Here is a 115,551-nt window from a genome sequence, read left to right as displayed (position 1 = left end):
TGTTTCTTTAATTACTGATTAGATGGCACATTGTCGCACATGTTTATTCACGGCTTGAATTTCGAGTGTGACTGTTCTTGTCATTTAGGTATATGTCAGCCTGTCCCTTAAGACAGCACTGCCCAGTCTGCAGCAAAGCCCGTTACGGTACATACCTTCCATGGTTAAAAGGATTCCAGTGAATATCAAGGAATTGGTAGCAGCAGATTCACATATCCTTTTAACCTTTTTCCATATATACTAATATGGAGTCAAATAATTGTTCAAGGCTCTTCATAACCTGGCTACTTTTCCTCTGCTACCTCACCATCCCGCACCTGTGATACCTACAATGACCCCTATAACTCCATAAATTAGCATAAGTCTCTGGCGCATAATAGGTACTCAATCCATAGCAGCAGAGTGAGTAAAATCACTGGCTGAGCCACCTGTGGTTCCCACAGTGCTTTTGTTTTGCTGGAGGTATTTCTTTCTCCTGTGTTGCCCTACCTTACTTCCCCACCTACTCAGTCGTCAAGATAAGTGAGCACCTCCTTGAAGCCTTTCATGACACACGTATCCCTCCTTTGGCAGAAATAATCTTTCCCACCTTTGTACACAATGCACATATCCTATTATAGTTACTATCTACTATAATTAGTTGTGTGTTGGTTTCACTCAAGCCAATGTTAAAATCTTAAGGTTCTTATTTTGCTTCTTTGTTTCATGGCCCCTGGTAGGCACTCAAAACAAATTTGTTAAATGAGTAAATGAATGAACAAATAATGAAGGGTTTTTGTGCCAGATAAAGCAAACAAAGGCATTCAGGTATATGGCAGTTGTTGAAACCTGAGCCAAGGTGTCTGTTATTGAGAACTAAGCTTAGGGATTTTTCGTATCTCACTGAAGTCCATCAACAAGCTGTTTGCAGTGTCCTGTGCTAAGGGTTAAGATGGAATGCTACAGCGAGAATGCTAAGTGATACCTGCCCTCAAACAACTGCTTTTTAAAGGGATGAAAACGTAAAAGATGTAAGTTGCGAGGAGCACATGAGGAGGCAGTGTTTATAATCCCTTACTCAGTGCTTTAGGATTTGGTACGTTTTTTCACAGACACTAGCTCATTTGGTCCTCACAACAGCCAAGTGGACTGTTATTATATAATACCTAGGACAGGTGTTAGTATCTCATTTTACAGTGGAAGAAACTGACAAAAAAAAATTAAGTGACTTGTCCATGTCTACATTGCTAGTGTGAGACAAAGAGGGAATTTGAACCCAGTTCCTATACCTCCAAATCTAGAGCTTGTCACTGCATATAAAACATTACGCTTAAGCACCTAAGTCACAAAAGATGCTAAATAAAGAATTGGAGCCCCTTGCTTCTAAAAATGGACTTGAGTGGAGTTATGAATATACTGTAATCAATAAACTTTTCTTGACTGCCTATCCTATTTAATTCCTGGCCTAGGTGCTTGAATACAAAGTGTGGGGCAGGACCCTTACCCCTACCGAGGCAGCTACCCACACTCTATTTGAGGTGCAAGATGCTTACATAAAAAGACAAACAAGACACAAAAATAGTTTGCTACCTGTGCTGTGAGTAGAATAGGCAATAATTTGGGGAGCAAGTGAATATCTAATGAAGGATCTAACAGGGAAGGTTGCTAGAGGAAGAGGAAGAGAGAGTCAATAGGAAGTTTGATTCACCTGAGTGATTGCAATGTGAAGGGGAAAACAACAAAAGTGAAGGATTCTGATATTTAGAGGTAAGATTGGAGAAGTAGGCAGGAAGAAGGTAGCCAGTAGAAGAGCTTGAAGCCTAGAGTGGGAAAGGCATTCTACAGAGGTAAGGTATGATGCATACAAGGAATGAACATGTCCAGAGAAACATAAGCAGAGGTATTCTGGGGTAATAAGGACAAATGTGGGGGAGAGAGAAACTCCCAAACACCTGGTATGCTGGACAAGCGATTACTTGTGGAATGACTTGCATTTTTTAAACCGACACACCTAGGAGCTAGGAAGGACGCTACCTGTACCAGACTTGTTTACATTTCAAATGGAAATGTCATCTTGTTGATGAGATGTGGTCCCTCCTATTAAGAAGTATTTGACACTTTCTCTTTGGTGTAAAACTATCAGGTCAAAGCAATGCCATCATGAAATGAGAAATGCTACCCTCAAAAGAGCACTGAACTTAAAGATGATCCAAGTTCAAGTTCCAGCTCTCCTACCTGCTAGCTTTTGTCCACACAATTGCTTTAACCTCTCTGAGCCTCAAAGTCCCGATCTGAAAATAGAAATGACTCTCCAAATATCATCCACATCCCACTGGTGGGACTTGTCGTGCGGGGCGGCCTGTGGGGTCTCTGCTCCCGCTCCCCACATAAGAATGCAGGATATGGTGAGGCCAAAAAGGAACACCCACGGAGCCATAGATAGGGGAGTCATACTACTATATTCTCGCTGGCGGCACTATACTCTCACTGGAGGCTGAATCCACACTGCCCGCAACCCGCCATCCTAACTGCAATCGGCGTTTGCCAGCTCAGCCACCATCTTCTTGCTAGCCCCCATTTCCTGCTAGCCTAGCCATGGCAGTTATATTAGTGGCCAATGGCTCACTGGTCACAGCTGACAGCCAACTAGCCACAGCTGATGGCCATTTGATCACAGTCGACGGCCATTTACTACCTGAGCCAGCACCTTTCTATGTGAGGCCGAGAGCCTGGAAACTGCTCTCTGAGGCTCTGTCCCCACAGACTGAAGGCTCTTCCTGATGGACCATTAAATGATACAAACATGCAAGTCATCTCTTCAGTTATCATGGAAAAATAACTTGCAATTTTATAGGCTTTTTATCTTTACATACAGCTAAAGTTTATGTTTAGGAATCTACCAAGTAAGGTATTAGGGGTTACTAATGTTTAGAATTCATAAATTAAAACGAGCACATTATTCAAGTTCACCAAGAAAGGTTATTCGTCATTTCTGTGCACAACATTGCAAAGCTCCTGCTCATACACACTTGAAGATAATTGAAATTCCCTTTAGGGAGAAGGATGTGAATAGAGATAAACTTAAGTTTTTTGAATAATTTACGAGGCAGTATTTGGAGATATAAAAATCGTATGATTGAGATCATATTCTTCCCTTAAAAATAAATAATTCCTATTTTTCCTCTCCAGCTCTTTATTGTTGCTGAGTTACGTTTTCCCTACCCAAAAAAAAGGGGGGGGGAGGTTGGGGGATGAAATGTATGTGGAATGGTAGGTCTTTTGCATCTTCAATATTCTTTGGCCAGAAGCGTATGAGAACCAATTGCCTGGTTTTAATATTTAGGATTTTCATGACGAGTTTTTAAATCAGAAAACCAGTAAAAGCTCAGAAGAGGTGATGATGACCATTTAATAAAGATCCAGTTCTACAGGAATTATATTTGAACATGGAATGCACACCCTCCCAAAGGCCACTCTGCTTATGTTTCTTGAAACACTCTGATTAGAAAGGAAAGAAATACACAAACAAGATTTAAATTAGTATGTATTTTAAATGCTTATATAACACGTTCAATACATATTGACAAAATACAACATAATATAATCATACCATTCATAGAAATATTACAGGATTTTAATTTTAATGGATTTGAACACACAGGCAGCATAGTGCAGTAATGGGACCCATGTTTAAAGTTGTCTGAACTTCTTCTGTTTTAGGTCAGGTTCTTCATAGAAGTGAACCGTGGGATGAAAATTTGGGTGCAAATGATTTATTAAGGAAGGGCTACCCGGAGAAAGCTATCAGAGGGTGAGGAAGCACATCAGGGAAGGGGCAGTGCCTATGGGGGAGGGGGCGTCTTTGGGAGAGAGGTGCCCACCCAGCCTGACTCACAGGACGGGGCAAGGGAGCTGGGCTTTCCCACTCCTGCAACAGTGATGGTGGCAGGGGATAGAGAAAGGAAACCTACAGGTGCCTCTGACTCAAAGCAGCTCCCCTAGCCTGAGGCTGTCCTCAGAATGAACAGAGTCACCGTGCAGGCAGTTAGGGGCAAAACATACAGAGGCCAGAGGAGGGGCATACAGATACGGTTCCAGGGATCCAGTGGGGCCTGGGGGAGCTGACAGTGTCTCCGACGACATATGCTTTTGCCATCCTTTGATCTTATCAGCATTTCTCTGGAGATGATATTATGCATTTCCATTTGAGGCCTTCATGAGCGAGGTCTCATGCAGCTCATCCCCTCCTAGTCCCAGCATAATGGAATCAGGAGCACCAAGATGACCCTACCATCATGTTCTGTGGATTTAGTATATTCAGGGAAACTGCCAAGAGTTAAAAAGTAGCCAGCTTCCTAAAATCTTTTGACATATCTGTTTCACCTCCAACATTTTTTTTTAAGTAAACTTTTTATTCTGAGAAAACTGCAGATTCACATGATGTTGCAAGAAATAATATAGGGCGATCTCCTGTAAGCTTTACCCAGTTTCTACCAATAATAACATCTTGCAAAACTATGGTACAACATCACAACAAGGATATCCACATCAATACCGTCAAGATTCAGAACAATTCCATCACAAAAGGATCCCTCATGTTGCCCTTTTATAACTATGTCCTTCCCTCCTTCCTACTTAACCCCTAATCTGTTCTCCTTAACCCTACTCTGTTCTCCGTTTCCATAATTTTATCATTTCAAGAATGTTATATAAATGTAGTTCGATAGTGTATAAACTTTTGAGATTAGCTTTTTTGCTATGCATAATCCTCTGGAGATTCATCCAAGTTTTTGTATCAGTATCTCATTCCTTTTTATTGCTGAGTACTATTCCATGGTATAGATGTACCACAGTTTGTTTCCAGTTGTAGGTACTTATAAACAAAGCTACTATGAACATTCCTTTACAAGTTTTTGTGTGAACATAAGTTTTCATTTCACTGTGATCGATGCCTGGGAGTACAACTACTGGGTTGAATGTTAGCTGCATGTCTAGTTTTTTAGTAAACTACCAAATCGCTTTTCAGAGTAGCTATACTATTTTTCATCCACACCAGGAATGTGTGATCCACGTTCTCCTCATCCTAGCCAGCATTTAGTATTGTTGCTATTTTTTATTTTACCCATTCTGATAGGTACACAGTAATATCTCCTTGTGAATTTAATTTGCATTACCCTACTGGCCAATGATGGTGAACATATTTTTATGTACTTATCTGCCACCTCTACATCTTCAGTAAAATGTCTGTTCATGTTTTTTTGCCCATTTTCTAATTAGACTTTTTCACTGTTGAGTTTTAAGAGTGTTGTATGTATTCCAGATATTAGCCCTTTTTCAGACATGTGGTTTGCAAATATTTCCTCCCAGTCTATCACTTGTCCTTCATCCTCTTGAGCAAACATTTGTCATTTCGATGAAATACAATGTACCAGTTTTTCCTTTAATGGATCATGTCAAGTCTAAGAACTCTTTGCCTAGCCCCATGTCCTGAAGAATGGCCCCTATGTTTCTCTTTCATAAAAGTTTCATAGTTTAACATTTTACATTTAAGTCCACCATCAAGTTCAGTTAATGTTTATGTACAGTGTGAGGTTCATTCTTTTGCCTACAGGTGTCCAATAGCTCCAGCACCATCTGTTGAAAAGACTATCCTGTGTCGACTGAGTAAAATGCCCCAGCCTCCAACTCTTTGACTCACAGGACTGGTTGAGTCCCCCCACTATAGGCCACAGCTCCTAAAAGGCAGCCCTTCCACACAGCTCCCACTCCTTCTGTTACTACCCCTCCACCCCTTCACTGGCCCTAGGGCACTGCACCCTCCCCTGTGGCTTCCCAGATTCTCCCACACCTTTGTAAAACAAGAGTCCCTGTATTAACTTCTCCTCAAATTACCCAATGTAAGCCAGCCATCTGTTTCCTGTCAGTACTGCATGACACAGCCTACAAATAACAAATTTTCTAAATCCCAAACATCAGATATGTACTGTCAATTGTCACAAAGCAATAATCATTTTTTTTTGAAAAGTCATTTACAGGTATTTATAGGCAGATGGATTTCCACTTTAACACATGCAATCAAACATTTCCTTTGTTGTTTTATTTTCTTTTAACTGTGTCTGCAGTACTCGTTAAGTGCAGTATTTGCTCATCCAGCTACTATCCATTACAGCTGAAATACTGATTATCCATGCGTCCTGCTCCCATCAGTTACTCTCTGCATCTATTTGTATCAGAAATTCTTTCCTTCTGAGCAGCGAACACTGCTCAGCCAGACTGAGACCACAGCCTTTCTCTGAGGAAGGTGATTAGAACACCCATCAGTTTCTATGATCTATATCCCTCTTGTTCTTTATGAAGAGATAATCAAGAACTACGGTGTATGCAAAACTGATGAAAAATACATTATATCCTAGTTGTATAAAAGGAAACAAACCTGTGTGAGAAATTAATAGCAGTAGCAGTAAAATAAAAATCATAAACCTTTACATAAAAATATTAAGAGTTCAGTGTGCTTGGTTTCTGATGATTTCTATCCAAAAGAAGTTTCCCGTATTTTATTTAAAACTTAGCAAATATATCACAATTACAAATATTGCATCTATACAGCCAAAATGAAGTGGAGTTAAGGCAGGATAAAAAACACTCTAAAATAAGGGCCGTATCTCTATATGCAAGGGCAAGTAAAGGACTGATGCAGTTTTTTGCTACTTAAAACAACCAAATCCTTCTACCATATTCACTCATTTTATTCCAAAGTTTCAATGTTTTTGCCTGAAAGGCTTGGGGTCTCTGCCTTTTGCATGTTGACCTCAGTTGTGCAATTCATGCTGAGTACAAACACAGACTAAAACAAAACACTGGAGTTTCACCTTCACTATATGGACTGGTTATCAACACTGATCCATAATAAATAGAAAACTTGCTTTTATAGACCTATATTATGTGAGGGCTGAAACGGACCTTTGAATTCATCTCGCCCAGCTCTCTCCTTTTATAGACATGGACATTGGAGTCCAGACAGGTTCAGTAATTTGCTCATGGTCACAGTGATCACAGCCGGTCCAGCACTCTTCCCTACAAAACGCTTAATTACACCACCTGTGTACCAGTGCGCCTGCATGTGGCAAAACTTTCCAACTGATTTTTTTACTATGTTTACTCCCTTCTGCATTTTGTCCGGTCACATCTAGAAAAGGTGCTATGGATACACGTAGGTGAGGGACTCTCATTCAGTCACAGCCAATTAAGAGGATATCTGCCCTTTCAAATAAATCCAGTATTTTAAATAGTAACAGGACCAACTTGGATATTGAATATGAAGAACACTGGTTCGGTTGCCGTCTTTTAAATCCATGTGCTCATGAGCTTTTTTTGGTGGGGGATGGGAGGAGGGAGACATATGATATCAGAAATGACTGATAGAGTTGGTCTCTTCGGCTTGTCACATGCTGCATACAAACAGTTCAAACAGCAAAAATTGAGAAATACTAGGCCAAATAATTTGGCCCCAACCTTTTAACCAGCAAATGGGACAAGCCAATGGAGCAGATCAACGCTTTTAGTGGCTTTTGATTTGATTCCACTGGCATAGACACAGTCCGAATTCAATGTCAGATTTATTTTAATATTGCAGTGAAAGTGCTACTAAACAGAAAATATAATAAAGTCAATATCCATCAAGCAAATTGATTCTTATTTTTGTAACAACTTTTTTTTTTGGCAAATGGTTCTGTAGTTATAGAATATGAAGACACTTAGAACTAATCTCCCCAATATGAAAATGTCCCCAAATTATCAAGTTGAAAGGCACATACCACTGCCCCAGCAGTTCATTCAAGTTATCTTTAGCATGTGAAATTTTAATTGTGCTTTTAGCTTGTTATCAATGCAATATGGCCTTAAAAAGTGACATCCGTGCATATGTATAATTCCTTTTCAAAGGGACCAATCCTCTTCTCCTTTTTCTGATTTTTCACTTTCTGATGATCAATTTTTGTTAGTTCTTTGTTTTATAAAGGATCCAATTCATGATGGTCTCAGAAAGATGCACTTCACAGTTTGTGTTCTATTTTATCTAGAAACCAAGTTTCAATTATCTTTGTGTCCTAACACAAAATGGAGTTCCTTGAAGTATCAGTGTGATGGTATTTCCCTACTATCATTTGTTTGAATGCAAAAGTCCTGGATTATTATCTTTTCTTACTGGTTGTTTAAGGCTTACTTCGCTTCCAGAAGAGATGATTGGCAAACTATTATCCATGTGGTATCTGATAAGGTGGCCGACATTATCAAATATATGATCCTTGGTCCTCACCTTGAAAAGGAAATACAGAGGTATTTAGGTTAAATGACAATAGTTCTCCTGAAAGACGAAACAATCAGGGGGAAAAAAAAAAAACAAAAGAACACATATCCCTGAAGGAGCTATTTTGCTGAATAAAATAAAAGGTAGTTTTCAGCTCTGTATCCCTCAGTAAACAATTCTTTCATTCCCCATTACCTTTGTAAAGCAACTGTCCTTCCCAGTTAGGAAAATGGTAAGCATTTGTCACCCAATCCAAATTTGCAATCAACCTTTTTGCCATGTGACAATTTGCTATATTCTATCATGTCACCATTCCTATAAATATTTCAGAGGGTTGTATCAAAGCATGAATTTCAGGATTATGATTAAATCTCATCAAGCAGAGTTCTTCCATAATATCCTGTTTGTGCAGGAAGCAGGCTTTTCTGCAGAGGTCCTACCTCTCCTTGGAGGCTCAACACAAATCCTGTACCTTCCAAGAGCCTTCTCAGACCTTTCTAACAGGTATGTGTCTCCTTCCTGCAGACTTCATGCCGGTGATTCATAAATACTTGTTACACAGAACTTCGTGTCCTGCATGCCAAACTCAGGGAACTCAGTTGCCCTAGGCCTGCCTTCTCCTGTGGACTTTCCTCCCTAGTGTAATTATATCCTCACCCTAGGCACGGGCAGAAGACATTACTCTTGATCCTGGTTCCACTGGCTCAGCAGGCTGGCCATAACATACTCCTGCTGGGAGGCTGGCTGGGAACTGTCTAGGAGAGGGAAGGGGCGCAGCCAGGGCACACCCTATTACATAATTCTGCTTCCTCTCATCTCCTCAAGACATTCTTTAAGTTCTGTCTAGATACTGGTTTTCAGCATAAAACACACACACTTATTGGAATAAGTTTGAATACGAACTATGAATTAAATAATGGTATTGCATCAGTGTTTTAATTTCTTGATTGTGGTCATGGTACTATGGCTATGTAAGAGAATATCCCTATTCTTAGAAAATACACACTCACGGATGAAAAGGAAAAGGGCACGATGTCTCCAACTTACTCTCAAATGGCCCCAAACCTGGAAGATGTTTTTACCTCTTCCGTCTCATCCCCAACCCAAGTCAAATCAGCTGGTCACTTCTGTCAGTCTGTGCTCTTAATTTCAGCTCACTCTTCCCTCCTCTGTACTTCTCCTGCCTCCATTCTGGTTCAAGCTTTCACTAGATTTTAACCTAGAATCCCCTAATTACTTTCTCTGTCCTTGTTTTTCCCCCCTTCTCTCTAATCGATCTTGCAAGCAAATACCAAATTAATCTTCCTAGTGCCAGGATTATAAACTAACCACTTGGGTGAATACACCAGGAGGTGTTTCAGTTTGCTGGGAATAAGGTGGCAGAGAGTTTTTAAGTTTTTTGAATAAAAAAATGGGGAGATTTCATATAAAATCTAGTTTTGTGGCTTCTTTGGAAAAACCAAAGCTGGCTACAGCAGCCCCTACTCCAAATGGCAGCAATTGACTGGCACTGAGTGGTGACCGCCGCCCTTACACAAGACATGCGCGTGCAGTTCATCACAGGCCACCACTCCGCTTGCTCCTTCCATCTCTTGCCCAGCTTTACACACTTACAGCACTGGCCAGGCCCTGCAAACATTTGTCACTGTGACCCTCATCACACAGGCTGTGTGTGTGTGTGTGTGTGTGTGTGTGTGTGTGTGTGGTAACAAAACATCACAGATCTACCTGCTGAACAAATTTTCAAGTGTTCACTATACAGGACTATTTGGTTTTACTGCCTTTCACTTTATTGTGCTTTGTAGATATTGCGTTTTTACAAATTGAAGGTTTGTGGCAACCCTGTGCCAAGCAAGTCTACCGACACCCTTTTCCCAACAGCATTTGCTCACTTCGTGTCTCTGTGTCACATTTTCGTAATGCTCACAATATTTCAAGCTTTTTCATTATTATATTTGCTATGGTGATCTTTGATGTTACTATTGTAATTGCTTGGGGGCAACATGAACCATACCCATATAAAACGGAAAACTTAATTGATAAATGTTGTATGTGTTCTGACTGCTCCACTGACTGGCCTTTCCCCTGGGGATGTATGTTGGATAAATACCCAGAAGTGGAATATTTGGATCATATGGGACTTCTATTTTTAATTTTTTGAGGAAACTACATACAGATTTTCATAGCAGCTGCACCACTTTACATTCTCACAACAGAGCACAAGGGTTCCAATTTCTGCACACCCACACTTGTTCTTTCCTGGGTTTTCTTTTTTTTTTTTTTATAATGGCGATCCCAACAAGTGAAAGATGATGTCTTACTGTGAATTTGATTTGCGTTTCCCTGATGATACTGTTGTTGAGCATCTATTCATATACCCGTTGGCCATTTTTACATCTTCTTTGGAGAAATGTCTGTTCAAGTTGTCTATCATTTTTAAATCAGGTTATTTGTGTTTTTGTTTGTTTTGTTTTTGCTACTGAGTTGTAGGAGTTCCTTATATATTTTGAAAATTAATCCCTGCTCAAATACATGGTTTGCAAATATTTTCTCTCATTCAGTAGGTTGCTTTTTCACGATGCTGATTGTTTCCTTTGCTGCACAGAAACTTTTTAGTTTGATGTCATCCCACTTATCTATTTTTGCATTTGTTGTCTGTGTTTTGGTTTCGGTATCATATCCAAGAAATCATTGCCAAACCAATGTTATAAAACTTTCCCCTTATGTTTCCTCCTAGGAGTTTTATAGTTTTAAGTCTTATATTTAAGTCTTTAATCTATTTTGAGTTGATTTTTGTGTAGGGTATAAAGACAAGGGATCAATTTCATTCTTTTGCATGTGGATATCCACTTTTTCCAACCCCTTTTTGTTGCAGAGACTACCCTTTCCCCATTGTATCCTTTCCCCATTCTTGGCAACCTTGTCAAAGACCATTTGACCATATATGCATAGGTTTGTTTCTGAGCTGTCTATACTGTTCCATTAGTCTATATGTCCGTCTTCATGCCAGTACCATACTGTTTTGATTACCGTATCTTTATGTTTTAAAATCATTAAGTATGATGCCTCCAGCTTTATCCTTCTTTCTTAAGATTGTTGTTTGGGGTCCTCTGCGGTTCCAAATGAATTTTAGGATTATTTTTCTACTTCCATAAAAAAATGCTATTAGGATTTTAATATAGACTGCATTGAATCTATAGATTGTTTTGGGTAGTATAGGCTTTTTAACAATATTATACCTTCCAATCCATGAACATGGAATGTCTTTCCATTTATTTGTGTTTTCTTTCATTTCTTTCAGCATTGTTTTGTAGTTTTCAGGGCACAAGTGTTATGCCTCCTTGGTCAAGTTCATTCTTAAGTATGTTACTCTTTTTTGACGTTATTGTAAATGGATTGTTTCCTTAATTTCTTTTTTGGATTGTTCATTATTAGTGTATAAAAATGCAACCGGTTTTTGTATGTTGATTTTGTATTCTGCAAGTTTGCTTAAATTGTTTATTCTAACAGTTTTTTTGTGTGGAATATTTAGGTTTTTCTTCATAAAGATCATGTCATCTGAGATCATTTTATTTCTTCCTTACCAATTTGGATATCTTTTATTTCTTTTGCTTGTGTAATTGCTCTGGGTAGCACTTCTAATATTATGTTAAATAAAAGTGGCAAGAGTGGGCATCCTTGTCTTGTTCCTGATATTAGAGGAAAAGCTTTCATATTTTCACTGTTGAGTATGATATTAGCTGTGGGCATTACATATGTGGCCTTTACTATTCTTAGTTTGTTGAGTGTCTATTTTATCATGAAAAGGTATTAAATTTTGTCAAATGACTTTTTTTATCTATTGAGATGATCATGTGATTTTTATCCTTCATTCTGCTAATGTGGTGTGTCACATTGATTTTCATATGTTGAACCATCCTTGCATTCTAGGGATAATTCCCACTTGGTCATGGCGTACAATCCTTTCAATGCACTGTTGAATTTGGTTTGCTAGTATTTTGTTGAGGATTTTTGCACCTATGTTTATCAGGGATGTTGGTGTGTAATTTTCTTTTCTTGTAGTGTCTTTTTTTGGTTTTGGTATCAGGGTAATGCTGGCCTCATAAAAGGGGTTTGGAAGTATTTCCTCCTCTTCAGTTTTTTGGAAAAGTTTAAGAAGGATTGGCATTAGTTATTCTTTACGTGTTTGGTAGAATTCACAAACAAGCCATTTGGTCCTGAGCTCTTCTTTATTGGAAAGTTTTTGATTATTGATTCAGTCTCCTTACTAGTAATTTATCTATTCAGATTTTCTATTTCTTTATGATTTAATGTTGGTAGACTGTATGTTTTTAGGAATTTATCCATTTCGTCTAGGTTATCTAATTTCTTGGAATATAATTGTTCTTGGTAATCTCTTATAATCATTTAATTTCTGTTGAATCAGTTCTTTGTTCATTTGTTGCTTTTTGTTTTATATCCCACATATGAATTAAATCATACAGTTCTTATACTTTTCCATCTGACTTACTTAACTTAGTATAATACTCTCAATATCCCTCCATTTTATTGTAAATTGGCATCAGTTGTAATGATGCTCTTTCAGTTCTGATTTTATTTGAGTCTTGCTTCTGGTTTTATTAGCTAACCTAGCTAAAGGTTTGTCGATTTTGTTTAACCTTTCAAAACCTAACTCGTAGTTTGGTGTATTTTTCCTACTGTTTTTCTATTCTCTTTCATTTATTTCTGCTCTAATCTGAATTATTTCCTTTTTTCTGCTAATTTGGGATTTAGTTTGTTCTTCCTTTTCTAGTTCTTTGATGTGTAAAATTAGGTTGTTTATTTGAGAGCTTTCCTTTTTTTTCAACATAGGCATTTATCACTCTCATCTTCCTTCATGTCGCTTTTGCTGCATCCCATAGTTTTGGTATGCTGTATTTTCATTTTCATTTGTCTCCAGATATTTTCAAATTTCCCTTTTCATTTCTTCTTTGACCTATTGGTTGTTCAAGAGTATGTTGTTTAATTTCCACATATTTAGAATAAATATTAGAGTTTCCTTTCTGCCATTAGTTTCATTCCATTGTGATTTGATAAGATATTTGGTAGGATTTCAATCTTCCCAAATTTGTTAACACTTTTTTTTGTGATCTAACATATAACCTACCCTAGGATTTGTAACCTAACATGTTAATATTTCGAGTGTGTTTGAGAAGAATGTGTATTCTGCTGCTGTTGGGTAGAATGTTCTGTACATATCTATTAGGTCCATTTGATCTATATAATGTTATTCAAGTCCTCTGTTTCCTTGTTCATCTTCTATTTGGATGGTATTGAAATCTTCTACTATTACTGTTTTGCTGTCTATTTCTCCCTTCAGTTATGTCAATGTTTGTGTCATATACTTGGGTGCTCTGAGGTTAGGTGCATACATATTCATAATTGTTATACATTTCTAGTGAATTAATTCTTTTATCATTATATAATGTCATTCTTTGTCTCTTTTAACAGTTTTTGCTTAAAGTTTACTTTGTCTGATATAAGTATGACCACCCCTGCTCTCTTTTGGTTATCATTTGCATGGAATATCTTTATCTATCCTTTCACTTTCAACCTATGTGTGTCTTTAAATGTAAAGTAAGCCTCTTATATAATTGGATTATCTTTTTTTATATCCATTTAGTTGTTCCACATCTTCTGACTAGAGAGTTTAAACCATTTACAATTAAAGTAATTATTGACAAGAAAGGACTTATTATTACCATTTTGTTGTTTTTAGTCCAGGATCATTTCAGTCTACAGGTATCCTCTGTTCCAGCCATACATTTTTTTTATTGGCATAATACCATTCTACTGCTCTGTCTGTTCCTATGGTTCCTTCCCTACACTTCAAATGTACCCCCTCTTTAAAATTTGCCTTCTTTTAAGTTTCATCATACATGTCAGGCCCTGCAAGGAACCTTTCAGTTTGCCTCATCCAGAGCGCTCCTCTATCCTGAGAAACATCATAGTGCTTTGGTCGAACCATTCTTATGTCATTCATCCTTATAATTACTTAAGCATCTATTTTGTGAAATTGTAAGTAACCTGAGAGCAAGGACTATCTATTTTTTTGATGTGTAAAATTAGGTTGTATATTTGAGAGCTTTCCTTTTTTTTCCTGATACTGAGCAATAGTCAATTGTAAATCCCTGTACTTCCATGTAAATATTCGTTTAATTCACTGAACTGAATTGAGAAAGGCAGAACTGATCCTGCAGGGTGGATCCCACTCAAACCCCTCCACTAACCTTGATTTAGCACTTCCTGCTCCAGCTGGAAGGTTCAAGAAAAAGTAAACCCTTAACCTTGAACACTTTTCAATATAATAAGGTTGTGGATCTTATTCCGAGTAACCTTACTCACAAGACCCTACAAGGACCACAAGGAGAAGTCAGTGGTACCTTGCCTTCCGGATCTACCAGGAGAAGGTGTTTTGCCTGGCCTCCCTGTAGTCCGCTCAGTACATACTGGCCAGGAGATGTTGCGCTCTCTCGAACCAAAAAGTCCCCGTCTTTGACTAAGAGGCTCTCTGCTGCCTTCCTGCTCAGCTTGCCGTGGTAGCAGTCTTCACTCCGCAACTGCTGCCTAATGTGTGGCAAAGAATGTGAGCTGGCAGGCTGGGCCATGGCACCTGGCTGAACAGTTTCTGGTGCTTCTGAAGTCAAAATACAAAAGAGAGACATCATCAAGTTATCTCCTCATTCATTCATTCATTCATTCATTCACTTAGCAAATACAACTTGAAGCCCTACTGTGTGCCGGGCACTATTTAAATAATGCTGTTTCTAAAACAAATGAGGTTTATGTTTTCAGAACTTTCAACAGCTCTAATTTAATAGGAGATCCAAACATTGTTACCAGGAAAGTCTTTTCCAGGTGCAGGAGTTTTCCTTTCAGATGAGAAAAGGAACTGGCCCATGAGAACTGCTTTTATAACTGCAGAGACAGGCTCTTTATGTCCTGACGGCTATATGTTGAAGAGAAAGAGGCTTATGCTGTATCTGAATTACAGAGCGCCTTCTAAGACTTTCCGAACTCTTTGAAAATGCCTACAGTAACTTTGGGCTATGCTTACTTTTTAGCATTCAGCTTTTTTAAAAACCAAATTATTAAGGTGCTTCAGAGATGCTTCTGACCAAGCACTTCAAAGCTATGCTGATCCTAAGAGTATTCCTATTAAATGAACACTCTGTTGTTTGTGTCATTCACTTGCCTGGAAAAAACAGAGTCAATCAGGTTAAAAAAAAAAAAAAAAGGCAAAACATCGAGGCAGCTCCCCAAGGGTCTGCAGAATGAGTATTATCCAGAACGAGGGCACTGGGGATGACAGGTACTTCCAAGTAGCGTTTAACAGTACTATTGATTCTGACAGTGATAATCATTATTGTGTAGTTCCCATTTATCGAACATGACAGGCACTGTTCAATGCTATATTATCTTGTTTGACTCTCAAAATTAGACAGGCAAGAAAACAGATCTTTAAAAAGTCCAAATTACTTATCCAAAGTCACACAGCTAATATGTTATAGACCTGGGATTTGAAACAAGATCCGACTCCCAAGCCCAAGTAATTAATCACCACACTCTAAAGCTCTTGCTTTAGATTGAAAAATCTTTCTATTTCCACAACTGGTCTTGCCACTCTACTCCTGTACTCACCAAGGTCCTTAGTAGATAACAAGGCTATCAGGATGATTTACAGCATCTCCAGAAGTAATAACATAAAATTCTTATGTCTGAATCTAGCTAAAAGTCATGTTTAATATGGCAAATTAACCAGGAAAATAACCATAGAAATCAGATTTTGTCTTTTTAAATGCAAAAGACCTTTTGCAGTAGAAACCAGCCTTTATCTTCATAAATGCAAAGGGGTGCTTATGTGTCCTTATGCAAGGGTCTCATAAATGAAAAATCCTCTTGATTTTGAGTTTTACATCTTATACGTGACAATCCTATAAAGTCGCTGATACAGGGAACGAGTGCCCTGTGGACATAAGGCAGTTCTCCTGTTAATATGCTATAGTTTCGTCCCTGCTTAAGAACTCTCTGCGTAACACAGTTATGATGCCACATTCACAAGTTTATCTTTTAAAAATATCTTTTGTCTATGTCTAGTGGCTATAAATATTCTCCTTTACAAACAATCAGGTCTTTCAATTGTCACTAGAAAAAGCCTGAAGAAATGTGTCTAGATTTGATGAATAATACTTGAGGTTGGACTTAGTGCTGTCTGCTTTCAAGCATAATGGGGAACTTCTGATGACTAGCTATGTGTGTTTATGTGTGTAAGAGAGAAAGTGTTTTTGCAAGCGTGGAGGACAAGCACGCATGCATGTGTGTGGGCACACACATCTTAGTGCACGGTGGCTTCTGGTTTATTCTGAGATTATGGTGGAGAGCTTTTAGACAAGGACAAAACAAAAGAAAAACAGACACTATATCATCTTGAAAAGAGGCAACAGATCATGGGCCAGCCAGAGGATCTGGACATTACTTTGCTAACATGGTTTCCCAAATTAGCACAAGGGCAAGATACACTGTGCTAGGAGATGTCAATCATTCAAACATTTGCTAAGAATCTATTTCTACTAAAAGAGAATATCTCACAGACTTTTGTAAATTTTTGTTTTAATTTTGAAAGTTATACATGTTAATTTTTTCAAATGTTGGAAAAAATAAAGAAAATTAATCACCAATGGTCCTATCAATAAATACAACCACTCTTAACATGGTGGTACATCATCTATTATCGTGGTCCTTTCCTTACATAAAGTTGACTTTGAGGACGATAATCATAATTTAAATAGAGTTATTTATATGTAATTTCCATACAATATTCAATTGTTGACTTGATATATTTTCTCAGAAGTAGTGAAGTTTAAGGAAGTAGCAAGAAAGGCCATTCTAATTGAAACAAAAAAAGGAAAAAGTGATAGGATCATGGAAGAAAATAATCAGGTCATCTTGGAGTTCCATTAGTAACTAAAGACAAATTGTTCACAATTAAAACTTCAGGAAAGCACAAGATACACATGAATATCCAAACCCATATGTATCTGATGCACAAAACCTTTGAAAGGGGGAATACAGCTTAGGAAAGAGAAAAAAATCTAACATGTAAAATCTGAAATAAACAATTGCAAGTAATGCCAATGAGAAGGGAGGGGGGTAAGACATTTAAAGAAACCAATGTGAACTGTGAAGACAGCATATTGATGCATTCAGTTTTTTAAAAGCACATGTAAAAAGGTATTTTTGATAGTATTGATTATTATATTATCAATGGACTGGGAAATAACTGTGTATAGAATTAAAAATATATGCAAAAGTAAGGATAACCACATAACTAAAAAAAAAATCAGAAGAGGAATATAAACTTGTGAGAAGAGCATCAGGGTTAGGGAACAATCCTCAGTTTTCTGTTGTGGGAAGAAAAGCGTACCCTTTTCTCCCCACGTCATGTTACAACAACTTCATCTCTGATTCAGGAGGACCACAAGTAGCCAATTCTCTTTAGTAGTTATATTTTTAAAAGTTGCCATGAACACTGAATTATTGCAAAGTGAACCATTGTCCCTCAGGGCATTGCAGGGTGAAGTTCCTCCAAAGCCTCGAGGCACAACATTTTTATCAATCATACATAGCCTTGTTTTACGCGTTTTTCTGTCTCAAGACACCACATTTACAATATATTACTGATTCATTAACACTGAACTCACAGTCCTCATCACTATAACCCATGCCCAAATGAAGCTTATCTAACACATATTTTCTCTGTAAGGCATATCACAGCCTTCTTGAGCTTGGGAACACTAGACAGAACTTCAGCACTATACGTAGAGGCCATTTTAAACAGCAAAATCATCAAGAAATATCACAAAATGTGGAAAACGTGGCACTAAATAGATAGCAATAGGATACTTATTTACAATATGAAAGTTAAAACAAAAAGGCAAAGCACTGCCTTGTTTGACCTCAGCTGGGAGTGTGTGCACTGGGCAACTCAAATTTTCTGTTGCTCTGCATATGTCCACAAATCACCACAGAAGTGCCATGAGTTTGGATTTGGAGGTTACAAATAAATTTTAGTGAGTGAGCAAATTCTCAAATATGGAATTCATGAATAATGAGAATCAACTGTATATTGTTTACCAGTATGGGTCACTTGTGTGTGAAAATTATCAAATAGGATATTATTTGGATTATTGAGGGGAAAAACTATGACCACTCTGTAAGGTGTCTAAGAAGTTACTACTAAAAGATGTTAACATAAAATGTTAAGCATAAATGAAAGGCTAAGATACTACCCAGAGAAAAATTATCCGTAACATAAAGGAAGAATCACATGTCTACTAAAATATATTACAAACCCATAGTAACTAGTATATTGCAATTAATATACTGGTATAGAACAGGCAAATGGGTCAATAGAAAAACTATTCTCATATATAGGAGGCTCAGAAACAGATTAACATATATAGGAGGAATCTAGTATAATAGAGATTGACATTAAAGAAAGAAGAGATTACTTAGTCAATGATGTTTGGAAAATTGGATCTTTACATAGATAATATCACTAGACCTACCTCATATCAAATATAAAGTTCAAGTGGAATACATGTTTTATTATAGAAATAAATATATAAAGCTGATAGAAGAAAATATATAAAGCTGATAGAAGAAAATATCCAGAAACTGGATAAAGAAGAGAAAAGGTTAATCCAAAGCAATTAGAAGGAAGATATAATAAAGATAAAAATGGAAATCAATGAAACAGAAAACAAAAATAGAGAAAATTAAACCAAAACCTGGATACTTTGGAAAGATCAATTAAATTAACAAATCTCAATGGACACTGATCAAAAAAAGAAGAGAGACTACAGAAAGCACCAATAACAAGAAAGAGAGAAGGCATCCTTCAAGGCAGCAAGAGAATGATAAAGGAATATTATGGCAAATTTCATGCGGAACTGATTCTAAGTGAATAAAGCAAAATCCTACTAAGTTTTTTAGGAAATTACATTGCCAAAGAAATCACAACCCCTTCTGGTGGTCTATGGCTGTGAGGCTTCTAAAGTGAACTCCAATCTCTCAAGCTCACACCTGTAGGAAATGGGCTGTAAAGGTGGTGAAGCCCCAAGAAATGGCCCATTCTCCAGCATCCTCTTGAAATATACACATTGAGGATAATGGCACAGAAGGCACAGACCCAGCCCATAGATGACAATAGACAAGGAGGCTCCTCTCATAAAGCGGAAACAGAGTCCAAGCAAATCACTTTGTGTAATTCCAGCTCAGGGAGCCTTCACAATCACTGCCTGGCAGGATTTGGTAATCGCTGTGAACCAGTGACTGCTGTGTGCTGTGCTTCCCTTTGGGGAATGTGAGTTTGTATTGTGGTTATCTTATTCCAATTCCACCCATGTCGCTTGCGGAGAGGGCAGACAAGTGACAAATGATAAGGATTCCCTACCCGGTCTTGATGGAGAGGACTCACATCACCACCATGGAGTTTCAGGCTGGATGTTGTAATCATATGGGGTATTGCACTGATTACATTATATTGCACTGATCCTTTGGGAGAGGGCAAGTATGTTCTATGCGAAAAGAAGAGTTCACGGGTATTTGGTAGCAGAAAGGTGTGCCGTAGCAGACTGTTGTCTGCCAATATATTCTCCCTTTCATTACATTATAGAACTCTTAAGTTTTAGCTGGGCTCATGGCCACCCAGCTAGACTCACTTTTCTAGCCCCTTTGAAGCTAGGGATGGCCACAAGCCCTAGTTCCACCAATAGCACATGAAAAGAAATGATGTCTGCCACTTCTGGGTTGTGTCCTTTAAAGGAATGTATGTGCATTCCTCTTGCCCTTCTCTCTTCCCATTGGCTGAATACAGATGTGACGGTGAGATCCCAAGCAGCCATCTTAGATCACAGACTGAAGCCAGGTGTCAAGAATGACAAAGGTCCTACCAGACCTGTACCACCAATCTTTGGGTTATTGGAAAAATAAATTAACTTCAGTCCTTTTTACACTATGGTATTTTGGGGATTTCTTTGTTATGGAAGCTGAGACTGAAGTTAATAATAAATCAATACCAAAATTAGACAGCATACTGTCCAATTCATTCTACCATGTTTGACAAGAATTAAGACTGTATCTGAGCTCTTGCTATGTTGGTAGTGTGCTATGATGAATTGAGAAGCTTTGAAGGCATGCTTGAGAGATATTAGGTTCATGCTTCTAGATTTACTCTTGCTTTATTTTACCAAACTATTCAGTAAGCTTTTGCCTGAATAAGAGGGGTTAAGTATGACCAAAGAAGCAAAAGAGGATTTTTGAGGGAGGAAGGAAAGAAAGAGAAGGAAACAGTAGGGGAGAAAGGTTAAAAGTTGTATGGGTATTTGAGGGAGGAGGAAAGAAATAGAAGGAAACAGTACGGGAGAAAGGTTCAAAGGTGTATGGATATTTAAGATACTTTGCAAAAAAGTACGCACAAAGTTATCCCTACTCCAACTCTACTCAATTTTCTTAAGTCAACATTATTTACACTTTTGGTGTTGGATTTAAATTTTTGGAGGGAGTGATGCTAGGCTGAAATTAATCTCAGGGGGATAGCAAGAAGCCCAGGAGAGCTATAGTACATTAAATCCAAATAGGAAATAAAAAACGAGTGAGTATTGGAGGCTTAAATTATCAAACATGTTGCTACTAGGTCAGGGAGAGGAAAAAAAAATGAAAAAAGAAGTCTGGAGTCAGTGAAAACACATTTGACATAACAATTTTGGATACAGCAGGCCTCACTGACTTTCAACCAATGGCAGGTTGGATTAATTTTGCCTTTTCATATTATTATATTGTCTATGACAAAAGGCAAAGTTTCTTTGCTTGAGTTATGAAGATTTTTAACATTAAAGACTTGATTAAAAAGGAACTGCAATTGTGAATCAAGGAATAGATCAGATCACCTAACTTATGCCATATTTCTAATAATATGTTGCTGCTCTGAAAAGTCCATAAAATGGAACCTATCAAGTGTATACTCTTATAAAATTCCTTTTAAAGCCTGAGATCCAGAAACCCTTCTTCAAAAAGCTGTCCCTCTAACAAATGTGACCTTACCCACATAGGATACTCCATAATGAAGTTCTCTGCAGAAATCATGGCATATCCCATTACCCATGGGACAAGATGCCCTCTGTGGTGGACATAGAGATGCACTATCCGGAGCCCTTCAAGTAAGGACCAAGTGCTCCAGGTGTCAGCAGCCAGCCTTCAGGATCTGCCTCAGCGGCAGAGAGCTGCCCTGCCCTCCGGCAAGCCCTCACGTGGCCCATATCCTAAGACTGAGATAAGTGGGGCTAAAAGGCCCCGTCCTTTGGGCCCAATGGGCCCAAGGGCAACTCTGACAGGCCCATATGCTGTCTGTAGGGTTGGCTGAGGCTTTGTCAGGCCTGCACGGCAGTAGTTCCATTTCTCCCTCTACCCAAGCCTGCTTCTTCCCCCTCCCTTCTTTATACTGATCCCAATAAAGACCCTGCATGACAAGCCCATCTCAGTGTCTGTTTCCAGAGAACCCAACAAGATTGTTTGGGAGCCAAGAGTGATCTTGGAGAGCTTGCAAGAAGATGGCCCATTGGCCACCTGGCTGGCAATGAAGACCTTTGTTCCTTACTCTAGAGAGTTAAGGTATACTCTGGTTTCTCTTCAGATCGTATAAATCTTTCGCCTTTTACTCTAGAGAGTTAAGGTGATCTGGTTAAGCCCAGGCTCAGCAAAATCTCCTTTTAAATTTCACCTTGCCATTTGGCCGTGCTAGCTGTCAAGTTGCCCTTGGCAGGTCTAGAAAGACTTCCTGGGCTAGTGAAAGGACTTGTTCAGCAACTGGTTCTCCATCTTTGGAATGAATCAAATTTGACACCAACCCAATCTCTGAACCCAATAAGCTTCAATATGTTATGAAAAGCATTTTTCGTTTATTTATCTTTCAGTTTATTGTAGGCTTTTGGCTTATTTTGCTTTTATTTATTTATGTTCCTGTTTATGCATTTACCCCAAGGAGTAATTTGGCAGGAGAGTGATGCGTTTTAATATTAAAATCTTACTGCATTTTATTCACAGTGTACGGTTGAAGAAAGGAGCCATCTTGTTTTAATGCTGCACAGATAGATGACTTACCAAGGGGTTTTGAAATGAATAAAATTAACACCATCACTAAACAGAACCAAAATCATGGCCATTGTTCCTCATGCAAACAAACAAATTCAAAATTATCTCCTGGCTTTGACAGCCCTTCCTTCAGCAAGAGCATACAGCAGAAACCAAAGTTGGGAGTGAAAGTATTTGACAAGATTATTCAAAATCAAAGTCCCCAAATCTTGAAATCCATAACATCTCCACAAAGTGTTGTTATTAACTGTGGTGAGGGATTGAGATAAGAAAATCCGTTTTAGCTCCCTGAAAATGAGGCCAAGAAAATAACCTTCTTCAAAATGAGAGCGTGAGTTGAATAGTAACCTTAAAAGGATAGATTCAAGGCCCACCGCCCAGTATCTATGAATGTGACCTAATTAGGGGAAAAAGGTCTTTGCAGATGTCATTAAGGATCTCAAGGTGAGATCTTTCTGGATTTAGATGGGCCCTAAATTCAGAGACTGTTTTCCTGTAAGAGAAAGAAGAGGGAGATTTGAGACACAGGTGTGAAGACTGAGGCAGGGAATGGACGGATGTGTTTACCAACCAAGGAACTAGGCAAGAGGCATGAAAGAGATTCTCTTCCAGAACTTCCAGAAGGAACCAACCCAGCTGACATCCTGATTTAGGGCGTCTGGCCTACAGAACTGTGAAACAATACACGTCTGTTGTTTTAAGACATCTGGTTTGTGGTGATATGTTATGGCAGCCACAGGAAACTAATACAGTCGGTGAGTATGTACTTACTTTCACAGTGCCATGGGCTCCCCAGTGAGTGAGCTGAGCTTTGATTTCGGGCAGAGCCAAGTGTACTCTGAAGAACCTGTGTATTAATATAGCAGGGGTCGTCGAAGAGATCCACTCGACACGTATGCTTCATTAATGAGGTGTCTCTTTGGGCCTGCACCCCTCTCTCATGGGCATTACCTGTAGTGATTAGTCATGATCAGTGTATCATGTTTTTTGCTTTATAAACAATAAATAAAATCATGTTTGAGTCTAGAATTGATAGGAGGCGAAAAGCCACCCCCATCCCATATGAGGACTGAATACTGACTTTTAGATATGACTTGTAAAAAACAAGATATGCTCTGGTCTTTGAAGCAAAGCTCCCTGTTATTGGCCTTCCTGCCCCTCCCTGGCCCTCTCCTCAGCTGATTCATTGCTTCTACAGAAGACAGGAAAGGAGCAGGAAGACCCTGAAAGAGGAAAAGCCCGGGGAGGAAGAGGGCTGAGTGTCCAGCAAATAGCACAAACCCGCACACAATACGCTCAGGACTGCAGTCCAGGAACATAGAAAACACACATGCCCTGTGGAACTTGAATATCATTATTTAAACTCCTTTTCAAAAAACTCATTACTTGATTTAAAATTATTATGAACAGGAAGTCTGTCTTCTCTCTATGCCCAGAGTTTTGTTTTGCCAAGCTCAGCCTTGTACCAACTGCAGATGTTTATTGTTATTTAACAGAAAGGACTCACCCCTCAGGTTATCTCCTCCTTCCCCCTTACTCTGTCCTCTCTCCCTGCATGCAATTCTATACATGTGGCCAAAATGATCCTTTCAAAACTGAAAATCTGATCATATTTCTCAGAGTTTAAAAACCCTTGAATTGCTTCCCATTGCTCTTCAGATAAAGTTCTTCAACCCAGCTTTCCTTAGGGTACACCCCTGTCCTCCTCCGTCTCTGCCCAGGCTCACATCGGCCTTCGTGCCGTATAATCTCCACCACAAGACCATCTTCTCTGATTGACATGCTCTTCCCGCCCCCTTCTCCATCATCCTCATCCTTTGGGTGTCAGTTTCAACATCACTTTCTCAAGAGAATCTTCCCTGACCTTCCTTCTCAGACTAGACTATCTGTCTGCTTTCCTAGCAGTTTATACTTCACCTCTAAAGCCTGCATCACAAGAGTAATAAGTTCTACTGCTTATGTTAATTTTCTAATGGTTGTACTACATCTAGACAAGGATCCTGTCTGTCTTGTTCAGGACTGAAACTCCTGCTCCTAGCACATGCCTGGCACAGAAAATCACCTCAACAGGTATTGAATGGATATTAACACCACATTTCATTACCACATAGACGAAGTACTTTGTACCAACCAGATGGTTTTGTCTTGCAAGCCCTTAGGGTTTGTGGGAATTTAACATCTTTTTGATTAAAAATATCAACATTTCCATTTTAAGTTGAAGGTTGGGGAAACATTATTCTATTTTGCTAATTATTTTTTCCATAAGGGAATTTATTATGAAGGATAGGAATCTTTTATACATCTGGCAATAAATACAATTAACTCCTTCCACAACCAGAAGCCTATTGCAGTATTTATAACACACCAGAATTCAAGTTTTAAGTCAATATTTGAATAAATAAATGTCTTGGAAGGAAAAGCCAAATCTTATTGAAAATATTTGTATAGGTGTCTCTCAAATGCTTATGTATGAATCTCTGGTAAAACCCATAAAAACGTCTCTTTGCTATTAACAGCAACTGCTATTAATTTGCTCACTGGTCAAGGATTTCAGATCACTTTTTAAACATATGCCCAAGTAATCACAGGCAGGCCCCAAGATAGGAACACCTAATTTCTGGGTGTCTGTGGATGAAAGGACACTGAGTTCGGAAAATCCTTCCAATCACAATAGGAAGGCCTCTTCTGTCCCTCCATGGTCTTAGTGGCTGAGGTCTGGGGGATATGGCTTCCTAGCGATCTGCTTCCCACCGGAAGGCAGAAACTACTTTTTTCAGGAAACAATGTTGTAGCTCAGTGCTTGACCCACAGGAGGGCCTCATAAACAATCACGGAGTAAATTTTTGGATAAATGAAGAACATCAAATGAGATAAAACAGAGCATGGAGATATTTCCAAGTGAGCTTTAGCACAGGTAGAAAATAGTTACAATACGACAGGGCATACGTAGTATGTTCCTGACTATTAAATCTTTAGGTTAGGGATTTACAGAGTAAAGGAAAGGAGGGAGAGAAGAAGGAATTTTATCTCGTAGGGAGCACAGTTGTAAAAGGACATTTATACTTACCACTAATTTAATTTGTTTTAGTCATATTATTAACAATTAGTTTGAAATTTTAAATAACTTTAAAGAATGGCAGGAAATTTTAATTTCTATGAAAAGGAGCCATGTTTTTGAAGAATTTTAAAGACTGCCTTTAGCACACTACTCCTATTATTTTTGCAGACTGGAGGAAGGTGGTAATCACACCTACTGTGCCTAAAACAGTAAATCCTCATAGTTCCTCACTGTATAAAAATAATACAATTAATAGAGTACTTTGGCATAATTCCCTAAGAAACAGAAAAGTATCCTTGGGAATGACTACCTCCTAGAGGGCAAGTTCCTGCTAATTTAGTTTATGTCCCTAAGTGTGGTTATCCAACTCTACCCTCCACTGCATTATTTATACTGTCCAGTTATCTCTCCATCTACAGCTGCAAAACTTTAATTCTTAAAGAAATGAAGACTTTCAACGACTTATCAGAATAAAATGAACTACCTAGCAGTATAACTTGTTTTTGTGAAAATACATTTCCAATCTGATAGTTGATGCCCTATTTTGCGTTGTGGTAAACCTATGCCCAACGTCAATTATCATGAGCAGTAATAAGACATTTAATGCCCTGGCAAGTATGGGGTGGAAGGGACCCTAAGTGGGACTCTCACATTTCAGATTTCTTTTTGTTCCCTTTGGCAAGCAGAAATAAAGTTTTATCTTAATCCTCATGGATTTGACAAGCATTAATTTTCACATTAGCCTACTGTCTGAGCTTCTTTGATGTGGAATTCCCTTGAGTTTTGAGCAGAGAAAGTACCTTTCCAGTGAGAGTTTTCACGATGTCAAAGCAGTGAAATACGCCATAAGGTAGAACAATAGTGTGGTAGCGGGAGAACCATGAGCCTTCCAAGTGACACGCAACTGGCATTGTGGGCCTCTCAGAATGTGGGAAGCCTGCAGCTGCAGTATTATGTGTTTAGTTATATACACCTGCCTTTTCCATGAAGTGTTTAAGGGCAAGGGCCACACATGACTACATGGTTTAAAAGGAATAAGGAGAGTAGCAGATGCAGAAGGCAATTGTACCTACCTATCACCCTGCTTTGTTCCAAACAGTTCTCGTACACACTGCTGCACTTGGAGTTTCCAGGCTGCATGAACAACAAATTGTGAAACATTTACAAACATAGTATGCATTCATAAATATTCAAACAACCAAACAAAACATTAATGATACCCCCAGCAGAAGACAGCAGACATCACTTTCTGACATAGGAAGTGTCTGACAAGTAAAAACAAAAGACTGAGATTTTGGGTGGGCTGTGTAAACTCCTTTCATAGTACACTGGTTTGAAAGCTGCAGAGATGGGTCTGATTGGGGTGGGGGTCATCAAGGCTGCCACCGTAAAGTCTGTATCCTGAAAGTTACTGTTTCTGCTTGGGAGGTCACTTTCCAGGGCTCAATGCAAGTCTCAGCTAGAAAGTGTGATTTCCAGGATACTTGTATAAACACTGGCCATTTAGCAAACCTCTATCTAACCATGGAGTGGCAGACTGGACCCCTCCTCTGCTGAGATTTGTGCCAGGCTCACTTTTCAATCCTTAAAAATCTCATGCCATCAAAAGGCTTCAATTATCCCTTCTACACACAGCTCTCTTCAATAATGGAATGGGATCCACTGATGCCTTTGAAAGGGCAGTGTCTATGTTTTAGAAAGAGTAATCCGGCAGGACCATGCAGGAGGGTTCAAGGGAACGAAATGAGAAAAGGAAGGGGCTTTCAGAATCATCTGGGCAAGTGAGGACCAGAACTTAGAAAGGTGCAATAGGAATGAAAAAGATTGTGTAGATTCAAAATCTATTTTCATGATAGAATCCTAGGTCTCAAAGACTGAATTGATATGGGGCCCAAAGTGTGACAAAAACAAATGACTGTAGATTCGTGGAAGACTAGCAGTACCATTAATAAACATGAGTGAATCAGCAGAGGAATCTGTTTCAGAGTCAAGGAGAAAATGCTGACTTCAATCTTGATATAAACAAGCAACAATGCCTGTAGCATTACAGCTGGAGAGCGAGGTACTGACAGAGAAGCTGGAGGAGTGAACATGTAGGTGGCATGCCACACGAGAAACCAGGCCAAAGGGCAGAGCATCGAAAAGTACCTTTATGGTGGTGAGGAAGGGGTTGAGTTCCCCAGGGAGGGGATGCAAAGGTTCAGGATATAAAAAGAAAAGATGCAACTTACTTTGAAACACATCAAAAACAAGATGGATTGATGGATGATAGATGACTACACAGGATGACAGAGCAAATACAGTTAAATGTTATTTGTAGAATCTAGAGAGTAAGTATATGAGTATTCAGTGTATAATTCCTTCAACTTCCTTGTATGTTTGAAAACATTCATAATAAAACTTGGAAAACATGAAACAAGAAAGAAAAACAGCAAGTACATATGCAGTATGAGAAATGTTTTAGAAGCTAACAGAAGTGGTCAAAAAGAAAAGAAGAGGCAGCCAACAGGTATCAAATGTAGACAGTCAAAATATTGACGAAGGAAATAGATTTACCATTTAAACCATTGGTGACCAAAAAAAAAAAAAAAAAAAAAACCCACTGGTGACCAATGTAAAAGTAATTTCTCTCAAGTTGTCAAGCAAAGTTCAGATCTTAGACGTGTAGTGTGGATGTGAACGCCAAGGTAACGACAGTTTTTTCTAGAAATTTGTGGGTGAAAGGAAGATGAGAAGGAGGTGGGACATTATTTGTTGAGTTGGAGGAGTCTAAATTTACTTGCAGACACAAGGGAAAGAACCGGTAGACAGAAAATAAGGACTGAGACAGAGGTTGATGGCCAGAACAAGGGCACAGAGTTGGTAGGAGGGAAGGGGACCAGGAGCTCAGGGGAAAGGTTAGCTGTGGAGACAGTAACTAAGGAACAGAACAAAGAGAACACAGGAAGACTTGGAGAGGGGAAGGGCAAAGTTGACGTAACATGTTGGACGGCGCTAGTCTTCCCAGGGAAGCAAGATGTGAGGTCATGGACTGAGGCTGAGGTGGGGGATTCAGAGGAAAAATGATCTACTACAGGCTCTGACAACGATTCACTCCCTGGCTGTGTACTGAGGAAGATGATACTTTCTCCAAACGAGCATTTGGAAACCCTCAACTTAAGCTCTCTGGTGATAAGGACAGAATCTCATTGCAAGTTCCAATAACAATAAAACATGACTTACCAAATAGCACAACTTTTCACACCGTATGGGGCAGTAAGCCATTTGTTCTGTGGCTTGAACTTTGATCCGCACGTCTGAAACACCACCTAAGGGTGGGTGCTTTCCTGGTATTTCGTTGTAATACTCATGATCCCCTCTCTCTTCAGCAGGGCCATCAGTGTGCACCTCACTGTAAGGGAAAAAAGAATCCCCAAGAGGTTGGGCGGGAATTCAAACGCTGTAGGGGATGCAGAGGGATCAGAACCATGCAAATCATCCTGAAAAACTTTGCATGCATGTTGTAAGTTTACAGATGTGCTTAAGTGATATCAAACATCTGGATGGAAGCAACCAGATGGTTGAGCTGTTTAGATTTCTGTAGACAATTAAAGTGGGGTAAGCCAACAAAAAGTGCTAAGGGTGATGCTTTTGTGTCTCCCCTCCAGTAATTAAAAGTATGTATACATGTGAACTATATACATGGATGTATATATATATACACACACACACACACACACACACACACACACACACACACAGACAGAGAGAGAGATACAGATATATCTATACATATATATATATGAACTCCCTGAATATAAAGCATTTTTGTCAGTAAGATAAAAATACAGTTTTCCTGGGTATCTCCAGCTTTGTAACATTTCATAAATGTTTTGCTCAAAGAAAATTTAGACATTGGGAGAGGGCCGGGCCCAGTTTATTAAACCAAGATGGAAAAAAAAAAAAACAGCTATGGCCAGCTATCTTGTCTGCACAAATCTGGAGGAGTATATGGGATTCATAAAGAAATATCAGAACCATATGTGGCAAGTGGGTAGATTTATATAAACATGCATTGTTTTTAAAATTGAAACAGGGCAAAAAAAAAGAAAAAACACAAATGTACTTTTTTTCCAAATTGAAATTAGTAAAAGTTTCTTATGAAAAAAGAATAAATCAGGTCCTTTTGGAATGAACCAATTCCACTGACAACACACACAGTTTTGCTGGGTTCATAACATGTCAACAAAATGACAGCACTAAGATGTAAGTACTATCCCAGGAAAAATTCATCATCAAGGCCTTCTGGTAACCCCTATCCTAAACCACCTCAGACAGGGCTATCTCGAAACCCAGTGTGTGTTGATATACAAAATGATCAATTAGGGGGAGAAATGCATTTAAAAGTGCCCAAGAGTTTCGTTTCTCAGGCGTGAATTCTGTGAGCCAAGGGTCCCACTGAATTCCACACGTGGTGGGTCTGACAGGCCTGTAAGGGTTCAGCTTTCATTGCGAACCTTCTGTCCTTTCTGCCTCAGAACCACCAGATCCTTGGGTCAGGGTGTATTCCACCCCTGCCAATTTAACTGGAGCTGGTCTATTTACATTGCAAACCAGCAAACTAACAGAAATTCCTGCAGTAATCATTTGATTCTTATTATTCTGCTCTTCATTCTTGATTTTTTTTATTGATATGCAAGGGATTTGGGGTTGAAACAAATCTGAGAAATTTGTCGATGTTTGTTATTTTATGATACTACTTAATTCATAGTTCTGTATAACATCAGAGAAACGTGGCTGATCCCTTCTCACTTCAAGTGTCTCCTTTAATTTTATTACAAAGCAAGAAGAAATATATGGACAAATATGAATGGAAGAAAAATAGAAAATGTCACTATTAGTTTGTACCGAAACAGTGCCTATTTGTAAGAAAAAAAAATTACTAATTTCATTAGTCAATTTGAAAATGCCATATTAATTTTAAAATTAAACAAAATATAATAAGTCAAATAATTACAGAACTCTTAGCTGACCTTTCACAAGAAGTATTCAAAGAAGGATTTTTCAAATACTGTTTAAAACGGAGCTCAAAAGCCTGCCCTATGGTACTTATGACGTCTTGGGCCATTCCGTTGCGGCATTCCAATATGTGGCAGGCTGCAAAAGGACATACAAAAAAATTATAATAAATTTTCAGTAAGAGAAGATTATATAAAGTCAAAATACTTCCAGAACATGACTGGTAATTGAATAAAAGGGTGTAGGTTTACAAACTCTCATCGTCTCTAAAATGGTGTAACAATACCTCATATTTCTTATGTTTCAAAGAGAAGAAACATTTATATTTTACATCTAAATATCTCAAAACGCTTAGGAATTTTGGTCTCAAGGCAGATATCTTGGGCCCACATTTTTATAAAAGGAGACTGATCTTGACTAATAATCATTTCAGTGTTAGCTCTAGAATTCAATACAGGGACTGCTAGGGCAGCAATCTGAAGGGGAGATGAGGTTCTCAGTCTTCACCTTGTGTGGTATACTACAGAAGATTGGAAAAAGGCAACTTTCCACACCTCTCCACCACCCGCCAAATGGGGGATGCGCTACTAGTGAAGATAGGAGCTTTATAATAGAATATTCATCCTCTAGCCATCCCTTTGCCCTGTCTTTGCCAGCTAGCAGGGATGGCATGGTAAACCATCTGTGAAACCCTACTGAAGAAGTATCTTCAATAAGCATCAAAATCAAGATTTCATGAAGATGACATTACCAGAAGATAATAAGTATTTTTTTCTTAGACACTGTTTCTGAGAGGTAGTTACTGGGAAGGTCTCGTTTTCACCAGCAAATTGAAGAAATGAATTGTGAAGGGGGCAGCTGACAGAATATCACAAATGAATTAACAAATTTGCTGCTGTACAGAAAAACAGGGGACTACATGTGTTCAGGGACTATACGTTCATCTCCCTACTATGTGGAGTATCTTTCTTGCCTCAGTTAAAGTATGACGTCGTGCTTAGGGCCTTGGAATATGCACATTTATTTGAATGTGAAGTTTCATAAAGATGGCTTAGAAAGAGTCCTAAGGATGACAAAGATAGAGGCAATGTCTCCTGAGAAATTTTAAAAATATATATTGTATACAGAATTGTACACCTGAAATCTATGTAATTTTACTAACAATTGTCACCCCAATAAATTAAAATATATATATATATATATATATATATATAATAGCCTGAACAACTGAGGGATGAGGAAAAGCTTGATAACAGTTAAATACATACAAGAATATTGTAAAAACAAACCAACCAACAAACAACAACAAAAAACCTGTCAGCTATCCTCTGAGAATAAGAAAGGCTTAAGTGAGTGCATGGGGAATTAAATTAGGTAGCAAGGAATCATCCTGGGTCTTGGGAACCATGAAACCAATACTGGAACACATTACTAAAAGGGATACCTGTGTTTAGGGAATGATTTAACTGTGTTGACTTAGAATCATGATTTTATGCTTTGCATTTTCTTGGGATACTTTTGTATTTATTTAAAGTAAGAGGCAATTCATTCACATCTGATCGAATTTGAAGAGCTTATAACACCAGGTTATATAGTAGAACCTACAACAGTGCTTCTTAGCCTTATGCTGATAATTATCTCAAGGAATATCAGATTATTGTCATTTCAGATTAACTTGACGTTTACGTAAAGGATTTATGTCTTTGAATACTTTTGGAAGGGATAGGGAGTGGTATTACTAAATCAAACAATGCTACGGTGTCAAATCTCCAAGAGTTATTCATCATTTCTTATAAAGTTGTCCCTTTAAAGAAGCAACTTGGATCCTGAAACAGACAAGGAGCTAATTACAGTTTTGAAAACCCAATTAAGAATATCTACAAATTTACATTCTTTCTACCAAAAGAAAATGTTTGATCTATCTTTAGACTGATATTTTATATTGACATTTCTTTTTCTCTACAGTAGCTTCACATAGTGACAATGCACAGATGTTTTAAAATGTGTTTTGAATGAATAAATATTGATTTTCCTGAAGCACATCAATAATTCTACTGTCTTCAATTGTCTTCAGTTTTACTGAAATGAGACCTGCAATGAGCTCTCATACTGGGGCAGGTTCTTACGGCCATTGAGTGGGATGAACGATTACTTGGGTCATTTGTGGAAATGGTCTCCTTCCTGGTCAGGCCTCATATCTTTAAACCTGCAAAGTGCCCTTGGAGATGTACCCTCCAGTTGAGCCAAAAGAGTTTTGTTACATTATGATAAAAAAATGGTAATTCATTTGAATTCTTTTGTTTTTCATCTCATAAATTCCTGGTCCATTTAAAAACAAAGACCAGAAATCATATCAAAACAGAGATGACAGTTTTTGTAATTTTATTTTTTCTTAAGATCAAAGAGATGTCTGGAGATAAAGATGGGGAAGAAGAGGCAGAAAATTCCTAAATAAATAAACGAGAAAGAGAGAGAGAGAGAAAAGAAGAAGAAGAAGGAGGAGGAGGAGGAGGAAGAAGAAAAGAAGGAAGGAAAGAAGGAAGGAAGGAAGGAAGGAAGGAAGGAAGGAAGGAAGGAAGGAAGGAAGGAAGGAAAGAAGGAAGGCCTAAAATGTGCCTCTCATGAGAGGGATGAAAGAACAAGGATGTTTAAAAGAACTCTGTGAAAAGATTCAGATCCAAGTTGAAGTTTCCGTTATGCCACCATCTCTGCGGCCCCAAATAAATCACTCTACAGCAAGGACCTCAGCTGCCAAGACAGGACACTGGATGATCTTTGAAGTCCCTTCTTGCTTTATAGAAATCTTATCCTTCCTCTGTGGCAGCAGCTTAAACCCTGTTAGGAACAGGGCAAGGCACATGGGAGGGCAGGAATGAATGAATCAAACAAACCCACAACTGTCCTCTTCCACTTCACACGTACTTCTAAAACGTTTTATATTCTGATAAATATTTTATAGTCTGATACTTAGAAGTTTTGGTCCTGTTCCTGGGCCGATGCTACCAACATAATTTTTTGCTTTACTTTGGAAACCTTGTTACTGCCATTTTATATGTTTGAGAACCATGGTGCCTGCCTCCATGAAAGAAAGAACACTGGACAAAAAGGCTGACCCTGCACAGATGCTCTGTGCAGCCTCACCACCTTCAGGAACACTCACATTTTGACAGTGCTATTGTTGCCACTCCACGCTGCTCCATGGAAATAGTCTGTTATTTTTTAAGTTGGTTATGGACCAGAAAAGGGACAGGCTTTAAATCACATACAAATATGTCCATTTCCCAGTGTTAAACACATCTCCAAAAGCTCAGATATGCAGCTAGTTTGGCTAAGAATTGCCCATCTTCAGTTAATGGGAGGAAGAAAGACAACAATATAAAAAGTTCCAATTCTCAAAAAAGAATGTGATTTTCCAGTGATGTAACTGCATGGAGGCCTGAGCGTTGATATCTGTGTGTGGAATCAGATGGAGATCTGGGTTCTTTTCATTCCACCTTGTAGCAAAATAGACCCACAGTTCTATCCTTGGGTATCAGGTACTATATGAAGTAGGATTTAAAAGAATCTTAGATTCATAGTTTTCTGTCTTTTACATTTGGTTTCCTAATGCGATAGTCATGAACAAGGAGCTGAGACTTTTCTTAGAGGATAACAGGCCCTTCTTTACTGTTTTATATTTGTTTTTAATGGACCAGTTTTTTGTCGTTGTTTTGTTTGCTTTTTGTTTTTGTTACTAGAAAACAATTCAAAAATGCATCTTCTCAGATTAACCACCAGATGGTGCAGTGGGATCGAAGCATGGAGTCCACCATCCCTTAGGAAGACGCAAGCCAGCAGTCAGTCCAGTTAACTGTCACCACGACAGTAGTGAGTGTATTTTATAACCATAAACATAAATCTAAATAAATGGGTTAATTTAAATTGGTTGTACAGTTTTAAAACTTTCTTCAGAGACTCAGAACCATGGCCTTCCTATATCCAGGTAGTCCAGGTAAACCGGGGCCTCTTAGACTAGATTCAGAGAAAGTATTTAAACCTTCTTGAACTGTTGCACATTTGGAGTAAGAGGTGAAGAGATTTCCTTATTTATGGCAATTAGAGGGGCAGGCTGTATTAGTCACTAAGTAAACTCAAAACATTCTTAGTGGAATTTACCTTTTCTACAAAAAAAAAAAAAAAGGCCTTTTATAAAATGAGGAGTTCACTAAAGAGTCCTCGCCAAGCTGGAAAAAAGTGGTAACTGCCATTACTTGAATGCACTATGCTAAAAGTGAATCAAGGAGACAGTGGGAACATTCAGGACTGTCAGCATGAAGCCTGGTCTCCTCTGCCTTCACTTCCTGTCAGCCATGCCCTCCTCATCCCTGAGGTCTTCTTAGGTGCTACTCATCTCCTGAGTTTCTTCCCTTTCACTGACTACTCCTGTGGCTCCTCACTGTCTCCTCTGACTTCTCCCACTCCCTGAGACCCCCAGCCTTCTTTCTAGGTTACTCCTTCGTGACCTCATTAGGGCTAAGAAGTTGCTGTTTTTCCAAACCTGCACTGAAGGCCTGATCTCATATTCTCTGTCTCTCTCTCTCTCTTTGTCTCTCTCTCTCTCTCTCTCTCACTCTCTCTCTCTCGCTTTCTCTCTCTTTCTCTCTCTCTCACACACACACACACACACACACACTCCCTCCCATTATCATTTTACAATTCCAATAGAATGACAAAAGCCAGAATAATTTTTATAAAGCTCAGAATCTTCAATGGCTCCCAGTGACCTTCTGACCAGCATTCAAAGCCCTCAACAATTTGTTTCTGAACTATCCTTTCAGCCACATGTGAAGGCTCCCAACCCCACCTTTATACGACAAGGTGTGATCAAAACATACAGTGAATATTTAAATTAAAAAAAATTTTACAGTAAGGTACATTGCCACTATTCCCCTTAAAATACTCCCCTTCACTTCAAATACACTTATCCCATCATTCTTGCCACTTTCTGAAGCAGTTCAGGAAGTCCTCTTTCGTGAGTGTCTTTAGTTGCGCTGTCGTGGCTGCCTCAATGTCCTGAATACATTCAAAACATTTACCTTTCATGGTCATTTTGATTTTGGGGAAGAGCAAGAAGTCACATTGTGCCAGACCCGGTGAATAAGATGGATGAGGACACACCATAATGTTTTTATTTGACAGAAATTGTCATACCAGAAGCGATGTGTGACAGGGAGCATTGTCATGAGGGAAACCATTGCCCATTTCTCAGGCCATTTTCTACGCACATTTCTTAAACGCTTATAAAGACATTCGCGAAAGAGGACTTACAGAACTGCTTCAGAAAGTGGCAAGAACAATGGGATAAGTGTGCTCGAAGTGAGGGAGAGTATTTTGAGGGGAATTAATGGTAATGTGTCTTTTACTGTAATAATTTTTTTAAATTTAAACAGTCACCGTATTTTTGACCACACCTCATACACACCTTCTCTGCAAGCCCACCTTTATAGACACACACACACACAAACACACCACAAAACCACCCAAAAACATCGCCCAAAGCTCGTTACATGGCTTTTTCCTGCGCCTTTATTAATTTCTCCCACAAATCCTGACAAGCACCTGCTATGTTCCAGGCACTGTTCTCTAGGCCCTCCTTCTTCTCAGTGAGTATCCTACAGGCTATGCTTCTCTCTCCCATTAAATGATGAGCCCATGATGGCCAGGAATTGTTTTTCTTCCATAGTGATTAGCTCAGCTCCTTGTATATTAGTATGTAATTAATAATTGTTTGTGGGCTTGAAAGTTGTATCAGTACCATTGTGTAGAAACTAAAGTACAGAGGCTCAGGTGAGGGGAAAGGATTTACGCAAGCAGGAATGTGTTGAGAGCAGAGTGGCTTCTCACAGAGGCCTCTATAACCAAGATAAGTAAGAGACGGGACAAGGGGACGAGAAAAGGAGTGATAAGTGATGGGAGGTACTAACTTTTTAATACAAGAAAATTACCCTATGTTTTTAAGTCATCTATCTACCAGACAGACCCGTTTCCCTAAAAAGAAAGAATATGAGATGAAGGAGGAAAGGAAATGATGCTATCTGTGTATCATCTCAGTTACTCCTCCCAATACCACCAGCAGGTAGACGGTACTATTCCCACTTAAAGAAACTGGGGTTCAAGGATGTGAAACAACTGGACTAAGGTCATATGGTGAGATGATGAAAGAATGATTCCTACCCAGTCCATCTGATTACAGCATCTTTCTTATTTTTATACAGTCTGGGGACTAAAGAAAGAAAAAACTGAAACCTATCTGGACTGTTTCTGAGTCCATTCCCTTCTTTAAAATTCCATCCATGACCTCCGTCAACTTAAGTTCTCATAAATGCCTTCTCAGGATCTCTATGTCAGGATATCCGTGGATCCCCTTTAAGCAGCTCAGCTCTGGTGAACTATTAAAACACCAAAACAGGATCTTTCAAAGTGAGTGAGCTACACCATAATTTTCTCTGCCTCTCCTGTTTCACTTAAGCATGGGGGGATATGCACAACCGTGTAAATCCTGTTTGGCATTACCCTCAGCTACCGGCAATCATCTTTGAATTCCTCACCAGCATTTGCTGAATGAAGAACAATGACAATGAGATATTCAGTGACTGATGGCAAAGTTACTAAACATCTAGATTTCCTGATTTGTGCTTCCTCTCACACTGTCTTTTTCAGGTTAAGATAAAAGACTTTGTTGTTCAGAGGCCTTCCCAAAAATAGCATGCAGTGATTCTTTAGGGAAGCTCAGGCTTAATTAAAAGAGGTTGCTCTTTTCTGGTATCCTTTGTTGTGTTCCGTACATACACCCCCGTTCTCCCTTCACTAGTTCCTGTCGCTCCTACTCACTCTTTGACTGTTATCCATTCTTCATTGTATCATCCAGAGTGAATCAATTTCAATGGAGTATTGCGTAGTATTTGCCACCTGTTCCTTCCTCTCCATCTTACCAAGGCCCTGTTCTTTTGGCAAGCATTTACTGAGCATCTACTATGTGCCAGGTTCTGTGTCAGCAGCTGGTCCTCATAATTTCATTTCTGATAATCACAATAGCTTCCAAGTGGATCTCCCTGCCTTAAGTTTCTCTCTGAATTCATCTACTGCATCCCGCTACTAAACCAATCTTTCTAAAGCTCTGCTTTGTAAACATCATTCTCCACTCATTTGGCCACAGGATTAAGTCCCTACTTATTAGCTCTCTCCTATATGCCCTCAAGATGCCCTTTAGACTCTCTTTTTTTCTCCATACACAATCTACATCTACTATGTTCTATTCATTTGCTCCCCAGCATGCCATATGCATTTCCACCTCTGTGTCTTATAGCTCGTTGAATTTCCAAATTCCATTCCAGGTGTACTTAATAAATGTCTTGGGGAAAACTCGCTATCCCTGGGATGGCAGAGGATGCTGCCCAACCAACAGGTTCTAGCCGAAAAGTGACCTAACACTCATCCCAAAGAGGAGTCTGAATGACCTGGACTTAGGGATGAGAAGCAATTCGAACCACATCTGTCTAGAGAGGTCCAATGACCCAAAGTGTTGCCAGCAGATGGGTTTCTTAGGCAACCTTGCTAAATCTTGAGATGAGAAATCCAGTCAACTCACTCTTTCATTCCCTCAGCTATTCAACAAAATAGTTATAGAGTATCCTGTGTTAAACATTGTAATCAGTGCTTGGGAAACAACAGTGAAAAAGATAAACAGATTCCTGCCCTCATGGAGCTTTTAGTAGAAAATACAGACATTGGACACATCAACAAGTGAGTAAATAAAATAATGCAAGTGTGGGAGAAGTGTTAATAAAAAGAGAATTAAAGTGTTAAGACACAGCAGAGTGGGATATGCTAACTGGAGATGGGTGGTGCTCTCACCCAAAGAAGCTCTCTCTGAGGAAGAGACATTTAAATTAAGATCCAAATGATGAGAAGCCAAACACGCAAAATGATACGCCAGGCTCTTGAGTTGAGCATACACTCAACACACATAAATGCGTGCATGTGCAAGCGAGCACACATGTACACACACACACACACACACACACACACATTTTTTGAAGCCAATGCAGGCCGATAAACTCACAAGCTTGGGTCTTATGTGTAGTTCATTTGTCCACTGCAGATGTTGCAGCCAGTCCTTTCTTTCATAACCAAAACAGCTTCTCTTTCGATTAAACAAATAGATAATAAGCCTTTTGGTTTATGGGTCTCTCTCAAATGATTGGGATTTAGTTCCCACCTATATATTTTTTTTCTACTTTGTCCTGCTATTTATTTCCAACTCAAATTTACATAACATTTCTAGAACCCAACATAGCACTCTAGTGATCCTCATCATTCTGTATATTGAAAATAACTGCTTGTTACTTTTTAAAGTTGGTATATGCCAGCTCTTAAGGAAATCTGGAAGTTGCTTTCCATACCTCGTTGATTAACTGGATCTTTAGCTACGTAGGCAACATAGTCTGTAGTATCCTATAAAAAAGGGAAAATGATTGCATTTAAAATGAATGGATTGTACTGTTGAAAAATAAGAGTACATTTAGGACACGATACTGAGGAAAGCACTTAAATATTAATGTTTCTTTTTAAAGAGAAAAGGAAAGCATCTTAGGAAGGAACATAAACAAATATACACTATATAATTTAGCACTTGTGCGGTCCATGTTCTCTGCCTTTTGGAGACAGAATCTGAAGATTAAAAATGTAAAGGCAGACCATACCACTCAGAATAAAAGAAAATGCAGGTAGGGAATATGTTAGGACATAGATTCTTAAAAAATGGCTAGGGACTATGACTCTCCCGTGTTGAAAGTTGAAATACCAGGGGTTACATTAGTTATCACAAAGGTGTCACAAACTAGGATGTGGCATCATGATTTCCAGGTGTCCAAATAGATGCCACGTATATCAAAAAATAAATGGATTAAAGAAACACTTTGGACACACACACACTGAAAGTAAAGGATGAAAAAAGACATTTCATGAAAATGGAAACTAAAACAAAATTTGGAGTAGAAACACTTATACCAGACAAAATAGACTTTAAAACAAATTATAACAAAAGACAAAGAAGGACCCAGTAATCCCACTTCTGGGTATTTATCTAAAGAAACACAAAACAGTACTTCAAAAAGAACTGTGCATCCATATTTTCATCACAGCATCATTTATAATAGCCAGGATATAGAGGCAACCTGGGCATCCATCCATGAATAAAGAAGAGGTGGTACATATATACAATAGAATATTACTCAACCATAAAAAAGGATAAAATCTTGCCATCTGTAACAACATGGATGTACCCAGAGGGTATTGCGCTGAGTGGAGTAAGTCAGACAGAGGAAGACAAATGTCATATGATTTCACTTGTATGTGGAATCTAGAGGACAGATAAATGAACAAATAAAACAGAAACAAGCTCATAGATACAGAGAACATTTTGATGGTTGCCAGATGGGGGGTTAGGGAGATAGGTGAAGGTGGGAGGGAATTAAGAGGCACAATTTTGGTAGTTACAAAACAGTCATGGGGATGTAGAGTATAGCATGGGGAATGTAGTCAGTAGTATTGTAATAACTATGTATGGTGACAGATGGGCACTGGATTTATTGGGATGATCACTCTGTAAGTTATATAACTATCTAATCACTATTGTGACATAATGGTGTATGTCAACTATAATTGAAAAACACAAAATATTTTTAAAAATTAAAAAAACACTGGGTTTTGTCTTTGGCTTGCTTGTGCGTAGTGCGAGTTAACTTAAGGAATAATAAAGCAGACATACAAGAATTTATTTGATCAATATAAGAAAGGAAAAACCATTTTTGAAAAAGAGAATCCATTAAAACCTAATTTGTTAAAAAAGAGATGTGCTGCTGACTTTGTAAAAACAAAAAGCCACTTGGTAATTCTGATTTTTATGGAAAACAACTAAGCTAATTAATAATAAGATTTTAATAATTAAAGATGCTTTTTGTTATCTCAGTTCTCAGGGAAAAAAAATACACAGTGCCATTTGCAGATTAGAAGTATGACTCTCTAGAGGGAAGATACAATCAACTGGCAGGAAATAAAAGCCCATGTTTGTAATACCCTCAAGGACAATCACTTAATAACCTACAATGAATCATACAGGAAGCAGATCTCAGGGTCAGCATAACTCGTCTTCAATTGTTTTAAAAAATAACACATACCTAAGCAAATCTCTCTTATGCAAAAAGAAAAGTTTTGAAATATCTTGTAAATTAATAAGGTTATATCTATCCGCTTTGTTTTATACTAACTTAGAAGCAAAGCCACAACTGCTGGGGGCTTGGCTGCTATTTTTAAAATTAAAGAGGTGGTATGCCACGAGAAATATTGTCTGGCAATTAGATGATGGGAAAGAGGTCACAGGACCTCGCCAGACCTCAGTTTCCTCATCTTCAAAAGTGTCCAACATTCTTATAGTTCTAAAATTCTTTAACTGTAAATACGTGGGAGGATTTAAAGAATGTTAAAAGTAAAACACAAATAGTGGGGGGTAAATGTAAGAAAATGTATTTAACTTGGCGAGACTCATCAGTGCATTTGTAAAATGGGGAAAGTATATGTAGATACAGAAGCATCACCAAGAATTGTCTTCAGGGCTGATGGAAGGAAGACAAGTAAACTATTTTCGAGAAGAAAGTAAAGGTAAGGTGAGCAAAGGTCAAGAAGTGAGGAAGAATACCCAGTATTTTTTCAACTTTGGAGAAAATAGGGTAGAAAGAAGGGTACTATATTGGGCCATGGAGACTTCGCTTCCTACCCCTTGTACCGAGTTAGCTGTGAAGTTGTAAATTATCTCAGTGAAATAAAATAAAAATGGACATGTGTTAGCAACAGTGGTGATTGTCATCTCTTATCACTCTGTGCCCGGCAATGTGCTACCATTTCACTTAATTTTCACGACACTGTGAGGCAAGGGTGATCATTCACCATTTTATAGATGAGGATCCTGAAGCTTACGATAAATAAGTCAAGTCTACATGGCTCCAAAAGCTGGCACTCCTCCCTACTGCCACCTTGACCTGAAGGTAAAACTTCACTCGGAACCTCTCATGCCAACGTATACGGTGGCTCCAGTTTTAATTTCGAATCAGCAGGCTTTCTCCACAGCTGTACAGAGCACAGAGGTCCCACTCATTTCAGGAGGTACAAACTGCCACAGCAGTTGCAAACTCTTTACTATTTATTTTTGGTAGGGGCAATACTTTTGTCGGTTGAAAGAACTACAGAAGTAAAGACACATGAAGACAGTCTAAAATGAATTAGAATTCTGAACCATGATTCTAGAGACATCACGCAGGACATGCTCATGGTAAATGAAACGATTTGCGAACCAATCCTAAAAATGACAGCAACTCTTGAAACTCAAAAGGGGAAATTTAAGGCAAATTAAATAGCTAAAACGATTCCTCACATTACACTTAGAGAACTCGGTACTTTAAGTATCTTAAAGAAAGTATTTCAATTCCTTCATGAATGACCGAATGAGAATGAGAAGAGGCAGTGCTGGCATTTCAGGCTGGATTCAGTTAACTCACTCTGCTACCAACCATATCCCTTGGTGTTGCTGTGAGGCCAGATTACAAGGCGGATGGATCAGAGTTCAGAATTAGTACAGGGCTCACATTGCAGCTGCTAAGCGCCAGGCACCTTGCATGTCCCCATTCGCTACTGAATCCACAGTTAGCCATCGGTGGAATCTACTGGGGAAAAGGTGGAACTCTTCAAATTTGGTTTAATTTTAAATGCTGGCACCATGGAACTAAGATAGTCATTTGAAAATAACCATACCCAAAACTGAAAGGTGAGGAAGTAGTGAATCCTAAAGGGAAAATTAAGTATGCATTAACGAAAGAAAAAAACAATGATTTGAAATTCTGTAAAGGCTGCCTTTCTTCCATATGCTTTAAGGATGTTTGGAAGGCAGTTTGTCTAGGTTTGACATGTTTAAATACTTTGAGCCACTATTAGCCAATGGAATGACAAGTAACTACTGAAATGTTTTTTAAAAATTGACTAATGTAAAAAGCACTTTACTATGTATTTCACACACACAAAAATTACACCACCACACAAGTGGAAGAACTTGCTTAAATACTTTAGATGCCAGTAAAAGAAGGAATGATTAAACAAAGTAACTTCAGAATTTTATTTCCTTTTAAATATTTAGCTTCAAGATAATATAAATCAAAACTCTGCAGTGACATCAGCTGCAGTGACATCAGCTGACAGATTTCATTTTTACTACCACTGCATACCTCTCTTGAATTATGGGTCCTATCATTTATGATCCTAAATTTTATTCCTCAGTTGAAAGAAAGAAACTAAATGTAATGGAGGGAAAAAAACTGTTAAAGTGGATTTTATTGCCTCATTTCTGAAGGATATAATGTTTAATAATAATAAATGCTTTGCAGAAAAGAAGGTAATACATTGTCAGTAAGGGTAAGGCCAGTATATGTTCCCCATGTTTTCTTGACATTATTGATGATCAATCATGAAAGTCAGACTGTCCCCTCCTCTAATCTTCTGTATGTTTGCAGATACAAGAAAAATGTCACGATGTCATGGAAGAGCAGAAACCTCCTTCTACTACCTTAGTTTAAATAGATTTGCATCTTGTTCAGCCACAGGATTCCTACTTTCATTACCCCTCTCCTTTTGCTCTGGTCCAGAAATGATGCAGTACAGAGTCAGAGAATGACCCTTCATTCTGCAAAGTAGGTTGCAGAGAGAACACTGGCTCCGTCCTGCACCATTCATGGAAAATGAGCCCTACGCGGCCTCGTGGTAGGGAGGAACTGCAGTTCTTTCTCCCCAGCTGAGCATTACCTCCATAAGTTTCTGCAAACCTCATTGCTCATTCTAGATTAGACTTAGTTGCCATGTATGGCAGATAGGCTTCTCCTCATCTGCCAAATCCAAATGATTAGTAGGATCTACTTGGAACTCTGTGTTGAGAAGAATTCTGAGAAAGGACTTGCAACAGATGTATAACACATTTGTTTTTCATGACTTTGATATTATCTACAAGAAGCTTCTCAAAAGATAACTCCATGGCTAATAACACAATGAAGTATTATTAGATAATCTACTAATCCAACTATTTTTAAAATCAGTAACAGGAAATATTTTGTCAAACCACATTTTTGATTACCTGTTATATGTAGCTATTCACAAATTATAATAAGATATTTAGAAAAGACATGTAGTGTCTAACATGCTTTATGTAGAAATTCTTTTAACTTATATAGAAGAATTTTTATGAATCCATACTTACAGGATCCCCTCCAGAGGCAAATGAAATAGACTGCATATGATGATTTGCAATAATCTGGAAAACATAAACAAATTAAACATGTATGATGCTCTAAATTAATTATTCCTAGTTACATACAATCTAACAGTAATGTACATTTCTTTTTGTTTTTGCCTGGACGACATCCTTTGGAAACCACTTCACCCACATTCTATAATAATCTCACTTAGATGTATTTGACATGCCCATTTCATTGCCCCTCTCCTTGCAAGTGGACATAAGACGTAGGCCAATCAGAAGACACCTGGATACAGCAGAACCAATCAATGTCATTGGGGAGGAACTGATATGGACAACAGGAGAGAATACATTTCTCTCTGCCATTAAGGACCGTGTAAGCCCAAAGCTTCTGGGAGTCAGCCATCTTTTGCTGACATGTGGGAAAAGCCTGCTGCAAAATGAAGCTTTCTCTCTGGAGAAAATCAGCTGAGATTTAAAAATAGAAAAAAGTCTGGTGGTAACATTTGATTCATCCTTTCAACCAATACATTTCCCGTCACCCTTTATCTCTTTTTCTATATTACTTATTAATTTATTTTTATATAAATTAGTTTGAATTGGGCTGCAGTCATTCTCCACCAAAAGTATTCTAAGGCACTAACATTAAGATTTCCAGTAAGAAGTAAGACTATCAGAGTGAACTGCATTAGTTAGCCAAGAAGACTCTCTCTTTTAGTTGATATTCTAGGGTTGCTTGTTTGTAATCCCCACAGTTTGTAATCCCCACAATCCCAATTTCCAGAGATGCATTTATCATACTGTTTTGAAGGTTCATTAAAATACCAACTGTGTACCTATTAGCTAATACTGCCTTCAGAAGTAGATTCGGAGCTATTAAAGTTGCTTCTATACTACGATGACAAAGCAGTTCTAGATGTATATCCAACAGAACTGTGTAAATATGAACACCAAAAGATAGTCTAAAGAAAATGACTCTCCTTTTCATAATAGCCCACAACTGGAAACAATCCACTAGTGACAATTGTGATATTTAAACAATGAACTACTACATAGCAACACCATGTTTCTTGGGCAGAAGCCAAACACAAAGAATATATGCCACATAGTTTAATTTATATAAAGTTCAAAAACAGGCAAAATTATTTTACTCTGTCTGCAGTCTGATACTGGTTACGTCTGGGGCAAAGGAAAGGAGAGCAAGTGGTTTTCTGGGACCCTGCAAATGGTGTTTCTTTATCTGGGTATTGTGAAGATGTCAATTCTCCCCCCAGATTAGTCTGTAATTTACATGCAATTCCAATAAAAATTCCACTAATGTCATTCAGGGAACTTTTCATGCTGCATCTAAAATTCACATGGAATAAATATGCAAAAAAAGCTAAAACAATTTTTTAAAGAACAGAGATCAAATTTTTTCCTATTAGCAAGGCATATTATAAAACTATAGAAATTCATTAAAATACAAAGTCTAAAAACAGTCTCACATATTCATGGATTTTTAGTCTATAATAAATGTGGCACCAAACAGCAGAGAAAAGGACAAGTGATTAAATTAGTGGAGTTGGCTGAATTAGCTATATATATGGTAAAAATATATAAATATTATAAATTCTGTACTCATCTGTATAAATAAACAAATGTTTGATTCATATAAGATCTACCAGTATATCAGAAGACAGATAAAGATTATGTTTGTGGTCTCTGAGGTAAGAAAAATCCATCTTAATAGACAGAAAGAAACGTACAAAAACCTTCACATTTGATTACTTAAAAACTCATTTTAGGGCCGTCCCGGTGGCTCAGGCGGTTGGAGCTCCGTGCTCCTAACTCCGAAGGCTGCCGGTTCGATTCCCACATGGGCCAGTGGGCTCTCAACCACAAGCATGCCAGTTCAATTCCTCCAGTACCGCAAGGAATGGTGGGCAGCACCCCCTGCAACTAAGATTGAACATGGCACCTTGAGCTGAGATGCCACTGAGCTCCCGGATGGCTCAGTTGGTTGGAGCGCTGGCTCTCAACCACAAGATTGTCGGTTCGACTCCTGCAAGGGATGGTGGGCTGTGCCCCTGCAACTAGCAATGGCAACTGGACCTGGAGCTGAGCTGCGCCATCCACACCTAAGACTGAAAGGACAACTTGAAGCTGAACGGTACCCTCCACAACTAAGATTGAAAGGACAGCAACCTGACTTAGAAAAAAGTCCTGGAAGTACACACTGTTCCCCAATAAAGTCCTGTTCCCCTTCCCCAATAAAATCTTTAAAAAAAAACAAACCTCATTTTAAAACTTTTATATAAGAAAAGACTCCTGGAACAATACAAACAACAGGAAGAGAGAATATATTGGAACATGTAAAACAGAAGTATTTATATACAGAGCTCATATGGAATCCCTATGAATCAATAAGAAAAAGAAAGAAACCCAAAACAAAGCCAGTTGATTTTCAGAACACAAATGTTCCATAAGCCTATTAAAAAATAATCAATCTCCAAGAAATCAAGAGAATTCAAAATAAAACAAGATACCATTAAATTGATAAAATTGTTCATGTTCAACAAAATTGTGTGTGGCGAGGGTGTGGATATTCTCAAACACTGCTGGCTAGAGCTTAAATTTGTACAGGAACTTTGGAGAGCAATTTGACTGTATTTATTAAAACCAAAGTATGCATATTCTGCACTTACACCTTCCATCTTCTAGGTATTTATTCTAGAGAAGCACTGGCACATGTGGATGTTCATTTATCCAGTTTATAGTATCAAAAAACGGGCAACTATGTTTGCATAGTTAGGTCATCTATAGTACAGCTTTACAAATAGAATGCTATGAAAAAATATGTGTACTAACAAAGCTAAATCTTCAAGACACTGCTGAGGGGTTTGTTTTGTAAGTTGAAGGCAGTTATGTGAGACATGTTTTTTAAAAAAGGAAGATTTTTTCCACGAGGACCTAAGATCCATGTAAATGCAAAGAAAAAGGATTTAAAGGATACACACCAATAATAGTGTAAGGTTACCTCGTGTAAAAAGAAATGGGACCCAGTATTTTCTCAGTATTAACTTTTGTAAAAGGACACGGATAATATACTTATTTGTAAATTTAACTTTTTCTAATGAGAAAAATTGAAAAAGTGTTTAATGCATCAGTTCTTAACATGCTGATTTGTGGCTGAGAACAGTGTGTGTGGTTGGAGGAGCGGAGTTAGAAGCCAGTAGAGCAGACAGTAAAATGGTAGTTAACAGGAGCAGATGCGATTGCCCGGGGTGGTGGGAGGAGGAGCAGGAGGAAGGACGAGGGGGAGGAAAGGACAAGGGGGAGGATAAAGCGTTGTTAAGGCGGGCACATATTTTCCGGTTTATAGCATCATAAGCAGCAGAACGGTTAAGTAAGGCGAAGACGAATTAATATTCTCGTATGCAGTTTTTAGGTGTGAATTTCCAATGGAACCACACATAAACCACCAGGCCACGGGGCACTACCGCGAGCGGCTCCCGCCCGACCGGCGCGCCCAGCGGGAGGCGGTGTCTGGGGGTCACGCAGACGCACAGGTCGCGCACGCCGTTCGCGCACGCGCACAACCACGGGGCCGCGTAACTCCGATCTGGTCGAAAACGCCTTGCAGGAGGTTGAGCCGCTTGCACAATGTCGGAAATGAACGAGCTGTCCGAGCTGTATGAGGAGAGCAACGACCTGCAGATGGATGTGATGCCAGGCGAGAGTGACCTTCCGCAGATGGAGGTAGGCAGCGGGAGCCGGGAGCCATCCCCGAACCCCTCCCGCAACGGGGCCGCGCCACAGCTCGAGGAAGAAGGCCCGATGGAGGAGGAGGCGGCCCAGCCAATGGCGGAGCCAAAGGGGGAACGAAGCCTTGCTAATCGCCCCAACCCCGGGGAACAGCCAGGCCAGATCGCAGGCCCTGACTTCGAGAGCGAGGACGAGGGCGAGGAATTTGATGACTGGGAGGATGAGTACGACTATCCGGAAGAGGAGCAACTGAGTGGTGCAGGCTACAGAGTCTCCGCAGCCCTGGAAGAAGCCAACAAGATGTTTCTGAGAACCTCCAGAGCAAGAGAAGCAGCCCTGGATGGCGGTTTTCAGATGCATTACGAGAAGACCCCGTTTGATCAGTTGGCTTTTATTGAAGAGCTTTTTTCACTCATGGTTGTCAATCGTCTGACCGAAGAACTCGGCTGTGATGAGATTATTGACAGAGAGTAGTTACATGCAGGTAGCAGAGGAGGAAACTACTTGAGGAGAGACCCAACATTCCACTGTCTCTCGGGTTTATTCCAAATAGTTCCGTGCCAATGAAGAACTGGATGTTCACCAGAAAATGGTTTTTTGTCTGTTTGTTTTGCAGAATAGAATAGGGCTGTGACTGCACCGTTGTGAAAAAGAAAACAAAGAAGAAGGATCTGAGGACTGACGAAACCTGTTTTCAAGAATGTCCTGCAACACGTATGGCTTTGACTTTGTTATTAATCCAGATTATTTTCTTTGCATTGGGGGAAGTGACTTTTCCTGTTTCACTTTACGGGATGGTTTTGCAAGAATAAATCATGACCAAGACAAACTGCCAGTACAAGAGCCCACTGATACTAATTAGGAAAGAATAAGTAACTTCCAACTTAGGAAATGAGATGTCTTTGAGTTATTTGGACTGAAAACCTGATAAGAAAACTTTGAAGATTCCACTTTGTGATCTAGCAAGGCTAAATTTTTATAGGGTCTGATAAGTTGAATATTCTTAGTATTCCCAGAAGGATAAGCAAACCCAAAAAGAAATATGTATCATGTGTGCTGTATCTTAAAATGTTTCCAAGAACATCTGAAATTTTGTACATGTATCTTGATCATTTATAAAGCTACTGTGAGCCGTAATTCAAGAAAATTCATTGTCTTGACCATTTTTAAAAGTCAAAAATGAGAAAGTCCTTAGTAAATTTTCAAATTTAGACATTAAAATGTATGTGAAAGAACAAAGAAAAACTACTTCTAACATTGTTATATACTAGAGAAATTTTCTGTTTTACTTGCTCTCTGGTTTCATTTAACTTTACAGGCAAAAGACTGGTTGAACTTTTTAACAAGAACTGTTAAGTGAAAATTGTCAAGTAAAAGGAAAGCCCTACATTTAAAAAAGACTGAACAATTATGCCATCAACTTTTAAAGGTTTTTAAACCTGTCCAGAAATCCACCTGAAGTTTCTGAAGTTTCCCTCTGTCTCCTCCTCTAATGAAGCTTGTTATTGGTTATGCACCAGCATTCGAGATAATAAAATTTCTTGTTCTGTGTATTTTGTTTGGCTAATAGCATTGCATACATACTTTACATATTATTTCTTATTGTATTATACTATTTTATTGTATTGCAACCACTTTATGCTCTCAATTTAACCACAATTTATAAGGGAACGTGCTCCAGCTTCAAAACCTGATTTACAAATTAACTTGGGAAACTAAACAGTAAATTCCTGTAAGAATTTGCCAACCTGGGGAAACCTGCGCTATTAATGAGTATGTTGCTGTGGTTATTAACGTTCTAAAGTTCTATGATGATTATGTCAGAAGCCTGTGACCAGTAAATCAAACTACTAGATGTTCTTGCTCCATTATGGCTGTAGAGGACACATCCAATACAACAGGACAGTTCAGAACCTTAATTTATCGTACAGTCATCCTTCCTTTCAGAGGAATTTTTTTCTGTAAAATAGGGGACTAACAAGGATGACAATCACTCAAACACTAGCTTGGAGGGGCAGAAGATAGATAGGGGAAAGACTACACAGGAGGTGACAAACGTCTTAATCCCACTGCCTCCCCCATGCCTCACTTCCTTCATTGCATTTTCAGACAATTTGTAGTTGCAGTCAGAAGACTGGATAAATAATTGCTTATGTGATATGAATTAACAGTACTCTGAATAAAAACTGGAGGCCAATACACAATGAACTCACTACTTGCATTTACCTCTAGGTAAAGATGCCAGGAAACAGGCTTAGAAAAAACAGGTTTACAAACCCGGAGGTGTGATTCCTTCTCTGGGACTAAGTAGGGAGCAGGAAAAGAAAACTCCCTGTTGGGTTTGAAGGCTTATTTTGTGGGGAAAGACCTGCTGAACTCCGCAGCTGATTCCTCTGATGGTGGTTGGTTTTAAAAATAAACAATAACTTGAGAGATCACTGAAATTAACACTTGTTAATTTACTAAAGATAGAAAATGGTAATATTTTTAATACCCCTTGTAAGGGTGTAAAATCAAATGTATTTCTGTTATAAAAGTTATCACAGATTGGAACTAACCTACCTGGTTCAAATCTAGTCTCCACTACTTACTAGCTTAAATTACTTGATCTTTCTGCTTCAGGGTCCTTAACGAAAAATTGGGATTAGATACATGTATATCTTCATTTGATGGGAACTAAACAAAGCAGTTCTGGGGAAATTCTGATCCTGATTTTGTGATGTGAGTAGAGGGAACTTAAAAAAGTTGATGAGCATGTAGTGTGATTTGGGGAGCATTTACTGAATCTATTCATACGTACAATAAATGTTTGCTTAAATCATATCCCACATTGGCTGCCCTAAGGACACATCTGTTTCATTTGGTTCATGCTTATAATTTTAATTTCTTAATTAAAAACCAACACTTATGTGAGAAAGAATAGCAAAACTCCTAGATTTCCATCTTTGACCTTTAGTGACATGGTCATAAGTATCTGATTCACCTTTATATAGGGGAGGTATTGTTTTCCATGTTCCCCAATGTTGTCTCCCCAACATGGTATCCAAGTGGCACTCACCATTTATCATTGTGCTTGCACCATTGTTTTTTCTTGTACCTGAACAGTTTGCATTACCTGCCTGGCCTCTCTAGATACTTGAGACTAAAGGATGTCTTAAGTTTTCTGCCTGTTTTACCTTCTTAATCTCTTTATTACCCTTCTCAATTTCAGTAGTTGTTAAACTTGGTGGGAGAAGTGTAGAAATTAATAAAGATAGGAGTAGAAGCTAGTGAGACTGACATTTTTGTTTAGAACACTACATATATTAAAGTATGTCAAGGAAGTCTGTTTTTTAAATTTTTAAAACAAGGAATATACAAAAAACCCTATAACTTGCTTTTCGAAAATGTGTTTTCCCATCCCAAAATGTAAGTTTTAAAAATTGCAGCATTACATGTTTAATATAGTTTTATCTTTGCCTCTGAGGTTCTGTGAGACATTTTCTGGGAGGAAATCAGTTCTATTTTTGAAGTTCTCAGTGGCTGAAAATAAATATGAACCATCTGATCCATAAAAGCTCTGTTATCTATGAATGTTTCTACAAACTTGAACCTGTTTATGTTTTCAGTCCAAAGTATATCTTAGATGTTAAGGGGCGGGGGGCATTAGTATTTCTTTGTATTTATCTTAGAACTTCAAAGGGTAGCTTTCTTTAAGGAGAATTTAATAAATCCTTTTCTCATGCTGCATCCATAAGGTCGCGTCTCTGCTGCCTTCACCCCTTGAACGTCTTAGTTGCCCTCTTGATGGGATATATAAAGTTTTTCAAGTTGAAGCATCCAGAGTACGACACGTCTTTTTTTTATAAGCCCCACACCCCAAGCCATTTCCCTCAGGCCTGCAGAATAGTTCAAAATTACTTGAGCTGTTACTTTTTTTTTTTTCAATTATTGCTCTTCACTTTATGGCTTATGGGTTTGTTTTGTTTCTTGTTTTATTGGGGAATGTTGGGGAACAGTGTGTTTTTCCAGGGCCCATCAGCTCCCAAGTCGTCGTCCTTCAATCTAGTTGTGAAGGGCACAGTTCGGCTCCAAGTCCAGTCGCTGTTTTCAATCTTAGTTACAGGGGGCACAGCCCACCATCCCAAGCGGGAATTTAACCGGCAACCTTGTTGAGATGTCGCGCTCTAACCAACTGAGCCATACAGCCACCCCGATGGCAGCTTGTTGTTTTCAATCTCGTTGGGGAGGGCACAGCTCACTGGCTCATAGGGGAATCGAACCGGCAACCCTGTTGGTCAGAGCTCATGCTCTAACCAACTGAGCCATCCGGCCGTCCCTGAGCTATTACATTTTATCAGTGAGATCCTGACTTTCGTTCCCATTCTAGCAGTGGGCTGAATACAACTCCATTCCGTGCTACCAGTGCAGAAAAGGTGATTCACTCCCAAAGGTACCTCATTGCTATAACTACAGGTCGTGGAATCCAGCCATGCCCACAGTCCCTACTATTCTGCCACAAAGATTATGGGTGTGTGGCAATACCACCTCTCATTGGCCTGGAAAAACGTCGTGGAGGAGAAGGAAATGCTAAGAATAAACTAAGCCCCCTACCACACACCACAGCCCTATTCTTCCTAAATCACCATATTTTTAGTCACCCAATGGGAAGCCATTTTTTAAAATGCTCATTAGATTCTGCACATGACTGTCAACATATTGGCTCTAGTTCTTCCTACTCTTCCTCTCCTACAAAACTCATAATTCAAGGGCTCCTATACTCAATGAGATCTCATAACTAAAAGCATTGGGTAACCCTGGTACCAAACACGTGGGTGAAAGCTAAAAATAAATTTTACATCTGCAAATGTCTTAAGGGCACAGCATCCGAAAGACTGAATGAATGTTTTACCTTCTACTCAAAAATTGCATCTTCCAAGTACAGTCCCAAATGTTCTGCTGTCATTATACTAACAGTATAACCTCTCTTGGATAACCAATGAAGAGCCAACTGGACAGGAATCTATTTTGAACTGTTTCACATTAAGCATTTTCCTCTATGATGACTTATACTACTGTGTAATCAATGTATTTTATTCTGCTTTTGAATTTAGAAAATAAAGCAGCCCTCAAAACCACAAGTGAAATTATTGACAAAAAAAATGGAAGCCAAAATGTATATAACTGTACTTATATGTTATTGATAAATATATAATTATATGTTATAATATGCTTCCCTTGTTAAGTACTGAGTACATAAAAAGTTCTCAGGGAAGAATGTTTGAGTAAGTAATAAGTACCATGTAACGGGCACTGTGCTAAGTGATTTACATCCATTATCTTACTTAATCCTTTAAATAACCCTATGAGATATAGACTACAATATTGCTAAATCCATCTTCTCAGAAACTCCATGAATACTATAATCTTCATTTTACTGATGAGGAAAATTGCGTGGCAGGGTAACGTGCTCATTGGCGGCAAAGCCAGGATTTCATGTGACCTCAAAATCTCTCAGTGTTTTCTCACTGCTAAGTATACGTTAAACCTTCCTTGAGTCCCTGATCAACAGCACACTCCATAGAGTAAAACCTTAAATATTAAATATTAAAAGTCTTGAATCACTACATATTAGACAAGGAAAAATTAGATTTTGCTACATATAAATAACCTGACACAAAGAATTTAGTTTTTTTAAAAAAAAAAAAAAATCAAGTCCAAACGTGTCCTTTTTTTAATATACACATTCAGCCCAATACCTGTATGTCTTTTACGTTTGCTTCAGCAATGCTGGTTTTTGAGAATAAGGTTCACAATGAAAACAGGCACAGACCATATTATCAGAAATCATCCAAGATGAAAACAACTATGTTTAAATTGTGGAAAGCTTTTCACTCTCACAGGTTGAAAGAAAGAATTTTCTGCTTCAAGTTCAGTTAGCTAGAACATTAACCCTAACATCACCTTCCCTCTCTGTCCTGCATCTGCACCCCCCAACATACAGTCTGTTAGCTCTGATAATGAAATTGCTCTTCTTCGGAGAGGGTTGGTGGAGAGTAATAAATGACTGATTCAAGGATCTGAGTTGTCAAATGGCATTTACTATAGTCTTGGTGCCTTAGTTCTTATTACAAAGTCAATTAGGTAGGGGTAAGTATGCAGGCAGTTAAATGCCCCCGTGACGGGTGACAAATGCTGTTCTAATTATTGTTATTCATAAATCCTTGGCGATTTTTTACCCCGGTGCTTTAGTAAATTTTAGGCACACTCTGTCTGAAGCTTGATTCTCTCTATTATGCCCAGGCTCCTCTAGAAAAATAGGTAATATGTTAAGCTCTACATGACATTCATGATCTTACCTGTTGGTTGTCAAGATTCATCAGTGTGAGGCTGCTTGTTGAGATGGTCAATTTTATATTCATTCCCGAAAACTGAAGATTACTTTTGCCAAGAACTGTTGATAGGAACTTAACTGGAGGCTTTAAAAATAACAAAACAACACTCAGTTATGAATTTTGTTACAGAATGAATGTTTGTTTTATAAATGTTAAAAATGATCAAAGCCCATACTCTTCGTCTTTATTTTACTTTACATAAATCAAAGGAAATGAAATGATTTTTCTAAATAAAAACTTTTTAAAAAATTGGAACGCAGCAAATTCTTCAGTAAGTAGTGAAATTTGAGCCCTCAGAACTTTTCTCAGACATTCCTTTCTCTCCAAGTGTTGGGAGTAGGGGCCTGCTTTATATAAAAGGAATTCCTATGACAGCTTGAACTAGCTGAATTCTCAAGTCCTTTTGAACACAAGTATTTAAAAAAAAAATTTGCTGTCTACTGTGTTTCCCCGAAAATAAGACCTAGCCGGACCATCAGCTCTAATACATCTTTTGGAGCAAAAATTAATACAAGATACAGTCTTATATTATATTATATAAGACCGGGTCTTATATGAATTTTTGCTCCAAAAGACGCATTAGAGCTGATGGTCCAGCTAGATCTTATTTTCGGGGAAACACAGTATATGATCCAGCAATTCCACTTCTTATTATGTACCCCAAAAAACTGAAAGCAGGTACTCAAACAGATATTTGGACATCTATCTTCATAGCAGCATTATTCACAATAGATAAAATGTGGAAGCAACCCAAGTGTCCACTGACGGATGAATGGATAAGCAAAAACTGGTATATACATACAATGGAATATTATTCAGCCCTAAAGAGGAAGAAATTCTGATACATGTTATAACGTGGATGAACCTTGAGGAACGTATGCTAAATGAATAAGACAACTACTATATGATTCCACTTATATGAAGTACTTAGAGTGGTGGAAATCACAGAGACAGAAAGTAGAACAGTGGACTAAGTGTGATTCCTGTTGCCTAGCGTCTTTATTCCAATAAAGCAGATTTTCACACACACACACGCGCACACACATGCACACACACACACACAAAGTAAAGGGAGAGGGTGGAATGGGGAGTAATTATTTAATGGGTATAGAGTTTCAGTTTTACAAGACGAAAAGAGTTCTGGAGATGGATGGTGATGATAATTGCACAACATAAATGTACTTAATATCACTAAACTTTACACTTAAAAATGGTTAATAGATAAACTTTATATTATGTGTGCTTTACCACATTTTTTTAAACTGAGGGAAAAAAGAGTTAAAAAAACATAAAGCGCTTGGAAGAATCCCTGGCATGTATTAAGTACTCAATAAATGCTAGCTGTCAAAGGAAATTAACTCAAATTTTTCTTTTTCTTTTTTTTTTCTCTTTACAGGTGTACTTTGTGGAACAATGATAGCCTGGTTTGTTTTGTTTTGTTTTGGGGTGTGGGCTCCCTACTCCTGAAATGAAAAAGTCTGCAATGAATGAGTCTTTTGTTGGGATCATTCAGTTGAAGCATCCTATTCACAGAGGTTATGAGAAAGCAGAGGAGGCTCGAGGCTACTTTGAGGCCATGGGTTCTGTCAGAGACACTAGTAATAGGGAGTTCTCATAGAATTCAAAGGCCATGTGTCAGAGTTTTCCATACCATGCGGCTCATCTGAGTCATTCTGGGTTACACTGGGTTCAGCACTATGCAAAGTGATAAAGAACGAGAAAAAAGGAGGCAGGGTGGCAAGGAAATAGAGGGCTAAGTTGAGAATCTGAAGACCTGCCTTCTACGGCGGGCTCTGATCTTCGTTGCCCTCATCACTCAAGGAAAATCTCTTCTCTGAGCCACAGTTTAGTAGCTGGAGAAAGGAGAGGGTTCCACTGGAAGATATCTAAAAATTCCTTCCTTCTTCCACAGTTTACAATTCTATGATAATTATCTTAAGAACCTTTACACATCCCCTTTGGACTTTTCAAAGCAACTAAACATTCTAGGGTTAATAGCTACTTACTGATAATAATACTAACTACCATTATTGTTGAAAGTCTACTATATGTCAGACACTGTTAGTCACTCTGTAGACATCACGTCATTTAATTCTTACACAGCCCTATAAAGTAAGTGCTATTTTCTCCCATTTTACAGATTAGGAAATCAAGGATCCACGAGGTGAAGTGACCAGCCCAAGATCACACAGTTACTAGTGTTAAAGAAAAAGCAAATGGAGTCACTTATGCTAAAGCCCATGACACTAAACCCGAACTTAACACCTGACCTATTTGCAGTTTCAACCTTTTCCAGGATTGCATTCGGAATTGGTCAATCTGGAGTTTTCTGGTCAGTACCAAAGCGGTAATCTCTCACCTTCCGCCTTCTCCCCATCCCACAAAGGAAGCTGATCTGCCTGACAAGACACCTGCCTTTCCCTAAGGGAAGGTAACCTTGCCTGAAACAATCCTTGCTTTTCTTTTGCTAATAACTTTCTTGTCCGACAGTTCTGCCTATAAAAGCCTTCCATGGTGTATAGCTTCTCAGATCACCTCTCTATTTACTAGATGGGACACTGCTCAATTCATGAATCACTCATAAAGCCAATTAGATCTATAAATTTATTCGATTGAATTTTTGTTCTTTAACAGTAGGTGGCAGGAGCAGGATTTAAACCCAAGTATGAAAAATCTTCCTCTGCCCATGTGCTATTACCTCACATCTACAAACACCCATGTTTCTGCTTGAAAATAGGTCAAGGAGTTTAAAAAGTCTAAAATGCTAAAATGTAGAATACATGCATTATATAATATTCAACTTGGAAGGTACCAAACTGGTCATCTGGTTCAACAACTTTACAGGAACAAAAATGGAGTCGCAGAGAGATGAGGTAGCATGTTCAATGAAAAGTAAAGACCCAGACCTGGAACCCAGATTTTCTGACTTGAAACCCAGGTGTTTTCTCTGCTCTGTCACTCTAGGCATCACCATTTAAGAGAGTGTCAGGCAAGTCAGAAAAATTTGAGAGACCAGAACAATTTTGAGTGCATCTCTGGTTATCACGCCAAATAATAAAGGCCATTCTGAACCTTAGGTCATATGTTGGAATGAACTAACAACTATTTTGATATTATCTCTCCCATAGTTGAAATATAAAACAAGAAAATCACACCAATATTTACCTTACGCTTTTTAATGGCTCCGTTTACCCCAGGAACAGCTTCACACAGGCGACTTATTGCTTCCCTACAGAACAGAAACCATATAGAGACTTAGCATACTATCTAGCACGCAGTAAGTGTTCAATAAATGTTAGCAAGTATTATGACTACAATGTACACACATATAATGGTGAGTCTGGACATAAACGACCTTCCTCCACTCCCATAGGAGAAAACACCGTTCTTAGTCTTTCTGTAGTTCGAACCCAAGAAAACCCAGCAACAGCCTAGTACTGAAAAATTACTTTACAATTAGGAGTCCTACCATTCACCTTCTTCATCTCTTTTTTTTAACTTGGATTTTCAGTTTTGGTTTTTAGTGTTGTTGATTTTTAACCAGAAGGGAGGGGCGGAACTTTATTGTCTGGGAATATTGCACAGTTTACCTTTAGCAAAATCCTCTCTGTGGTGTTATGAATAAAAAGCTTCATAGTAGCTTCAACTCAGCACCACAGACAATTAAATAAAAAAGAAACCAACACTAGAGGAAGTTTAAAAGGATCAGGAGAGAACTGAACTTAAAGGTGGTCTCAAATGGAGCCTTATTGACTAAGTTACTGCGGCAAGCCATTGAGCTTTCATGTAATTTCACAGAAGAAATGAAAATCAATAACAAATTTCCTCCTTTGCTTATTTTTCTGCCCTTACTATATATTGCATTTCCTGAGAGAAAGGCACCACTAAAATAAGTAGCTGTTCCTTAATGGAAGTGGTGAACGAACTGGCGCCCTCCACTCCAGAAATGCAGTTAGATCTAAGAGCTTTTGTCTCTGGGACTCAACATTCATAACTGCCCAAGCTTTCACTCACGTAATATGAGCCTTTGCCTTGTGGCTTTCAATGCATATATTAAACTTTTCACAAAGCAAATGGAAATCTCTAAGCTTTTTCCCAAGTGCCCTGGAGATCACTGTTTAAATTGGTAAACTATATTAACACACACACACACACACACACACACACACACACACTGCAGTTTTTATATTTCGTCTGGTAGACACTTTGGAAAGATAAGCAGAATTCCCAAAGATTCCAGGCATCATTTTGGATTTATAATGTATGCTTTAGTTCAGATTCCATTTTTTCTGGATAAATGAAACTCTTCTCTAAGGTATTATCTGGTCTGATTTGTGCATAATTACCTGCAACCAAAAGATAGAATGACTTTTTGATTTAGCATATTTTCTCAGGATTTTATATTTATTATTTTTCTAGGATTCTAAACTTTGTCTGTGGAGTGAAATAGAAGGATAACATAGAGGGTTGGGCTCTTTTGCGTGGTTGATGTTTTGAGTCATCTTAATGGTTATTCAATAATTGATAAGGCACATAAAATTGATCAAAATTGGCCTCTGGTGTTGCCAAAATAACTAGTGCCAAAATACCAACCCCACTATGTTGTTGGTATTTCATAAAGAGGTATTATAAGGTATTATCAGATCCTTTACTCCATAAGAGCCTACTGGTCTACTAGAGGACTTTGGCCAAAAAACTCCTTGTAAATGGTTTGAAATAAAAGTAGAAACAAAGGTGGGCATTGATGCTGTTAAGTATAATAACAGTTATTATTAGAAGTTGTTACTTTTTATTAGCACCCTCTCGTTTTACAAAGTGCTTTCCCAGACATTGGGTTTTTTTTTATTCTTATACCAACTGTCGATATCTTCTAACAAAAAGTAAAGCCATGAATTTGAATTAAAGAGAATGCTTTATACCATGAGCACTTCTCAAAGAGGGTTTGGAAGCATGAACCTTTCTGGCAGTGGAGTCTGGAAATTCCAGACAGAGGGAAGAACATGTGCAAAGATAACAAAACAGAAATTATCATAATATGAGGGGAAGTACACTGATCCTCTTTGATATTGCTGGAGCATAAAGTGTGGTAGGACAAGAGTGTCGACAAGTGAATTTGAGTCTGAAAACTTTTTCAGTAAAAGGCCAGAGAGTAAGTACTTTAGATTTTGCTCTTTTGCAACTACTCAACCCTGCCCTTGCAGCTCAAAAGCATTGTAGACAAATGAACATGGCTGTGTTCCAATAAAACTTTATTTCTAAAAAGAGGCAGCTGGCCACATTTGGCCCAAGGGCCACAGTTCACATTCATTATAATTTTAAAACTAAAAATCAGAACAACTACAAGATACTTCACTCTCATTAAATTAGCAAAAATGAAAATTACAAAATTCAGTGTTGGGAAAGATGGGAATAATTCCACTTTAGGTATAGTTACTGCTGGGGACCAGGGTTAATATTAATACCATCTTTCTAGAGAGTAAGTTGATAAAAGATAACATATGTCATAAAGTTTGTCAGAGCTTTTGACAAGCGAGGGAGAATTTGTATTGAAATAGCATTGAGTATGTATATAAAAAAAACATTTATCATAGAGTAAAAAAAAACCCCAAAGCTTGTGATATAGATATAAAACATTTCAATATAAATATTACCACTTGGAATGTTAAGTATGATAGGAAGACTATTGAAATGAGGGGATCTATATAAATTAGTGGGAAAAAGTAGAACTTGAATGGTATATACACACTGGTTAGCAGCTATGTAAAATTAATTCTGTATAAATAGTGATATAGAAAGAACTTATAAACTGAGTTGGTTAAGGTGGTGTGTGAGTGAGTGTGGTTTATTTCTTGTTATTGAGTCTATGAATGTTTAGATGTAAACAACCTGTTTTACCTTTATTGTGCAGTTGATTGGATAAATCCTCTTTTAAAATATTCCAAAAAATGCAAAGTTCCCTCAGCAGGACTTTTGCTCCTGAGCTGGGGTGATATGAAGGCACATCAAGGATGCCCTCATGGGGAGGTGACAGATTTTCTCTCTTTCTTGCCAACCCCCACAGAGAAGTGGGACAACGTTCGTGTTACAGATAATAACACATCTTATTTCTCTCTCTGCTCCTGTCCCAGCTTCGCCTTTAACTCTTCCATCTTTATAGCCCCTAAATCCAGATTTATCTTCTCAGTTTATTTGGTAGACTTGCCTGTTTCCATTCCCCCAAAGTTTCATAAAGAAAAACGTCTTGACCAGATCTAAAACACTTTTACATTAGAAATCCCTACTTCAGAATGATGCGTGATGCTGTAGCAGAGAGTCTGGTTTTAATGAACGAGCGGCTCCTATCTATATGGCCAGGCCCAGTACTAAGCATCTCACTGAGTCTTAGCAATGCCATTTCGAGGTAAGTATTTTATCCACGTTTTACAAATGTGAAAACTAAAATTCAAAGAATTTAAATACTTGCCTCCACATAATGTGGCTGATAGTGGGAGAGACTAAAACGCAAATCCAGGTCTAACTTCAAAACTCACGCTCACCCAGGGAGGGACCATATTGCTAGGTACATGAAAAGGAGGGTCTAGGGAAAGAGGTATATTGGGTGTCCTTCCCTTGCTCACTCCCCAACATAGTGAGGGCTCCTTTTTGGCCAATCCTTAATGCCAATGTGGCTGAGGTAAACTGCCAAGGGAACAGGGCAAAGTAGCGGGATCAGCTCTGGAAATGGCTCCCATGGATGGCCCTAGCCTCGCTCAGGCCTTTGCTTTCTATACTTGGCTATCATCTCCCTGTGGAAGAGAATAGCATCCAGACCCCAGCCATATGCCCAAGTAGGCAAGTGCTCACGTGTGTGCACAGGCTTACTCACTCAGAACTTGAATGTTAGTTGAGGCACCGGAAGCTTCACAGATTCTGAAAATCTCTTGATATACAACTTTTTGCTCAGAAGAAAAAAGGGGAAACTTGTGCTTATGAACTTGCGTTTAAAAAGTAGTTGTTATATTGTACACTATGCCCATAGCAGTGTTATTCACAATAGCTACAACACAGAAGCAACTCAAGTGTCCATCAACAGGTGACTGGATAAGCAAAATGCGGTACTGTATATACATACAATGGAATACTATTCAGCCCAGAAAAGGAAATTATGGAACATGCCACAACATGGATGAACCTTGAGGATACTATGCCAAGTAAAGTAAGGCAGTCACAAAAAGACAAATACTACGTGATCCCACTTATATAAAGTATTTGGAGTAGTCAAAATCATAAAGACAGAAATTAGTGGTTGCCAGGGGTCTGAGGGTAGAGGAGAATGGGGAGTTATTGTTTAATGCGTATAGACTTTCAGTTTCACAAGATGAAAAGAATTATGGGATTGGGTGGTAGTGATGGCTGCACAACAATAATTTATTTAATACCACTGAATATACACCTAAAAATGGTTAAGATGGTAAATTTCATGTTCTGTGTATTTTTACTACCACCACCACCACCACCACCACAAAATTCATTACTAATTTTTTTTTCTTTTTGAGACTCTAAAGAGAGTCACAGACTCTCTTTTCAATAAAAGGCCTGTTTGTACAAACTTTTGTATTCAATTTTAGAGCGCCCACAACCTACCTCATCATAACTAACCCCCAGAAAATCATGTGTGGGCCTCTTGGGAATCCACAGATCCCAGGTTAAGAACCACTGCTTTAAAATAACCTCTCAAATTCTGTTTTCTTTGCTGATAGCAGTGTTAACAAATCTCCTGAAACTCCATCCAGGGAAGACAGATACATGCCTGCATTTTGTTGCCTTTCTTTACAAAGATCTTTTCTTCCCCTCAGACTGGGACCAAGAGATTAACTGTAACATTTTCAAGAACAGACAGTACTTTCAATGCTTTTCTGAAGTTTTAGCTACACCCTCCCACCTACAGCGTTGACTTTATAAATGCTGAGGAAAAAGAAAACAGAGAACCCCGAGTAGGGATTCCTCAGAGGACCTAGGGTGCCCCCACCACCCCAGCTGCCCAAGCAGCCTGGATTTCTGCATAATCCTTTGGTACTGACTTGCCTTGAGACGTTCTCCAGCTAACAAACATTCAGCAAATGTCCTCTCAGAAGAGCAGAATTTGGGGAGTTTAAATGGCTAAAGATTTCCACCCTGGGAGCCTGTACTGGAAGGAAAGAGGGAGAAACGCCCCATAGCACCAACAGTGGCCACTTTGTTTATTGTTTTGCCACATGAGAGGGAAGGGGAGAAGTGGGCTGATGTAAGAGAATGAGAATGCAGATGAAGATTTGCTTTTAAGCATATAAAACCCTGCCTACGCCATAAGACCTAAAAAAGATATTTTGTCTGTCTTAACAGAGTCCAAACCAATCATGCAAACAAAGCCACCTTTCTTCAGCAACCCCTAGCTGCTACAGTACTTGTTATAATTTTTCTGGGTCTTTAACCCTTAAACAGTTAAACTCCTCTGGAAGCAATGTTGCCTACATGCCCTCCCCTTTATTTTTTAAGTTTAGAAGGCAATATCACAATCCAAGACAAAGTGGAGCATTTAATGGGGGTGGGCGGAGGGGCTGTGGGACAGATTGTTTGTAGTGAAAGTCAGAAAGCAATTCTTCAGTAGATAGGAAAGACAGAAATTGTGTAACATGAAACCAGGCAAATGGCCGGCTGGAGTAGTTAAAAGCAGCTCTCCCCACCTACCACCACCACCACCACCACCACCACCACCACCACCACCACCACCACCACCACCACCACCACCACCACCACCACCACCACCACCACCACGGTGCACACACACAGTCCCTCTCCCTCTCCCTCTCCCTCTCCCTCTCCCTCTCCCTCTCCCTCTCCCTCTCCCTCTCCCTCTCCCTCTCCCTCTCCCTCTCCCTCTCCCTCTCCCTCTCCCTCTCCCTCTCCCTCTCCCTCTCCCTCTCCCTCTCCCTCTCCCTCTCCCTCTCCCTCTCCCTCTCCCTCTCCCTCCCCCTCTCCCTCTCTCTCCCCCTCTCCCTCTCTCCCTCTCTCCCTCTCTCCCTCTCCCTCTCCCTCTCCCTCTCCCTCTCCCTCTCCCTCTCCCTGAGTGGTTTCAGTTTTGTCCAAACAGAAATGAGAATAAATTTTAATCACAGCAAGAGCCTTTCCAAAATAAAACTCAAAAATACTTAGGTGAACAAAGCCACCTGTATTTCCCAAGGGACTATCCCTTACTTTTCATCACCAACATGAATCCTTAAAGAAATCAGTGATCAATGTGGAAGAGACAAGTTGTCACCTGAATGACTCAAATGGCCTTCATACTGATGAATGAAGGGACTTGTGTGTCACGCAGACTCCACACCAGTGTGGTATTATGTGGTTCCAATTGTCCCAGGGAAACGAGTACCTTCTTTTTTGAAATCTTTGCCTTTAGAACATCAAGGCTCAGTGATCTATGTGTTCAATTTCGTCCAGTTTGGTGAAATTAAAGCCATCCAAGAATGTGGCAAGCCCTCAGACAGGGCACTTTAGAACATGAGCCTGCTTCCACGGTGATAAGCACACAATGAATGCAGTCAATGCCCAGAGACCAGTAGAGAATGGAGAGCTTCAAACTCCCTTTGTGCTATTATCAAGGGGCATCGCCCATGCACTCTAGGAGGGCAGACTCAGCCCATAAAATATATCCTTTCATTTTTAGAAACAGGCACTTGGGTCCCAGGGTGGTCAAATAAAACCTTTCAGTACTGCCCACAGCATTTACTCTCACCTTGACTTATCTCACGACTGCATTCAACCTGAATTATATTTAAAATCTGATTCTAAAGTACATTCACCATTCTACTCAGTGTAAGCAACCACAATACACAGGTTGTTCTGTCTACTCCGTGATTCTGCTCTTTGGCTCTGATGCAAATGTTGACCCATCAATTGCACTTTAATGAAGTAAAAAACCATCTTGTCCCCAGGATGGCACCTCTCCTACAAGTCTCCCCTATTGAATGAAGGAAATGAAGTGCTGGTTTTCCCCTATCCCACAATGATTTCCTGTAATAAAAATCACATATTTCAAACTGCAAACACCTACACCCACCAACTGATGGCTTATACACCTTATGTGTTTAAGCCTTATGAAAATGACAAGAGAAATGCTGATGATTTTCTACAAAACACACTGGGATTTGTGAATCCAAAAGACTGTTCTCCTTTACTTGGGGATAAACTAGAATTTCCTAAAACAACTCTGCTTTAGACAGAATATTCAAAATATTATGAAAGCATGTCTGTTGGAATTATAGAATGTACTGATCATTCAGGTTGTGACTTAAGAGTCACAGCTCATGTTTTTTTAAAAACCAAAGTAGATCCAACTTAATCACCCATTTTATTTACCACATTTCACTCCAGATGATGTTTATCTACTACAAAAATCAGGCCTATCTTCCAAAAAAGGGAAGATTTGGCACTAGTTAGACATTTATAACAGTGTGCCATAGAGGTATCAATAATACTGAGGAAGACAGCAATTGGTGGAATGAGTGTATAACTTCCACCACTGTTTTTTTAAAATGTGACTGGTTTGTTTTTTTCAAGGGCCATTTGACATATATGTTATAGATTTTACCTGGTAAAAAAATATATTATAGAAATTATCTGGTATCTCTCTCTCTCTTTTTATTTTTTAAGTGTGTGTGTGTACCTCTGGAAGGAATCGATATTGGCCTAGCCTGTTCAGTCCACTGTGGCAAATAAAGGGAGGACCACTGCCGCCTGCACATCTGCTAAGAATTCACCAGTCTTTACGTAAGTGGTGATCAAACTTTGAAGTTCTTAAGGATCAACTGGGATGCCGGTTAAAATGCAGATTCCTGAGGCTGTTCCTAGAGATTTTGATTCTCTATAGGTCTGGGGTGGAGCCTAAGAATCTCCAATTCTTTTTCTGAAGCAGATCAGTTCATGGGCCACGCAGCTGATTAAAACTTCTGCTTGGACTCACTGCACAACTTCAACCAGATGGTTGTGTTAGCGGCTGCCAAGGAAGTAGGTCACCTGTTTCTAGCGGCTAGGGTAGGGAAGGACGGCTACACCACCTGTACATTTGATCATGTTCCATTTGAGAGAAAATCTGTTTTCAACTTGGTCACTCAATACACTGGAATCGATATTTGGTATAATCCATGCTTTCCTCTCCCCTTGGTTGGTTCCCTTTCATCCCTGCCATCTCCCCGTGGGAAAGGCTTCACCAGAGGGCATGTGGGGGTCCTAAACCTCTTTGCTCACATTACCCCCTGTACACACGCGTGGTAATGAGTGACCTACATTCTCTCTCCCATCTGGCAGCCTGGATGTCGAGAGGTCTAGTCCATCTGTCCCTCAAAGTGCATTCATACTCTAGGAAGTGGTTCTCAACCTTGGCTGCACATTGGAGAAACACGGGGCTCTAACAAATCCTGAAGACTGCGTCTCATCTCCAGACGCGCTGAGGTAATTGGTGCAGGGCGGGGCTCGGATACTGGGAGTTTTAAATGTTCCCTCAGGTGTTTCCAACAGAGCTGAGGTTGAGAACCACTCAATAACAGCGGTGTGCAGGCCTTTTTTTGCAAAGGGCCACACAGTAGGAATGTTAGGCTTTGCAGGCCATACAATCTCTGCTGCAACTACTCAACTCTGTAGCTGTAGCTCAAAACCCAGCCACAGACAATCCATAAACGAATGGGCATGCTTGTATGCCAATAACACTTATGGACACTGAAATTTGAATTCTATATAATTTCCACATGTCACAAAATATTCTTCTTTTCATTTTTTCCTCCCAACCGTTAAACAATGTCAAAAATCATTCTTGGATCAAAAAGTGGCAAAATCAAAAATCAGGTAGCAGGCTAGGTGGCCTGCAGGCTGTGACTTGCTGAGCCTTCTGGAGCAGACCATCAATGAGTTTAAGATGCTCTGGGGTCGGGTCCGCTACTAGTTTGTGCATGGCAGGAAACGTACCACAACACACCTTTTAATCTTGACAGACAAAGATCAGTTATATGTATTTTGGACTTGGTCTTGTTCAGTTTCTTGGTACAGGAAGCTGGGTTTTATAAAAGATGAGTCTTCCTTCTACTATGTAAATATAGTTTTACAAACTGTAAATTATCATCTTACATTCTTTGTTCCTCCTACCAGCACTCAGTGGAGGGAGAGGGGAACTGAAATTCTTCATAGGTAGAGAGAGAGAGAGACAGAGAGAATTGATATAAACTATATATTATTGTCGTGCGGGACGGCCTGCAGGGTCTCTGGTCCCGCTCCCCACATAAGAACGCAGGACATGGTGAGGCCAAACAGGAACACCCACGGAGCCATAGGTAGGGGAGTCATACCACTATACTCTCACTGGCAGCTGGGTTGGAGACACAGGAACCAGGAGCAACACAATTCTCAACCCTCACTGTGCCGCTTGCAGACTCAGCCACCATCTTCTTGCTAGCTCCCCCTTTTTTTGCTAGCGTAGCCACAGCAGTTATATTAGTGGCCAATTGCTCACTGGTTACAGCTGACGGCCAACTAGCCACAGCTGATGGCCATTTGATCACAGTCGACGGCCATTTACTACCTGAGCCAGCACCTATCTATGTGAGGCCGAGAGCCTGGAAACTGCTTTTTGGGGCTCTGTCCCCACAATGATATATTATATATATCAACTAAGTTTCATTATGTGATACTATGTGCGTAATCCAGTAAAATGTGCTTGGGGGACACAGAAATAAAAGTGCAAAATTATAGTAAATGTTAAAAGGGGAAAAAGTTGAAGGCTTTAATTCTATATCTATATCTATCTAGATATATATAGTTATATATCTATAACTCCTCTATGATAATAGAGAGCGAAGAAAGGCTGGTTAAAGTGGGCTCTGCAATCAGACAGCCAGAGTTCAAAATCTAGCTGCCTCCTACAAGCTCTGTGACTTTGGGCATGTTTTTAAAGCTACCTATGTCTCAATTTCTTAAACACATAAAGTGGGTATAATAATAGTGTTTTGCAAAATGCCTCAGTAAATGCTAGCCATTATTATTGCATTATCCTTACAATGTCTGCCTGCTTTAAGAACTGGGTCTAACCTGCTTTTTACAATGCCTGGTACCCAGCAGAGTACTTTGTGTGTTATAACTGGAATGCTATAGATAATATGTTGTACTAGCAGTCCAATTATGTCTATTACGCAAATAGTAATGGAGAAAGAGTACAAGCTTCAAGAAAGGCAGAATGCCTACCTGGTTTTCTTTGGATACCCCATGGCACCTCGTAGGCTACCTTGGACATAATACAGAGGGTACCAAAAAAATGTGTACATATGTTAAGAAAGGAAAAAACTATTAAAATCGTAATATTCAATATATACCAATAACAAAAGATGAATACAAGTCATGTGCATACATTTTTTGGGCACCCCCGGCATATATTCATATATAAATGTTTAGACAGCTCTATAGCATGAAACAAAGCGTGATCCTCATCTCCTTATATAACCCACACCCCCCTTTAAGAACAGAGGGACTCACTGCCCCCGGTTGCTGGAGTGTTCACTGTTCATGGCTCACAGCTGAATTCCTTCCCCAGAAACTGTCCTCTTTAAGGCAGTGACCTTGCCCACAGACATGTCTCCTCCCCAGAGGCAACAGGCAACCAGTGGCAGGTCAGTATGGGGTTTGAAGGCCTGCTCTTGAGATCTGCCGAGGACTTTGTTGAGGTGGCATCACTACTGAACCTCTCCCCTGCCCAGTCAGGCACCCCTCACTCCCTCGCGTGTTGATCTTGAGCGCCCTCCCAGTAACCCTTGTGCTTTAACTCTCCGTCTCAGAGTCTGTTTTCAGATCCAGCCTAAGGCTGCGAATGAGCTGCTGCCAGAATTATGCTACTTTACATTGGCAAATACACGTAACCAGAGGATGTCTTTCCATTTCAAGAAGCTGTGTTGTCACAGATGCTAGTGAAGAAAAAAAAATGTTTTCAGGGAAATTTTCGTAAGTGGCTCAGATGATCTGGATCAAAAAGATCCACCTTCTCATTGTTCAAACATACTTGAAAATACACATTTTTCTACAGTAGGTGCAACTCTCACATGCTACAACCCATGTTTAATTAAGGAGCCAGAGCTGTGCACTTATTCCATTAGGCATTTCTCAGTTTTCCTAAGGAGAATACCAATAGGAAATGAAACGAATCTGCCTGGCAGGTGTAGAGATACACTAACTGTCTTGCATTTCCTTGGGCCACAAAGCTCTCTTTTTATCCAAGAAAGGACTCTCTCAAGCTGAGATTAATTTCTAATGAATTTTGAGTGCCCCCCATCGAGCTCACTCCTCCCAAAAGGAACTGTATCATTGATTTTTCTGGCTATATATACATATACATATAGCAGAATTAAAACTTGCTGCTCTGGCATTCTCTCAGCTTTGCCCTTGTCCTTTCTTAAAAATAAAACAATAAAAACCTCCAGGTGCTTTTTGGGATTTCCTGGGGAACCGCCTTTTCAAAAATAAGGAGTTTCCATAAGATCTACCGTCTAGCTGGTGACCTCATTTTGAAATCAGTGGATATGCTTCCTTTACACCTGTGGTTCTCAAAGTGTGGAACCCGACCAGAAGCATCATATGGAAACTTGTTAGACATGAAAATTCTTGAATCAAAAACTCTGGGAGTGGGGCCCAACATTCCGTGTTTTAACAAGCTCTCCGGGTGACTGCCTCTCTTGCACGCTAAAGTTTAAGAACCACTGTTTGACAAAATCTGAGGTGGTTTTCTTTTCCTCATTAGAAATCATAAAAGGAAACTAAAAGCATCCTCACGTATAGATCTCTGAGCATCTTTATGAAAGCCCTTCCAGAGAGAACTCACAAACCAGGAATCTGTCTACCCAAGCTAAATTCCAACCTGAGGACTGAACGTTTCCTTATCATCCCTGTAGGTTTTCAGCATTCCCTGAGTTGTGTTTCTTCAAATTCTCTCATTTTGATTGAGGCCTAGTACACAGGAGTCAGTCAGATCTGATTTCTGGTTCCCCCACTTACTAACTTGCTAAGTGACATTGGTGAGTGCTGTCATTTCCATAAGTCTCAGTATCCTCATGGGTACGATAGGATTAATATCATATCTATTTTATAAATATTAATTTTTGTGATGATGACAATGATGATGATAGTAGCTGTTAACTAACAATCAACTGCTCTGTAGATTGCTTGCTAATGGTAGAAAACCATGTCTGAGACCCTAAACTAGAAAGAGGTTGAAGTTCAGCCAGTTCCATGTGGATTGACAACTCCTACTCTTCATCTGAATCGACTCCTTGGACCCCAAGAGCCTCTGAACCAAAATGAGTATCTTCAGTGAATTTATTTTTATTCCTTTGTTCAATAATATATACAAATGGTGCCCAACACGCTACCATGGAATCAGGGACCTGACACAGTTTTCTAAGAGCTCCTCATTCTGGAATTTGGCCTAGTTCAGGAAACCAGAGTCCATGTTTGTGGGTTGTTTAGGTCTTTTCTTCTTTTTTCTGATTACTAGCAGTGACCATGGAAGCTTCAAGACCTCCACAGTCATGTCAAGATCTGTGAGAAGCCCTGAAACCTCTCCGTTGATCGATAAATATTTATTGATCCAACTACGTCCCAGGCACGGTAGCTCTGAAACATGCCAGGCCCATGGACTAGGCCCATCGACCAGGGAGAACCTTAAAGCCCAAAGATGATAGATGATGGAGCCCTTATGATTGTTCCACTGAAATACAATGATAGAGGACCCAATCCCTTCCAGGCCAGCCACACTCTGGGGCACCCTCTGTGCTTTCTCAGGAGGCTCCCATGTAACTACAGGGCTGGCGTTTCAGGAACAGTGGTTCCAAAGGCCTATTCTACTTGCATTGTAAAATGATTCAGACCGGGAGGTGTCTATCAAAATCAAAATTAGAAATCCACTCTCTTGCGCCTGGAGAACATCTGCACAGAGTATAATTGAGAATGCTTGAGATGCTACCAACATTCAGTATTGATTCCCAAAGGAAACCCCCAAAATGGCCACAAAAGGGAGCTAGATACTGGAAGCCATTCTCATCTGGCTCTACATGGTAAAGAAGGCCTGGGGGTGGCGGGGTCGAGGGGGAGCGGGGGAATGGCTATAGAATGCTATTTCATTCAGCAATCAGAAATAAAAAATATTGAGGTCTCCCCATAGTGCAAAGGCTTTAACATTCATGCATTTTAACCTCTGAATTAATTTGTGTCTCGTCCAACACTTAAGGCCCTTCACTACCATCCATACTTAGACGTGAACAAAAAACTAACTTCTCAATTGTGTCAGTGAATGTACGTATATCACCTGTTTGAGAGTATGTGTTTGTGTGTGTATGTGTTTGTATGATAATATCTACACATCTGTAAGTTTCTATAGATTCATATGGATAAATTAGCCGGCCCTGGATTTTAGCTGCAATATATTTTTAGAAACCACTCCATAAAGTAGATCATATTTTCCATGGAAAAGATGCTATAATTGGGAGTTTCATTCCTGACCAAGGGCTCCTTGACAAATAAAATATAGGTACTGTAAACAGCCTGTCATGGAACAAAAGTAATGACCATTTTATAAACATCTACAAATATCTAAAGTATTAAAACAGTGCCCTAGGTCCTAGAAAAGTGGCATAAACATATAAAATACCTATCCATGCAGTCTTCAAATGTCCTTCACTATATAAAAATACAGCTCCATTGAATTATGTCCTAAAATTAATGTGGTAGCTATAATAACACAAAACATTTGATCGACAATTTTGCAAACCTTAGATTATAATGAAGCATTTTGGGGATGATTTAAATAGTCCTAATCTCTCTCTCTCTTTTTTAAGGTGCCCAAAGAAATTGATCTAATGTCTTTGTTTCCCTTTGAGGTAGAAATCTATTTTGTATTGATTACACCTACTACCTCCATTTTACAAGCTTCTTTCTCCTACTGCTTTTTCCTCTTTTCCTCTTCCTGCCCCCACTTCCCTTTCCAATATATGACTATTTTATGGAACTACCATATTGCCACAATGCAACTCTGTCCTGGCCAAAGATGATTGGTCCAGGATTAGGTGCCAATCACCAGCTCACCTGATAATTTGATTTTTTGGAACTGAGAGAACCAGAGATGGGGAGTCTCCCCACTCCTGCTGCTGAGGCCTTGGGAAGTCCAGACCCCGGTCCTTCTATTGGTTTGTTCACTGTTCCTCAGTTTCCATGAGCTGCCCAAATATCCTTTTAAGAAATCCCTCTTTTGGTTTAAGCTAGGCAAAGTCATTTTCTGTTACTTAAAGCCAAAAAGACTCAATAAATACACCTATGGCAAGTAGATATACTTAAAATTATTTTCTCCATCTTAAAGATCAGGTCAAAAGCAAGTATTACTCACACTTAATGACCTAGAAAATGGGCACAATAAATGACAAAAATATGCTACAAATTAATATGTACCATATAATGCCACTTTAGTGTTTAAAAATAAAATTGGAAAACTTTTATACCAAACTGTTACTCTTGGTTATCTCCAGTGATTTGTCTGTTTTTCTTCATTTTACCCTACTTCCCAACTCCCACAATAAGCCACATTTATGTTTGGTAATCAGGAAAAAAAATCATGAAAAAATGTTAAGAGTCAGATATCCCATAAAGGACTCACATCAGTGATGATGATGATCACAGCCATGTCATTCTTTCACTTAGAATTGATTTTTAAAGATGACTCAGGCCTGCCTTTTCTCCCTTGCCTCCCACTGTCTTAGCCTACTCACAGCTACAAGAGCCGCTTCTTAGCTTCAGACCAAAGCAATGTCATTAGGAACTACTAAGTGCTGTCATTAGGAAACACTAAGTCATTAGGACAGGATTTGACTTAAGTGGGAGTATCTGGGTTTGAGCCCCACCAAAAGAGCTGTGTGGTCTTGGGATGGTCACTTAACTTCTCTGAGCTTCAGCTTCCCCTGCTCTAAAATGGAAACCTGTAGTACCCTCTTCCTGGGGTCATTGTGTGGCTCATAAAAGAACATAGATGCAAAAGCTTTGTGCAGTGCTAAACAAACATTAGCTACGCTCTCCTTTTGTCCTACAGCAGCCCTCTTGGCCAGTGTGACTTTTGGTTGGGCTTCCTTGTCAAGAAATTAGAAGAAGTCACTATGCACTCTTTACCAAATTCTCTTGACTGCAGGACCTGCTAGAAACTCATGCCCTGAAGCCTCAGTTATCCTTCCCTTACTGGCTTTGCACCCTTTCAACAAAATAAAACAATTTGTACAATATTGAATACTCCAATATCATCTAGTAATTATACTTTTTAAAAATTGTAGTAAAATATTCATAACATAAAATATACCACTGTAACTATTTTTAAGTATACAGTTCAGTGGCATTAAGTACATTCACATTGTTATGGAACTATTACTGCCATCCATCAGCACAACTTTTTCATCTTCCCAACTGAAACTCTGTATCCGTTAAAGCATTAACTCTCCCCGGAACAGCCCCTGGCAACCACTATTCTACTTTCTGTTTCTGGATCTGACCACTCTAGGTACCTCATGTAAGTGAAATCATACAGTATTTGTCATTTTGTGACTGGCTTATTTCACTTAGCATAATTTCATACGGTCTGAATATTGTGTCTCCCCTCGATTTGTATGTTGAAATACTAACTCCCAAAGGTGATGGTATTAGTAAGTGAGGACGTTAGGGGGTCACGAAGGTGGAGCCCGCATGAATGAGACTAGTGTTCTTATAAGAGACATCTCAGAACTCCCTAGCCCCTTCTGCCACAAGAGGATACAACGAGAAGCCTGTGACCCGGTAAAGGGCCCTCACCTGACCATGCTGGCACCTTGATCTCAGACAATCCATCCTCCAGAACTGTGAGAAATAGATTTCTGTTTTTTATAAGCTACCCAGTCTGTGGCATTTTGTTGAGTAGTGCAAAGAGATGAAGACAGGGCTCGTCCATTTTGTAGCATGTGCCAGAATTTCCTTCCCCTTTTTTTCAGCTTTATTGAGGTATAACTGACAAATAAAATTGTAATATATTTAAAGTGCACAACGTGATCGTTTGATATATACATATGTATACACTGTGAAAGGATTCCCACAATCAAGTTAATTAACACCTCAAGCACCTATTTACTTTTTTTGTTGCTGTTGAAAACACTTAAGATCTAGTCTCTTAGCAAATTTCAATTATACAATACAGTGTTATCAACTATAGTCACCATGTTCTACATTAGATCCTCAGACCTTAATCATCTTATGACTGAAAGTTTGTACCCTTTTACCGTCATCTCCCCATTTCCCCCACCCCACAGCCCCTGATAACCACCATTCTACTCTCTGTTTCTATGAGTGCAACTTTTGTTGTTAAACTTTTTCTTTCTTCCTTCCTTCCTTTCTTTCGTTCTCTTTCTCGCTCTTTCTTTCTTTTCTTTTCTTTTCTTTTTTTTTTTGGAGATTCCACATATAAATGATACCATCCGGTATTTGTCTGTCTCTGTCTGGCTTATTTAATTTAACATAATGCCCTCCAGTTTCATTCACGTTGTCACAACTGGCAGGATTTCCTTTTTTTAAGGCCGACTAATATTCTGTGTTTTGTTTATCCATTCATCTGTCAATGAATACTTGGGTTAGTTCCACCTTTTGGTTAGTGTGAATGATGTTGCTATAAACACAGGTGTACAAATATCTGTTCAAGTCCCGCTTTCAATTCTTTTAGATACGTATATAACCAGAAGTGGAATTGCTGGATCATATGGTAATTCTACTTTTAATTTTTTGAGAAACTCCCATACTGTTTTCCACAATGGCTGCCACCATTTTACATGGCCACCAGTAATGCACAAGAGTTCCAAATTTCTCCACATCCTCAGCAACATTTGTGATTTTCTATTTTTTTTCTTTTTAATAATAGCCATTCTAATGAGTGGGAAGTGCTATCTCATTGCGGTTTTGATTTGCATTTCCCTAATGATTAGTGATATTGAGACTCCTTTCATGTGCTCATTGCTCATTTATATATCTTCTTTGGAGAAATATCCATTCAAGTACTTTGCCCAGTTTTTAATAGGGTTGTTTGTTTTTGTATTGTTGTTGAGTTGTAAGAGTTCTTTATATATTCTGGATATTAACCCTTTCTCATATATATGATTTGCAAATATTTTTCGCATTCTGTGGATTGCTTTAGTAACTATACTTCTTGGCCTTATACCTGTTCACTGAGTGACTGGGCGCATAACTGGGACACTGCTGATGACTCTGAGCAAAAGGTGCTGTTGACTCTCCTGTCCTTTCCTGTCCTCTCTCTTCCTCTGGCTCTGTCATGCTCTCAGAACCTTGCCCAACTGCTTGGAAGCATTTGTTTTCTTTTACTAGATCTTTGAAGTCTTCTAAAAGGAATTTAATTGGCTATTTCATCTCAGATATCTGGGAAGTGAGATCTCAGTCCTAAATAAGCTGTGAGGAACCGGAGAACAGTGGAAATTGAAACTAGAAGAGGTGGTGGTTGTACATGTACACGTACACACACACACACACACACACACACACACACCCTAAAACCTCCAGCAAGGGCTTCCTGACATCTACACATGCGTGATAGGAAGTATCCATTACAGCAGTGCTTGCCTAGGAGTGTTTGACTGTTAGGTTTTATTGTAACTGTCTCACTAGCTGATAAAAGTCAGAAACCTTGACCCTAGAACACCAAACCCTTACTGCGGTCTTCACATTCTTTCTTGACCAATGCACAATGCAACTGGTTTTATCCAACCGTGTACATGCTGCCTCAGCCACGGCGCTCATTTGAATACTTCGCATGACCGCTAAGAACTAGAACTGTGAAACTCCTGAGTTTTTTTTCTCCTTACCACTCTTCTTAGTAAATGTCTTCACTGGGGAGCATTCCCTTGCCTAACAAATGAACAGACTTGGCCTTTTATTGCCTCCCCCGCCGCCCCCCTGCCGATGGTCTATTTGTCTGCCATCTGGGCTGCAATCCTACTCCTAACTCCATGGCCTCCTCACAAGTCAACACAGAACCCACACACTAGATGCTGTACGGTTACTTCAAGTTTCACACAAAAATACAGACACTTATCCATGCTAGCTGCACCAATCCCATTCCTAACAATCCCCAAGAAATTTAGGTAAATTCCAGCCTGTGTTCAAACAGATACATTAATTTAGCCACCTAACATGCCGATATTGGACCTCTAAGGATATTTTCCTTCCTACCATTCACATTTCTTAGAAACCACATGCATCGGCCTTTATGTAAATGTTCAGCTGCATCCTGGACCTGCTTTGCATCTCATGGTTGCTTGTATACACACACACACACACACACACACACACACACACACACACACACGAAGTATGCATTTGCCTCTGAAGAACTGCCTTTAATGTCCTGTTGAAGCCAAAGAATCAAAGTTTCCAGCTAGTGAATTAAATTTGCAGAATCACTGCTCAGGAGCAATACCGTTTCAAACAGGAAATTTGTCCAATTACAATATCCTCTGATTTATGATCTCTGCGTCCTTGTTTTTACCTAGTGCCAAAATACCCTAACGGCTTGCTTATTGTCTATAACAGCAGTTCAAAAAAACAATGCTAGTCAGAGTTTTTCTTCCCTCATGGAATGGAATGGACAGATAAATAATCCACGATATGTAGCCCCTTATGATAACCTAGAGACAATAAATCTTCTTAGGCCAGGACCCCAAAAGGGAGTCTTCACCACCCATTCTCTAACAGCTCCCCATTTTCCTTCACAACCCCCCAGGGATGGTAGTCACCAAATGAGGCAAACTCAGTGTCAGCTGCTGTTTCCCAGCTGTCCTGGAGCCCAGCATGGATAGATCCCACGCTGGGTGCCTTGCACTTAGTCTGACTGATGGGTTGGGTTTTTTTAAAACGAAATATGAGTTATAAATGTAAAGCAATAAATGCAGGAAGATGACAGTAGTAAGCCAATGATCTGGAGGCCCTTTCCACCAGCAGTGTGCCTTGCCCCTTGGAATAAATTGCATCCTACGGTGGTGAACTAAGTGTCCCCTCAAGAGTCTCCTATGAAGTTCTGTTCTTCAGGGCTGGGTGCCAACCCCTGTCCCACCAGCTCCACTTACGGGATTTCCCTTTGATGGAAATCCTTTGGTATCTGAGGCAGGTCCCCACTCAGATGCAAAGAGGGAGGCATCCTTAGGGGAGAAGGAAGATTTTTCCTTCTTCGAATGATACGGATGCTTACTCAAGGGAGGAAAGTCGGGCTTTAGGTTTAGGTTTTAGTGACGTGATTTTGTGTGTGAGATGAGGTTTTTTGTTTTCTTTAGCTTTGCTTCAAAAATCATGATGAGAACATTTTTGTAGGAGAGAACAAATGACTGTATCATCGTTAGCATGATTTTCATTTCCCCCTTCTCTTATTTCCTTTTGATATTGTTTTCCAGACATTTTGAAGACAACTGTGACTGTGAGCCTTTGTTTTCCTAATGATCTTGCTTCTCTTTATTATGAAGAAAATCCTCTCCCTTTGCCCTTTTGCATGAATACTCGATTACTCAAAATTGAGATCTGGTCCTAAATCAGTCACAAAGATAAATGCCTGGGTGAGAATTAGTGGCGGAACAATAGTCAGAGCCACACACGGAGCTCTCTAGGGGACTAACTCTGGACTGAGGTACAGAAGTGTGATGGGAGCTTTGAAGGTGAATAGCCTCTTGTCCTTTTCTTTTTCTCTGCTCTATTTGAGTACTTCCTGTGTTCTAGGTCCTGTGGATTCAGCCCTCAAACAATTGGCAGAAAGGTCTCTCATAAAGACAAGAATTGTACCCCACTTTTCTCCTCTGTCTCAAATGCTGACGCAGTTGGTGTTTCCCGATCATGGCTCCTCCTTTATTACCAGGAATTTCATGTTGCTGTCTCCCTATTACCTGGAATAATGGCTTCACTATGATAGAGATGGTAAGACCAGTCACCAATGTGGGACATGAGCCTGAATACAATTGTTTGTATCTGTAGTGGCAGTTAATTACACAAATTCATCAGCATTCACACCTGATTGATCTTATGTTTTATAGTAAATGTCAGGAGATACTGTGGTCATGCAAAATAAGTTCTTTCTTTTGGAATTTTAACTGATCTGCTGAAAATTTTTTTCTTGCATTAAGTAGGATTATGAGCAAAATGAAACTGTACATATGTGACGGTTAAATCTAAAACAATTTCAAAACGGATTCAACAGTAACATTTCAATGATAATATCCAATACAACTGGTAATAAAGCAACTGGAGTAGTGGCGGAATGTCAAAATACAGAGAAGTTGAGAGAAGATAGGAGAATGAGATAAAGAAGAAAAAATTAATAGAGAAAGAAGACCAAATACTTGGGAAACAGGGCAGGAACTAGAGGTTTCAGAGAAAGTGAACCATATTCTTATGCTAATCACATGAAAACAATGAAATCATCTATTGGGGGCAGCAACACACTTGGCTCTGAGGTACACATTTCCCTGAATGCGGCAGTCATCAAAGTGAGACAGAGACCTGAAGAAAAGATCCTGTTCTCAAATAAAATGTTCCCACGCAGGTAACATATGGGGACGTTTACTGTTGTGCACTAACGCCTAAGCTTATGTCTACTTGTAGAATTTCCCACAAGACCTAGAGTTTCAAAGATCACTCTTGCTTTCAGCAATATGTGAGCTCCTGGGGAAAAAAAGTGAAAATACTTTCCTCTGTATATTAAATTTTCTTTGAAATACCAGGGAGGAATCCACTACTTAAAGGAACCCAGAGGTGAATTCTGAATGACAATTTCTCTGTTCAGTAAACTTAGATTTTTGTTAATTCTTTAAAGTGGGACAGACCTATTTCATGTCTTCTCCTTTGTCTTCTATCTAACCTTCCTCAGTGGCTTTTTCCCCTTCTGCCATCTGAATCAGAGAGTCCCAGGTCTGCTGCTGAGCCCAGGCTCTAAGATACAGCACCTCAAACTCTACAAACTCCCGGGAAGGGGTTCCACAGTTGGGAAGGAGCAGCAAGAACATATGGTTCTGAAGCAGGGAGACTGATGTTTGGTCCTGGTGGATGGCAATCGGCCTCACTGCTTTGAAGCCACACTGTAGACAAGGTCCCTGGGCTAACGATGGCTGGAGTCTCCTGACACCAATCAAACCACTTAGCACCATAGGTCATCTTGAACCTTGATCCTCCCATCCAGTCAGCCTCTCCCTCCCCTGAGTTGGAGCCCATTGGACATTTTTTGTGTGCACTCTTGGAAGAAGAGTCACACTCTTAACCACACAACGCACCCGGTTGTGGGCGTTGTCGGTGTTGATACTATGGATCAATAGTATGTACAGCCATGTTCCCTCTGGCCTGAGCTGTGTTCTCCCAGACACTCCCATTGCTGGACCCTCACTTTAGTCAGGGCTTAGCTCAAGTATCTTCTCCTCAGAGAGCTCTTCCCCACCCTCTAAATCTAAAAAGAAAACTACCACCCTCAAGCTTCCACAGGTCTGCCCAGAGCACAGTCTGCCATGCCTGAAATATGCACAGACATATCTACAAGGAGTAATATCCTTGTATTATTGCATACAAGGTGTGTACATAAACTGAAACTTCATGGCAAAGAAAATAGTAGTCTTTTACCATTTACTAAACAATAGGAAAATATAGACTTATAAGTTTACCACCATTTAAAAATATAGAGCCTAACAAAAAAAATAGACATATGGCTAGAAGAGAGGAGTATCAACTAGCACAATTCTTCTGTGGAACAATCTAGCATTACACATCAATGGCCTTCATGATATTTATATTGTTTGGCCTAGTGATAAACATTAAGGACATTGTGCTAAGTGAAATAAACCAATCACAAAAAGACAATACTGTATGATTCAACTTATATGGAGTGCCTAGAACAGTCAAATTCATAGACAGAAAGTAGAATGGTGGTTGCCAGGGCAGTGGGAGGGGGATGTGCAGTAATTGTTTAATGAGTAGAGTTTCAAATTGGGAAGATGAAACAATTCTGGAGACGGATGGTAGTGATGCTTGCACAGCAGTGCAAATATACTTAATGCCACTGAACTATACACTTTAAAATGGTTAAAATGGTAAATTTTATGTTATGCACATTTTCCCACAATAAGAGTGATTTAGAGATCAAATATATGGCGATGGAAGGAGAACTGACTCCTGATGGTGAACACACAATGGGATTTATAGATGATGTAATACAGAATTGTACACCTGAAATCTATGTAATTCTATTAACAATTGTCACCCCAATAAATTTAAAAAAAATACAGAATTAAAACATAAAAAAAAGAGTGATTTAGAATTTAGAATATTTAGCAACAGGAAAATGCTCAAGAGGAAACAGTATCAAATTTTTTTTAGATTTTCTATAAAAATCATTGTAAGTTCATGTATAGGAAAAAGACAGGAAAGATATCCCAAAACACAAAATATCAGTAGACATCATCTCTAGATGAGATTATGAGTGATTTTCTTTTTTCACACTTTTCCATATTTTTCCAAATAGTCTAAGTAAACCTACAGTATTTTTATAATCAGAAAATACAAATTAAAAGCCTACCCCATATATCTCTATCCTCTTACCCACCTTTATTATTATAGTAAGAGCAGTTATTGCTACCTGAAAGTATATTGTGTATTTGTTTCCTTGACACAGGCTGTTTCCCCAGATAGAATGTAAGTTCCATAAGGTCAGAGGCTTCTATAGCCTTAATTCTTGAAGAGTTCCAGGCACTTAATGGGCACTCCATAAACATTCAAGTGAAAAAAATGAGTCAATGAATGAATGAATGAACGAACAGAAAATCCATCATCCTCAGCTAAGGACAGCGGGCATTCCTTTGTCCTGTGCCCTTATTCTAGGAACCTGGGGAGGGAAGCTTCTTCCTCCTGTCTGTAACCTGCTCAGGATTAAACAAATGGCTTTCTCCAGATTTTAGATCATCAGGATGAAATAAAGCCTAAAGTGTACCCAAAGTAGGGCTAACAGGGTAAGAAGTAGTCTAGAAACCATGTCACTTGAAGGATAGTTGAGGGGACTGAAAATGTGAAAGAGAAGACTTAAAAGGGAGAAGAAATGTAGCTATCTCCAGATCCTGGAAGCTAGTCAGGCAGAACCACGCATTTATTCAATAAATATCTATGGAGCCTTTTCCATGTGCCAGGGACTGAGGTAGGTACCAAGAGTACACACACAAAAAAAACACAAAACAACCCTTCCTCACTACCCGCCCCCCTCCCACACACACACACCAGAATTAGATTTCATCTGTTTGACTCCAGAGGGAATACCAAAGATTGGTGTGACATTTGGAAAAAGATTTAGATACATCATAAAAGAGTCCAAATAGCATTTCCTAAAGTGCATTTCATGGAATGTAAGGGATACATGGGATGTTCATTTATGTTACATGAAAAAAGAATTTTGTGGCCAAACAAGTTTAGAAACTCTTGAGATAAAGTTAGTCTTAGTCTACAGCACAGGACTTCTAGAATCTTTAGTATGCTACTGTCTACTGTGACTTTCCTAAAGAGGAATAAGATTCCTTTGCCTAAAGCTTTTGGGCCAAAACTACACTTTTTCTAGGCCTAGAAGTCGATGGGACGAGCATTAGGAAAAGTTACCTTCCCTGAGCCCATTCACCTTTGGAGCAGGTGGCCTGCAACCATGGATACAGATGGGCACTGTGGCTGGCACCTGAGACACACATTGGCACCACGTACAACAGATGCCCAAGTCTTCATTCTGAATCACTCGTTCCATCCATTCTCTCACGTCATCCCCCTCACCTCACAATTTTCCCAGTTACCAGTCTAGCACCCAATTATTCTCCTTTCCATCCTTGCTTTGAACTTGGCCTTAATGAACCATGCTTTGTATTTCTGCTTCTCACTTATACTCAGTGTAGTAATGATTCTGGTTCCTCCCCTAAGCTTACACCGTGGGTAAGGCACTCCCTCACCCCCACGCCCCAGTTCAACTCTTCCATCCAGCTCACTGTACACAGAAGAGGGAGACCCAAACAAAGAGTGAACAGGTTCTCGTGTCACGGATGCCATAATGGGAGAGCTTGGGATTTCTGACGTAGGAAATTTTTCCCTGGTCTTCTTTTCAGCTACTTCTTCAACAGCTCTCAGATTTTGTAAGGTCCTATTTGTAGGCAAAATTTTAAATACTTCTGGTACCTGGGAAACCAGCTATTTCTACGGTTATATCATCTTATCAGTTCTTATATAAAATGCAGATGTTCTGCCACATAATCGGGAAATGATGAGATGAAGCCACTCATCCAAGCTCTGTCTTCCAGTCACATAAATAAAAACCCATGGTGACTTTGAAGGCTGGCATGCAATTCTTGTGGGGGAAACTCTTGTGACTTTCAACTATAATTCCCAAAGTCCTTCCCGTTTTTCTTCTCTTACCTTGTAACTTGGGTTCTCATTCCGAAATCCAGTGACCTCATTGATTGTAGCACCTCAATACAGCCCATGTACTAGAATAAGAAAAAAAAAACCAGAAGAAGTAGGGAGAAAAATAGCACAAAGATGTCTCTTAGCTTGAGAGTGATTTCCTGGGAAACACGGAAAATCAGCTCCTGATACCACGTTCCATTTGCAGGCGCAGGCTACCGTTGATATTTCTGAGCATTAATGGACAACATGCCTAGTGTTTCAGTTCAGTTATAAAACATTAGCTAAATCCAAACTATTATAGCAGGAATTTAGGTTACAAAGACAAAGGTGAGTTCAATGGTCAAGAGCTTGGGCTCCGGGGCCAGACCATGTGAATTTGAATCCTAGCTCTGCCATTTCTTAGTTGTGGACTCTCAGCAAGTTCCTTAACTTCTCTGCATCTGTTTTGTCACCGGTAAAATGAGGATGCAATTAGAATTACTAAGAGAGTTAAATTATCTCATGCAGGTCTTCTAAAAGCAGTGCCTGGTACCTACATGTGCTCAAATATTAGAAGAAGCAAAAACAAATGTGAGACTAATAATACAGAAACGCTGAATCTTCTAAGGAGAGAAAAACAAGCATATAAATACAGATAATATACAATTTAGTAATAGAAGCTCTTACTTTTTGCAAACTCATTTATTAAGGAAGTTCAAAAAAAAAATGTTATGTCCTACACCAGGAATGAGTAAACTTAGCTTGAACATGGACTATTGGAAAAGGAATTGTGACTTATAAAGGTCAAAGATGGTTTATATTTAACGTGGCAGCAGTGGGAGCCGTGTCAGACTACTGGTAAGGGACTGATGTGATCAGCCAGTGTTTAAGGAGCCTTAAGTCAGAAGCAGCATGAAGGTGGGTTAATAGTGAGACAATAAGTGAGGATATTCCTGTTGAGAGGAAAGTAATGACAGCCCACGCTGAGGAGGGATGGTGGCAGTAAAAAGGAAGGGACAGATTCAAGTGACACGGCGGAAATAGATATTACATGATTCGGCAGTTGATTTGATGTAGAGAATAGGAGAGAAGGATGAGTCAAGGATGACTCAGACGTTTCCAGCCAGGGTAGCAGAGGGAACAGTGATTCCATTAACAGAAACAGGAAAGTCAGGAGAGGGGAAGATGAGTTGGTTTGGGACCCGTTCACTGAAATACACTAGTGGCGTATCCAGGAAATAACAAGATGGCAGTTGAAAATTGGATTCTGGGATGGTGGAGAAGAATTAAACCTGGGCATGCAGATTTAGTAGTCATCTGTGTGGCTTTACCAGGTAAGGCTGTGGGAGTAAATCCTCTTAGCAGAGCCTTTGTTGAGGAGGGAGAGTGTTTCTCTGAGAATGAGCTTGGAAATGTTATGAAAGCCAAACCGTCTGATCGAAAGTGATATGTCGGCTCCTTGAAAATTATATGCTTCCTGTTTAGCTTTCCTTCGGAAGCCCTCCAGCCTCCCTCTACTTGGAAATGCACAGTGGAAAGCACAGTGGAAAGACGGCAAGAGCCAGTGGGTGCATCCCCAGACACTTCGTGTAGTATTTCTGAGTAATTTCTGTAGATTTCGCATCCTAAGAGTAGTGCAGTCCACCAAGGGTTGCCTAGAGCCCAGTGTTGGGGAGACCACATTGGCCAGGACAATCACCTGGCAATTCTCAGCCAGATTCCTGTTTGTCACACTCCTCTTGGGGTCTCTAATAATGACATAAACTTGAGGGGGGGATATTTTATCCAGTCCCAATCACACTTAAATTCCAAAGGCTTGAGTACCTCAAGGAAGTAAGTGAGATTTATGTTCAATAAACCGTAAGACGTATTAGGAAAGGAAAGCTAGATTTAGGGGGTATAGTATAAAGCCCATCTCAGAATTGTGATGAAAGGAGATTCCAACGGTCCAAGCTCCATGTCAGGATGGATTGATAAGATGGTTTTCCCATCCTCACTGGCTGCTCTGACTTTTCCTGGCTTTCAGTGTCTTCTTTTGTTCCAGAACATAACTCCTGCTGCTCTGTTTCCTGCATCCCTCATGGAGGAAAGAATTGACTCCCCACAAAGGTTTGGGAGACAGGTCTGGGCTGCACCCAATTCCTTGTCAGTGCAGAGATGGGTGTCATCATTCCCTTCAGCTATAAATCATCAATTGAAGACGAGGTGACTCAGCTTATCAGGGCACACATTTTGAAAATGTGGCCATGCACCTAATTTTTCACACTCTGCCAGAGTGAGTTTTCAAAAATGAATTATCAGACCTCGCCCCTCCATTGCGTAAAACTCTTGGCATTTATTATCAAAACAAACTCAATACTGTAAACCCCTAGACCCTGTGTTTCTGGCCCCTGCTGGCCCCTTCAATTCCATATGTGTCTGTAGTGCAGGGGATCCTGCCGACTACGCCATGTGTCATGCAGGGTGTCATGCGGGTCTCTGGTCCCGCTCCCCACACAAGAACGCAGGATATGGCTAGGCCAAAAAGGAACACCCACGAAGCCATAGGTAGGGGTGTCATACCACTGTACTGTCACTGGCTGCTGGGTTGGAGACACAGGAACCAGGAGCAACACAATTCTCAACCCTCACTGTGCCACTTGCAGGCTCAGCCACCATGTTCTTGCTAGCTCCCCTTTTTTCCTGCTAGCCTAGGCACGGCAGTTATATTCATGGCTAATGGCTCACTGGTTACAGCTGACGGCCAACTAGCCACAGCTGATGGCCATTTGATCACAGTCGATGGCCATTTACTACCTGAGCCAGCACCTTTCTATGTGAGGCCGAGAGCCTGGAAACTGCTTTTTGGGGCTCTGTCCCCACAGTGTCCATCTCCCCCTATGCAATTTGCTGCCTCATGGGCCTGCTTTCTCTTCCTCGAGTACACCCAACGCTTTCCAAACACAGGGCCTTTGCACTTGCACCTCCTTCCCCATCTCCCCTCCTCCCTGCACTTGCGCCTCCTCCGTCTGTTCCCCGCACTGTCTGTTCCCCGCACTGCCCCGTGCTTTGCAGGACTGACTCCTTCTCATCTGTCAGGTTTTAATCCAAATGTCACTTCCTCAGAAGCCCCCTCCTGTCCCCCTTCATCACAGCTCCCATTTGTCACTTTTATGCCACTATCAGGTTAATCTGCATGTTACCCGTCTTCATTCCCTTGGCTGTAAGCACCAAAAGAGTAAGCACCAGGATCACCACTGTATCCCATCACCTGGGACAGTGCCTGCGACAAGACAGGTACTCAGTAGGTACTGCTGAAAGAGTGAATACAGCCTCTAGTGTTCAACTCCAACAGTATCTTTAAAATGAGCAGAGAGAGGGAGAAGTGCTTGAGGTCACTGAAGGTTTGACCGGTCTCTCCATCCAGGGAGATAAGTAAGGAGTACGGGAGAACTGAGGACTCAGAAAGAGACTCAGGAATTATAGGTCAGGATAATACCTTTGGAAGGTTTCTGGATTTCTTTGTTAGTTCTTCCATGTAGGTTATCTTTGTCATTCTCCCATCAGAGAGATTGGCAACAAACAACGTAAGCAGAGGGGTTTTTGTAGTGAAGTGTCAGGTGGGGAGAACAGTGCCCTCCAGTGTTCTGGGGCAAGGAAACTGGGAGAGCCCTGAATGGCAAGGAGCCCTCCCATGTGAGGGAGAGTGTCTAAGGGGAGCAGGGGGAGGAGGAGGTAACTCTCAGCCGAGTGAATCTCACCAATGCTGGGATTTGGGTTATCAAAGAGGGGAAGGGTTTTTACTACAGAGTGGGAGAGAAGGACAGGGAGAGAGGGGGGTCTTCCAAACTTTTGTCCTTAATCACGTTTCTTGGTGTTAACCACCCATCTGCTTCCTTCTCAGGCAGGCCCAGGCATTGCTTCCAATCCCCTTCCCCTCACTGAAACCTCTGTTTTGCTTCACACACTTGTCTGTAAGCAACAGAACAGGTGACACCTTCTGCCGGCCTTACTGTAATAAGCTGAAGCTGCTGAAGAAATGTGAGTCATGGCCTGAGATGGTCACGACAATGAGTACATTTCCCCTTCCACTGTGGGCCTGTGCGGAGGAAGCCACTCCGAGTTAAGCGAAGGGAGGGAATCAATATGCCTGATTGTCGCCACAATTACCCCAAAGCCCAGAATGGGGTGGCCTCCCCATTCACTCACACAGTCCATTTCACTCCGAAACCATTGCTGCGAGAAAGCAGGGAGCGAGGAGCCCATAAAAATAAACTATCCACTTCTTTGTTTAGGTACCTGATGACTGCATAAGTGGATAGTGGCTGAATGTCGAGGACGGAGGGAGGAGAAGTTTGTTGATTTAGGTATAAACTGGGGATGACAATACCTCTCATTCATTTATCAAATGCAGAGCTGCGTAAGACATGGGCTCTGTTCTTAAGAAACCCAGCCCCAGTCACAGGACAACTGTGAAAGAGATGACTTTTCTTTCTATGAGGTTAGTCATTGTTGTTAATTCCATTTAATAGATGAGGAAATGAAGGCCTATTAAAGGAAACTGCCTGGCTCGGTTTCACTAATTCAATGAGACTGAATCACGGTTTATTCTCGAGTCTACTGTCCATTTCTGGGACCCTGTATGGAAGCCAAAAACGGAAGGGATCATTCAGCTGGCTCCCACTGACTCTTCTTTGGTCTCTGCAGGTGGGTAAGAAGGTGAGCAGCCTGGGGGCCACCTGGGAAGGACAGGCATGAAGCCAGGCTCCTCTGGGGACTGCAGGAGGCAGCACGCAACACAGAAGACACTCCCTAATTCCTGCCCCTGTGCTGAGGAGAAGACACTGAAGGCCTGTTTTAGAGGCAGAGGGGGTGGTGAGAAAGTGGCGGAGCTCAGCAGTGCTCAGACAACCTCCCCATTCAGCACCTGACAGCGGCCCTCCTAGCTCCCAGCTCACATCTCCCTTTGTGCCCCAAGGCAGTAATAATATTTGTGTACCGTGGAAGCTTCAACCACTTGCTCCCAGGGAGAGGTGAACAGCCGATTCACGGCCGTGTGTATCTTAGGCTTTGCAATCCAAAACAAAAAGAAATCACTGGGGTTTTTAGAGAAAACCCTTAGCTGGCTTACGGGAACTCCTCATCCTGACTTTTACAGAATGACATATTCTTGTATCTTCAGAAAGAATGACTGAGGGATGCACAAACTGTTAACAGTCGCTACTCTGGGAACGGGAAAGAGGCAGCCTTTTACTTTTTACTTCACATTTTTGTCTTGTTTATACTTTTGAAAATAAATAGGTCCTATTACTGTAGAGTCAAACAATTAAATAAAGCCTAGCACTTAAACTCTAGGAACCACAGATTACTAAGTAGGGTTAAAGCCCCTTTTTGCAGTGGCATATTCCCTTCCTTACAACATGCCTGCCCCTGTGTATGGAGGAATATTGTTCAAGAGAAGGCTCACGGCCTAGGCCCCATACTTGACGAGACAAGCAAGAATGGCACTTCGGAACAACCAGGACGCTGAAGAACGGTATACAATCAACTGTGCTATGACAAGGGTCTGCCCTTCATGCAATAAATGCGCAACAATGATAGAGGCCGCCAATGTGGCCTAAAGACACTGCAGGATGTTTCCGCCACCTTCAAACAACTTCCCATAGTCTTTCCCATTACAAAACGGGGGAAAGTGGGGAGAGGATATTCTCTTCATAAACTTGAGACCGTGTCTCCTTTTATTTACCTTCCACTCCGGCTTCAACTCACTACAATAGTTTCTGGACTCAAGACTCTACTGAAACTGCCTGAGCAGACCAACCGCCTCCCCAAAGTCCACTCTGGTGAACTGTTTTATTCTTGTTCTTCAGCTTTCTGTTCACCTGTCTAGGGCATCTGCCATTGATGATGTCTCGCCACCCCCTTCTCTTTACTCTGAACCTCTCTCTTGTCTTGATTTTTTTTTGAGAGCATTTTCTGGTTCCCCACCTTTATCCTCTGACTGTTCTGTCTCAGCCTCCTTTGCTGGGAGAAAGTATTTGCAAATGATACATCTGATAAGGTACTTGCATCTAGAATATATAAAGAACTCTTACAACTCACTAATAAAAAAGATAAATAATGCAATTTTAAAATGGACAAATGATCTGAATAGACATTTCTCCAAAGAAGATACACAAATGTCCAATAAGCACACAAAAAAACGCTCAATATCGTTCATCTCTAGGGAATTACAGATCAAAACCACAATGAGACATCACTTCACACCCTCTAAGATGGCTATAACTTAAAAAACAAACAAACAAACTGAAAATAGCAAGTGTTGGCAAAGATGTGGAGAAATTAGAACCCTCATACATGGCTGACGGGAATGTAAAATGGGGCAGCTACTAGAGAAAACAGCTTGGCATTTCCTCAAAAAAGTCAAACTTGGAATTTCCCTATGACCCAGGAATTCCACTCCTAGACATACACCCAGGAAAACCGAAAACATATGTCCACACAAAAACTTGCACACAAATGTTCATAGCAGCATTATTCATAATAGTTACAAAGTAGAAACAACCCAAATACCCATCAACTGATAAATGGATCAATAAAAACTGGTATATCATGCCATGGAATAGTATTTGGCACTAAAAAGGGATGATGCATTGATACATGCTACCACATGGATGAACCCTGAAAATATTATTCTAAGGGAAACGAGGCAGTCACAAAAGACCACATGGTGCATGACTTCATTTATAAGAAATGTCCAGAATTGACAAATCAGTCCTGTACCCTAGAAAGGCGAGCTGGAAGGTTGAGGGGATGGGGTCTGACTGCTAAAGGGTACAGGATTGCTTTGGGGGTTGCTAAAAATGTTCTAATATTGGTGATGGTTGCACAACTGTGAAAATACTAAAAGCCATTGAATTGTCCACTTTCTGTGGGTGAATTGTATGGCATGTGAATTTTATCTCAATAGAGCTATAACAACGATAACAATAACAGGACACACAAACAGTATCCGGCATGCAGTGACCCTGATATAAACTATTCAGGAAATATGTGTGAATGGATAAATAAATGAGGCATCAGGAATCATTACAGTTATTCGCAGTCTTCTTCAGCATCCTCAGGCGAGCTCAGTTCTCTTCCTTTGGGCTCCCAGAGCATCTCAGTCATACCCCAAGGTTGTACTCACCCAGTGGTGTGGCAATTTATCTGTTTAACTGTCTACACCCACTGCTGGACTGTGGACTTCTCAAGGGCAGGGAGTGAGTCTTAGTCATCATTATCACCAGCACCTCTTACAGGGCAATAAATGATTTATTTGAACGAAGAAGCCAAGAAATGATGTTCAGGAAGTCTCAAAATAACCTGCATCCTAACTGGACCATCTGTAATGTGTTCCTTCTTAAAGGGATATATTGTCAGTTAAAATAACCCTGAAGTTAAGCTGGTCAAAGCCCTCCTTGTGTCAGGTTTGCGTCAGAAGGCACATCATGTGGGGAGGGAACGGAAAGTCCTTCCCCTTTTAGTGCAGCCCCAATCTAATGAAAACCTGGACAGGAAGACAGTGGGGATGAGGGATGCTGTCTCTTGAATGGGGGGCTATATTGGAGAGCAGGTTTAGAGGGAGGTCAGGGAGACAGGCCTCAGTGGAAGAGGCACGTGGTCTTGCCAAACACCAACTTTTCTTAGATTACACAGCACCTCTGACACCTCCCATCTAAGAGCACAGCGTTGCTGACACCTTCCCTCTCTCCACTATTGTCTGTTTTCTTGTATTTGTTTTTCTTCAGAGCACTTACTGCTGACGGTATTATGTATTTGTTTGTCGTCTGTCTCCCCCACTGGAAGGTTAGTTGCAGAGAGCTGGGACTGCTCCATCCCCAACACCTAGAATATTGCCTGGCACACAGTAGCCCCTCAAAATAAACGTTGGTTGATTGAATTGAACGTGTTTGTAAAAATCCAAACATCTACCCTGATGAAAGCTCCTTCTTCTGTTTCAGGTTCAAAAGCCCGAAAATCTGAACTTGTTCATTCATTCACACTTGGGGTCTTGGCAACTAGGGAATTTCAACGCTCTAAGTCCTTAATGCCCACAAAGATGGAATCTTCTAAAAGTAATTGTGTGTTGTGCATGTTCTTCCGCAAGTGAGATCTCCCTCTTCAGGGTTCCTGACCAAGCCAAAGCAGGGCTGCGAAGGGAGCAAAGCCTGTCACTCTGGCCCAAACCCTCACCTTCTATGCCCTTTCCCTGCTAAGTAGACTCCTTTGTCTGCAATAGATGGAGCGAGCACCTATTTTTTTTAAAGTCCACTCCTCGTCCACTAAGGCAAGAAGACCTGATCACATCGAAGTAGACTGTCCTGGGAAATTTTAGAATTAAATAAGGAAAGTTTTAAGTTGATTCAGAAGAAAAGTTCCTCTTCGACAGTGGGTAACCCAGGATCCTGCAAATAGAGTGTCTTGAGTGCCAGAAGCCCAGATAAACAATAAAGACCTTGCTGTGGTTGGCACTTTGGTTGGCACTCTGGTTGGCACTCTGGTTGCCAATTGTAATACACTAGGATTTAGGCTGCCCGCAAGCGTCCCCCCAAAAATCTTCCAATTCATCTGAAAAAAAGTACCGGTCGTCTGTGGGCAAGGAAGATATGGCAACCCTCCGCATCACATGAGGCGCCTGTGCGGCGTCTCATACCAACAGTCCTACTCTCATTCATTGAAAATCCCTTACACCCGGGGAAATTGCTGAACTGAGAGGTTTCATCTCTGCCTACAGATCTGAGCATAGGCATAGTCACTCAGCAGGAGGTCATTCCTGGGGCAAAACCCACACCGAGAGCATTTGGAGGGCTATGACCTTTCGGAGGAAAACCTTTACACCCATGTGTTGGGAGACACGACTAGCTCTTTCTGTCACTGGGCACAGCCAGAAAAGCCATCCTCTGTGATCATGTGCTTTTGCACAAACAGAGATTTATAGTCTGTCTATTCTCACCAGTGTTACCTCATTTGATCCTCACAGCGAAACAGTGATAGAACCTGAACGGGTGTATAATACCTCTTTAACAGGTGGGAAATCTGATCCTCAGAGATGTGGTGTCTTGCTCAAGGGCCACAGGGGTGTTTCACGGAGAACCACCCAGACCTTTTGATGTTTAAAGCTGTGCTGCTCCACCTCCTCTCCCTGACCTGGAGAAGTTTCCCATCTAGAGGAGACTTCAAGCCCTGCATCTATAAAGTACAAGATGGTACACAGTGATGTTGAACACTGGCTGCAGACTCGAGTGTGCTTCGTCCTATTAATGAGACACCTGCTGACAGCAAGTCCCCCACGGTGCCTGGGTCAGGTAGGAGAAGTTTCCCCATGATGTTTAGCTCCGCCGTAAGGCCCCATGCTCCACCGTAAGGCCCCATGCTCCACAATGGGTGCAGCCCAGGAGATATTTAAAATGAAAACGAATTCAGGAAACCGAAAACTTCTGGATTAAAGATACAGCATTGTATCTCTCCTCCACCCACCTATGCAGAGAAAGAAGAGTGGTAAAGCCAGGCATCTTCTATAGGCGGCAGACATTTTATATTCTATAATAACTTACAGTGACCTGAAGAATGATTGCTGCATCCATCACCTGTGACACTCAATTCCACACTATGTCAATCACCCTTGTGTTCTTGAAAAATAGGAACTGCATCATACAAAGGTAAATTGACCAAAATATTCTCAATGTGCTCTTTGCAGAAACTCCTTGAGTGCCCTCAATTCAATTTTAAAGTTGAGATTCAAAAGTTGCAACCAATAGCTTTAAGCTAAGTCCTTTGTGGGGAGGGGCACGTGTTGGCACTGTGCCCCAGCTTACTAAGAAACTGTTATGAGATTTTTATCACTGTGTAGGCATAACACTAAGAGACCGGGTATGCTGTGCCTGGAGGAAGTTTCTAACCTGGTGGGACTGGCTCCCCATAATGAAAATGAGAATTGGAATACTGGTCCTGCTCAGATTAAGTTGGCGTTTGTAATAGCAATTGACTACCCTCTCTTGATGGACCCAGCGAGATCCCAGGTTGTGTCAAAGCATTAATGCATTCAGAAGAGAAGAAGCCTTAACGGGGCTGCTTACAGGAAGAAAAACTGAATAATTGATCCCAACAGCCGTTTAACGAGAGACCTATGGTGAAAAAGGCAAGCTTTCTCTTATTCTCTGGAAGGCTCTCATTCCTCTGGACATTTTATCCTTCTCTTTTGTTTTCTTTTATACACTTCTCCCACTCCTTTCTTTACATAATACAATGTGAGCATTATTAATGCTGTTCCACAAATATTTCCAATTTTTCAATTTTTCACCTTCCCAGCACATAGTAGGACCGCACTTCTCCTGCCCCTTTGAATTATTAGCCAGTAATATTGAAGCGAACTATGACATTGGGAGTGAGTTTTCACATTTTCGCTCTCTTGCAATTGGGGAAGCACGAAGACAGAGCCTCCCTCAGTCTGGTCCTAAGGGTACAGGATACAGATTAGAGCCCCCCAGCCAATTTACTGTGGACACATGGCATAAGCAAGAAGCACACCTTTTTTGTGTAAGCCACTGAGCTGCTGCGATTACTTATTCACACAGCATGACTTAGTCTGCCCTGACTGATACACGGAGCGGGAGAAGGACTGTGCCACAGAGTCTAGGAGCATGGGCTCCGAGAGGCAGGCGTGGGTTTGAATCTCAGCTTTGCATGTACTCGCTGTGAAACCTCGGGCAAATAACTCCATCTCAGGGCCTCAGTTTCCTCATCTATAAAACACGGACAACAACGTATCTGTTGTATCTGTTTCTTAGGGTCATTATGAGGCTCAAATAAGGTGATGCATGTGTGGTGCTGAGCACGGGGACTGGCCAGTGGCAGTGACGATACTGGATGACAGCATTGCTCTTCCCCAGCCTCTTCAGGTTCACCTGGCTCCTCATTTGGGGACCTGATGGATAAGCCTCAACTACCGTGAAGGGACCTGAATCAAGAGCACTCTCTTAGGAGTGTGATAAACACCAGACGTAGGTGCCATGGGACTGTGCAGCCTCAGGGAGTCAGTAAAGACTCTTCAGAAGAAGGGGTGCTAGTGTGAGTCATGAGGGCAGCTAAGGAGAATTTGGCGGAGGGATTTCCAGGCAATAGGCACAGCACGTATTAGCGGTAAGGGCAAGGAGAGGGGTGCTCCCCAAACACCCAGTTCTTCAATATGACTAAAGTCCAGAGATATGGTCGGGGGTGTAGGCAGGGGCTACAGGAGGTCAGTTATCTAGTTCACTGTCTGCTGGCACAATGGGCTCTTGGGGGCCAGAAGCTGGGTCCCATTTACCTCGCATCCTTAGAGTCTGGCACAGTACGTGGCACGCCGTGGGCTCTCAATAAACATTCAGAGAATTCCTGATGACTATAACCAAATCTCAGGCACCTAAGCTTAAGTGTGATGCCCATTTCTTCTCATTTTTCCATAAGCTTCCAAACAACACTTCTGCCCTGCCCACTTCTCAGACCCAAATAAATACAAGCTAAAAATATAGCCCAGGTCATGAATCATAAATGAGATGGAACAGCAGTGACTCACAGAAGTTAATCTGCTTCCCAGGAGAATGTTGCTGGACGTCCTTTGCTCTGAAAGGTGAGGCAAAATGCCAGCACCATCACTGTGCAGATAAATCTAATGCAATTCCCAGGCCTGCCATTGGGGGCCCATCTGGTGTTCTAAGGCTCCTTTTAGAGGGTCAAGGAGCAGCAGGCCCCGTGCATCCCTATAGAGGCTGACAAGGGCCCTCGAGAAAATGGCATAGGGCCCTGCCTACTGTCTCAGTGGTCCAACGTGTCCACCATCTTGTTGATTATGGCCTTAATTTGGTTACTGCTGCAGCCAAGTCAACACGTTTACGGAATGGCTTAGCAGATGACCTACCAGTTATATTTTGTATTCTAGTCTAATTAGTTGGAAACATAATCTAATCGAATAGTGATAGTGCGTGTGTGTTCTCTCCTGCCAACCCATACTACAATTAAAATTCTACATCTTTGGGTTTTTACGACCTCACCTCTCAGTTCTGAGCTCCTCAAAAAATATTAAATAAATTATACTCTGCGCCCAAAAATAGCACAAATCTGACTCAGCCTTGAGTATCTAGGACCTAGAGTTTTGGGTTAAATTAAACTCTTATTGGAGGGACAATACACATCACAAATGAGAGCATCTGCAAGTACTACCACAAACTTCAGCAGCTCTATCAAACTCTCTCTTCTATTCCCTTTTCCTCGTCCTGTAGTGTCTGTACCCACCCCACTTAAGAGATTCAAATACCCTTGAACTTTTGCTCCTGTCCCTGCCTACCAAATGAAATCCCACTTTCAGGGGAAAATATGAAATCTTGGATAGCAGTATTAATAACTAAATTATGACTAAAAACTAGGTACCATTTAATTGTCACTGAAAAAGACCAATTGGAAGAGGCCAATATTTTTGTCATCAGTTGCCATGTTTAGTCAAATATAATGTCCCAGCAGGAGCATCTGTATAATGGTGATTTCAATCTTCCCAGGTCTCTAGGGCTATAACCATGCCCAGTGTGTGGTCATGTCTGGAGGTCATGGTGGCCAAAGAACTTCATTCACACCACCACCACCGCCTCCAAGTCGCAGCGCTGAAGTCAACATGAATGGTCAGTTGTTCTGTGATGCTGAAACCACAACTCACATTAGTCAGTCTCTCTCATGGTGGTAAACTGCTGAATGATGTCGCCCATTTTCAGTTTTTGTGACTTCTCTGAAAGAAGCTGCCAACAATATGTCTTTGCAGAATTGCCGCCCAAATGTTAATCATCTCTCATTACACTTTTTTTTTTACATGAAACACAATAGTTTTCTGTAGCTCAAGTCAATGAATTCTGACTCCTGATAGTATGACTAAAAGGATAATAGAGCTTGAAGAGACCTTAGAGATGATCCATTCCAACCCCTCTATTTTTCATGGATAAACAATTAAATGGCTTGTCTGATGTCACTCAGCATTTAAAGGGCACTCAGAGTAGAGACTACTAAAGACACGAAACAGATGTCAGAAATGGAGAAAGAGAACCAAAAGAGTATGCTATGGTGGAAGGCAAGGGCACACAGAGATTCACGGCAGAAGAGATTGTTAACTGAATCGAGGGCAGCAGAGAGGACCAAGAGGCTAAGGGCCTGGAAAACGTCCACCGGAATTTGGCAACTACTGGCTTCATTTACCTGTTGGCTTTCGTGGAGCAATTTCAGTAGAGTAAAGGAGTACAAGCCAGAGAGCAGGACATTTCAAGTGTGATATAGAGGTGAAGGAGTAAACCAGCGAGCATCGTGCTTTTGTTCTGAGAAATTTATATTTTTAACTAAAGAGGAAAGATAAGCTAAGGGAAGGAGGTTATTTTAAGGATGGAACAGACTTGCATATGCTCATATGATAGAAAGGTTGACAATAACAGAAGGAGAGAGAACGGAGAGATCACAGTCCATGGGGAGGCAGAAGTGGACACTCCAAGAAACGTGTAAGGCCCGATTCAAATACATTCTTTTAATAATAAGTCAGATTCCAAGTGCCCAAATCAAATAGCTTTCAAAGTTGGAAGAAACACTTGCCCTTTCCGTATGTCTGGATACTATTTGGAAAATCTTAAACAGTCTTATAAATAATCAGAACTGAGCCTAAGTTTGTGTAAGAGGAAACGTTATGGTGGATAGCAGCATAATCCTATGATTTCAGCAACCACAGGGTTGCTTCAGAATTAAATCACAAAGCCATCATCATCAGAGCCAGAAAGGAGCGATCCACTAGTTGATATTTCTATAATTCAAGGTAAGTAATCGAAAAGACAGGAATGTGAAGTAAGTTCTAGAGGCAGGCAGACGTCAATAGGTTACAGTTAACAATGGGAGTCTAGTTCAGATTTGAGATTCTCATGGAAATCAACAAGCCTCTTTCCTTCCCCAGCCATTGACTACATGTCATACCTCCAATCATTGCCCTGAATACCCCTGACCAACGGCATTCACTGAGTTCACAAATGGAAACCAAGAAGAATAGGGGACACCATGCAGATGGCTCCAGGCCAGCCATCCCCATGTCTGAAGAGGGTCTCTGTTCATAACATCATTTCCTTTAAAATCCTTCTGAAATTCCATATCCTCCAGGAAGTCCTCTGATCTTCCCACTGAAGAACTGAGATGGACAATTCAACCATCACCAAAAATTATCCTTCTCAACAATCTAAGCCTACAAATTCTGAAGTGGTCCAGGGACAGGCCATTGTAAAGCTCTGCACAGCTCTGTGTGTAACACTCTGTGAGGACCCAACTTTATCTCATCCATCTGAAACCACGAGCTCTTAGGAGGCCGGGGCAGAGACTCTGGGTTACCTATCTATATGCTTTCCCTGTTTTTCCTTTCCTCCTTTCTTCCTTACTAACAAAACCCCCAACGTGCCCAGCTTAAAAACTACCATTTCCCAGCTTCCCTTGCACCCAGGAGACCAATGAGATGCAAAAGAATGCCATGGGGTTCAAGGAAAGCTATTTAAAAGGGCTGACTCAGCCTGGAGGTACACTATTTTTGTCCTTGCCCTTCCTTCTTCCTGCTGCCTGGAAAATGGACGTGATGGGAGGTGCTCCAGTGGCTATGTTGCAATCTTGAGTGAGTCAGTATGGAAGCCATGTTTTAAGGATGGCCAAAGAGAAAGATGGGAGGAGCCTCAGTTATTGACGACGGTGAGACCATTAGATAGCACTGGCCTGTCTCCCTATGGATTTCTTTTACATGAATGAAAAGGTAAATCTCTGTCTTGCTTAAATTCCAGTTATTTGAGTCTTTATAATAATCTAATCCAAAGAAATACAGAGGCCCCCCTCTTTTTTTTAAACTTTTATGCATTTTAAGTGTGTTTTCCCAGGACCCATCAGCGCCAAGTCAAGTAGTTGTTTCAATCTAGTTGTGGAGAACGCAGCTCATGTGGGGATCGAACCAGCAACCCTCGTGTTTCGAGCATCGTGCTCTAACCAACTGAGCTGCTGGCCGCACCTATAGAAGCCTTTTAACCTATGCTTTGGAGATGGCAGCCGAGGAGTCAGGGCTCCTCTGCAGTTCCCTTCCTACCAAACAAGAGCTCTGTGAAAAGGCTTGGAACTATAATTAGTTCAGCAGTCCTTAAGTATATTTTCCTATATGCCAGCAAAAGTAACATTTTAATCCCTATTATCTGAAAGTAGAGGTTTTATACAATAACACCTTAACTGGAAGTCTCATACTTGACAATTTCAAATATCCTAAACATGAGAACACAGAAAGGCCCAAAGAGATTTTTTTTAATTAAGTCAACACCAAAGCTTACGCTTGTGTTTTTTTCCCTAAAAGATCACCTTAGTCTTTCATTCGGAGACCATTTACTCTTGATTTAGAATCAGTTGTAACAGGTTGTCTTCTCTGAAGCTCAGAAGCCCAAAGTGAAGTTTTGGGTTCTCCTGGAGACAGGCTCACTGTCACAAGCAAAGAGTGACAGCTGTCTAAGCAGAAGGAATCCAAAAACTACAAAAATATAGACATAGAAATTTAGAAAGCTCGGTTATTTTGCGAGTCGGAGTTCAGGGGCAACTAACCCATTGCACTCATTAGCTTCTGAGAGCACACCTTGGGTTCCAACACAGCATCACGGCTGCTAGAATTAAGGTTCCACTTCTACCAGAAAGAAAAGGAGGTGACATTCCACTGTTTGCACTCACAAGTGGTTCTTAGACCCAAGAAAGTTGAAAACAAATGTCCACACAAAAACTTATACATGAATGCGCACAGCAGCATTATTCATAAAAACCCCCAAATGGAAACAACTTAAATGTCCATCAATTGATGAATGGATCAACCAAGTACAGTACAGCCATACAATGGAATCTTACTCAGCCATAAAAAGTAATGAAGTACTATACATGCTACAACCTGGATAAACCTTGAAACATGAAAGAAGCCAGAAACAATGGGCCACCATATTACATGATTCCATGAAATGTACCAAATAAGCAAATCTATAGCTAGATTATTCTAACTGCCAGGAACTGGACGGGGGTGACAGGGAGTGACTGCTACAGGGTACATGGCTTCTTTTCGGAGTGATGAAAAGGTTCTAAAACTAGATAGTGGTTATGGTTGCACAATTCTGGGAATATACTTAAAACCACTGAACTGTATACTTAAAGGGTGAGTTTTATAGTATATGAATTATATTTCAATAAAACTGTTACAAAAATAACGCATACATCTAGAGGAAAAAATGTGTCATTTCCCTCTCAAAAATTTCTTTTCAATCAGTTATCAAGAGTCTTTGAAGAGAAATAAGCATATAATCTTCGTTATACAGAGATTTCCTTGTAAAATGTTTTAAGTTTTAGAAGATTAGCTTCTAAAGGGACGAGCTTCCTTGATTCAATGATTTCCTAGTGGTGTCAACTCAATGAGCTTGCCTGTATCAGGATTCCTACCAGTGGGTGTTGACAGCGCCTGTGGGCACCTCATTCAGAAGAAACAGCCCCTCTCTCACTCAGCTCACTTAAATAGCTGGGTGATGACTCACAGAGTTTCTGCCCTTTCACTCTTTTCAGCGTTGCTCAGTGTGTGTAGGAAGCATTAACTCACTAGCAGGTGAGCCACATCAAAACCTTTCTGGAAGTCAGCAGGGTCTAAATCATCAATAAACATATTATCCGTGAGTACGCACATTATGCTTCCTGGAGGCCTCTGGGATCAATACTCATTCCTTGCCAAGACCCAAGGGCCTCCCACAGCAATGCGATGTGCTACCTCATCCTTCCTCTTCCTTCTCCTCCCCCTTTCCTCTCCTCCTCCCCTTCCTCCGTCTTTTTATAGGTGATAGCCTAGTGAGAAAATCTGGTTCTTACATTTTCTGAAGGGAGATTCGGCAATTGCATCACACATTCCACTCTATCCTTTGTTTCATGCTGAGGTTTTCTGTCTGGCACTCTCCCGCCTCACCGATTACCCTCCGTGCCCTCCATACAATACGTTATGAACAGTCCTGCCACAAAACATTCTGATCACTGAACTAGGCACAGTGGACTGGTGCTTGCTGTCTCAGCCTTTATTTTCAGAGAACTTGGCAACTTATTACTGCTTGTCATAAAAGATAAAGAATTGAAGATCTGGTGTTAAGTAAGGGTTTCTTTGTATTTGAGTGAACAGCTTAGAGCTACTCCAGATGGGTTAACATATTTTTAAAACCTCATCTCTGTATTTGAAGGGTTTGAGAAGAGATACTTGAAATAACCTAGGTCCTGAGAGTCCAGCCGTATGCACACGGGCATGTGTTAGCTCCCATGAGCTGTCTATCCTTGATGTGTATGTTGGGGAGCCAGCGTAGGGTGCAGTTAAAGCTACTATGAAAAGTTCTAGGCATTATTTCAAATTTTCAGTACTTCTAAGATATTTTATTTTCAAACCAAAAACTCTTTCAAAGCATTTCTTTATTTAGCCAGACTAAGTATCTTTAACATCATTTCAGAAACCAAAAGAAAACCACCGTAAAAATAGACGAGCCTCTGGTCAGGGTTCCCCTCCATCCTACCCGCAGGTTCCATTCCTGGCTGAAATACTAGGTCTCGTTTGTTCCCCAGCAAGGCCACACAAGTCAGTGGGCAGGAGAGAGGGGACCCTGCCTGCCCGGGAATATACCTCCACGGTCTGCACCTTTGCTCATCTGTTCAAGGGTTATCACATACAACTAGTTTTGACTTCTAGAAGCTGAGTTGAAGTTAAATAGTGAAAGAGAAACCAAGAGCCTAAAAAGATGTCATCCTTTCTAGCCCTAAATAAGCTAGATATACTAGAGTGAAACAATTAACAGCCAAAAATGCACACCAGAATTTATTGAATTCCACTGTTATTCTCTAATAGAAACACATCAAACAAAAGTATAGGTTTTGCTTTCTAAAACAATGTACACACTCACATGTACAGACCTGCCTCCACACACTGGGGTGAGTTGCTGCAAGGTGGCTAATCTTAGTTAAGACTCTCTCATTTTCCTTGGGGAAATGGTCTGTCTTGGTGGACCTCAGCATCTCCAGCTACACAATAACTGGAAGAGCATCCCCTAGACTGAGGACCAGAATCCCCCTGTCCTAGGATCATCTACTTCCCGGCAGCCAGATGTGGCAAAGCAGATGTGTGCAGGTGAGGAGGGCAGCTAACGGCAGAAGACACCATGCTGAAACTGTGCAGGGTGGGTGAGGGTCTCCTCCCAGGGTCAGGAAGTCAAGGAGTTGTCTCTCCCTGAGGAGAGGAAGCAGGTCCCTCTCATCTGGGACACTATACTGCCGCTGGGGGATCAGCATGTACTGCTGTACAAGTGTGGCCCGATCCACCAGTTGGAGAGAAAAAAGCACGTTGCAGAGGAGTGTGCACGATATGTCTTCAACGGTGTCAACAAGTTCGTGTGTATATATAAATATGCAGTGCTTAGTAAGAAGTCCGAAGAATACCAAACAAACCTAGAGAAGGCATTCACCTTTTACCTTCTGCATTGTTTGAATTTTTCCCCAAATTAGTATGTATTATCTTTGACGTTTCAGAAAATACAATAGAGAAAAACAGATCAAACAAAAAGAACTCAAGAAAGTTAGTCCTCATTCCTCTTTCTTCCTTATTCTTCCATTTTTAAACAATACCAGTGAGAGAACAATCTCATTCACCAGGACGGGGTAGCCTTTGCATACCTAGGAGTGCTGGGTGAATAAGAGTTAAAATATATCCATTTTGTTGCGTAAAGTGCCTTGGTTTCTAGCAAACAGATATGTAAAACCAAATTAATTTTTGCTAGAGCATATTTTTAATAGTTAATGTTATCACCCCCAAGAAAGACATGTATTTTTTCCAAATGACAAAAGCTCCTGAGAACAAATTACATCTGCCCTTGTTACAAACTTATTCTATTTGTTGCTATCAAGAGACGAAGGGCACCCTATAAAATGCAGATTGTTGCTAAGAGAAACGAAAAACAGAAGGTCTTCATTTAGTCTTAAATGGGTGAAAATGCTGGCAACAGTGGGGGGATCTCCAATCTTACATGCTTTGGGATTTCTTTATAAATGGAAAGGCTTTGGGTCATAGATGAGTTTCTAAATTTAAACCTCCATCTCCAGAGTGACACCCTTCTAGTTGCTGATTCCGTTTTATCTTCTGAAAACAGGGTCTTGGATAGGATTCTGCACGGCAGTCAGGATATCTGCTGTATTCCTAGTTGGGTTTTTTATTTTCTAGTTTGCCTTGGGACACTTTCTATATATCACTTTCCCGGAACAGAAACCATTTGAAGAGTAAATACAAGAGTATTCATTAAATGCTGTCTGCTCTTCAGGGCAAGATGTTGTTGTCAGTTCAGTGGAGGGAAAAAGAGTAGAATGTAAAAATGCTCATTGATTACCACTGTGCAGCAAAGCATTTATATGTGATGAATGCATTGAGAAACATAACAAACCCAGTTGCTGAATTGTTAACACACAGTAATACAATAAAACTCTGCTAACTGGCTACCACTTAACCAACTCCCTGCAGCCAGCAGGCTACTGGAATGTCCACACCTTCTGCTGCCACCACTGGAATTGTGGACTTACCAAGAATCCCACTGTATTTGTGCCACACCTGTATATGGCAATTGTACTTACTACTGAAATCACATCATTTAAATAGATATTAAACAAACTGATAAAACATGAGTGTGGATTTTTTTAAAGGTTTTTATATCTATGAAAATTAAGTCAAAAGCTTTGGAAAGACTGTACGAAGACAAGTTGCTTTTAAAAATAATGTTAGATGTAGATAAGACAATTCTAAAAGATTAAAAAAATAAAAACTGATTCTGCACTCAGATTGCTTTGAAGATGACTCTAAGAGCGCATCTCACTTCAAAGAAACTAAAAGGAGGCATGCAGATGAAAAACCATAGGTAGAATTTATACAGTCACGATGAAAGGGGATAGTAATCACTGCATATATAAAAAGGAAAGGGTTTGACTCTACAACACAAAAGCACATTTATATACCGTGGTTCCCCGAAAATAAGACCTAGCCAGACAATCAGCTCTAATGCATTTTTTGGAGCAAACATTAATATAAGACTGGGTATAATTTCAGTATAATATAAGACCAGGTCTTTAATGTAATACAATATAATATAATATAATACCCCATCTTATATTAATGTTTGCTCCAAAAGACGCATTAGAGTTGATTGTCTGGCTAGGTCTTATTATTTTCGGGGAAACACAGTAAGTTTAACTTAAGTGTCAAAAGAATATTTGAAACATTTTCATCAGAGAAGAGGTCTTCTATTATATAAGATTAAGAAACACTCCATTCTTTACCATCCTCGAAAATCACCTAAAATCTCTGCCTTAATGGGACAACTGTCAGATAAGGACGCTGGATCCTTTGGCCTGGCCACAAAAGTGCAAACGCGTCCTGAGGCTCTCCCCAACTCTGCCTGTCTGCTGGGCACCACCCTCTCTTCTAGATGACTCTCTGTGACTTCAAGCTCAACATATGGGAAATCAAACCTCTTACCTTCCCTCTCAATACTGTTCTCCTCCTGTGTTCCTCCATGTCGTTTACTGGCCTGTTCTAACCGCACCCCAGGCCTTTTACCTCAGGCAAGATGTATCGGAATCTGTCCTCCCTCTTTACTCTTCTCTTCAAATTTCTCTTCCATACCATTTCTACCAGTGTTTAACTTCACTCCCTCTATTAAGACCCTGATACAGACACTTCGCCTTTGGACTGTTACTGTAATAGCCTCTGAAAGGGGATTCCCCACCTCCCGCTACTCCCTGCTTTAGTGCAAAGGAATCCTGATGCCACTACGCAAACATCGAAACTCCTTAGCCTGATATTTCTGGCCTGCTGTCATCTGGCTCAAATCTTAATGTGTTATCCACCAGTCTTTTCCAAGCAGCTGCTACTTAACCAAACTAAAATTGGTGCTCTCCCTTGTATATAACCCGTATTTCCTTACCTATGTCACCTCCATTTGGAATACCCTTTCTTAAATGTATATTCCTGTGGTTGAACTTCTGTCCATTCTTAGGGACCACCTCAGATGCCATAATTTTCCCTGAAACTTTTTCTGACCACCCAGCTAGAAGTTGTCTCTATCTCTTAGAGCTCATTACACTGATGTATTTGACTATTTTCTTCAGGTATGTATCATTTTCTACTTTGTATTATGATTATTCATCTGTTAGTTTGAACGGAATGCTACACCAGCAGTTTCACAAAGTGTGTTTCACAAAATAATAGTTCCATGAGGAGCTGAACAACAAGTTTGAATATGCTGCCTACTATAGTCCCCACCTTAGGAATTTCAGTGGGGATGGAGAAAAATGGGTGTGTGTGAGAAATGTCATGAAGGTGGAATTGACAGGACTTGATAACTGAAGGCTGTGTGGAGCAAGACAGAGTGAGTGGTCTGGAATGACTCTTGGATTTCTGACTCAGGCAATTGGGAAATGCCACACTCACTGAGAGAGCAAGAGGTAGGAGTGGAGGTGTCGGTATCTGATGATGTTTGGTTTGCAACAGTTGAATTGAATATCTTAGTGGAGAGGGGCAGTAAGGAGATAAAAAGCCAAACCCTTTCTCAGTTCTCATCTTCCTTGAATCCTCCATGTGTTCTGACGTTGTTTTGTCCAACCTCTTTCTCCTCCCTCCTCAATGACCCTGTGCTCTCTCCATCCTGCTCCTCACACTGCTACCATGTTTCCCCGAAAATAAGACCTAGTCGGACAATCAGCTCTAATGCATCTTTTGGAGCAACAATTAATATAAGACCTGGTCTTCTATTGTAGTATATAAGACCTGATCTTATAGTAAAATAAGACCTGGTCTTATATTAATTGTTGCTCCAAAAGACGCATTAGAGCTGATTGTCCGACTAGGTCTTATTTTCGGGGAAACAAACACGGTAGTCCCCTCACTGTCACCCATGCCTTTTCTTCATCTCCACTGGATACCTAGGTGTGGCACTCACAAAGTTCTCTTCTCTTCCTGCTCTACATTGTCTTTTGATAGACTTGTTCATTCCATGAGGCTTGATGATAACAGGAACAAAAGTAATTTCTCCTTTGTCCGAACTATTGTATTTTCTGCTGGAGATGCCACCTGGATTCTTTGAGGTCACCTTGAATGCCACACATGCAAAATAAAACTAACCCCCCAAACCTTCCTGCCTCCTCATTTCCTTCTCTAATGGGTCTCACATCTTTCCCATTTCTACTGCCGCTGCCTTTGTTCCCATACTGCTTCTCACTGGGCTCTCTTTCTCCAGTCACCCTCCACTGGATTCTCTCTGAGAACTGCAGACCACACAATCTCTCTAAAACATATCTCTGATTTTGTCGTTCCCCTATTAAAAAACTATTCAATGGTTTTCTGTTGGAAAACCCAACTTTTCCGATACACCCTTGTTGTAGCATGAGTCCCTCCTATTTTTCCTCTGATCTCTGACCAAATCAAAGTACTCACGATTCCCCAAATGTATCCTCCACTTTCCCACCTCCATGCCTCACTCCTGCCATTCTCTTTGCCTAGAACGCTCTTCCTCCATCTCTGCCTATGGAAACTCTACCCATGTCTCAAGACTCAATTAAGATGCCTCCTCCGCCTTCATGAAAACCTCTAATCAACTAAAATGGCAGGAGTCCCCTTTCCTCCCTGAACTCCCACATGATTTACTTGTATCACTTTGGGTCATTTTTTTATACACTGCCCTCTATCACAGTAACTTGTGCAGACATCTTTGTTCTCCTTTCATACTGTAACCTCCTCATGCAAGAATTATCTTAGTCACAAAAGGCCGGGAAAGAGCACTGACCTGCGAGTCAGGAGACCTGAATTTTTTTGTCCTTGCTCCACTGCTGATGAGTCCTGAGGCCTTGGATAGCTTAATTCACTAGGAAACAGAATTTTGTAACCTAATGTATCTGTCTGAGTCCTAAGTCCAGGGTGAAAGGCACAATGCTGAAAGGAGAGGAGGGGAAGAGGCAGTGCCTTTCAAAAACCTAGAGTCTGCAAAGATTAAAAAAAATTAAGTTTAAATGGTATGTTTCACCATTTCCTAATGAATGATTCATATAAATTATTATCTGATGACACTGAGGGGAAATATCCAATTTCTGAGGTTGTCCTTAAAACCCTCGGGCTTGTTCCTCAAGTCACTTGCTTTCGGTCACTTCCTCCCCTCTAACCAGAGGAAGTTTCCAACCCCCAAACAGGCTCTGTTTCTTAAAATTTACTTGTAAGTTAGCTGTTAAAACTCTTAATGCATTTCCCTATGGAAATGAAGGGGACAGTAATGGTAGGATACCGTGGGAAGGATAGCAAGCTGGCCTGTGAACAGCATTTAGCCCGGAGTACACCTGAGTTAAGGTCAAATCTGCTCCTCACATGGACACGCCTGACCTACAAGTGAGTCATGGCCACGTATGGCTGATTTGTCCCCAGGCTAATTCCCATCCCTTGAACTCCTGATGTGGAAGCCAAAGCAGTATGGTTTGGGGGGTGGGGGAGGAGAGAGAGAAATACACCATTTAGAGCATCTGTGGGTTTAAAGAGGAGAAAAAAGAAAACTAGCAGTAGCTTGGTTAGATTTTCCAGGAGCCAACTGGCTACGCCATTGTTTATTCTACCACTCACTGTCCGCTCCTAATGCACATCCCAGGTTTCTGTTCTTCATCCCACGGACTCGGGGTTTCCCAGCCTCAATGCTATTGACATGTGGGGCCTGAGAATTCTGTGTTGTGGGCGCTGTCCTGTGCCCTGTAGGATGCTTAGCCACATCCCTGGCCCCTGGTCTCTAAAGACCAGGAGAGCACTTGTGTACACGTACACGTACACACACACGCACACACACACACACACACACACACACACGTGCACACACATCAGTTATGATGACCAGGATGTCTCCAGGCATTTCCAAATGTCCCGAGTGGCAAAATCATCCTCAGCTGAGAACCACTGCACTAACTGGACTCAGCAGAGGTTCCCACATTTTCTGTGCCCCAGAATCACATAGGGAGCTTGTTAAAAAGGCAGGTTTTTGGGCCTGACTCAGAGATTCTGATCCAGCGTGTCTAGGAAGAGGAGCTGGAAATCTACCTTTCTAACAAGGATTTTTAATTAATACAGGCCACTCTTTAAAAATTTTGGGAAATACTACAATGAAGATTCAATGAAGTAAATATTTTTCCAAAAGCAAATACTGTTCACTCTGCTGCCCTGAGGGAAGAGGAGAATTAACCAGTGAAGAAATCATAGGCAACCTTAGGAGGGCAGGCCCGCCCTTAATGCACCATGGGAAAGGTTTAGGGGGCAAAGTTCCACCGGGTGGTACTGCTGCTCAGGAGAAAGGATGCCAAAGGGGTGTGGTGGCCCGCCAAAACCAAACTAAGGCTACGTCAAAAGTTTTTGCCCAAAAGCACTCCTGAACCTTTGAAAGTTCATTCTCCTCCCTCCACCTGGGACCTGCTACGTGAAAGCCTCTGTGCTAAGCTCCTTACATATATTTTCTCATTTAATCCTCTCCCTAACCCAAATGAGAAAGCTTATCAACTTTTAACATGATTTCTCTGGGAAAATTCATTGTCCCAAGAACTGACGTCAAACTAACTTTTGACCCCACAACCTCTTCATAAAATGGGGACGGCCTGTACTAGTGCTGGAGCTCCGCCACCTTTAAAACTTTGCAACCGTGTTAGTTTGGGAAAAGGCTCTCTGGGTTGAGAAGGCAGGATCCCTTCTCTGTAGGTCCCATCCAGTCCCCAGTACTTTGTCCTGTCGCAAAAAAGGATGAAGCCCTGGTCTGTTGCCCAAGAAGACATTCTCCCTCAGCTTCTCTCCCAGGTATTCTGAATTAGAAAATAAAAGACAAAAAGGTTAGAAATGTCTTCTCCTTCCAAAGCCACAGGTAGGCATGTAAACTCAGCCACCTTCGGGGCACAGGTGGCTGTGAGTGAAATGGGGGACTGGGGCTCGGCACCCAGCTCTGGCTATCTGCTGACAAGTGGGATGGCCGGCCGGTGCCACCCACTCTTCTGAGAAGCCAGAAATCCAGTTTTATATGGAATCTCTTGGTTTTAAAGTGTTGGCAACTAATCCGGGCTGGCCCGGTGGCTCAGGCGGTTAGACCTCCATGCTCCTAACTCCGAAGGCTGCTGGTTTGATTCCCACATGGGCCAGTGGGCTCTCAACCACAAGGTTGCCAGTTCAATTCCTTGAGTCCCACAACGGATGGTGGGCTCTGTCCCTTGCAACTACGATTGAACACGGCACCTTAAGCTGAGCTGCCGCTGAGCTCCCAGATGGCTCAGTTGGTTGGAGCATGTCCTCTCAACCACAAGGTTGCCGGTTCAACTCCCGCAAGGGATGGTGGGCTGCGCCCCCTGCAACTAGCAACGGCAACTGGACCTGGAGCTGAGCTGCACCCCCCACAACTAAGACTGAAAGGACAACAACTTGAAGCTGAACGGCACCCTCCACAACTAAGATTGAAAAGGACAACAACTTGACTTGGAAAAAAAAAAAGTATAAGTTGAAGAAATGAAAGAGTCAGGATAAGGGCAGAAATTAATGAGATAAAAAACACATATACAGAATAGAATCAACAAACCCCCTCCCACCCAAAAAAAAAAAGTGTTGGCAACTAATCAAAAAAAAATTTCTTTTTCTAATTTGACCAAACAAAACATGTCACTAAGCTGTTGGTTTATGACCTCTGTGTTCCAGATTCTTTTCTGGGTAGGACACAGCCTGTACTATGCATCCTTTCCTCTCTGTGCCCCCCACACACAGCCCCCTTCTTCTCCCCCTCCACATCCCTCCCTCCCCCGCAATCCCATCAACTTCCCACAGGACATATAATTCCCAACTCCTCCCTAGGACTGCCTTTAGCCCCATTTCCCTTCAGAGCCGTTGGCTGCCGGTGTCGGACCCTGACCAAAGGAAGCAGCACTTTAAACTCTATTCCTTCTTTTCCCAGCCTTAAATGTCTCCATAGGTGGGAGGTCATTTCCTTTGTGCCCTTCTTCCATGTCCTCCCTCCATCACCACCCCCTTTGGTTGCTGGTTGCTTCTGGATTTCTCATTAGTGTGCTTAAGCCATCTGTCCTTCCCGTCTTTCAGGGGCAGGAAATGAGAAGACAATGTCTAGCTGACATTGGGGGGGGGTCTCTGAACACTATGAACCCTCAACCTGCATCCTGCCTGGGACCCAGGAAAATGGCTAGACCGCCAAAGGGGAATGGCTAGAGGGGAAGCTATCCTGACAAGATTCTCAGCAAGGAGTTGCCAAAATGGGTAAAGATTCTAGTGTGAAAATCGGGGCCTAAACATAGAGGTAGCTCCTGTCTTCAGGGGACTATGAATACCCTAAACAATAAACTGAAGGTCAAAGGCATTTCCGCAATGTAGGGTCACAAAATAAGCCCCCTGATTCACTATGTGATCCTGGTTAGAGGTTGGTTAACGAATAATGACCAAAATTGAAATTATTGCCAGCCAAGCCGCAAAGGGAGTGAGGGAAAGTGAAGCAAGATAGGGATAGAAAACCGAGTCTTGTATACAGAACTGGGAGTTCTTGTCGGGGCACTTCTACTAAGTTGCTGTGTGGCATGGGGCAAGTCACTTCACATCTCTGAGACTCTGTTTTCTCAACTGTAAATAAGGTTTTGAACTTGGTGATCACCAAGACTCTTTCTTCTAGTTAGCGCTCTAGTGGCCAGGGGTGCTCAAGGACCAGACAGATCAGGCCATGTGTGAGGGTTTAAAGAGAGTAACAGAAACAACAGGTCAAATCTGCCAGGATTTTCCTAAGTTCTGGCAGAATCTATTTCTATATCTACTCCAAGAAAGAAACAGGAAGGAAAATATAATACCCTCAATGCCAAATTGTCAGTTTTAGCTGGAATTACTTCCTCCCACCCGTTCTACCTCCTTTTAAACCACCAATAACTTAGGAAAAAGAGAAATCAGCGCAGGCAAAAAGTCATCTCCATTCGCTGTGAGTACCAGACCCACATATAAATAAAGGCATGTCTGCCTTTATTTTGCACAAACCATGGGACTGTCTCTCCAAGGGTTTCCTGAAGTTACAGATCTCTCTCTTTCAAGGTCAGAGTTACCCGACTGTCTACGTGGGTGGCAGGGCCTTTTTGTCTTAGCACTTTGTCCACAGACAAGAGAGAAGGGTTACCTCATGCTGCTCCTACAGTCCTCAGGTTGGACCCGAGCCCAACCTGGCCTGGCTGGGTAGACAACATGAGCGATGCTATGTTCTCAGGATCCTGGCCATCATCATTCACCCAGACCTGCCCCTTGCCCCAGGCCACCCTCTGCTCCTCCCTAGAATCCTACACTCGGATGCTGTTCCACAACCTGACTCCTCTCTCACCGTCTCTCTAAAATGGACCACTTGTACCCGTGCCAGTACAGCATACCCCCTCTGCTTTACTGGTGAAGCCAGCTCAGTGTTTATTAGATGGTTCTAAGGACATTCCTTCTCCTTTCTATCAACACTCAGATTTTAAAAATTGCTTCCTTCAGGAAACTGTCCTAAATCTGTTTTCTAATCAAAAGAGATCCTAATAGAAGGAGATTTAAGATCAGTGGGAAAGGAGAACCTGGAGTCTCAGGATCTTAACATTTTGTTCAAACTTCTTGTTTTAAATATGAGAAAATGAGGCCTAGAGAGGTAAGATGACTCACTCAAGGTCACACATCTGTTTAATTTCAGAGCCATTACTTTAACCCAGATCTCATAACTCCTAGACCTGTGCTCTCCTGTGGAAAAGATACATGGGACAGACAGAACATTGTAGTTCCATGGACCACACTAATCTAGACAATGGACAATACTAATCTATTGGTATTAAGATACATTAGACAAGGGAGGATGAACAGTAAGAGTCTACTGTGAGACTTACAAAGGAAATAAAGAAAATCCCTCAGCACAAATTCATATTTGCACAAAAAGCTGATGAGCCCAATATCCAAGAATATCTGTGTGAGCAAACACATTGCAATGAACGTTCTTGGGGAAACTTATGGCTTGAATTACATTGTCCAAAAAGGTAAGTTGAATTCTTAACGGCCAGAACCTATGAATGTGACATTATTTGGAAGTAGAGTCTTCGCAGATGTAATCAAGTTAAGATGTGGTCATGCCGGGTTAATGTTGGCCCTAGTCCAATAACTGGTGTTCTTATAAGAAGAAGGAAATTTGAACATTGTCACACAGGAGAGAGAGCCATGTGAAGATAGAGACAGAGATTAGAGTGACACATCTACAAGCCAAGGAATGCCAGGGACTTCTGGCACCTACCACAAGCTAGAAGAGGCAAAAAAGATCCTCCCCTAGAACTTTCCGAGAGAGCATGGCCCTGCTTATAGCTTGATTTCAGAATTCTAGTCTCCGGAATTGCAAGAGAATACATTTCTGTTGTTGCAAAGCCACCCAGTTTGTGGTATTTGTTACAGCAGCCGTAGGAAACCCATACAGTCTGGGGAAATGGTTGGGATGATGTGAGGAGACTAAATCATGAAAATGAATGCAACACAGCAAGTTGTATGAGTTGGTCCAGTTATAAAATTATCCTGCAGTGTGGTCCTTCATGTACACTACTCCATTCACAAACTTTTAGGACTGCCTGTACTGCTTAGATGTAGGGAGAGAGGGTGGGGAGAAGACGAGCATTGGAGGGAGACAGACCTGGATTTGAATCCTGTCTGCTATGTAGGCTGTAAAATGTAGGGTAGATAACATACTTTTGGAGTCTCTTTCCTCACTTGGAGGATATAACATCCCTCAGAGGGTTACTATGAGAACTACCGTAGCTGCTCTGTCAAGGTTATATTTTTCGTCTCTGCTTTATTTAGTCTTTGAACTAAATTGTAGGAAGTTTTTGGGTTGGAGATGGGAAAGGAAACTAACAGTTTAAACAGTTCCCCTGTGGATAAAGGAGCCCAGAGTCATTAAATGTTAGTACAGGGGGATGGGTGGTGGGTGTGGGTGAGGGACACCTTCAAGAACATACAGACCAATCCTCTCATTTTGGAAATAAGCACACTGGTCGCATTGCATAATTTCCACACTCACCACAGATTAACGTGGGGCACCTGGGAGACCTCCAAGTGAATGTTTGTTGGTGGATGAAGTGATGTGAGAAGAACTCATAAAGATATGAGACTTAATCTTGCAGTAGAAATAAATGTCACCATTTGCCACTGTTTAACAGATTTCACCCAACTCACTACTTTTCTCAGCCTGGGTCTGGTTGTCCATTTCTGGCTCAGTGTCTCTCAAAGAATGGTTTGCTAGTCCATCTTCCTTGAGAGACTTTCAGAAGGTGTAAGGCCTGAGCTTAAGCGAAAGTTACTCAAAAATAAGTGCTCAGGATTCATAATGTATTTTCAGCTTTATAATTGATTTTACATCATAAGACCAAAAGCAGAGTCATTTTAAAAGAGGATTTTTAACCCAAAGTCAACTCTAACTTAAAGTGTATGGCAGATATATTTCCTGTAGTGAAGATAAAATATGTAAGAAACCAAATTAAGAGTAGGTACAATTATGCCAATTTTCACCCCAAAGGAATACAATACCCTCTTATCTCTCCCCACACAACTGCTGTTCTTACTTCCCCTGTTTATTGATCTCCCTGGTACTTATTACACATGACATATCATATTGATTTGTTTATTCAATCAGGACCCATCTCCACTCACTGGAATGTAAGTTCCACCAGGACTCAGACCTGGTCTCTTTTGTTCACTGAAATATCTTCAGGGCCTGGAACAGTTCTTGTCTCATAAGTGGTTCACAATACGCATTTGTTGAATAAATGAGTGAATGAATAAACAAATTAGTTGGGCAGGGAGGTGAGCAGACACATGACATAGGTAAGGAAGCAGAATACAGGGCTGTCTCTAGCCTACAAAATTTGGCCCTACATCCAGTAGGCATTGCGAACACCTCTCCCACGTCTCTGCTCTGACTCCATCATCACCAAGTAACCTTTGATTTAGATATTCCTATGTGCATTTTCCTACTCATGGAAATACAGGGATCACCATTTTGGTTCACGTGGTCTGGTATTTTTCACTATAAATTCACAGGTTGGCATTGCATTTTTTAAAATTGGTTTACATCTGGAAGAATTCTTAGAAACAGAATCTCAACCAGGATGAAAACCTGTGGTGAAAAGAGCAAAAACTGGCACGCAGGGGACTTGGGTTCTAGCTCTAACTCTTTTTCTTGTGTGGCCTTAAAAAATCATTTGTCTGGGCTTCAGTTTCCCCACAGGGGCACTGAACTTGATAACTTCTGAGTCCCTTCCATCTCTCAAAGTTAGGATTCTATGAAAATTAATAAAGTAGGCTCTTCCATGTATTTTGACATCCTACCAGAGGTATTAACTGGAGTCTCGTGTCACTGTCTACTGGTAAAATAGTGTGGCTCACTTGAGTCCCAGGTCAGCCCTTTTCCTGGGGTCAGTGAGTATTGCCAGGAAAAGACAGATGGTGTCCTCATTAAAAATCTAAAATGCCAGTGGAGGCCCTCCCCAGGGAAAATGGAGATCACACAGCAACTCTTTGCACATGTCAAATTGTACAGGTGTGTGTGGGTGTGGGGCGTGGAAGGAGGTACAAGAGGGAAGGAAAGGCACAGCAGAGGGTAGAGGACGCCTAGGTGACAGGAAGGCAGGTGCAAAGACCATGGGTTTGGAGAGTCACTTGTTTTCCCATTAGGGACGGCAGACACCTAAGCTGGACAAATGAGAATGTGCCCATGAACTTTTAGTAGATACATAAAACTGTTTCTATCATGAGCAATGCCACTGTGGGGGAGGGCGAGAGCTGAGTGTCCCATAAATTTTTTCACTTATCCATTTGCTAAGGCTGTCCCAAGGCTGCTCTCTCTGTAACCCTTCCAGTGTTCGTTTTTTGGCCTTCCTAAAGATCTGAATTGCCTGTTTGTAATAGAGTTATTGGGCTCGCTCTGACATCTACATCTTCAGATCAGACATCTCATCTAAGAGCTAGTCTTATGCGACTGCCTACCGACAAATAAGTACCACTTAGATATTATTACTTGCAACCGCAACATGTCAAAAGCAAACAGCATGAGCCTCCCTTCCCAACTCACGGTTTCTATCACTGACATCACTCATCCCATTCTGAGGCTTAAATTTAAAGTTATTTTTTACACTTCACAACCCTTCACACTAGTCATTCACAACTTCCATAAACAACAGCAACAAATCCACCACTGCTCAATAAATGATGACTATTATTCATATCCTGACCTGAAATGTTCTGATCAATCATCCAAAACTAGTGAGGCTTCTCACAGTCTCTTGCATTCATCCCTTTCTCTCATCTCCACCTTCATCCATGTTTTCATCCCTCTTGCCTAAACTTCCAGAGTATCTTCCTTACTGGCCTTCCAACCTCTAATTTTTCCCTCCTTCAGTCCATCTCAAATACATCCGCAGACTGATCTTTTTGAACCCACTTCCATCAAGTCATAGTTTGCCCACAAATCTATGAGGGATCTTGTTTGCTAATCAGTGTTTAAAAACTCCTCATTCTGCATTTAAGAGCTTCAGTCAATTGCTTCCTCCTCCCCAAGCTACCCACGAGGTATATTTGTCTTTATTCAACTCCTGTTTCTTTGAGCGCCAACTATGTACCAGCCACTGTCTGTATCACCCACGAGCATCCAGCATTCTCCCTCTTCTTCACTTAATCCCAGCTTATGTTATGCTCCCCTGCAGCAACCCCAGTGATAACCTACTGCCTTTTGGACTTTGCTTGCATTCTTGCCCTGCCAGGAATCTCTTCCCTTCTGCCAATTCAGATCTGCTATCTCTTTCAAGGTTCACCTTCTCCTGAAGGTTTCCCATGTGAATGAATCCCAGACCACAACAACCTATTCCTTTTCCTGAATTCTCTCAGCATTCTCACACAGATATCTATTGCTAAGTATATTTCTCTTATTATTTCACATGCATTCATGGGTCTGCCCGATTGAAATGTGAGCCCCAGAAGGGCAGGGGCCCAATCTTGTTTTCTTCTTTTCCCCAGATCTGGAATGGACCAGGGCAGCTACAAGGCCAGTAAGGATCCTGATTGTGCTCAGAGCTCATGGATGAGGCCCGCTTGTTGCAGTGTAGGCAATAAAGGCAAAAAATGAGCACCGAAGACCTAAGACTAGCTCCTCATACAAGGCTAGAGACTCGGCCATGTTTCGTGAAGTGTTTCTTAAGTGCTGAATTAATTTTTTTTAAAAAAAATAATTCAATTTATGTATTCTTCTAGCACAGAAACATCTACTGAAATACAATGGCCGGTATAGCCTACCGGGTCTCAATCACTAATCGGATTTGAAATTCTTGACTCTTTTTGGCCAGAATGCTACAGCCAGTGGGTACAAAAAGGCACCATCTCGGCTGTCCCTATCAGAAGCTGCCCCCTCACCTGGCAACTACCTACAGGTTAGCACCAGTTCATGTCCTTGAACCAAAGTTGTCTGAGTCCAGCACAAGCCAGATATTTGCAGGGAAACCTGTAAGGCCAGCTCCCCTCCTCCCCTTGGTCCAGTTGCAATGCCTTGTCCAAATCTAGCTCACAGCCAGGTGTGCAGCCCCTGCAGAGCAGGGAAGAGGCCCCTTTCCTCAGGAGTTCTTAGGACTGCAGAAAGGGAAATGGACTTACCCTCACATAGTAGCTCACGCCCATCCCCAACAGGTGCTGCAGAAAGTGTCTGTCCTGCCTGTTCCCGGGAGTTGGCTCCCCAGGGCCGGGAAGGGGGCAGGCATCAGGAGTTACAGTGGTTGCCCTGTGCCTCACCACGTCCTGCTGCGGCGGAGGTGCCGACCCGGCCCTATGTAGACTGGTTTCTGGAGAAGCCGGGCTGCTGGGAACTGGATCCTGGCTTTCCTGGAGCTTCAGCCGGGGCACCTCTTTGGTACCCAAGCAAAAGTTTTTCAGACTCAACAAGGTGGCTGGGTTGGCTAGCTTCACGCTGGCCATGCGCGGGATCAAGGTGCACAGCGGGGTGGGGCTCTCCTGGGACGCCAAGGTGGCATCTTCAGCCGGCAAGTGAGGAGCCAGGACGGGGTAAGGAGGCTGCTGCGAGCTCTTGTTCCCGACGGAGCCTCCTGGGCTGCCTTCGTCCAAGGACGTGATGGACTCGTTCCGAAAGCGGCTGTACTTGGCCCTGTGCAGCATCCCGGGGTGCCCGAAGAGTCCTACATACAGCACGAGTCCTCCCAAGCTGTCCTGACTGCGTTCTCGCATAGCCTTGGCAATGCTGAAACAGGATACTGTTGCATAAATCGCCTCTCGTCGTCTGCTAGATAAACCGTACGGGAAACAAATGCCTCAACGCCCCGCGCAACTCGCGGTGGCCACCTCTCTGCTCCTGGCTCCTTCGGGGGTGATAGCCCAAGGGGAAAGCGGCTCCCCAGCTGACTTCAGTCCCTCCCTAGCCCAGGCTGCAGTACCCGGGGTTCTCGCCTTGGATTCCTTGCTGGGAAAGTCTGGGTTCAGGCTTACGGCGGCGGGGATCGCTTACCGCCAACTCTTAGGCACAGAAACCCGCCGAGCACCCGCCCGCCGGTCCCGCCGCATCACCAGCGAGCGGTGCAGGAGCCTTGCAGAAATATTTAGTGCCCCCCCACCCCCACCCCCAGCCTCCCCGCTGCACACAGGAACTTTCAAACCTGCTCCCTCCGGTTCCCACAGGGCGGGGCAATGACTGGTCTATTAACCCTTTATTTGTTCCAGGGATTGTTCATTTAAAAAGGGAATAAAAAGAAAAGGTATATATGAGCCAAAGGCCCTTCTGCCTGAGTTCGTGGATTCTGATGGCCGCCCTCTCTTGGAAGATCTTGTCTTGCATCCGTTTGGGCCACAAGCCAGGAGTACTAGTGACCGGGCGCTGCATAGCATTCAGGGACTTGCGATCTCGACGTGTTCCTCAGATCCCCTCCCAGC

General features: G+C 40.8%; 2 protein-coding genes across 3 annotated transcripts; one reads left to right on the top strand and one right to left on the bottom strand.

Moving 5' to 3' along the window:
- Positions 1-3,879: 3,879 nt before the first annotated feature.
- Positions 3,880-115,308, bottom strand: SHC4 (SHC adaptor protein 4). Of its 2 annotated transcripts, XM_033108515.1 has the most exons (13): positions 115,278-115,308; positions 114,268-114,907; positions 81,495-81,565; positions 57,147-57,210; positions 53,946-54,065; positions 43,864-43,917; positions 38,972-39,023; positions 30,545-30,668; positions 28,755-28,923; positions 26,606-26,666; positions 23,246-23,425; positions 14,707-14,960; positions 3,880-8,293 (listed from the first exon to the last, which is right to left on the bottom strand). In XM_033108515.1, the coding sequence occupies exons 2-13, from the start codon at positions 114,850-114,852 to the stop codon at positions 8,138-8,140; spliced, it is 1,890 nt and encodes a 629-aa protein (XP_032964406.1). In that variant the 5' UTR covers positions 114,853-114,907; positions 115,278-115,308; the 3' UTR covers positions 3,880-8,137. The 2 variants fall into 2 exon arrangements, with proteins under 2 accessions (XP_032964406.1, XP_032964407.1); XM_033108516.1 differs by lacking the exons at positions 23,246-23,425; positions 115,278-115,308 and having other exon boundaries at positions 114,268-115,202.
- EID1 (EP300 interacting inhibitor of differentiation 1) lies at positions 47,422-49,160 on the top strand. Its single transcript, XM_033108517.1, has one exon. The coding sequence runs from the start codon at positions 47,506-47,508 to the stop codon at positions 48,079-48,081; it is 576 nt and encodes a 191-aa protein (XP_032964408.1). The 5' UTR covers positions 47,422-47,505; the 3' UTR covers positions 48,082-49,160.
- Positions 115,309-115,551: the final 243 nt, after the last annotated feature.

The sequence above is a fragment of the Rhinolophus ferrumequinum genome, chromosome 6 (assembly GCF_004115265.2).
Source record: "Rhinolophus ferrumequinum isolate MPI-CBG mRhiFer1 chromosome 6, mRhiFer1_v1.p, whole genome shotgun sequence".
NCBI classification, from domain to species: domain Eukaryota; kingdom Metazoa; phylum Chordata; class Mammalia; order Chiroptera; family Rhinolophidae; genus Rhinolophus; species Rhinolophus ferrumequinum.
The sequence above is the reverse complement of the archived record's forward strand: the minus strand, read 5'-3'. Positions and strand labels throughout refer to the sequence as shown.

What these genes read in the sequence shown, in the direction of transcription:
- EID1 (XM_033108517.1), top strand. Translation starts at nt 47,506, where the DNA reads ATGTCGGAAATGAACGAGCTGTCCGAGCTGTATGAGGAGAGCAACGAC.
- SHC4 (XM_033108515.1), bottom strand. Translation starts at nt 114,852, where the DNA reads ATGCGAGAACGCAGTCAGGACAGCTTGGGAGGACTCGTGCTGTATGTA. An exon ending in GCGTGAGCTACTATGTGAGG is followed by an intron (nt 81,566 to 114,267) that starts GTAAGTCCATTT and finishes TTCTTATTCTAG; the next exon opens with TACATGGGCTGTATTGAGGT. An exon ending in AGATCCAGTTAATCAACGAG is followed by an intron (nt 30,669 to 38,971) that starts GTATGGAAAGCA and finishes GTCCTTTTGCAG; the next exon opens with CCTGCCACATATTGGAATGC.